This window comes from Bufo bufo, chromosome 9 (assembly GCF_905171765.1).
Source record: "Bufo bufo chromosome 9, aBufBuf1.1, whole genome shotgun sequence".
Lineage (NCBI taxonomy): Eukaryota > Metazoa > Chordata > Amphibia > Anura > Bufonidae > Bufo > Bufo bufo.
In genome coordinates this window covers 170,017,730-170,161,908 of record NC_053397.1, presented here as the reverse complement: position 1 = coordinate 170,161,908, position 144,179 = coordinate 170,017,730, and the positions used below count along the sequence as shown (strand labels likewise).

Here is a 144,179-nt window from a genome sequence, read left to right as displayed (position 1 = left end):
GGGAAGGGGTTAGGTCAAGAATTTTGCATGAAGGGGGTGCCGTTTCAAGTTTTTGTCTCAGGTAGCAGGAAGTTTATGTGCTCCCCTGCCCCTTGCCATAAAGCACTGAGGGAAGGGGGCCCAAGCTGAACTCTTGCACCAGGGCCCATGAGCCTTTAGCTACACTCCTGGATTGAATCGATTTGGACCCAAATCATATCAGTTGACCAATACAGCTGAATTAGAGCTGAATCAAATTTTGACCGATTCATTGATCTCTACTAGGCCAGTCAATTCTGCTGTTTCCATATCACAGAGAAAATCGTAAAAAGTGTGAGACTACTTGTTTGGCGCTGCTGGCATATGGATGAGTCCTCAGGATTAATAAATATTCTTTTAATTGAATTCAAGTCAACGCGTTTCAAGGGCGGAGCTCCCCCTTTGTCAGGACAATTTACAGAATCTGTAAATTGTCCTGACGAAGGGGGCACTCCGCCCTTGAAACGCGTTGACTTGAATTCAATAAAAGAATATTTATTAATCCTGAGGACTCATCCATATGCCAGCACGCCAAACAAGTGGTCTCACACTTTTCACGATTTTCTCTGCTAACCTTTCTCCTGGAACTCTTGGAATTGAGACAGGAAGAGTCCCAGGCAGCAGCACGGCATCCCTTGATGCTGGTGGGGACAGATACCAGCTAAAGCATATACAGCTGTTGTGACTCCTCATACGGTAAGCACAATACGCACCATACAATTGTATTATTAATAAGGCGGTACTGCACATGAGGCGCTGTGTTTTTGTCTTTTTCTTGTTTCCATATCACACCCATTCTACGGCTCCATTTTTCTTCCTCTAAATGTACAGCCACATGTTCTGGAGTTTTGATCCAGTTTTGAAGCAAAAGCCAAAAGTGGATTTAATAAATGGGAGGAGAAGTAGTTGTCCTTAAAGGGGTTGGCCACTTTCTGGCTACTTGTAAACAATGTGTATCTAAGAAAAATATATAGGCACTTACTAAAATAGCCTTTGTTGATATTCTGTGCCATCCATGCCCCCCTTTTTAGACAAATCTTCAGTGCTGTCTGCATTGAGGTCCTGTCCATAAGATGACCACTGATGGAGGGTCATGTGACCAGACACCATTCAGCCTCCTCCATTCAAACACACTGTATTAGAATGGAGGAGGCATCACATGGAGTTGATTTGTCTGGTCACATGATGCTCCATCAGCAGCCATTTTATGGACAGTAATCAAATGGCCAAGAGAGGAGAGAAGGTGCTCATAGGTGAGGGTAAACAAATTGATGTCCCTTCCCCCTACCCAGGATGAGTGAAGTTACTCACCTGGTTTGGTTTGCACTGATTGTGGTGCAACCTTAGTGGAGGGAGGTTTGAATGGTGGAGGTTGTCTGGGTTGGTGCTGCCGGATGGTGTCCGAGACGACCCTGGGCGGGGGCCAAACCGCCACTTGGGTGGATATTTGGATATATAAAAAAGGTCTCGTCTGCACTGGATTCGTGCGGCGAGCCGATGGACTTAAGGCGCAAATCACAACCCGAGCTTGGATACGAGGAATACTAGTCAGCGCTGGTAATTGATGCTGGAGAGTGTCCTGTTGTAGCGGCGCTGCTGTGCTTGCTGCACACCGCACGTGCAGCAAGCACAGCAGCGCCGCTACAACAGGACACTCTCCAGCATCAATTACCAGCGCTGACTAGTATTCCTTCTGAAAGGGACCCTCCAGGAGAGTGCACCAGCGGGCTCACGGTGCCGAGGATACAGACTTGATAAAGGGGTCCTGAGTACCCCGAAACGCGTCGTCTTTTCAAAATAAAGAAATCTCGTATCCAAGCTCGGGTTGTGATTTGCGCCTTAAGTCCATCGGCTCGCCGCACGAATCCAGTGCAGACGAGACCTTTTTTATATATCCATTTTATGGACAGGACCTCTTTGTGGAAAGCATAAAAGACCTGGCAAACAAGGGAGCATACCTTACGAAATATAGAAAATGGAGCAGAATTCCAACATAGGCTATATTATTAAGTTCTATGTAATCATCTTATAAACAGATTGGTCAACAGTAACCAGAAAGTGGCCAACCGCTTTAATAATTTTTCTGCTTTTATTATCCACAATTCCTCACCTGGTTTTGGCTTTAAAAAATGCATAGAAAACAGAAAATGTGACCTTACCCTTCAAGGTCTCCTTAGCCTCTGTCCTTTGCTTTGTTTTTTTTCAATATTTGCATTTTTAATGCATCAATGGTCAACTGCATTCAAAAGGATCTGAACAAACCGGGAAATTTTAATAAGCTCTCATTTGCTTGTCTATAGAATGCAGTGTAATAATTAGTGAAATCTGATTAGGACACAATAAACTATTTGTCTGGGCTTTACAAGCCATATTTACTTTTCCAGGCACAAGACAGAAAACTGGCTGCTCAAGGCCAAAGCGAAATGTCACAGGTCCTTATATTGACAAATTACATTTTGCGCCACAGAAATTATGTTCTGTTTTGCGGCTAACGCATAGATTTTAGCCACATGTTCTGTGGTGGATAAAAATAGGAGCAGAATATTGTTTGACGAGTGCAAAATAATTATCGATCTTTCCAACTCCTGTCCATCAATGTGAGAAAAATGCATTCATGTCATTGCTTGGCAAACTTTTTAATTAATGACAGCATTCTGGTTTTTACAGTGGATTTCATTGTTCAAAATATTTTACTGACAGTGTGAAATTGCAAATGGAAAAAATACAGGATAAAAGAACATGATGTGACTCTGTGTGAATGGAACTGGAGCTTTCTGCTAATAAACACTCATTTTTCTGGCACCTTCTCTAGCATAAATTCAACACATATTATTATTAGTGTTGAGCGAACATGCTCTGCCAAACAGCAGTTCGGCTCGAGCATTGCTATGCTTGGTACATTGCAGTGTTCGGCCGAATACTGTGTATGCTCCAGATCAATGAAAATTAATAGGAGACCCGAGCATTAAACCAGGCACCATCTGATCTGAAGAAGAGATGCTGTCTGGTTCACAGAAAAAGGTTAGAAATTGAGGAAAACACCACTGAAATGGTTTGAAAACAGCATGGGAAGGATGTCTGGATGCATCTTGGACTCCCATTACCTATGAAATACAATAGACAACCACAACTTATATACTATGTTGAACAAAGGCTATATGCCAAAAGCCGGGTATGTGCAAGCCAACAATCTATCCGTGAGACAGATACAGTCAGCATACCTTACAATGGCAGCCTTGTGCACTGAGACATTCAAAACCAGCTCTCATCTGACTGAGAGCCAGTAAGCCTCAAAGTTGCTTCATAACACTTGGATGGCTTGGGTGGACCTGCGCACTTAGATCATTTTCATTAGGGTGACAAAAAGTTTTCTGATTGCCCTAACATAATATTAAATAACCTTTATATACAGTTTTGTCATGTAAACTCATTTGCATAATTTGCAGTTAGAATATTTGTGATCAACACTACTCAGGAACAGCGCCATCTATTGCTTTCATAGTCTTATGAAAAGACTATGAATCCAATAGATGGCGCTGTTCATGAGTCATGAACAGCGCCATCTATTGTATTCATAGTCTATTTCATAAGACTATGAATCCAATAAATGGCGCTGTTCATGAGTAGTGTGGATCGCGAATATTCTAACCACAAATTTTTATCGCAAATTTTCCATGCAAATGCATGTCTTTCCCATATGCCCATGTGTATGCAAATGAGTTCACGTGACAAAACTGTATAGAAAGGTTATTGAATATAATGTTAGGACAACCAGAAAACTTTTTGCCACCCTAATGATTATGATTTAGGTGCGCAGGTCTACCCAAGCCATCCAACAGATCTGAAGCAAGTTTGAGGCTCAGTCAGATAAGAGCTGGTTTTGAATGTCTCATAGTTCACAAGGCTGCCATTGTAAGGTGTGCTGACTCTATCTGTATCATGGATAAATTGTTGACTTGCACATACCCGGCTTTTGGCATATAGCCTTTCTGTGGTTGTCTATTGTATGTCATAGGTAATAGGAGTCCAAGATGCATCCAGATATCCTCCCCATTCTGTTTCCAAACCATTTTGGTGGGGTTTTCATCAATTTCTAACCTTTTTCTGTAAACCAGACACCCTCTCCTCCTCAGAGCAGGGGGTGCCTGGTTTAATGCTTGGGTTCTCCCATTGTGCTCGGGTGTTCGGTAGAGCACCTGAGCATCCCAATGTGTTCGGCCAAAGCACCCAAGCACTTTGGTGCTCGATCAACACTAATTATTATTATTATTATTTTTGGCTCATTACTTTTATAGATGCAGCATGAAATACAGAAAGTCATATTTTGGCATCATTGATCTTGGTTGCTAGCCACTCCAAGTAGAAATTCTGATGCTTGTTGTAGATAAGAATAATACAATAGTACAGCATATGTGAAAGTTCTTTGGCTCTTTTACATCTCTGGCCCGCAGAGGTAACAATCTAAGACTATAAATTTTATTTGGCTCAAGAAATTTGAAAACGTAATCTTTTCATTTTGTAGGCTTCTCAATCCTTTTCATCTCTTCAGTTCAAATACTTGAACGTTCTGTCAAATGCTGAAGAATAAGATAATAGGGATTATATTTCAAGGAGGTTTGCAAAAACCAGTCTGGAATTTAAAACTAAAGTTTGGAAATTAATCCCAAATTGAATTTTACAACTTTTGCTGATAAAATAACCCATGTATAATTCTAAATGTTCTTTCTGATGTCCTGATTTAAAATTAATGTTTGCAGAAAGACACATAATCCCATGTGATTGTAACTTGTACAAAAGGTCATATTATATATGAGGGTCATAGAACTTGTTTTTTACACCTCAGTTTCTTAGAAATATTGGTCACCCAGAGTGGATTTTTACAAATAACTTATGCCTAACATGTTTTCTTTTTCAGAAGCGCCTAATTCCTCCGGGAGAGCATTTTGTGAGGAAGGACCAACATCTTGCTGTAGTGGTTCTTCATTTGCAGCTATCTGGCCATTCTCACTTACTCCAACCACTTTTGGACTTTTCCTTTCTTCAGAGATGCCACTTACTCTACTCAGCTCTCCATGTGCTCTGTTGTCTCCTCCATTCAAAACTCCATCTGCTACCCTCACAGAGGTCCTGCAGAGGACACGTCGCAAACCACGCTGGAATGGACGAGCAAGTAGGGCATATATAATGGGATTCAGACAGCTGTTTGCATATGACAGAGCTACAACAAAAGAGTAAAGTCCATACAGTCTTGGACCTGCAGGCAGAGGCCACAGAAGATTGCTAATGTTTAAAGCGTAAAATGGTAGCCAACATAGAATGAAGGCGGTCACTGCAAGGGCGACCATCTTGGTAACTTTACGTTCAGGTCCCTGGCGTCGAGCTGGAGCTACTCTAACTCGATTGCCAGATAATCTTAGCTGGGCCACAATTAGTATGTGGCAGATACAGATAACAAGCAATGGGCAGAAAAATCCAAGTGCAGCAGTGTACAAAATAAAACCAGTCCTCCATGCTTGTTGTGGCTCAGGCCAAGCAATGTGGCACATACCAGATTCCTTTGGAACGCCAGCGAAGAAAACTACTGGGAGCACAACCAAAAAGGAGAGAATCCATACTGTGATGTTAACAATTTTTGCCACTCTAGGTCTTCGCCACTTGGATGACTGTATGGGCCGAACAACGGCTAAGTATCTGTCCATGCTGAGCACTGTTAAGCAGAATATGCTTGTAAACTGGTTTACAGCATCCAGAGTCATTACTATCGTACAAACAGGTGAACCAAAGGGCCAGTAGGACAGGGCACTTTGGGCAGCTAGAAAAGGTAGGCCCAACATAAAAAGATCATCAGCCAATGCCAAATTTAAGATATAAAGAGCAGTGACTGAATTCTGTCCAGCAGGACTTTTCCATGCCAGGTATATCACTAAGGTGTTACCCCACAACCCTACTGCACATACAACTAAGTAGACTAAAGGGATAAGCAGTCCAGGAGTAGCCACATTTGGTGTAGAAGAGACATTGGCATACAGTGTTGCATTAATGTCAAGATAAGAACTTGAAAAGAAACTTGTAGGAGAAGTTGGCGTCATCTTGCAGGGAGATCAGAACATGGTTCTTTTTAGTGATTCTCTTTGCATTTTATGGGCAATTCAATATTTCTTCTAATCTTTGAGAAATAGTTAGGCCAGGTGCCACTTCATATTTTCAAAAAAAAATATTTTGAGTAAAAAATATTTTGAGATTAGAAAAGGCTCCCAGTAGTTGTCTTACTTATCTTCTTTAGATGTATTTTTGTATTGTAAAGCATTTGCCTGTTTGGTTGGGATTAGGTGTCTTATGTTACTCCTGTATCCCTTACTTAAAGTTGCATTGGCTGACATTTGTTCCCTTGGTGGTTGAATAAATTATTTTATTTGATAGAAAAAGATAGGGGTTGTTTTTAATTTGAAGGTCGTCCCGTATTATATTGAATACATTTCCTCATTCAGGTCACATTTCAATAGCTGTCTCTTTCTCAGGACCAAATTCTTTCACTAGGAAATCTAGGCTCTGAAAAAAACAAAAATATTATTAATTTAAAAATGCTTCTCCAAATGTTAGCTCCTCAACAAAGAATTGTGTGATAAATAAATGAATAAAAAATATAATCTAGTAAAATACTTCACAGAACTTCCACATTCTGTATTAGGAATAACATTTGACATATGTGGTCAAGACCAGTCCCAGGTGTGAGTGAGCGCTTAGGCAATAGATTAATCCTCAGAATACAAGTATTAAGTAGGTTTTGACTACTTTCACACCTGCGGTAAAGCTAAACAGCAGGCAGTTCTATCAGAGGAATGGCCTGCCGGAGTTCACAGTGTCCGGCATAGCTAAAAACTTGTGCATGCATCCAATTATAGTCAATAGGCTCGGCATTGAACGGAGGTATCCAGCTAGGCCAGATCTCTTAAACTCCAGCATGCTGTTAATCTGCTGGAGAAGCCTGCCGGATACTTTTAGCCTTCCAAGCTCTGTAGGCCTTATAAACCGGAGGCTGGTTCTGATACTGGTCCAGCATGTGGTCTTATAGTTCAAAATATACACACTGAATGTGAATTCAAAACAATTCATTCCACCTAGAAACTAAAAAGCTATGTTCACTGTGTTTAAGGCTCCATCACAGATTCAGTAAAAAAAATGCTGCAGAATAAAGTGCAGCATGAAGCGTTATTTTGTACAGTAAAATATTGGACACCATGACAGAAACCCAACAGACTCCATTATACATAGTCATCTGAACAATGCAGATGTGAACAGAGCCAAACTGTTGTTTTGGTGTTCCAAAGGGTATTCCCATCTAAGACATTTGTGGCACAGGCACAATCAATGCCATAAATGTCTGACAAGTGGGGGTACCGCCTCCAGAAAGGGACCCCGTCATGCTTAACTTGGACCGAAGAGGTAGTTGAACATGTGCAGATTTCCCCCAAAAATTATTCTCAATAGCACTTCTGAAAATGACTGAATTTGAAATGAATGAGAGTGAGCCACACAGGCACAACCACCTCTATATTCCTGCCGGACGCTATGGGGCTCCATTCTGGAGATAGGAGCAAGTCTCAAATGTGGGTCCCACATCTATGTAGCTTGCGGATGTGCCATAAATATGAAAGAAGGGACAACCCCTTTACGTTACATAAATGTTTTGAGTGGAGTATTCCAAATCCATCTTTTGCTATGTCACATTAACAATGTCAGGAAGATAACACGGGTGGGGCCCTGTCAATAGAAATCTTAATTTTTAGATGAAAGTTCTTGCAATATTTGGTAAAACAATTATATTACATTACTGTACATTACATTTTGGTACTTGTTGGAAACTTCCATAACAAAACCTGGCCACACATATTAATTAGCTGATGGCAAGTCTACAGGATAGGTGATAAATGTATGATTCCTAGGGTTGAAGTCAGGAGAACAGGGATCCCCTTTGTGAATGGAGCAGTAGTGCACATACATGACCACTATGGGACTGTTGAGTACAGCATTCGGTTATCTCTAGCAGTCTCATAGAAGTGAAAGGAGCAATGGTCTTTTCATTCACACAAGACTTTTAGAGACCCTAGTTCTTGTGATTGGTGATTATGTTGTTCATGAGTCAAACCCTTTAAGACCAGATGGTTCAGGCATGTTGAAATCAAATTGGCCAATACCTCCCCAACATTTGCTCTTGTAGGAGAGTGGAGAGGCCTCCATATACATTAGCTGGTTTGTTGGTTCCATCACCAGGTTCAGCCAACATTAATCTCATATGTAGTGCCACCTTAAGAATCCCCCTCAGAGATCTTAATCACAAATAATACCAAGTTTAATGTTGCTGTAACATGTCTATGATTAGGAATAGATGAGGGTCATAGGTCATGTTACTTTTTGGCATACATTTATGTCATACATGTCGAATCGTAGCACAGCGTATAGCTCCCCTTTCAACTTACATTTGTACAGATGAGATGGTACCAGGCCACTAACAGGGACAGAGCTATTGCCATGTTACCAGGTAAACCATGGACAGCAGGGCTTTTTTTCTAAGATAAAAAGGTGGTGGAACTCAGCCCCCCTCCCCTGGCCACCCCCCTACCCACCGCTAGGACCGCCCCCTAAAACCGCCCCTTTAGAGAACAGGGATGCAAGTAAAATTTGGGGGGGCTATAAAAGTCCAGCCCAGCAAAGAAACCCCCCAGATGGGGATGGCACTGTTAATGGGGGATCTGGGGATGGCACTGTTAATGGGGGATCTGGGGATGGCACTGTTAATGGGGGATCTGGGGATGGCATCCGCAGATCCCCCATCCTATAACAGTGCCATCCACAGACCCCCCCATCCTATAACAGTGCCATCCACAGACCCCCCATCCTATAACAGTGCAATCCACAGACCCCCCCATCCTATAACAGTGCCATCCACAGACCCCCCATCCTATAACAGTGCCATCCACAGACCCCCCACCCCATAACAGTGCCATCCACAGACCCCCCCACCCCATAACAGTGCCATCCACAGACCCCCCCACCCCATAACAGTGCCATCGACAGACCCCCCCTTAACAGTGCCATCCACAGACCCCCCACCCCATAACAGTGCCATCCACAGACACCCCCCCACCTCATAACAGTGCCATCCACAGACACCCCCTCACCCCTTAACAGTGCCATCCACAGACCCCCCCTTAACAGTGCCATCCACAGACCCCCCACCCCATAACAGTGCCATCCACAGACACCCCCTCACCCCATAACAGTGCCATCCACAGACCCCCCCTTAACAGTGCTATCCACAGACCCCCCCACCCCATAACAGTGCCATCCACAGACCCCCCCCCTTAACAGTGCCATCCACAGACCCCCCACCCCATAACAGTGCCATCCACAGACCCCCCCCCACCCCACAACAGTGCCATCCACAGACCACCCCATTGCCGTTCCAGTACAGTTATAGAATGTGTAAAATGAATAATGATTCTATTTATGAGGCCCCCTCTGTAGTAGAACATTCAATATATCCATCCTACTCACAGGGCTGCTATCGTAATCCAGGCCGGCCGGGCAGACGAGCGGCAGCGTCACTGACTGACGTCACCTGCCTGCGCCGCCTGCTTCATTCATAAAGTAGGCCGGGCACGTGACGTCAGTCAGTGACGCTGCCGCTCGTCTGCTCGGCCGGCCTGGATTACGATAGCAGCCCTGTGAGTAGGATGGATATATTGAATGTTCTACTACAGAGGGGGCCTCATGAATAGAATCATTATTAATTTTACACATTCTATAACTGTACTGGAGCTGGGGGCCGGAGCACAGTGAACGCACCGGCCCCCAGCTCCTCCTCCCAGTCCCTCCCCGCTGATACATCCAGCCTGCGATGCTGGAGCATGGCAGGCTGCGATGTTAAAAGGTGGCGGAACGCCGTTCCGGTGCGTTCCGCCAGAAAAAAAGCCCTGATGGGGCTATAAAAGTCCAGCCCAGCAAAGAAACCCCCCAGATGGGGATGGCACTGTTAATGGGGGATCTGGGGATGGCACTGTTAACCACCTCCGGACCGCTGTACGCACAGACGCGTCCTGGAGGTGGTTGATTCATTCCGAGTGGACGCATATACGCGTCATCTCGCGAGACGCGAGATTTCCTGTGAACGCGCGCACACAGGCGCGCGCGCTCACAGGAACGGAAGGTAAGAGAGTTGATCTCCAGCCTGCCAGCGGCGATCGTTCGCTGGCAGGCTGGAGATGTGTTTTTTTTAACCCCTAACAGGTATATTAGACGCTGTTTTGATAACAGCGTCTAATATACCTGCTACCTGGTCCTCTGGTGGTCCCCTTTGTTTGGATCGACCACCAGAGGACACAGGTAGCTCAGTAAAGTCCCACCAAGCACCACTACACTACACTACACCCCCCCCCCCCGTCACTTATTAACCCCTTATTAGCCCCTGATCACCCCTAATCACCCCTGATCACCCCATATAGACTCCCTGATCACCCCCCTGTCATTGATTACCCCCCTGTCATTGATCAACCCCCTGTAAAGCTCCATTCAGATGTCCGCATGATTTTTACGGATCCACTGATAGATGGATCGGATCCGCAAAACGCATCCGGACGTCTGAATGAAGCCTTACAGGGGCATGATCAATGACTGTGGTGATCACCCCATATAGACTCCCTGATCACCCCCCTGTAAAGCTCCATTCAGATGTCCGCATGATTTTTACGGATCCACTGATAGATGGATCGGATCCGCAAAACGCATCCGGACGTCTGAATGAAGCCTTACAGGGGCATGATCAATGACTGTGGTTATCACCCCATATAGACTCCCTGATCACCCCCCTGTCATTGATCACCCCCCTGTCATTGATTACCCCCCTGTAAAGCTCCATTCAGACGTCCGCATGATTTTTACGGATCCACTGATAGATGGATCGGATCCGCAAAACGCATCCGGACGTCTGAATGAAGCCTTACAGGGGCATGATCAATGACTGTGGTGATCACCCCATATAGACTCCCTGATCACCCCCCTGTAAAGCTCCATTCAGATGTCCGCATGATTTTTACGGATCCACTGATAGATGGATCGGATCCGCAAAACGCATCCGGACGTCTGAATGAAGCCTTACAGGGGCATGATCAATGACTGTGGTTATCACCCCATATAGACTCCCTGATCACCCCCCTGTCATTGATCACCCCCCTGTCATTGATTACCCCCCTGTAAAGCTCCATTCAGACGTCCGCATGATTTTTACGGATCCACTGATAGATGGATCGGATCCGCAAAACGCATCCGGACGTCTGAATGAAGCCTTACAGGGGCATGATCAATGACTGTGGTGATCACCCCATATAGACTCTCTGATCACCCCCCTGTCATTGATTACCCCCCTGTCATTGATCACCCCCCCTGTCATTGATCACCCCCCCTGTCATTGATCACCCCCCCTGTCATTGATCACCCCCCCTGTCATTGATCACCCCCCTGTCATTGATCACCCCCCTGTCATTGATCACCCCCCCTGTCATTGATCACCCCCCTGTCATTGATCAACCCCCTGTCATTGATCAACCCCCCTGTCATTGATCACCCCCCTGTCATTGATCCATTCAGACATTTTTTTGGCCCAAGTTAGCGGAATTATTATTTTTTTTTCTTACAAAGTCTCATATTCCACTAACTTGTGACAAAAAATTAAATCTCACATGAACTCACCATACCCCTCACGGAATCCAAATGCGTAAAATTTTTTAGACATTTATATTCCAGACTTCTTCTCACGCTTTAGGGCCCCTAGAATGCCAGGGCAGTATAAATACCCCACATGTGACCCCATTTCGGAAAGAAGACACCCCCAGGTATTCCGTGAGGGGCATATTGAGTCCATGAAAGATTGAAATTTTTGTCCCAAGTTAGCGGAACGGGAGACTTTGTGAGAAAAAAATAAAAAATATCAATTTCCGCTAACTTGTGCCAAAAAAAAAAAATTTCTATGAACTCGCCATGCCCCTCATTGAATACCTTGGGGTGTCTTCTTTCCAAAATGGGGTCACATGTGGGGTATTTATACTGCCCTGGCATTCTAGGGGCCCCAAAGCGTGAGAAGAAGTCTGGTATCCAAATGTCTAAAAATGCCCTCCTAAAAGGAATTTGGGCCCCTTTGCGCATCTAGGCTGCAAAAAAGTGTCACACATCTGGTATCGCCGTACTCAGGAGAAGTTGGGGAATGTGTTTTGGGGTGTCATTTTACATATACCCATGCTGGGTGAGATAAATATCTTGGTCAAATGCCAACTTTGTATAAAAAAAATGGGAAAAGTTGTCTTTTGCCAAGATATTTCTCTCACCCAGCATGGGTATATGTAAAAAGACACCCCAAAACACATTCCCCAACTTCTCCCGAGTACGGAGATACCACATGTGTGACACTTTTTTGCAGCCTAGGTGGGCAAAGGGGCCCATATTCCAAAGAGCACCTTTCGGATTTCACTGGTCATTTACCTACTTACCACACATTAGGGCCCCTGGAAAATGCCAGGGCAGTATAACTACCCCACAAGTGACCCCATTTTGGAAAGAAGACACCCCAAGGTATTCCGTGAGGGGCATGGCGAGTTCCTAGAATTTTTTATTTTTTGTCACAAGTTAGTGGAAAATGATGATTTTTTTTTTTTTTTTTTTTTTTTCATACAAAGTCTCATATTCCACTAACTTGTGACAAAAAATAAAAACTTCCATGAACTCACTATGCCCATCAGCGAATACCTTGGGGTCTATTCTTTCCAAAATGGGGTCACTTGTGGGGTAGGTATAATGCCCTGGTATTTTAGGGGCCCAAATGTGTGGTAAGGAGTTTGAAATCAAATTCTGTAAAAAATGACGAGTGAAATCCGAAAGGTGCTCTTTGGAATATGGGCCCCTTTGCCCACCTAGGCTGCAAAAAAGTGTCACACATCTGGTATCTCCGTACTCAGGAGAAGGTGGGGAATGTGTTTTGGGGTGTCATTTTACATATACCCATGCTGGGTGAGATAAATATCTTGGTCAAATGCCAACTTTGTATAAGAAAATGGGAAAAGTTGTCTTTTGCCAAGATATTTCTCTCACCCAGCATGGGTATATGTAAAAAGACACCCCAAAACACATTCCCCAACTTCTCCCGAGTACGGAGATACCAGATGTGTGACACTTTTTTGCAGCCTAGGTGGGCAAAGGGGCCCATATTCCAAAGAGCACCTTTCGGATTTCACTGGTCATTTACCTACTTACCACACATTAGGGCCCCTGGAAAATGCCAGGGCAGTATAACTACCCCACAAGTGACCCCATTTTGGAAAGAAGACACCCCAAGGTATTCCGTGAGGGGCATGGCGAGTTCCTAGAATTTTTTATTTTTTGTCACAAGTTAGTGGAAAATGATGATTTTTTTTTTTTTTTTTTTTTTTTCATACAAAGTCTCATATTCCACTAACTTGTGACAAAAAATAAAAACTTCCATGAACTCACTATGCCCATCAGCGAATACCTTGGGGTCTATTCTTTCCAAAATGGGGTCACTTGTGGGGTAGGTATAATGCCCTGGTATTTTAGGGGCCCAAATGTGTGGTAAGGAGTTTGAAATCAAATTCTGTAAAAAATGACGAGTGAAATCCGAAAGGTGCTCTTTGGAATATGGGCCCCTTTGCCCACCTAGGCTGCAAAAAAGTGTCACACATCTGGTATCTCCGTACTCAGGAGAAGGTGGGGAATGTGTTTTGGGGTGTCATTTTACATATACCCATGCTGGGTGAGATAAATATCTTGGTCAAATGCCAACTTTGTATAAAAAAATGGGAAAAGTTGTCTTTTGCCAAGATATTTCTCTCACCCAGCATGGGTATATGTAAAAAGACACCCCAAAACACATTCCCCAACTTCTCCCGAGTACGGAGATACCAGATGTGTGACACTTTTTTGCAGCCTAGGTGGGCAAAGGGGCCCATATTCCAAAGAGCACCTTTCGGATTTCACTGGTCATTTACCTACTTACCACACATTAGGGCCCCTGGAAAATGCCAGGGCAGTATAACTACCCCACAAGTGACCCCATTTTGGAAAGAAGACACCCCAAGGTATTCCGTGAGCGGCATGGCGAGTTCCTAGAATTTTTTATTTTTTGTCACAAGTTAGTGGAAAATGATGATTTTTTTTTTTTTTTTCATACAAAGTCTCATATTCCACTAACTTGTGACAAAAAATAAAAACTTCCATGAACTCACTATGCCCATCAGCGAATACCTTGGGGTCTCTTCTTTCCAAAATGGGGTCACTTGTGGGGTAGTTATACTGCCCTGGCATTCTAGGGGCCCAAATGTGTGGTAAGGAGTTTGAAATCAAATTCTGTAAAAAATGACGAGTGAAATCCGAAAGGTGCTCTTTGGAATATGGGCCCCTTTGCCCACCTAGGCTGCAAAAAAGTGTCACACATCTGGTATCTCCGTATTCAGGAGAAGGTGGGGAATGTGTTTTGGGGTGTCATTTTACATATACCCATGCTGGGTGAGAGAAATATCTTGGCAAAAGACAACTTTTCCCATTTTTTTATACAAAGTTGGCATTTGACCAAGATATTTATCTCACCCAGCATGGGTATATGTAAAATGACACCCCAAAACACATTCCCCAACTTCTACTGAATACGGAGATACCAGATGTGTGACACTTTTTTGCAGCCTAGGTGGGCAAAGGGGCCCACATTCCAAAGAGCACCTTTCGGATTTCACTCGTCATTTTTTACAGAATTTGATTTCAAACTCCTTACCACACATTTGGGCCCCCAGAATGCCAGGGCAGTATAACTACCCCACAAGTGACCCCATTTTGGAAAGAAGAGACCCCAAGGTATTTCGTGATGGGCATAGTGAGTTCATGGAAGTTTTTATTTTTTGTCACAAGTTAGTGGAATATGAGACTTTGTAAGAAAAAAAAATCAAAAAAAAAAATCATCATTTTCCGCTAACTTGTGACAAAAAATAAAAAGTTCTATGAACTCACTATGCCCATCAGCGAATACCTTAGGGTGTGTACTTTCCGAAATGGGGTCATTTGTGGGGTGTTTGTACTGTCTGGGCATTGTAGAACCTCAGGAAACATGACAGGTGCTCAGAAAGTCAGAGCTGCTTCAAAAAGCGGAAATTCACATTTTTGTAACATAGTTTGTAAACGCTATAACTTTTACCCAAAGCATTTTTTTTTTACCCAAACATTTTTTTTTTATCAAAGACATGTAGAACAATAAATTTAGAGCTAAATTTATATATGGATGTCGTTTTTTTTGCAAAATTTTACAACTGAAAGTGAAAAATGTCATTTTTTTGCAAAAAAATCGTTAAATTTCGATTAATAACAAAAAAAGTAAAAATGTCAGCAGCAATGAAATACCACCAAATGAAAGCTCTATTAGTGAGAAGAAAAGGAGGTAAAATTCATTTGGGTGGTAAGTTGCATGACCGAGCAATAAATGGTGAAAGTAGTGTAGGTCAGAAGTGTAAAAACTGGCCTGGTCTTTCAGGGTGTTTAAGCACTGGGGGCTGAGGTGGTTAATGGGGGATCTGGGGATGGCACTGTTAATGGGGGATCTGGGGATGGCATCCGCAGATCCCCCATCCTATAACAGTGCCATCCACAGACCCCCCCATCCTATAACAGTGCCATCCACAGACCCCCCCATCCTATAACAGTGCAATCCACAGACCCCCCCATCCTATAACAGTGCCATCCACAGACCCCCCATCCTATAACAGTGCCATCCACAGACCCCCCACCCCATAACAGTGCCATCCACAGACCCCCCCACCCCATAACAGTGCCATCCACAGACCCCCCCACCCCATAACAGTGCCATCCACAGACCCCCCCCTTAACAGTGCCTTCCACAGACCCCCCCTTAACAGTGCTATCCACAGACCCCCCCAACCCCATAACAGTGCCATCCACAGACCCCCCCACCTCATAACAGTGCCATCCACAGACACCCCCTCACCCCTTAACAGTGCCATCCACAGACCCCCCCTTAACAGTGCCATCCACAGACCCCCCACCCCATAACAGTGCCATCCACAGACACCTCCTCACCCCATAACAGTGCCATCCACAGACCCCCCCTTAACAGTGCTATCCACAGACCCCCCCACCCCATAACAGTGCCATCCACAGACCCCCCCCTTAACAGTGCCATCCACAGACCCCCCACCCCATAACAGTGCCATCCACAGACCCCCCCCCACCCCACAACAGTGCCATCCACAGACCACCCCATTGCCGTTCCAGTACAGTTATAGAATGTGTAAAATGAATAATGATTCTATTTATGAGGCCCCCTCTGTAGTAGAACATTCAATATATCCATCCTACTCACAGGGCTGCTATCGTAATCCAGGCCGGCCGGGCAGACGAGCGGCAGCGTCACTGACTGACGTCACCTGCCTGCGCCGCCTGCTTCATTCATAAAGTAGGCCGGGCATGTGACGTCAGTCAGTGACGCTGCCGCTCGTCTGCTCGGCCGGCCTGGATTACGATAGCAGCCCTGTGAGTAGGATGGATATATTGAATGTTCTACTACAGAGGGGGCCTCATGAATAGAATCATTATTAATTTTACACATTCTATAACTGTACTGAAGCTGGGGGCCGGAGCACAGTGAACGCACCGGCCCCCAGCTCCTCCTCCCAGTCCCTCCCCGCTGATACATCCAGCCTGCGATGCTGGAGCATGGCAGGCTGCGATGTCAAAAGGTGGCGGAACGCCGTTCCGGTGCGTTCCGCCAGAAAAAAAGCCCTGATGGACAGACTTCATGCAATCGAAGAACTGTGGGGGAGAGTTATACTTTTTTTTTATACTACTTCCATCAAGAAGTTTGCACACTGAACAAAAATATAAACACAACACTTTCGGTTTTGCTCCCATTTTGCATGAGCTGAACTCAAAGATCTGAAACATTTTCTACATACACAAAAGACCTATTACTCTCAAATATTGTTCACAAATCTGTCTAATTCTGTGTTAGTGAGCACTTCTCCTTTGCCGAGATAATCCTTCCCACCTCACAGGTGTGGCATATCAAGGTGCTGATTAGATAGCATGAATATTGCACAGCTGTGCCTTACACTGCCCACAATAAAAAGCCACTCTGAAATGTGCAGTTTGATCACACAGCACAATGCCACAGATGTCGCAATGTTTGAGGGAGCGTGCATGTGTAGGTAGAAAATGTTTCAGATCTTTGAAAATGTTTCAGATCTCATGCAATATAGGAGCAAAACCAAAAGTGTTGCGTTTATATTTTTGTTCAGTGTATATGCCATAATTTGCAATGTTTTGAGTTTCTCAACAGAAAAGGGGGTGGGGATCAGCAGGAGGATGTGGAACCTATGGTGGCCCACCGGATTTACTATATTGATTTGAGTTTCGAGCACACGTAGAGACAGAGATGCCCCTAATATAATAACGCCACCTCTCACTCCAGCACACAGGGGGTCAACCCTGGCATATGGGACAGCCAGGGTTTAGTATTTTTGGTTGAGTTGCCTTTAGATCTCTTTTCTTACTCGTCCTTACCTTGGGAATTGTTAAAAATAACGTGCATGTTATAGAGGAGGAGGAGCTGAGCAGATTGATATATAGTTTTATGGGAAAAGATTCGGTAAAACCTGTTATTTATACATTTATTTCTCTGCTATTTCCAATTTCATTCTTCAACGGACAGGTGTTAGCAGTGACGGACAGCTATCCATGTATACACACTTACACAGGGAATGCTATCAGCCAACACCTCCCCCATTTACAAGTGAAGTCAGAAAAAGCACAGATTTAAAGGGATTCTGTCATCAAGTTTTGGGCTATAGAGCTGCGGATATGCACGGCTAGATCGCCGCTAGCATGTCCGCAATATACTGGTCCTATAGGGCTGTGCAGGGCCGGCGTCATAACCCGGCATCCCCGGGCAAGTGCCGGGACCCAATGCTCCTGGGGGGGCCCACTGAGCTGCTATGAGCACTTCCATCAATACAGATGGGAGCTCTCACTGCTGTCATTTCACATACGCAGTACCTCTCTGGTGGGCCCCCTGAGCTGCAGAGACTCAGGACACGCCCCCTCTACACAGGACACGCCCCCTCTACACAGGACACGTGCTGCCTGAGGAGACTGGAGAGAGACCGCACGGCTGGAGCTGGAGCAGAGAAGTGTGAACACAGTCTGTGAGTGAGTCTGCACTGTGACTGTCTCTTCTCTGTGGGACAGAAGGAAAGGGGGGACACTGCTGCTTCATTCTATTTAGTTGTGTTACTGTTTTATTAAGCTGATTGCCTCCATGACACCTGCCCCCCCCCCATATCCTGTCCTATATCACCCTTATGGAGCCCCTGCTGTCTCCATTCCTCCCTCATGTATCCAGGGCTCCTGTCCCACCATCCTATCTCCTATTGCTGCCCTGCACAGACCTCCTGCCACTACTTGTATGAATCCCCCTCAGAGCCCCTTCAACCTACTTGCTGTGTCCACCCCTCCTGTCCATCCAGGGCCCCGGGCCCCTGTCTCACTCCTCTGCCTCTCATTATGGTGGCATCTGAACCGCATTCACCATAAGGACCTTCTAACATCACAGGGTCATGTGACTGTGCCCCCCACCCCGTACTGTGCCCCTTTATACCCTGCATTGTGCCCTCTTACCACACTCTGTGCAGTGCCCATAGTCATTCCCTGTACTATGCCCTCTTATACCTTTTATCCGGTCACTGTACGGTGGTTTTATCCTTGTATGGCGGTGTTATCACTATATGGCGGTGTTATCACTATATGGCGGTGTTATCACTATATGGCGGTGGTATCCAATAACTGGATGGCCATAACTGTATCCCTTTCTGCCCACACCACTTTTTTTAGACCTGGCATGAGCGGGAAAAGATACAGATTGCGGTGCTAAGGACCTTTGCGCCACATCTGTGTCAGAAATACGCCTAATATAGACGTATTTCTATATAATAAATGATCACCTAATCGTATGATTATTCGGGGGGTGGGGCTAATATCTTTATATTATATAGATTCTAGTGTATTATACTGTGCCCTGTATTTTCCAGTAGAAAATGATCCTTGGGAAGCACAGTCCTCACCCCAGACCACCAGGACCAGGTAGCGCTCTGTCAGTACATGGCGGCCTCCCCTCTCCGCCATGCTGCTCCGCTGTGTACTGGGGCTTATTCTGACACTAGGGCTGGGTTCACATCCCATTTTTGCCATCCATTTAATGCATACTGAAAATGTATGCATTGACAGATGCCTCAGACTGATGCCGTACAGTGACTTCCGTTCACCATACAGTTCCATGGTAAAAAAACATATACGTTGATATACGTTAACGTATGCATTTTTTACTTGACTCTGCAGGATACAAAAACGTGGAGTGCTGCACATGTGTATACATCAAACCGATAGGAAAAACGTAATGTGAACACACATTGGGGGGGAGGGGGGCGTACTAAATTTCGCTGTGGGGCCCAGTCAGTTCTAGCTACATCACTGCACATCTCCTTCTCTCCTCCAGGCCTGGCTCACTGCTGCAGCGGGCCGGAGGAGAGAAGGAGCGCAGGGAGCTGCGGTTAGTGAATGACAGGACCACCAGCTCCCCTGCAATGATAGGTATGTGAGGGGGCCACATGGGGGTCATTCATCACACTGTGAGGGTCCCTTACACAGTATAATGACTCCCAGTGCCCCCCATTTAGTATAATGATCCCCATTGACCCTCCATTTAGCATAATGACCACCAGATCCCCCATTAAATATAATAACCCCTCGTGCCCCCTCCATACAGTATAACCCCCAGTGTGGGGGCGACTGGGGGTCATTATTCTGAATGGAGGGTCACTGTGGGGTCATTATACTGTGAGGGCCCTTTACATAGTATAATGACCCCCAGTGTACCCCATTTAGTATAATGATCACCAATGACCCTCCATTCAGTATAATGACCCCCAGAGCCCCCTCCATACAGTATTCCCCCCGTGTGGGGGCTACTGGGGGGGGTCATTCAGGGCCGGCTCCAGGTTCATGTGGGGAGCTGGGAGCTGCGGTTAGTGAATGACAGGACCACCAGCTCCCCTGCAATGATAGGTATGTGAGGGGGCCACTGGGGGGTCATTCATCACACTGTGAGGGCCCCTTACACAGTATAATGACTCCCAGTGCCCCCCATTTAGTATAATGATCCCCATTGACCCTCCATTTAGCATAATGACCACCAGATCACCCATTAAATATAATAACCCCTCGTGCCCCCTCCATACAGTATAACCCCCAGTGTGGGGGTGACTGGGGGTCATTATTCTGAATGGAGGGCCACTGTGGGGTCATTATACTGTGAGGGCCCTTTACATAGTATAATGACCCCCAGTGTCCCCCATTTAGTATAATGATCACCAATGACCCTCCATTCAGTATAATGACCCCCAGAGCCCCCTCCATACAGTATTCCCCCCGTGTGGGGGCTACTGGGGGTCATTCAGGGCCGGCTCCAGGTTCATGTGGGGAGCTGGGAGCTGCGGTTAGTGAATGACAGGACCACCAGCTCCCCTGCAATGATAGGTATGTGAGGGGGCCACTGGGGGGTCATTCATCACACTGTGAGGGTCCCTTACACAGTATAATGACTCCCAGTGCCCCCCATTTAGTATAATGATCCCCATTGCCCCTCCATTTAGCATAATGACCACCAGAGCCCCCATTAAATATAATAACCCCTCGTGCCCCCTCCATACAGTATAACCCCCAGTGTGGGGGCGACTGGGGGTCATTATTCTGAATGGAGGGCCACTGTGGGGTCATTATACTGTGAGGGCCCTTTACATAGTATAATGACCCCCAGTGTCCCCCATTTAGTAATGATCACCAATGACCCTCCATTCAGTATAATGACCCCCAGAGCCCCCTCCATACAGTATTCCCCCAGTGTGGGGGCTACTGGGGGTCATTATTCTAAATGGGGGCGACTGGGGGTTATTATTCTGAATGCAGGGCCACAGGTGGTCATTATACAGTGGGGGGGGGAATTGGGGGTTCATTATACTGTGTGAAGGGCCACTAGTAGTCATTATACTGTATAGGGGCCACTGGGGGTCATTATACCGTGTAGGAGCCACAGGGGGACATGTCAATGTAAAAAAATGCCTCATGGGGGCCCACTGGGATTTATCGCCCAAGGGCCCACATGAACCTGGAGCCGGCCCTGGGGCTGTGTGCTTTTATTTTCTTTAAAAAAGGATTTTAGAGATATGTAAATTAGTCTTGCATGTGTCCAAGGGGCTGTACGAACCTTCCTGGAGCCCAGCCACGCCCGCCTGTGAAGGAGCCCAGCACCGCCTATGTCCTCCGAATCTCCTCCTCACATCAACGATAGATTGCCGTAGTCTCACGATGCGCGAGATCGCGCATGCGCAGTGCTGGTATAGTGTTCCTTCCCTGTGCTGGCATCAGCCTCAGGGAAAGAACTGCGCATGCGCGAGCTCGCGCATCGCGAGATTACTGCAATCTATCGTTGATGTGAGGAGGAGATTCGGAGGACATAGGCGGTGCTGAGCTCCTTCACAGGCGGGCGTGGCTGGGCACAAGGAAGGTTCGTACAGCCCCTTGGACACATTCAAGACTCATTTACATAGCTATAAAATCCTTTTTTAAAGAAAATAAAAGCACACAGCCATATAGGACCAGTATATTGCGGACATGCTAGCGGCGATCTAGCCGTGCATGTCCGCATCTCTATAGCCCAAAACTTGGTGACAGAATCCCTTTGAATGTATAAGTTACAAGTTTTACTGAATCTTTTCCCACAAAGCTAAATATATACCTGCTCAGCTCTTCCTGCTCTATAACATCCTGCCTGCAGATTGCACTGCATTTCATGGTGACATGTTCCCTATAAAGGGGTTGTGTTACTTCAGTAAATGCCATTTATTATGTAGAGAAAGTTAATACAAGGCACTTACTAATGTATTGTGATTATCCATATTGCTTCCTTCGCTGGCTGGATACATTTTTCCATCACATTATACACCGCTCATTTTCCATGGTTACGACCATCCTGTAATCCAGCAGTGGTGGTCGTGCCTGCACACTATAGGAAAAATTGCTGGCCTTTCTGGTGATCGAAACCGAGGGAGCGCACATGGCCCGTCATTTTTTCCTATAGTGTACAAACATGACCACCACTGCTGGATTGCAGGGTGGATGTGACCATGGAAACAAGCAGCGTATAATATGATGGAAAAATTAATCCAGCCAGCAAAGGAGGCAATATGGACAATCACAGTACATTAGTAAGCGCCTTGTGCTGAAGTGACAAAATCCCTTTAAGTTGGAATGTAGCTGCCAGATGTTCAGGACCCTTGAAGACCAGCTACCGTTACATTGATAGGGCTAATGTCACGTCTTAGGTCCTCTACTGTGGGGGATGGTATTACATTTCACATCTATACAAAAAAATACTTTGCGGTAAAATCATCTCTAATTTACATGTAGAAAGAGGCAAAGGTTTTATGTTATTGTTTCAAGAAAGAGTTAACACCAAATAAGCTGCCCATCCATCAAATGTCATTTGAAAGCTCAGTGGACAAAACTTTGACACCTCAAATATGGCTGTCCTCTTGGGTTATGTTGGTTGCTATAGAGACAGTGTTAGCAGCGGAATCAAGGACTTGTGAATTTTACTGGTAAATAATTAAAAAGAAAGCATAGTCTTCTAAAGCAGTGGTGCCCAACCATTTCTCGTCTGAGGGTCGCACTAGACATGTATAAATTTTGCGGGCTGGAACCAGGTAGCTTTGCCAGAAAGAAATGCAAACACATGAGAGCATTACTATTGTGAAGGGGCAAATATCTGGGCATTTTTTCTGTGAAGGGACACATCTGGGCATTTTTACTGTGAAGGGGGCACATGTGAGCATTACCACTGTGAAGGGAGCACATCTGGGCATTACTCCTGTGAAGGGGGCACATCTGGGCATTACCCCTGTGAAGGGGATATATCTGGGCATTACCCATGTGAAGGGGGCACATCTGGGCATTACTCCTGTAAGGGGGGCACATCTGGGTATTACCACTGTAAAGGGGGCGCATGTGAGCATTACCACTGTGAAGGGGCAAATATCTGGGCATTTTTACTGTGAGGGGGCACGTGCGGGCATTTCTATTGTGAAGGGGCAAATATCTGGGCATTTTTTCTGCGAAGAGACACATCTGGGCATTTTTACTGTGAAGGGGGCACATGTGAGCATTACCACTGTGAATGGGACACATGTGAGCATTACCACTGTGAAGGGGGCACATGTGAGCATTACCACTGTGAAGGGGGCACATCTGGGCATTACCCCTGTGAAGGGGCACATCTGGGCATTACCACTGTGAAGGGGGCACATCTGGGCATTAGCACTGTGAAGGGGGCACATCTGGGCATTAGCACTGTGAAGGGGGCACATCTGGGAATTACCACTGTGAAGGGGGCACATCTGGGCATTACCCCTGTAAGGGGGGCACATCTGGGTATTACCACTGTAAAGGGGGCGCATGTGAGCATTACCACTGTGAAGGGGCAAATATCTGGGCATTTTTACTGTGAGGGGGCACGTGCGGGCATTTCTATTGTGAAGGGGCAAATATCTGGGCATTTTTTCTGCGCAGAGACACTTCTGGGCATTTTTACTGTGAAGGGGGTACATGTGAGCATTACCACTGTGAATGGGACACATGTGAGCATTACCACTGTGAAGGGGGCACATGTGAGCATTACCACTGTGAAGGGGGCACATCTGGGCATTACCCCTGTGAAGGGGCACATCTGGGCATTACCACTGTGAAGGGGGCACATCTGGGCATTAGCACTGTGAAGGGGGCACATCTGGGAATTACCACTGTGAAGGGGGCACATCTGGGCATTACCCCTGTAAGGGGGGCACATCTGGGTATTACCACTGTAAAGGGGGCGCATGTGAGCATTACCACTGGGAAGGGGCAAATATCTGGGCATTTTTACTGTGAGGGGGCACGTGCGGGCATTTATATTGTGAAGGGGCAAATATCTGGGCATTTTTTCTGCGAAGAGACACATCTGGGCATTTTTACTGTGAATGGGACACATGTGAGCATTACCACTGTGAAGGGGGCACATGTGAGCATTACCACTGTGAAGGGGGCACATCTGGGCATTACCCCTGTGAAGGGGCACATCTGGGCATTACCACTGTGAAGGGGGCACATCTGGGCATTAGCACTGTGAAGGGGGCACATCTGGGAATTACCACTGTGAAGGGGGCACATCTGGGCATTACCCCTGTAAGGGGGGAACATCTGGGAATTACCACTGTAAAGGGGGCACATGTGAGCATTACCACTCTGAAGGGGCAAATATCTGGGCATTTTTATGTGAGGGGGCACGTGCAAGCATTACTATTGTGAAGGGGCAAATATCTGGGCATTTTTTCTGTGAAGGGACACATCTGGGCATTTTTACTGTGAAGGGGGCACATGTGAGCATTACCACTGTGAAGGGGGCACATCTGGGCATTACTCCTGTGAAGGGGGCACATCTGGGCATTACCCCTGTGAAGGGGGTATATCTGGGCATTACCCCTGTGAAGGGGGCACATCTGGGCATTACCCCTGTAAGGGGGGCACATCTGGGTATTACCACTGTAAAGGGGGCACATGTGAGCATTACCATTGTGAAGAAGCAAATATCTGGTCATTTTTACTGTGAGGGGGCACGTGCGAGCATTTCTATTGTGAAAGGGCAAATATCTGGGCATTTTTTCTGTGAAGGGACACATCTGGGCATTTTTACTGTGAAGGGGGCACATGTGAGCATTACCACTGTGAAGGGGACACATGTGAGCATTACCACTGTGAAGGGGACACGTGTGAACATTACCACTGTGAAGGGGGCACATGTGAGCATTACCACGGTAAAGGGGGCAGATCTGGGTATTACTCCTGTGAAGGGGCACATCTGGGCATTACCACTGTGAAGGGGGCACATCTGGGCATTAACACTGTGAAGGGGGCACATCTGGGTATTACCACTGTGAAGGGGGCACATCTGGGCATTACCCCTGTAAGGGGGGAACATCTGGGTATTACCACTGTAAAGGGGGCACATGTGAGCATTACCACTGTGAAGGGGCAAATATCTGGGCATTTTTACTGTGAGGGGGCACGTGCAAGCATTACTATTGTGAAGGGGCAAATATCTGGGCATTTTTTCTGTGAAGGGACACATCTGGGCATTTTTACTGTGAAGGGGGCACATGTGAGCATTACCACTGTAAAGAGGGCACATCTGGGCATTACTCCTGTGAAGGGGGCACATCTGGGCATTACCCCTGTGAAGGGGGTATATCTGGGCATTACCCCTGTGAAGGGGGCACATCTGGGCATTACCCCTGTGAAGGGGGCACATCTGGGCATTACCCCAGTGAAGGGGGAACTTCTGGGCATTACCCCTGAAAGGGGGGCACATCTGGGTATTACACTGTAAAGGGGGCACATGTGAGCATTACCACTGTGAAGGGGCAAATATCTGGGCATTTTTACTGTGAGGGGGCACGTGCGAGCATTTCTATTGTGAAGGGGCAAATATCTGGGCATTTTTTCTGTGAAGGGACACATCTGGGCATTTTTACTGTGAAGGGGGCACATGTGAGCATTACCACTGTGAATGGGACACGTGTGAGCATTACCACTGTGAAGGGGACACGTGTGAACATTACCACTGTGAAGGGGGCACATGTGAGCATTACCACTGTGAAGGGGCACATCTGGGCATTACCACTGTGAAGGGGGCACATCTGGACATTACCACTGTGAAGGGGGCACATGTGAGCATTACCACTGTGAAGGGGACACATGTGAGCATTACCACTGTGAATGGGACACGTGTGAGCATTACCACTGTGAAGGGGCACATGTGAGCATTACCACTGTGAAGGGGCACATCTGGGCATTACCACTGTGAAGGGGGCACATCTGGACATTACCACCGTGAAGGGGGCACATGTGAGCATTACCACTGTAAAGGGGGCAGATCTGGGCATTACTCCTGTGAAGGGGCACATCTGGGCATTACCACTGTGAAGGGGGCACATCTAGGCATTAGCACTGTGAAGGGGGCACATCTGGGCATTACCACTGTGAAAAGGACACATCTGGGCATTACCCCTGTAAGGGGGGAACATCTGGGTATTACCACTGTAAAGGGGGCACATGTGAGCATTACCACTGTGAAGGGGCAAATATCTGGGCATTTTTACTGTGAGGGGGCACGTGCGAGCATTTCTATTGTGAAGGGGCAAATATCTGGGCATTTTTACTGTGAAGGGACACATCTGGGCATTTTTACTGTGAAGGGGGCACATGTGAGCATTACCACTGTGAAGGGGGCACATGTGAGCATTACCACTGTGAAGGGGCACATCTGGGCATTACCACTGTGAAGGGGGCACATCTGGGCATTAGCACTGTGAAGGGGGCACATCTGGGCATTACCACTGTGAAGGGGGCACATCTGGGCATTAGCACTGTGAAGGGGGCACATCTGGGCATTACCACTGTGAAGGGGGCACATCTGGGCATTACCCCTGTAAGGGGGGAACATCTGGGTATTACCACTATAAAGGGGGCACATGTGAGCATTACCACTGTGAAGGGGCAAATATCTGGGCATTTTTATGTGAGGGGGCACGTGCAAGCATTACTATTGTGAAGGGGCAAATATCTGGGCTTTTTTTCTGTGAAGGGACACATCTGGGCATTTTTACTGTGAAGGGGGCACATCTGGGCATTACTCCTGTGAAGGGGGCACATCTGGGCATTACCCCTGTGAAGGGGGTATATCTGGGCATTACCCCTGTGAAGGGGGCACATCTGGGCATTACCCCTGTAAGGGGGGCACATCTGGGTATTACCACTGTAAAGGGGGCACATGTGAGCATTACCACCGTGAAGGGGCAAATATCTGGGCATTTTTACTGTGAGGGGGCACGTGAGAGCATTTCTATTGTGAAGGGGCAAATATCTGGGCATTTTTTCTGTGAAGGGACACATCTGGGCATTTTTACTGTGAAGGGGGCACATGTGAGCATTACCACTGTGAATGGGACACGTGTGAGCATTACCACTGTGAAGGGGACACGTGTGAACATTACCACTGTGAAGGGGGCACATGTGAGCATTACCACTGTGAAGGGGCACATCTGGGCATTACCACTGTGAAGGGGGCACATCTGGACATTACCACTGTGAAGGGGGCACATGTGAGCATTACCACTGTGAAGGGGACACATGTGAGCATTACCACTGTGAATGGGACACGTGTGAGCATTACCACTGTGAAGGGGCACATGTGAGCATTACCACTGTGAAGGGGCACATCTGGGCATTACCACTGTGAAGGGGGCACATCTGGACATTACCACCGTGAAGGGGGCACATGTGAGCATTACCACTGTAAAGGGGGCAGATCTGGGCATTACTCCTGTGAAGGGGCACATCTGGGCATTACCACTGTGATGGGGGCACATCTAGGCATTAGCACTGTGAAGGGGGCACATCTGGGCATTACCACTGTGAAAAGGACACATCTGGGCATTACCCCTGTAAGGGGGGAACATCTGGGTATTACCACTGTAAAGGGGGCACATGTGAGCATTACCACTGTGAAGGGGCAAATATCTGGGCATTTTTACTGTGAGGGGGCACGTGCGAGCATTTCTATTGTGAAGGGGCAAATATCTGGGCATTTTTACTGTGAAGGGACACATCTGGGCATTTTTACTGTGAAGGGGGCACATGTGAGCATTACCACTGTGAAGGGGGCACATGTGAGCATTACCACTGTGAAGGGGCACATCTGGGCATTACCACTGTGAAGGGGGCACATCTGGGCATTAGCACTGTGAAGGGGGCACATCTGGGCATTACCACTGTGAAGGGGGCATATCTGGGCATTAGCACTGTGAAGGGGGCACATCTGGGCATTACCACTGTGAAGGGGGCACATCTGGGCATTACCCCTGTAAGGGGGGAACATCTGGGTATTACCACTATAAAGGGGGCACATGTGAGCATTACCACTGTGAAGGGGCAAATATCTGGGCATTTTTATGTGAGGGGGCACGTGCAAGCATTACTATTGTGAAGGGGCAAATATCTGGGCTTTTTTTCTGTGAAGGGACACATCTGGGCATTTTTACTGTGAAGGGGGCACATGTGAGCATTACCACTGTGAAGGGGGCACATCTGGGCATTACCCCTGTGAAGGGGGTATATCTGGGCATTACCCCTGTGAAGGGGGCACATCTGGGCATTACCCCTGTAAGGGGGGCACATCTGGGTATTACCACTGTAAAGGGGGCACATGTGAGCATTACCACCGTGAAGGGGCAAATATCTGGGCATTTTTACTGTGAGGGGGCACGTGAGAGCATTTCTATTGTGAAGGGGCAAATATCTGGGCATTTTTTCTATGAAGGGACACATGTGGGCATTTTTACTGTGAAGGGGGCACATGTGAGCATTACCACTGTGAAGGGGACACGTGTGAGCATTACCACTGTGAAGGGGACACGTGTGAGCATTACCACTGTGAAGGGGGCACATGTGAGCATTACCACTGTAAAGGGGGCAGATCTGGGCATTACTCCTGTGAAGGGGCACATCTGGGCATTACCACTGTGAAGGGGGCACATCTGGGCATTAGCACTGTGAAGGGGGCACATCTGGGCATTACCACTGTGAAGGGGGCACATCTGGGCATTACCCCTGTAAGGGGGGAACATCTGGGTATTACCACTGTAAAGGGGGCACATGTGAGCATTACCACTGTGAAGGGGCAAATATCTGGGCATTTTTACTGTGAGGGGGCACGTGCAAGCATTACTATTGTGAAGGGGCAAATATCTGGGCATTTTTTCTGTGAAGGGACACATCTGGGCATTTTAACTGTGAAGGGGGCACATGTGAGCATTACCACTGTGAAGAGGGCACATCTGGGCATTACTCCTGTGAAGGGGGCACATCTGGGCATTACCCCTGTGAAAGGGGTATATCTGGGCATTACCCCAGTGAAGGGGGAACTTCTGGGCATTACCCCTGTAAGGGGGGCACATCTGGGTATTACCACTGTAAAGGGGGCACATGTGAGCATTACCACTGTGAAGGGGCAAATATCTGGGAATTTTTACTGTGAGGGGGCACGTGCGAGCATTTCTATTGTGAAGGGGCAAATATCTGGGCATTTTTTTCTGTTAAGGGACACATCTGGGCATTTTTACTGTGAAGGGGGCACATGTGAGCATTACCACTGTGAATGGGACACGTGTGAGCATTACCACTGTGAAGGGGACACGTGTGAACATTACCACTGTGAAGGGGGCACATGTGAGCATTACCACTGTGAAGGGGCACATCTGGCCATTACCACTGTGAAGGGGGCACATCTGGACATTACCACTGTGAAGGGGGCACATGTGAGCATTACCACTGTGAAGGGGACACATGTGAGCATTACCACTGTGAATGGGACACGTGTGAGCATTACTACTGTGAAGGGGCACATGTGAGCATTACCACTGTGAAGGGGCACATCTGGGCATTACCACTGTAAAGGGGGCACATCTGGACATTACCACTGTGAAGGGGGCACATCTGGACATTACCACTGTGAAGGGGGCACATGTGAGCATTACCACTGTAAAGGGGGCAGATCTGGGCATTACCACTGTGAAGGGGCACATCTGGGCATTACCACTGTGAAGGGGGCACATCTAGGCATTAGCACTGTGAAGGGGGCACATCTGGGCATTACCACTGTGAAAAGGACACATCTGGGCATAACCCCTGTAAGGGGGGAACATCTGGGTATTACCACTGTAAAGGGGGCACATGTGAGCATTACCACTGTGATGGGGCAAATATCTGGGCATTTTTACTGTGAGGGGGCACGTGCGAGCATTTCTATTGTGAAGGGGCAAATATCTGGGCATTTTTTTCTGTGAAGGGACACATCTGGGCATTTTTACTGTGAAGGGGGCACATGTGAGCATTACCACTGTGAAGGGGGCACATCTGGGCATTACTCCTGTGAAGGGGGCACATCTGGGCATTACCCCTGTGAATGGGGTATATCTGGGCATTACCCCTGTGAAGGGGGTATATCTGGGCATTACCCCTCTGAAGGGGGAACTTCTGGGCATTACCCCTGTAAGGGGGGCACATCTAAGTATTACCACTGTAAAGGGGGCACATGTGAGCATTACCACTGTGAAGGGGCAAATATCTGGGCATTTTTACTGTGAGGGGGCACGTGCGAGCATTTCTATTGAGAAGGGGCAAATATCTGGGCATTTTTACTGTGAAGGGGGCACATGTGAGCATTACCACTGTGAAGGGGCACATCTGGGCATTACCACTGTGAAGGGGGCACATCTGGGCATTAGCACTGTGAAGGGGGCACATCTGGGCATTACCACTGTGAAGGGGGCACATCTGGGCATTAGCACTGTGAAGGGGTCACATCTGGGCTTTACCACTGTGATGGGGGCACATCTGGGCATTACCCCTGTAAGGGGGGAACATCTGGGTATTACCACTGTAAAGGGGGCACATGTGAGCATTACCACTGTGAAGGGGCAAATATCTGGGCATTTTTATGTGAGGGGGCACGTGCAAGCATTACTATTGTGAAGGGGCAAATATCTGGGCTTTTTTTCTGTGAAGGGACACATCTGGGCATTTTTACTGTGAAGGGGGCTCATGTGAGCATTACCACTGTGAAGAAGGCACATCTGGGCATTACTCCTGTGAAGGGGGCACATCTGGGCATTACCCCTGTGAAGGGGGTATATCTGGGCATTACCCCTGTGAAGGGGGCACATCTGGGCATTACCCCTGTAAGGGGAGCACATCTGGGTATTACCACTGTAAAGGGGGCACATGTGAGCATTACCACTGTGAAGGGGCAAATATCTGGGCATTTTTACTGTGAGGGGGCACGTGCGAGCATTTCTATTGTGAAGGGGCAAATATCTGGGCATTTTTTCTATGAAGGGACACATGTGGGCATTTTTACTGTGAAGGGGGCACATGTGAACATTACCACTGTGAAGGGGACACGTGTGAGCATTACCACTGTGAAGGGGACACGTGTGAGCATTACCACTGTGAAGGGGGCACATGTGAGCATTACCACTGTAAAGGGGGCAGATCTGGGCATTACCCCTGTGAAGGGTCACATCTGGGCATTACCACTGTGAAGGGGGCACATCTGGGCATTGGCACTGTGAAGGGGGCACATCTGGGCATTACCACTGTGAAGGGGGCACATTTGCATTACCCCTGTAAGGGGGGAACATCTGGGTATTACAACTGTAAAGGGGGCACATGTGAGCATTACCACTGTGAAGGGGAAAATATCTGGGCATTTTTACTGTGAGGGGGCACGTGCAAGCATTACTATTGTGAAGGGGCAAATATCTGGGCATTTTTTCTGTGAAGGGACACATCTGGGCATTTTTACTGTGAAGGGGGCACATCTGGGCATTACTCCTGTGAAGGGGGCACATCTGGGGATTACTCCTGTGAAGGGGGCACATCTGAGCATTACTCCTGTGAAGGGGGTATATCTGGGCATTACCCCTGTGAAGGGGGCACATCTGGGCATTACCCCTGTAAGGGGGGCACATCTGGGTATTACCACTGTAAAGGGGGCACATGTGAGCATTACCACTGTAAAGGGGCAAATATCTGGGCATTTTTACTGTGAGGGGGCACGTGCGAGCATTTCTATTGTGAAGGGGGCAAATATCTGGGCATTTTTTCTGTGAAGGGACACATCTGGGCATTTTTACTGTGAATGGGACACGTGTGAGCATTAACACTGTGAAGGGGGCACATGTGAGCATTACCACTGTGAAGGGGGCAGATCTGGGCATTACTCCTGTGAAGCGGGAACATCTGGCATTACCCCCTGTGAAGGGGGCACATCTGGGCATTACCCCTGTAAAGGGGCACTTCTGGGCATTACCACTGTGAAGGGGGCACATCTGGGCATTAGCACTGTGAAGGGGGCACAACTGGTCTTTACCACTGTTAAGGGGGCACATCTGGGCATTACCCTTGTAAGGGGGGAACATCTGGGTATTACCACTGTAAAGGGGGCACATGTGAGCATTACCACTGTAAAGGGGGCACATCTGGACATTACTACTGTGAAGGGGGCACATGTGAGCAATAACACTGTAAAGGGGGCATATCTGGGCATTACTCCTGTGAAGGGGCACATCTGGGCATTACCACTGTGAAGGGGGCACATCTAGGCATTAGCACTGTGAAGGGGGCACATCTGGGCATTACCACTGTGAAGGGGACACATCTGGGCATTACCCCTGTAAGGGGGGAACATCTGGGTATTACCACTGTAAAGGGGGCACATGTGAGCATTACCACTGTAAAGGGGCAAATACCTGGGCATTTTTACTGTGAGGGGGCACGTGCGAGCATTTCTATTGTGAAGGGGCAAATATCTGGGCATTTTTTTCTGTTAAGGGACACATCTGGGCATTTTTACTGTGAAGGGGGCACATGTGAGCATTACCACTGTGAAGGGGGCACATCTGGGCATTACTCCTGTGAAGGGGGCACATCTGGGCATTACCCCTGTGAATGGGGTATATCTGAGCATTACCCCAGTGAAGGGGGTATATCTGGGCATTACCCCTGTGATGGGGGAACTTCTGGGCATTACCCCTGTAAGGGGGGCACATCTGGGTATTACCACTGTAAAGGGGGCACATGTGAGCATTACCACTGTGAAGGGGCAAATATCTGGGCATTTTTACTGTGAGGGGGCACGTGCGAGCATTTCTATTGTGAAGGGGCAAATATTTGGGCATTTTTACTGTGAAGGGGGCACATGTGAGCATTACCACTGTGAATGGGACACGTGTGAGCATTACCACTGTGAAGGGGGCACATGTGAGCATTACCACTGTGAAGAGGCACATCTGGGCATTACCACTGTGAAGGGGGCACATCTGGGCATTAGCACTGTGAAGGGGGCACATCTGGGCATTACCACTGTGAAGGGGGCACATCTGGGCATTAGCACTGTGAAGGGGGCACATCTGGGCATTACCACTGTGAAGGGGGCACATCTGGGCATTACCACTGTGAAGGGGGCACATCTGGGCATTAGCACTGTGAAGGGGGCACATCTGGGCATTACCACTGCGAAGGGGGCACATCTGGGCATTACCCCTGTAAGGGGGGAACATCTGGGTATTACCACTGTAAAGGGGGCACAGGTGAGCATTACCACTGTGAAGGGGCAAATATCTGGGCATTTTTATGTGAGGGGGCACGTGCAAGCATTACTATTGTGAAGGGGCAAATATCTGGGCATTTTTTCTGTGAAGGGACACATCTGGGCATTTTTACTGTGAAGGGGGCACATGTGAGCATTACCACTGTGAAGGGGGGCACATCTGGGCATTACTCCTGTGAGGGGGGCACATATGGGCATTACCCCTGTGAAGGGGGTATATCTGGGCATTACCCCTGTGAAGGGGGCACATCTGGGCATTACCCCTGTAAGGGGGGCACATCTGGGTATTACCACTGTAAAGGTGGCACATGTGAGCATTACCACTGTGAAGGGGCAAATATCTGGGCATTTTTACTGTGAGGGGGCACGTGCGAGCATTTCTATTGTGAAGGGGCAAATATCTGGGCATTTTTTCTATGAAGGGACACATGTGGGCATTTTTACTGTGAAGGGGGCACATGTGAGCATTACCACTGTGAAAGGGACACGTGTGAGCATTACCACTGTTAAGGGGACACGTGTGAGCAATACCACTGTGAAGGGGGCACATGTGAGCATTACCACTGTAAAGGGGGCAGATCTGGGCATTACCCCTGTGAAGGGCCACATCTGGGCATTACCACTGGGAAGGGGGCACATCTGGGCATTAGCACTGTGAAGGGGGCACATCTGGGCATTACCACTGTGAAGGGGGCACATCTGGGCATTACCCCTGTAAGGGGGGAACATCTGGGTATTACAACTGTAAAGGGGGCACATGTGAGCATTACCACTGTGAAGGGGCAAATATCTGGGCATTTTTACTGTGAGGGGGCACGTGCAAGCATTACTATTGTGAAGGGGCAAATATCTGGGCATTTTTTCTGTGAAGGGACACATCTGGGCATTTTTACTGTGAAGGGGGCACATCTGGGCATTACTCCTGTGAAGGGGGCACATCTGGGGATTACTCCTGTGAAGGGGCACATCTGGGCATTACCCCTGTGAAGGGGGTATATCTGGGCATTACCCCTGTGAAGGGGGCACATCTGGGCATTACTCCTGTAAGGGGGGCACATCTGGGTATTACCACTGTAAAGGGGGCACATGTGAGCATTACCACTGTAAAGAGGCAAATATCTGGGCATTTTTACTGTGAGGGGGCACGTGCGAGCATTTCTATTGTGAAGGGGGCACATCTGGGCATTTTTACTGTGAATGGGACACGTGTGAGCATTACCACTGTGAAGGGGGCACATGTGAGCATTACCACTGTGAAGGGGGCAGATCTGGTCATTACTCCTGTGAAGCAGGCACATCTGGCATTACCCCCTGTGAAGGGGGCACATCTGGGCATTACCCCTGTGAAGGGGCACATCTGGGCATTACCACTGTGAAGGGGGCACATCTGGGCATTAGCACTGTGAAGGGGGCACATCTGGTCTTTACCACTGTTAAGGGGGCACATCTGGGCATTACCCTTGTAAGGGGGGAACATCTGGGTATTACCACTGTAAAGGGGGCACATGTGAGCATTACCACTGTGAAGGGGCAAATATCTGGGCATTTTTACTGTGAGGGGGCACATGCAAGCATTACTATTGTGAAGGGGCAAATATCTGGGCATTTTTTCTGTGAAGGGACACATCTGGGCATTTTTACTGTGAAGGGGGCACATGTGAGCATTACCACTGTGAAGGGGGCACATCTGGGCATTACCCCTGTGAAGGGGGTATATCTGGGCATTACCCCTGTGAATGGGGCACACCTGGGCATTATCCCTGTAAGGGGGACACATCTGGGTATTACTACTGTGAAGGGGGCACTTGTGAGCATTACCACTGTGAAGGGGCAAATATCTGGGCATTTTTACTGTGAGGGGGCACGTGCGAGCATTTATATTGTGAAGGGGAAAACATCTGGGCATTTTTTCTGTGAAGGGACACATCTGGGCATTTTTACTGTGAAGGGGGCACATGTGAGCATTACCACTGTGAAGGGGACACGTGTGAGCATTACCACTGTGAAGGGGGCACATGTGAGCATTACCACTGTGTAGGGGGCAGATCTGGGCATTACCCCTGTGAAGCTGGCACATCTGGCATTACCCCCTGTGAAGGGGGCACATCTGGGCTTTACCCTTGTGAAGGGGCACAACTGGGCATTACCACTGTGAAGGGGGCACATCTGGGCATTAGCACTGTGACGGGGGCACATCTGGGCATTACCCCTGTAAGGGGGGCACATCTGGGTATTACCACTGTAAAGGGGGCATATGTGAGCATTACCACTGCAAAGGGGCAAATATCTGGGCATTTTTACTGTGAGGGGGCACGTGCGAGCATTTCTATTGTGAAGGGGCAAATATCTGGGCATTTTTTCTGTGAAGGGACACATCTGGGCATTTTTACTGTGAAGGGGGCACATGTGAGTATTACCACTCTGAAGGGGGCAGATCTGGGCATTACCCCTGTGAAGGGGGCAGATCTGGCATTACCCCCTGTGAAGGGGGCACATCTGGGAATTACCCCCTGTGAAGGGGGCACATCTGGGCATTACCCCTGTGAAGGGGGCACATCTGGGCATTACCACTGTGAAGGGGGCACATCTGGGTATTAGCACTGTGAACGGGGCACATCTGGGCATTACCCATGTGAAGCTGGAACATCTGGCATTACCCCCTGTGAAGGGGGCACATCTGGGCATTACCCTTGTGAAGGGGCACATCTGGGCATTACCACTGTGAAGGGGGCACATCTGGGCATTAGCACTGTGACGGGGGCACATCTGGGCATTACCCCTGTAAGGGGGGCACATCATGGTATTACCACTGTAAAGGGGGCATATGTGAGCATTACCACTGCGAAGGGGCAAATATCTGGGCATTTTTACTGTGAGGGGGCACGTGCAAGCATTACTATTGAGAAGGGGCAAATATCTGGGCATTTTTTCTGTGAAGGGACACATCTGGGCATTTTTACTGTGAAGGGGGCACATGTGAGCATTACCACTGTGAAGGGGGCACATGTGAGCATTACCACTGTGAAGGGGGCAGATCTGGGCATTACCCCTGTGAAGGGGGCAGATCTGGCATTACCCCCTGTGAAGGGGGCACATCTGGGAATTACCCCTGTGAAGGGGGCACATCTGGGCATTACCACTGTGAAGGGGGCACATCTGGGCATTAGCACTGTGAAGGGGGCACATCTGGGCATTAGCACTGTGAAAGGGGCACATCTGGGCATTACCCTTGTGAAGGGGGCACATCTGGGCATTACCACTGGGAAGGGGGCACATCTGGGCATTAGCACTGTGAAGGGGGCACATCTGGGCATTACCACTGTGAAGGGGCACATGTGAGCATTACCCCTGTGAAGAGGGCACATCTGGGCATTACTTCTGTAAAGGGGCACATCTGTGCATTACCACTGTGAAGGGGGCACATCTGGGCATTACCACTGTAAAGGGGCACATCCAGCACTTCCGTTATTTTAGTTTTTCTGCTCAGGTAACTGAGCAGAACAACATAAATAAATAGCAGTGGTGTGAACGGGGCAAAGAGGGGAGTATTTATGTGGGGGACAAATACTGATCTGAATAACAGAAGACAATTATAGCCAAGTGATAAAGTCCCGTGCAATATGGCGGATCTTCCCTGTACTTTATCACGTGGCACTCCACACTGCACTATACACATCAGTGTGTGGTTAAGGTCATGATCAGGAGATTGGAGCGGTATGAGTGAGATGTTAGGTTTATGGATGCTGTTAGATTTAATGAAACCATAACACAGAATGTTGTTGGAGAGGGAATGGGTTACTTAGGTCCATTATAGGTTATTACTAGAATATGAAAGGAGCCAGGATTAAATCAAACCTTTACCCATTTATTTACCCATTTATTGAGATGGCGCTGATCTTTTCTGGACCAGTGCTGCTATTGCTTCTCTTCCAACTGATTTGAATGGCACAAACTGTTTCTGAACAAACTTGGATGCTGCGGTGGGTGGAAGGAGACACTGTTACCTGGTAACTTGGGCGTCATCCGCTGCTCTGCTTGCTTCCAGGATCTTATCTCAGAGTAGGGTGGCATTATCTTCTTTTTCAGGTCACAGCATGTTATGCTGAGCACCAAACTGGGCCATGGTTGCATCGCGCCCGTCACTCTTTGCTGCAGCCACCCCCTGGAGCCGGCCCCTACTCCTTCCAGCTCCCGCCGTCTTCCCCTCCTGTAGAACATGTATCTCTCCAGCGCCCGCCCAAAATAACCAATAACAAAGCTTCTTGCTGTGAGGAGCTTTGCTATTGGTTATTTCAAGCACAGGCAGCATCGCTGCACTGCCCGCGCCATTCACTGCCTGCGCCATTCACAGACTTTTTACAGGGAGTAAAATCGCGACCTCTGCTGCACGGGCCGGATGTGGCCCGCGGGCCGCCGTAGGTTGGGCATCACTGTTCTAAAGGATACGGCTGCCTTTGTATATATCACATGTGGCCATCAGATATTTCCTAACATTTCCATAGACAATATTCTTCATCTCCTTTATGGTGCAATCCCATTCTCCTTTTAATTTAAAGGGAAGGGAAAGAGGATATCCCATATAGAAGGAGTCTAATGTAAGTGTTCTTGCCTTTTATAAAGCAAAATTGGAGTAAAATTATCATAAAACCCAAACTTGTGAAATTCTTCTAATCTGGCATTGGAGAGCGTGCATAATCTTATAATCCTGGGCTTAGTTCCAAAATAATGGGGAACTTTACAACTCCAGAAGCTCTTCTTGTACTTTTTCCAACTCCCAAATCCCATTGATGCTGGATTAAAGGATTTTTGCTACTGTAGATATAGAATTTGCTTTTAGTAAAAACAACTCTCATCTAAGGCTACTTTCACACCTGCGTTTTTCTTTCCAGTTTCGAGATCCGGCAGATTCTCAATGGGGACAAAACTGATCAAATCGGAATGGATTGCACCAGATCCGTTCCATTTTGCTGCGTTCCCATCCCGGAAACAAAACTCCTGCAAGCAGCATTTTTGTGTGCGTCATGGGATATTGATCAAGATGGATCCGGCGTCAAATACAATCTAAATAAATGGTGCTGGATCCATTTTTTTTTTTTTTTAACACAAATAAAAACTAAAAAACGGTTCCGGCACCAGTTGACTTACAATGGTTTTAGTGTTGGGTCCGTCTTGTTCATTTTGGAGATAATACAAGCGGATCCGTTCTGAACTGATGCAGGCAGTTGTATTATTCTCTGGATGCGGTCAGCAAAATCTGGATCCAGCAAAAAAAACGCAGATGCGAAAGTAGCCTAAGAAATTTACTTACTGCTGTTTCCTATTCCGGCATAAGGTTGCGGCTTCACAAGTCGACACATTTGGGTTAAAACAATCTGCTTTCCCCCCATTAAAACCTCAAAAAATGTGCAATTATATAAAATGATTTCCTGTAACCCCATAATGATAGTTTTATTATCATGTTTTACAGTTTTCAGAAGAGAGAGTCATATTGCTGTGTTGCAGTGCTGAAGGGGTTAATCCTATCTTATTCGTTATCAGTAAGTTCACGCGTATTGCCGTGTCCTATGGTTTGTACCACTGTGTGACCGGACACTGATAATTAACTTCCTGACTTGTATTAACTCTTCTGGACTTGACGCTGGAGAACCGAATGTCCATGATCTACTGGCAAGGACATGGAGGCAGAGACCCAGAGAATGATGTGCAATGTCCTATAAACTGTCACAGGCAAATGCGTACAGACAGGCAAAAGATAGATGCACAAAAAGAGACTATATTTATATACGGTACAAAAAAAATAATAATTCAAAGACAGTGACTAAGAGAGTTAGGGTACTTGGTGACGCAGGCAAAACGGAGCCGTCTATGGGAAGGAACAAAGTAACACATAACGAACCAGTGAAAGACATAAAAGACATAATAGTAATACAAACTTCATCATCCACACAGTGATAAGACGTAAGTCCGTTGACAGTCTTTTCTACACGGTTACACGATTATGACATGAAGGTGACGGCTGCAGATATCAAGTTTCCATATACTGTATATGTACAAACAATTAACACATAACTGGAACCCATAGAAACATAGAACGTGTCGGCAGATAAGAACCATTTAGCCCGTCTAGTCTGCCCAATATACTGAATGACACGACCATGAGAAGCAATGATACAAGTTGCAAAGGGGAAAAACCAGCAACAGAGGGACGTGTACTGTATGTCACAGCTAGCCCTTGGCGTTTCAATGCCGATGTATAGAGGGTAGGCAATAATAGTCCCATACCTATATACATATCCTACGGCATATACTGCGGTGGAGAGATTGTGTGCAGGAATAATAGAGTTCCTCATAGAATTATTTGGCGTAGTTACGTTATTCTTAGGTGTTTCCCGGGGCAGACAGGTAAATCTCTTACATTCAGCATAACCACCAGGTGAAGCAGGTCTTGTCTGCTTGATAAAGTACCTACCTGGTCTTTTCAGCTCTAGGACATAACCTACAGGGAGCCACTTGTAGGTCTCGCCAGGTGGAGTAGATGTAGGTGTTGCTTGCTGCCTGAGGGGGACTTGGTTGGGTCAGCCTCACAGGTACAGGTGCGGATCTCTTCTGCTGCTGCCTCTATTTTCTCCGTTACCATTCATACTCCTTTCACCCCCCCTCTTTCTTCTTTTAACCTGTTCGGTTTCCCTATCCTTTCTATCTCTATCTCTCCGTATCAAGAATTTGTCTGTCAGTGGCACACAGGTTGCAAACCAATCAGGGGCGGAGAAGGTGGAGAGAGGAGGAGTGAGTGGGAGTCAGGGAGAGGGAGAGCTATAAATACATAAGGGTAGAGAGGGATGGACAGATAGAAAGAGTGAGAATTGAAAAAGAAATCATGAAGAAGGCTACAGGAGAAAGACATTAACCCCTTTCTCAGCCACAGTAGACATGATATTTGCAGGCATGCAGCAAAAGACAAAGGCAAGTGCAAAAAAAAAAAAAAAAAGATCCCATGCCTGCCACCCTTTATGCGCCGGGGATTTCTTAATCTACAGCGTTATATGTCTTCTGGAGTGCTTTTTATTAAGTGGTAAGCAATGGGTTATTGAGAGTGATACAGTGACCTCCCCCCCTTTAACTGCGTCATTCCACGCACTCATTCTCCCCCTCTCTGCCTCATTCATTTTTCCGCATGCATCCATCGTACCCCACTCGTTCCCTCTCCTCTGCTAACCCTTGCGCGCCGAGACTCGCATACCAATGCACCCATATCACACACATCGTATCAGACATCTCTGTGGACTGCAGAGGCATATCCCCACGTATATTATCGCCTGCTCGTCAGCAAAATAATAGAAATGGTCCCAGAATCGTGTAAGCAGACTTTATTACAAGACATGCCTCCTTAAAAGTCATTCATCTGAAGCATCACATGTACAGGTAGATAGAAAGCCAACCCAGTAAGACCTATTTATTTCCATCCCAAACGTACAGAAGGAAAAATTCAAGTAGAAAAACCGTGAAAGAAGAACAGTTCATATTGAACCAATGTGTTGGACAGAAGGTAGAACTACACCAGTGTTTGGTCTGGAAGGTGGGGGGACATAGGCAATAGAAGGGACAAGCAAGTGTTCGGCATAAAGGCTACGTCATTGTCTTCTGAGACAAGCTGGGGAATCCTCTTCTGCAATCCTGTGCGAGGAGACAAAAGAAAAACAATTAGAGGCAGCGTGGCTGAAGCAATGAGAAGAAGGGAGAGGATACAGGATACACAGTGCCCTCCTAACCTTATGTCACATGAAATATGATGCCAGTGACAGGCAGTCGTGATCATTAGCATTTTGATAGCATGCACTTGCATATCTGAATAATAAGGGAAGTATCAGCAGATACATCTAGGAAGCAACCAATAATCAGCTTTATTTCTCCAGCAGTATAGAAATCAGAGCTTATCAGTATATTAGAGAATGGAAATTGAGTCATAAGGACGGAGACCGGTCCGCTTCATCACACCTGTAAAGCTGAAGGGTGTCTACAGGTTTTGATAGCATGGGATGTCTACCAGAACATCATGACAGCCTCTGTCAGCAGCATATTGGTAGACTCATGACGTGGAGCCTGTTATTCCACTGACATCTGCAGGGCCGAGGTCTGCAATGCAGAGTTATTACTGAATCATTGCAGTTGTAAAGAGAGATTCCTATAAAAATATTATTTATGGATACAGCTACTGTTGCAGTTCCATGATCCAACTGCTGTGGATGAAATAGATCCAGTAAGTTCCTCCCTAAATGCCATATTATTTCATTCTGAACTATTATCGGATTGGGACAACCATCTGTTATCCTCCATGAAGAGCCATTACGAACAGCAGGTCTTGCTCTGGAGTACTTGACACATCCATTTGCTGTACAGAGAGTGTATTGATTTTCAGAGGAACTTAAAAGGGACATACACATGTGTTCTTCTTTACCTTTGCTCGAGGCTCAAAATATCCTGAGATTTGTGGCAAGAAATTACCAGCTTTTTATTTTCTAAGATTTAGTGGCACTATGTCATGGGATGTCTATCCTATGTAGGTCGATGTGTAGCCACCCACTGGCTGTGATGTGTATTGCAGCCTGTCAAGGATTATGCTAACGGATCATGATGATATATGGAGTTTGCATCATGAGAAAGTGGGGTCCTTACCAAATTCAAGAAAGGTAAGGGTTGACACACCTGTAAATGGCTCTGACGGCACAAAACACTGTCAAGCTTACAGTTACACGTAGACCCCAGAATGTCATACACAACTTTGGCGAACTGCAGTGGTCCCTCCCATTGAAAGTAATCCAAGATGGATACCACATGGCCACTGCCCAAATTTTAGTGCAGTGCCTGTGCCAAAATTAGGACAGCAAATTCTGCAGGCTAAATGGAACCTAAAGATGCACCAGATGAATCAAAGTGCCTGATACTGGGTGATTATTTTGGTGCATTTTTAAGGTTATGAGCCACGTAGTCAGGTTTCCGGATGCAGTTTTGGAAAGCAAAACCAGGAGTGAAGTAAAAAGGAGTAAAAGTCAAACTGTGATTTCTACTTTCTCTCATTTTATGCTCTACAACTGATTTAACTTCCAAAACTGTATCAGGAAACCTGACCATGTGGCCATACCCTTAGACTGTCTAGTCTTAGGCCCCTTGCAGAAGAGCGTGTCCGGATGAAGTTGGGGTTTGGGTTAGGTGTTCTGTATATTTTATTATTTTCCATTATAACATGGTTATAATGGAAAATAATAGCATTCTTTAATTCAGAATGCTAAGTAAATGGTCCATTGAGGGGTTAAAAAAACAAAAAACGTAACTCACCTCATCCACTTGATCGCGCAGCTGGGCTGGTCTTCTTTCTTCTTCTTCATGCAGGACCTGGCTGGAAAAAGGACCTTCGGTGATGTAATTGCGCTCACCACATGGTGAGCATGGTCACGTCAGTGCAGGTCCTGCTGAATGAAGATTAAAGAACCTTCTATCTTCATTCAGCAGGACCTGCGCTGACGTCACCGCACTCACCACGTGGTGAGCGCGATGACGTCACCGAAGGTCCTTTTCCAGCCAGGTCCTGAAAGAAGAAGAAAGAAGAAGATGCCGACTGCGCGAACAAGTGGATGAGGTGAGTTACATTTTTTATTATTTTTAACCCCACAATGGACCTTTTACTTAGCATTCTGAATTAAAGAATGCTATTATTTTCCATTATAACCATGTTATAATGAATAATAAAGTAAATGGGGTCCCGGGTAACTCATCCCTCGTCTCCTTAGCAACCATTCGTGAAAATCGCATTGCATCTGCACTTGCTTGCGATTTTCACGCAACCCCGTTCATTTCTATGGGGCCTGCGTTGCGTGAAAAACTCAGAATATAGAACATGCTGCGATTTTCACGCAACGCACAAGTGATGCGTAAAAATCACCGCTCATCTGAACAGCCCCATTGAAGTGAATGGATCCGGATTCAGTGCGAGTGCAATGCGTTCACCTCACGCATCGCACCCGCACGGAATTCTCGCCCGTGTGAAAGGGGCCTAAGTTTATACTACTTATTAGGTGGCTTTCAACTGGAGGGACAGGCCGAACTGGATGGACAAATGTCTTTTTTGGCCTTATGTACTATGTTACTATGTTACTTTGCACCATCATTTTGACGCAGTTTTGATTAGTAAATCCTCCCCCTCCCCATGATGTATTCACATAAGCTTATCTACAGACAGACACAACTGCACAGAGACAGCAAGAAGCATGTACTCACACAGCGGGCACCACATTATACATCAGCTTTAAATGAACCAGTAACCAGGTAACAGCTTCACATTGTCTAATGTCACATTTAACCTTTAAAGTGTCCTTCTACTTACATGCAAAATTCCGTAATCCTGGTCTGCAGCAAGAATGTTACTCGCAAGACATAGTAATACGTAACTAGGTAGGGGGAAAAGGAAACTCCCGTAGTCCCTAACTTTGGTAAAACCATGGACCCCAATGGTCCTGAAGAACCCAGTTTGCAGTTAAAGGGGTTATGCCATGATTGATGTAAAAAATGACATCATATTATAAATGATAATACCTTTCTAACAAGGCTAGAACCAACCCTGTACCTCACAGGGATGCAGAGATCTTCACATTTATTGCTCCAATTGTTCTGCTAGATTTATTTCAGGCTGAGGGTGTCCTTTCTGCTGTAGGTCTCTTCCTGTAACTGCCAAAGCTTCTAATAGAAGATATGGCTGGTGACAGCTGAAGATTTAAACTGAGCACATTCGACCAGCTCAGTTGAGGTGGACAAGAAATAAGGAAAAGAACAAACAGCAGGTGGCACCATACACATGCATTTTATTGAATAGCTCAGTGGCCATACTACATTTTTAATGACATGCAATTACAAAAGTATTCAGATCCAGGTGCTGGTTGGAAAAAGTCCTTTACCTTTGAAGACACATTGTAGCGTCTAGGTCTATGCATGTGCGATGATAACAGCAAAGATTATGAGGAAATTAACCACTGACCAGTTGGAGTTTTGTATAAAATGGATGGACGACGGGTCCTCAGTATTTGCTCTGGTGGGCATAGGAGCTCCAGTTTGATGCTGGCTAGGAGCACTAAAAGATAAGAGAGGTTGTCGCTTCCATTCCCTCCTACTAGATGTCCTGGTCACAGCTTTCCTTCAACGTTTAATTCTAGTGAACCTTTTGAAGGTATATAAAGGATCTGCATAATCAGTATTTCAGTAATACATTTTTACCAAAACCACTGCCTTTACGAGCGTGAGCATTTCGAGTAATTGGAAGAACCGCTGCGGGAGATCAAATTCGCTGCGACTACTCTCCTGGCGCTGCAAAGAGAATACAGACACCTGTCTTATGTCAAGAGAGAGAATCCATTGACCGCTGTGATGTGCTCTCTATTGACATAGAACACCAGAATGAATTGGAATGAATTGAATTTGGTCTCTCCTACTTTTTGCTCTTTGGTAGTAACGATTCATGTAATATATGTATAATAGGGAATTACTGCAATTCCCCAAAGTAACTTTTGTTTAAAATAGGTAAACTGATTTATATATCGTATTTTATTTTTTATTTTTTTTCGTATTTGAGAGATATACCACAGTTGTACAGGGAGTGCAGAATTATTAGGCAAGTTGTATTTTTGAGGATTCATTTTATTATTGAACAACAACCATGTTCTCAATGAACCCAAAAAAACTCATTAATATCAAAGCTGAATATTTTTGGAAGTAGTTTTTAGTTTGTTTTTAGTTTTAGCTATTTTAGGGGGATATCTGTGTGTGCAGGTGACTATTACTGTGCATAATTATTAGGCAACTTAACAAAAAACAAATATATACCCATTTCAATTATTTATTTTTACCAGTGAAACCAATATAACATCTCAACATTCACAAATATACATTTCTGACATTCAAAAACAAAACAAAAATCAGTGACCAATATAGCCACCTTTCTTTGCAAGGACACTCAAAAGCCTGCCATCCATGGATTCTGTCAGTGTTTTGATCTGTTCACCATCAACATTGCGTGCAGCAGCAACCACAGCCTCCCAGACACTGTTCAGAGAGGTGTACTGTTTTCCCTCCTTGTAAATCTCACATTTGATGATGGACCACAGGTTCTCAATGGGGTTCAGATCAGGTGAACAAGGAGGCCATGTCATTAGATTTTCTTCTTTTATACCCTTTCTTGCCAGCCACGCTGTGGAGTACTTGGACGCGTGTGATGGAGCATTGTTCTGCATGAAAATCATGTTTTTCTTGAAGGATGCAGACTTCTTCCTGTACCACTGCTTGAAGAAGGTGTCTTCCAGAAACTGGCAGTAGGACTGGGAGTTGAGCTTGACTCCATCCTCAACCCGAAAAGGCCCCACAAGCTCATCTTTGATAATACCAGCCCAAACCAGTACTCCACCTCCACCTTGCTGGCGTCTGAGTCGGACTGGAGCTCTCTGCCCTTTACCAATCCAGCCACGGGCCCATCCATCTGGCCCATCAAGACTCACTCTCATTTCATCAGTCCATAAAACCTTAGAAAAATCAGTCTTGAGATATTTCTTGGCCCAGTCTTGACGTTTCAGCTTGTGTGTCTTGTTCAGTGGTGGTCGTCTTTCAGCCTTTCTTACCTTGGCCATGTCTCTGAGTATTGCACACCTTGTGCTTTTGGGCACTCCAGTGATGTTGCAGCTCTGAAATATGGCCAAACTGGTGGCAAGTGGCATCTTGGCAGCTGCACGCTTGACTTTTCTCAGTTCATGGGCACTTATTTTGCGCCTTGGTTTTTCCACACACTTCTTGCGACCCTGTTGACTATTTTGAATGAAACGCTTGATTGTTCGATGATCACGCTTCAGAAGCTTTGCAATTTTAAGAGTGCTGCATCCCTCTGCAAGATATCTCACTATTTTTGACTTTTCTGAGCCTGTCAAGTCCTTTTGACCCATTTTGCCAAAGGAAAGGAAGTTGCCTAATAATTATGCACACCTGATATAGGGTGTTGGTCATTAGACCACACCCCTTCTCATTACAGAGATGCACATCACCTAATATGCTTAATTGGTAGTAGGCTTTCGAGCCTATACAGCTTGGAGTAAGACAACATGCATAAAGAGGATGATGTGGTCAAAATACTCATTTGCCTAATAATTCTGCACGCAGTGTATACAGAGAGCTTACTTAATGGCATAAGTCATGGGCACAGTCACCTTAATTCCTCTAAAGGAAAATGCACAGTCTTCTCTGAGAAGATGGACACGTCATAAAAGTTTAAAAAATCTATGGTACATATTATTTTTAATGTTAACTTTTTTAATAGTGTAGTACCCCAGACCTGGGGGGGGGGGGGGGACTACAATTGGTTAGTAATGTAATGCTTTGTAATATTAATGTTATGTCACCCTTCATGCAATACACTTGTTCACTAGCAGATGAAGTATGGTTGGCAGTGTTTGGCAACAGGAATGGAACTTGAATATAAAGAGAATATGCCACACCAGAGTGACTGGGGAAAATTTTTTACCTCATATATTTATTTATTCATATGTCGTTTTAGCAGGCTCAATACCATTATTTATGCTGCTTTATTTATTACTGCGATACACAACTGTGAATATTTAAATTACCTACTGTGAACGACTCATTTTAGATATATTAATAAATTGTATGTACCACTATCCACTGCTTCCATTGCTATAGAGAGTGCCCCACCGTTATTCATTATTACATTTTCCTCTTTCAGGAATGGAACTTACCATTCCGTTTGTTCCCTCTTTGTAGTGGGTATTGGGCTGGTCCGACTTCCTGCCAAGGGAGGGATAGAGCGGAGGGAGAGTCACTTTGGAATTTAGAGAGGAAAGTGAGGAGTGAGGGAGCATGCAATCCATCTCCCGCTCCTCCAGGCTATGTGGACCACAGAGGAAGCTCATCTAGTAAGACATCATTGTCCAGAGAGACTTCAGAGCCTTAGACTATAGAAGATTTGTAAACTACGGTGTATTTGTGTGAGCAAAATGATCAAGTACCCAAGTTATCATGACTCTGCTGCAAGGTGGTGGAAAACACGTCAAGACACCATCACCCCATTCAGGACAGACATATCTAGAGGCCTGCATTATAAAGTGGACACCTACAGATACAGATGCCAGAGTAACGCCATAGGGAAGGGAATCCAGAGACTGACAACATCAGCTAGAAAATGTCAATGTCATCTGCTGCCACATTGCTAGCCACAATACCCCAGCATCTGGGAGAAGGGCAATTGCATGTTGTAAAAAACTGATACTGGAAGTGCTGCTCCTTATTTTTTGCATTGAGTAAAGAAAGACTTTCTTTGTTCCAAAATCTCTCCCTGGTTCCTTCACATCATGATCTTTTTTCACTGCAGTGATGCATGTCCGACTCCTCCGGGCTATGTGGACCACAGGGCAGCTCATCTAGAAAGACATCATTGTGCAAGGAGATTACAGAGTCCTAGACTATAGAGGATTTGTAAACTATGGTGTATTTGTGTCAGCAGAGTGATCAAGCACCCAAGCTATCAGAACTTAGCTGCAAGGTGGTTGGAAACACGTCAAGACACCATCACCGCAGTTCAGGACAAGCATAGCTAGAAGCCTGCATCATATAGTGGACACCTACAGCTACAGATGCCAGAGGGAAAGAAATCTAGAGAGCGACAACATAATCTAGCAAATTTCTGAGTGTCATCTGCTGCCACATTGCCAGCAACGATACCACATCATCACAACTGCACGTTGTACAAACTGCTGCTGTAAGTGCTGCTCCTTGTTTTTTGCACACAGTAAAGTAAGACGTTCGTTGTTCCAAAATTTCTACCTGTTTCCTTCACATCATTATCTTTTTCACTGCATGAAACACCAAGGAGAAATGGCCTGAGGTAGGAGACCGTGACACAACAACACATCATCAGGGCCACTATCACTCCCATCCTCTGCACTGGCTCCTCAGGGGCTCACTGCAATAGCATTTTCCATGCCCATGATAAACTGCATATGCATCTTCACTGATGCAAGGGGAACATTCTTGACATGTCTGGCATGACCACTCCACAATCCTGCACTTCCACTTGGCCCTAGATCTCATGCTGCTTGTTGCAGGAAGTTTCCTACTTCCACCTGCTTCCATACTCCTTCTGTCTCTGTTTCCGCTGGGAAACCCTTTCTCCAGCTGCTACCATGATCACCCAGGTAGCACGCTCTTCATCTACCTTACATAGGGACACTCATTCACTACCGGTAACAGGTATAAATTCTCTCTCTTGTGTTTGGGAAGAGCAGCCACTTTTAAAGACTAATTGCTCCATCCAAGGGAGCAATGCAATGTCCCTACTCCTATGCATTCGGATGCTCTACTGGGCCTACCTCCTATTATGGTGCCCATAGCTGTACTTCCCCTACACCGTCTTAGATTGAGCAGGTGGGCAACCTAACACTTGGTTGAGGACAGCTACCAGAACCAATGCAAAATAAGATGTAAACCTTATGTGTACTGGGACCGCTGGCAGATCATGGTCCGAATCCAGGATGTGTACCGCATGTGGGAGCTACTTAAGGGGACATCACTCTGGGTGGGGGGGTCACTTAAAGGGGCATCATTTTGTTAAGAAGGCACTTAAGGTGGCCTTACTGTATGAGAGACACTTAAAGGGGTTGTCTCATCATGGACAATGGGGGCATATCTCTAGGATACGCCCCCATTGTCTTAGAGGTGCGGGTCCCAGCCACCTATATCAAGAACGGAGCCCCGCAAGTGAAGGAGGGCACACTGCGCATGTGCAGGCGCCCTCCATTCATTTTCTATGGGGCCGGCGAAAATAGCCTCGGCTATTTCCGTTGGTCCCATAGAAATGAATGGGAGCGGGGGCCGCGCGTGCGTGGTACGCTCCCATTCACTTCTATGGGGAGCCGGCTTGGTGGTGGCCGTACCGGAGTCCTCCAGCCACCACCTTGAGGGCTATATGTCCCTAGCGATATGCCCCCATTGTCCATGATGAGACAACCCCTTTAAGGGAACATCACTCTGGATGTCACTTGGTTGAGGAGGCACTTAAGGGAGCGTCATTGTGTGGGTACATCATACTGTGTGTGGGGCACTTAATGTATCATCTTACTGTGAGTTGGACACTTAGGAGCATCATACTACCTGAGGCGTACTACTGTGTTGAGAGACACTAAAGGGGCATCATACTGTTTGATGTGCAGAGGCAGACCATGCGACTACTATGGGGCCCAGGGCAAGAGGGGGCCCAGTCTTAGTTGGGATTATCTCCTCTTCTACTGGAGGAGAAAATATGGTCAGGACTCTATCCTCTAAAGCAGTGTTTCCCAACCAGTGTGCCTCCAGCTGTTGCAAAACTACAACTCCCAGACTGCCCGGACAGCCTTAGGCTGTGCGGGCATGCTGGGAGTTGTAGTTTTGCAACAGCTGGAGGCACACTGGTTGGGAAACACTGCTCTAAAGGAACAACTTTTAGCAAATGAGGCAGTGGAATAAATAGCCCAATGGTCATTGAAAAGGGTTTAGGTGGAAACCCTTCTGTCCTGTGTGTGTGTGTGTGTGTGTGGTGGGGGGGGGGGGGGGGGGGGGGCTGGTTTGATCCTTGCTACGGGGCCCTTACCTTTCTATGTACGCCACTAGGCATAACTATTATGAGGTGGCACTAAGGGAACATTCTTATTGTGTTAGGGCACTAAGGGGGCACAAAGACGATTGGACGAGATTAGAGATGTGGCTTATTGTGGTTTCTTCTTACATTTTTTGGGCACTTGGACCTTCACCTCATGGCAGACCCAGGTATATCAAAACAATACCATAACAGTTGCTTGCACCTTGAGTCAAACTTGTGGTGAACTGGGAAAACAAGTTAGACACAGCTCAAACATGGCAGCTAGTTTGTCTAAAGGGGTCACTCCACCCCCTATATAGAGATTATTACTAGAGTGAGCCAGAGGGACGGAAACCTGTTCACAAAGATAGTGGCCCCAGCCCATCATCAGCGTGTTGCATGGTTAGCTATTCCTTTATGTGGTCAAAATACACTCACCTAAAGAATTATTAGGAACACCATACTAATACGGTGTTGGACCCCCTTTTGCCTTCAGAACTGCCTTAATTCTACGTGGCATTGATTCAACAAGGTGCTTATAGCATTCTTTAGAAATGTTGGCCCACATTGATAGGATAGCATCTTGCAGTTGATGGAGATTTGAGAGATGCACATCCAGGGCACGAAGCTCCCGTTCCACCACATCCCAAAGATGCTCTGAGATCTGGTGACTGTGGGGGCCATTTTAGTATAGTGAACTCATTGTCATGTTCAAGAAAGGAGCTTTGTGACATGGTGCATTATCCTGCTGGAAGTAGACATCAGAGGATGGATACATGTTCTCATTCTGTTTACGCCAAATTCGGACTCTACCATTTGAATGTCTCAACAGAAATCGAGACTCATCAGACCAGGCAACATTTTTCCAGTCTTCAACAGTCCAATTTTGGTGAGCTCGTGCAAATTGTAACCTCTTTTTCCTATTTGTAGTGGAGATGAGTGGTACCCGGTGGGGTCTTCTGCTGTTGTAGCCCATCCGCCTCAAGGTTGTGCGTGTTGTGGCTTCACAAATGCTTTGCTGCATACCTCGGTTGTAACGAGTGGTTATTTCAGTCAACGTTGCTCTTCTATCAGCTTGAATCAGTCGGCCCATTCTCCTTTGACCTCTAGCATCCACAAGGCATTTTTGCCCACAGGACTGCCGCATACTGGATGTTTTTCCCTTTTCACACCATTCTTTGTAAACCCTAGAAATGGTTGTGCGTGAAAATCCCAGTAACTGAGCAGATTGTGAAATACTCAGGCCGGCCCGTCTGGCACCAACAGCCATGCCACGCTCAAAATTGCTTAAATCACCTTTCTTTCCCATTCTGACATTCAGTTTGGAGTTCAGGAGATTGTCTTGACCAGGACCACCCCCCTAAATGCATTGAAGCAACTGCCATGTGATTGGTTGACTAGATAATTGCATTAATGAGAAATAGAACAGGTGTTCCTAATAATTCTTTAGGTGAGTGTATATTACTACATACAGCTGCTACTACAGGTGAAATGTCCTGCCAGGTTGTCCCAAGAGGTCCCGGGTTTAGAGAAGCTAGTCTGCAGAAGGAATGTTTCCTTCCCTTGCAAATTAAGCCACATCAATGTAAGAGGCTGAATATTATTCAGTGGTTATTTTGCAGAGTAGTACTGAAATAAAGGTGAACATTTGTGACAATGTATCAGTTTAAGAAATTCTCTGTTAACTAAAAATAACAGAGCCAGCGTTCCCTTGGACCTTAAAGGGGTCACAATACCAAAATTTGGATTTGATTTCAATACCATAAAAAAGTATTGTGATACTCGATAACATTCAATACCACATGAAAAAGATAAAACACCAAAAAAGACGCGTGCATTTTGCATTTTATGGAACGTCCGGCCCATAATAGAACAGTCCTATCCTATTTTTTGGGGGGACAAAGTGACTAAAAAATGGTGAATCACGCTTTTCTTTTTTCTTTTACAGCATTCAACTCATAGGAGATATTTTTTAAATATTTTAATAGTTTTCAGATGTGGCGATATGTAATATGTTTATTTATTGTTTATATATTTTACATGTAAAATTGGGAAAGGGGGTGATTTATACTTAATTAAAAAAAATTTACTTTTTATTTATAGTTTTTATTTAATTTTATTAACTATTAGCCCCCTTAGGGGCTAGAACCTGGGATCTTTTAATCCTTTGTCCTATTTACCCTAATATAGCTTTATTAGGGTGAATAGGATTTCACACTCTCCCTGGTGCCCTGTACTTTGTGCACACAGCAGCAGAGAGCTTACAATGGCAGCCAAGGCTTCAGTAGCACCCTGGCTGCCATGGTAACCAATCGGAGCCACCGGATTACACTGCTGGGGCTCCGATCGGAACTGCAACTGCCACCAATGAAGAGGATGGGAGAGGACCCTGTGGCCACTGCCACCAATGACTCTAATACTAGGGGTGTTGGGGGGGGGAGGGGAGGAGCTGTGGCCACTGCGCCACCAATGAAGATAACTAACGTTTAATACAAATATAGGTGGCGGGTGCCGGCGGCAGAATAACATAACCAGTGGCACCTGAGGAGTTAATTGCCGTGGATCGCAGCACCCTGTCATTGAGGTTGGGTGCCGGGTATGTGATTCTGCTGCCGGCACCTGCCGCGTATATTTGTATTAAACGTTAGTTATCTTCATTGGTGGCGCAGTGGCCACAGCTCCTCCCCTCTCTCCTCTCATTGGTGGCAGCAGCGGCACAGTGGGGAGGGAGGGACTCTCTCCTTCTCCACTGTGCTGCTGAGGAGAACATGGTGCGCACTGAGAGCAGCGTGCGCCGCGCCATGATCTCTACTGCTACTACTGCGCAGCCTAATATCGGTAAATGGCTAATCCCGGTATCGAATCGTTCGGGGTACAAAAGTATCGATTGGGTATAGATAATTGGATACCCAGTGCAACCCTAAAAAAGGTTGATGTGTTTTTGGCCATTGTTAACGAAGGTGTACATAAGATGACTACATGGCACTTACTAATATAACCTTTGTTATATCTATATTTTTTATAATCCATTCCTCATTGTTAGGCAAATTTTTTGGCTGTCCACTTGAAGGTCCTATGCATGACATGGCGGCTGAGGGAGGGTATGCTCCTAGGTTCACAAAGAGGTGAAGGCCTTGTGGCATGTGCATCTTGTGTCTCCCTTATCATCCTGCCCTGGGGCAAGACTGTGCAATCCTTAGCATAATAATTCCTGCGGGATGGCAAAAGCATAATGAGGTCAAATATGTGATATTAAATGACAGGATTTTAGCTCACCTTCACAGCAAGTTGCATCCGTGTTTCTTAGGTCTGGAGGGCGGTGGATATAGCACTGCTCGAATAGCCTCATCAAACACTGTCTTTAGACCACGCTGCGTAAGAGCTGAGCACTCCAGATACTTCACAGACTCTGCATATACAAAGAAAAGAAAAACAAAGCTTACAAAAAAAGAGCAAAATGGAGAATAGAGCATTCGGATAATACATGGAATGCAAGTAGGCACAAAACCGGATAAATAAAAGAAAGTGATGCAAGGACATTGTGATCATACACTGTACGTGATCGGGATCGGCAGCAGGCTGGTTGTATTATTTATTAGGAATTGAGGCTCTTTAGTGTGTTTACATTCAGACATTGTCTTTGCTCAACCCAGAACAAGATCATTATCTATTCTTCTCAACAGCATCATTAGTCTTCTTCTTCTGTTTTTTCACAGCTTGCTTTCCTGAATCCTTTCTCCATGCCGGCGATATAAAGAGGACATTGAGAATGTATTTTACCCTGCTACAGCTCGGATTCTTAATCCATGACATATTTACTGTACACCCAGAGACATCACCGATACATAAAAGGAGTTTTCACCAAATAAAAGTATTTCATTGTTCTATGAAAAGTGTTTTCCAATAAAATTTTTGAATCAATTTGTCAAAGTTCTCAACATCTTTGCTTTGCTGTCAATCAGTAGGAACCTTTTCTTGTTTACTGCCAGTGGATATAAAAGTCTCTCATGTTCGCATGATAGACACACAGGTACATGGCTCATTATGTCACAGGGCTCTGAGAACTGTACTGTAAGTCCTTGTCCACACTTCAGTGATTTGGTCAGTATTTGGTCAAAGGTTTTTATTGATGATTAGTGTTGAGCGAACAGTTCGAGCATAGTTCGGGTCCGTACCGAATTTTGGGGTGTTCGTGACACAGACCCGAACCCGAACTTTTTCGTAAAAGTTCGGGTTCGGGTTCGTCGTTCGGCATGTATTTTGGCGCATTTTGAAAGGCTGCAAAGCAGCCAATCAACATGCATCATACTACTTGCCCTAAGATGCCATCGCAGCCATGCCTACTATTGGCAAGGCTGTGATTGGCCAAGTGCAGCATGTGACTCAGCCTCTTTATAAGCTTGTGCGCACGTCGGGACGTGCTCACTCCCGATGTGAATAGAACAGGGATAGACGCAGCTGATGCTAGGGCGAGAATAGGCAGGGATAATTGAATAACTGGAAGCAAATTTCTCTCCTCCACCTGTGATTCATCTGAACAACTGCAGCTGAGCTGCTTTTTTGATAGGGATTGGCTATTTTTAGAGTGGCCAGAGTGATTTTTCCATCCACATGTACCTGGGCTGACCGCCGGCCGCCATTTTGCGACTTGTAGTGCTGCAGCAGAAGCTGCCACAGTGTGCATTCCAAAGCTCCAAACAAGTCAGACATCTACACCTGGGATTCAGACCAATAGCGATTTAGCAGCACAGTCCAAGGCTATTTTTTTTAAAGGTTGTGCAGACCATTTTGTGGCACATGTTACTGGGCTGATAGGCGGCGGCCATCTTGGGACTAGTGCTGCAGCACAATCTCTCCCAACGTCCATTAATCACTTGTAATAGTGGTCTGTGCCATAGAAATCCTACATCAGGGACTTGGGTGTGCTTGTGTCACCCCTACTAATACCAGTCCACCTGTAATCCATACAGTGAAAAGCCATAAAGTATTCCAGTGAGGGAATTTTTTTTTTATTTAAAAAAGGCCAAGTTAGTTTATCTGGCGTTCAATATACTAGATACAGTTAGGCCTGCGTTTCATACATCTGGAATTAGCAAACTAATGTGCTGGGGTTGGGAAAACATATATGTACCCATACTAGAATCTGTCAAAGAAAGCGGTACTCACATATAACAGTCATTCCATCTGTAATCCATACAGTCAAAAGACTGAAAGTATTCCAGTGAGGGAATTTTTTTTATTTAAAAAAGGCCAAGTTAGTTTATCTGGCGTTCAATATACTAGATACAGTTAGGCCTGCGTTTCATACATCTGGAATTAGCAAACTAATGTGCTGGGGTTGGGAAAACATATATGTACCCATACTAGAATCTGTCAAAGAAAGCGGTACTCACATATAACAGTCATTCCATCTGTAATCCATACAGTCAAAAGACTGAAAGTATTCCAGTGAGGGAATTTTTTTTTTATTTAAAAAAGGCCAAGTTAGTTTATCTGGCGTTCAATATACTAGATACAGTTAGGCCTGCGTTTCATACATCTGGAATTAGCAAACTAATGTGCTGGGGTTGGGAAAACATATATGTACCCATACTAGAATCTGTCAAAGAAAGCGGTACTCACATATAACAGTCATTCCATCTGTAATCCATACAGTCAAAAGACTGAAAGTATTCCAGTGAGGGGATTTTTTTTATTTAAAAAAGGCCAAGTTAGTTTATCTGGCGTTCAATATACTAGATACAGTTAGGCCTGCGTTTCATACATCTGGAATTAGCAAACTAATGTGCTGGGGTTGGGAAAACATATATGTACCCATACTAGAATCTGTCAAAGAAAGCGGTACTCACATATAACAGTCATTCCATCTGTAATCCATACAGTCAAAAGACTGAAAGTATTCCAGTGAGGGAATTTTTTTTATTTAAAAAAGGCCAAGTTAGTTTATCTGGCGTTCAATATACTAGATACAGTTAGGCCTGCGTTTCATACATCTGGAATTAGCAAACTAATGTGCTGGGGTTGGGAAAACATATATGTACCCATACTAGAATCTGTCAAAGAAAGCGGTACTCACATATAACAGTCATTCCATCTGTAATCCATACAGTCAAAAGACTGAAAGTATTCCAGTGAGGGAATTTTTTTTTTATTTAAAAAAGGCCAAGTTAGTTTATCTGGCGTTCAATATACTAGATACAGTTAGGCCTGCGTTTCATACATCTGGAATTAGCAAACTAATGTGCTGGGGTTGGGAAAACATATATGTACCCATACTAGAATCTGTCAAAGAAAGCGGTACTCACATATAACAGTCATTCCATCTGTAATCCATACAGTCAAAAGACTGAAAGTATTCCAGTGAGGGGATTTTTTTTATTTAAAAAAGGCCAAGTTAGTTTATCTGGCGTTCAATATACTAGATACAGTTAGGCCTGCGTTTCATACATCTGGAATTAGCAAACTAATGTGCTGGGGTTGGGAAAACATATATGTACCCATACTAGAATCTGTCAAAGAAAGCGGTACTCACATATAACAGTCATTCCATCTGTAATCCATACAGTCAAAAGACTGAAAGTATTCCAGTGAGGGGATTTTTTTTATTTAAAAAAGGCCAAGTTAGTTTATCTGGCGTTCAATATACTAGATACAGTTAGGCCTGCGTTTCATACATCTGGAATTAGCAAACTAATGTGCTGGGGTTGGGAAAACATATATGTAACCATACTAGAATCTGTCAAAGAAAGCAGTACTCACATATAACAGTCATTCCATCTGTAATCCATACAGTCAAAAGACTGAAAGTATTCCAGTGAGGGGATTTTGCTTATAAAAAATAACATATTTCATTGTGGTGCAAGTTGAATCGCAACAATGAAGAAAAATACTATTAAGGGACGAGGACGCGGTCGTGGTGGTGTCCGTGGAGCCTCTGTTGCTGGTAGAGGACGTGGCCGTTCGGCCCCAGGCGCACACAGTAGGGAACGAACTCCCTCAACTAGCCGGCAGAATGTACCGCAATATCTCGTGGGGCCCAATGCCGCTCTTAGGATGGTAAGGCCTGAGCAGGTACAGGCATTAATCGATTGGGTGGCCGACAGTGCTTCCAGCACGTTCACCACATGGTCTTCCACCCAGTCTTCTGCGGAAAGCGCACAGGTGGCACCTGAAAACCAAGCCCATCAGTCTGTCACATCACCCCCAAGCATATCAGGGAAACGGTCTGAGCCACAAGTTATGCAGCAGTCTCTTCTTCTTCTCTGTTTGAAGACTCTGCTTCCAGGGTTTCCCAGGGGCGTCCACCTAGCCCTTCCCCAGTGGAGGAAGACATACCATGCACTGACGCACAACCACTTATGTCTCCAGATGAAGAGGACATGGGAATACCACCACAGCAGAGTCACCGACTCTCTGATGATGACGAAACACAGGTGCCCACTGCCGCGTCTTTTTGCAGTGTGCAGACTGAACAGGAGGAGGTCAGGGAGGGAGACTGGGTGGAAGACGATGCAGAGGACGATGAGGTCTTAGACCCCACATGGACTGAAGGTCGTGGCGATGACTTTCACAGTTCAGAGGAAGAGGTAGTGGTGAGACCGAGACAACAGCGAAGCCAAAGAGGGAGCAGGGGGCCAAAGCAGACGAGCCGCCGCCCCCAGAGTTCGCCTGCTACTGGACATCGCCAACAGGGACCCAGCCCCACAAAGGCAGCTTCAAAGAGTTCCCTGGCATGGCACTTCTTTAAACAATGTCCTACCGACAAGACCCGAGTGACTTGCACGCTCTGCCATCAGAGCCTGAGGCGAGGCATTAACGTTCTGAACCTCAGCACAACCTGCATGACCAGGCATCTACATGCAAAGCATGAACTGCAGTGGGGTACACACCTTAAAAACCAGGCACTCGCTGAGGCTCCCCCTGCTCCCTCTACCGCTGCTGCCTCGGCTTCCGCCTCGAGAGGAATGTTGCCACCTGCCGAGCAGCAAACAGAGGATGTGCCACCGACACCACCACCACCGCCACCGTCAACTAGCGTCTCCACTATATCACACAGCAGCGTTCAGCTCTCAATATCTCAAACCTTAGAGAGGAAGCGCAAATTCCCCCCGAGTCACCCTCGAGCCCTTGGCCTGAACGCCAGCATTTCTAAACTGCTGGCCTTTGAAATGCTGTCATTCCGGCTGGTGGACACAGACAGCTTCAAACAGCTGATGGCCATGGCTGTCCCGCAGTATGTGGTTCCCAGCCGCCACTACTTCTCCAAGACAGCCGTGCCTTCCCTGCACATGCAAGTGTCCGATAAAATCAAGTGTGCACTGCGCAACGCCATTTGTGGCAAGGTCCACCTAACCACAGATACGTGGACCAGTAAGCACGGCCAGGGACGCTATATCTCACTAACTGCACACTGGATGAATGTAGTGGCGGCTGGGCCCCCGGCGGACAGTTCCTTGGCGCACGTCCTTCCGCCCCCTAGGATCGCAGGGCATCATTCTCTGCCTCCTGTAGCCTCCTCCTCCTACTCGGCTTCCTCCTCCACTGCTTCCACCAGCTCATCCGGTCAGCCACACACCTTCACCACCAACTTCAGCACAGCCCGGGGTAAACGTCAGCAGGCCATTCTGAAACTCATATGTTTGGGGGACAGGCCCCACAGCGCAAAGGAGTTGTGGCGGGGTATTGAACAACAGACCGACGAGTGGTTTCTGCCGGTGGGCCTCAAGCCAGGCCTGGTGGTATGCGATAATGGGCGAAATCTCGTGGCAGCTCTGGGACTAGCCGGTTTGACGCACATCCCTTGCCTGGCGCATGTGCTGAACGTAGTGGTGCAGAGGTTCATTCACCACTACCCCAACATGTCAGAGCTGCTGCATAAAGTGCGGGCCGTCTGTGCGCGCTTCCGCCGTTCACATCCTGCCGCTGCTCGCCTGTCTGCGCTACAGCGGAACTTCGGCCTTCCCGCTCACCGCCTCATATGCGACGTGCCCACCCGGTGGAACTCCACCTTGCACATGCTGGAGAGACTGTGCGAGCAGCAGCAGGCCATAGTGGAGTTTCAGCTGCAGCACGCTCGCGTCAGTCGTACTGCCGAACAGCACCACTTCACCACCAATGATTGGGCCTCCATGCGAGACCTGTGTGCCCTGCTGCGCTGTTTCGAGTACTCCACCAACATGGCCAGTGGCGATGACACTGTTATCAGCGTTACAATACCACTTCTATGTCTCCTTGAGAAAACACTTAGGGCAATGATGTTAGAGGAGGTGGCCCAGGTGGAGGAGGAGGAGGAGGATGAGGGCTCGTTTCTAACACTTTCGGGCCAGTCTGTTCGAAGTGGCTCAGAGGGAGGTTTGTTTAAGCAGCAGAGGACAGGTTCACAAGTCGCCAGCCAAGGCACTGTACTGGAGGACGAGGAGGATGAGGAGGAGGAGGTGGAGGGGGACGAGGATGACGCAAGTTCACAGCGGGGTGGCAGCCCAGGCCCATCACTGGTGCGTGGCTGGGGGGATACGGTGGACGATGACGATACGCCTCCCACAGAGGACAGCTTGTCCTTACCCATGGGTAGCCTGGCCCACATGAGCGAATATATGCTCCAATGCCTGCGCAACGACAGCAGAGTTGCCCACGTTTTAACGTGTGCAGACTACTGGGTGGCCACCCTGCTGGATCCCCGGTATAAAGACAATGTGCCCACTTTAATTCCTGAACTGGAGCGCGACCGTAAGATGCGCGAGTACAAGCGCACGCTGATAGAGGCGCTCTTGAGAGCATTCCCACATGTCACAGGGGAACAGGTGGAAGGTGAAGGCAGAGGAGTGGCAAGAGGTCGCCAACGCAGCTGTGTCACGGCCAGCTCATCTGAGGGCAGGGTTAGCATGGCAGAAATGTGGAAAAGTTTTGTCTCCACGCCACAGCTATCTGCACCGACACCTGATACGGAACGTGTTAGCAGGAGGCAGCATTTCACTAACATGGTTGAACAGTATGTCTGCACACCCCTCCACATCCTGACGGATGGTTCGGCCCCATTCAACTACTGGGTTTCGAAATTGTCCACAAGGCCAGAGTTAGCATGTTATGCCTTGGAGGTGCTTTCCTGCCCGGCGGCCAGCGTTTTATCTGAACGCGTATTCAGCACGGCAGGGGGCGTCATTACTGACAAGCGCAGCCGCCTGTCCACAGCCAACGTGGACAAGCTGACCTTCATAAAGATGAACCAGGCATGGATCCCACAGGACCTGTCCCTCCCTTGTGCAGAGTAGTCCTTATTAACTGCCTAAAACATGTCTTGTTGTGCTACGGGCCACTTCTTTATTTGATACAAATTTTATGAAACCCACAGTTGAATGAAACTCTTCTCTGTCTGGGCGCCGGGGCCTAACCAGATGAAAGTGGCCGGTTAAACTAACGGGTGACATGAAGCCATAACCTCTGCCATGCTACCTCTGTCTTCTGTCTGGGTGCTGAGGCCTAAGTCAAATAAAGCGGTCTTCTGCTGTGCTGGGGGATATGAAGCTAATCTCTGACCTCTCTCCTCTGTCTGGGTCCAAAGGCCTAAATCACTGAAAGAGGCCTTCTCCTGTGGTGTGTGATATGATGCCAGAATATGTGCTGTGGGGCCTCTCTCCTCTTCCTGGGTGCAGGGGTCAAATAAACTAAATTGTGGCCTACTCCTGTGGTGGTTGATATGATGCCTGATTCTCTGATGTGGAACCTCTCTCCTCTGTTTGGGTGAAGGGGTCAAAGTAACTAAATGGTGGCTTCTCCTGTGGTGGCTGATATGATGCCAGAATATGTGCTGTGGTGCCTCTCTCCTCTTCCTGGGTGCAGGGGTCAAAGTAACTAAATGGTGGCTTCTCCTGTGGTGGCTGATATGATGCCAGAATATGTGCTGTGGGGCCTCTCTCCTCTTCCTGGGTGCAGGGGTCAAAGTAACTCAATGGTGGCTTCTCCTGTGGTGGCTGATATGATGCCAGAATATGTGCTGTGGTGCCTCTCTCCTCTGTCTGGGTCCAAAGGCCTAAATCACTGAAAGAGGCCTTCTCCTGTGGAGTGTGATATGATGCCTGAATATGTGCTGTGGTGCCTCTCTCCTCTTCCTGGGTGCGGGGGTCAAAGTAACTCAATGGTGGCTTCTCCTGTGGTGGCTGATATGATGCCAGAATATGTGCTGTGGTGCCTCTCTCCTCTTCCTGGGTGCGGGGGTCAAAGTAACTCAATGGTGGCTTCTCCTGTGGTGGCTGATATGATGCCAGAATATGTGCTGTGGGGCCTCTCTCCTCTTCCTGGGTGCAGGGGTCAAAGTAACTCAATGGTGGCTTCTCCTGTGGTGGTTAGTATGATGCCAGAATATGTGCTGTGGGGCCTCTCTCCTCTTCCTGGGTGCAGGGGTCAAAGTAACTCAATGGTGGCTTCTCCTGTGGTGGCTGATATGATGCCAGAATATGTGCTGTGGTGCCTCTCTCCTCTTCCTGGGTGCGGGGGTCAAAGTAATTCAATGGTGGCTTCTCCTGTGGTGGCTGATATGATGCCAGAATATGTGCTGTGGGGCCTCTCTCCTCTTCCTGGGTGCAGGGGTCAAAGTAACTCAATGGTGGCTTCTCCTGTGGTGGTTAGTATGATGCCAGAATATGTGCTGTGGGGCCTCTCTCCTCTTCCTGGGTGCAGGGGTCAAAGTAACTCAATGGTGGCTTCTCCTGTGGTGGCTGATATGATGCCATAATATGTGCTGTGGGGCCTCTCTCCTCTTCCTGGGTGCAGGGGTCAAAGTAACTCAATGGTGGCTTCTCCTGTGGTGGCTGATATGATGCCAGAATATGTGCTGTGGTGCCTCTCTCCTCTTCCTGGGTGCGGGGGTCAAAGTAACTCAATGGTGGCTTCTCCTGTGGTGGCTGATATGATGCCAGAATATGTGCTGTGGGGCCTCTCTCCTCTTCCTGGGTGCAGGGGTCAAAGTAACTCAATGGTGGCTTCTCCTGTGGTGGCTGATATGATGCCAGAATATGTGCTGTGGTGCCTCTCTCCTCTTCCTGGGTGCGGGGGTCAAAGTAACTCAATGGTGGCTTCTCCTGTGGTGGCTGATATGATGCCAGAATATGTGCTGTGGGGCCTCTCTCCTCTTCCTGGGTGCAGGGGTCAAAGTAACTCAATGGTGGCTTCTCCTGTGGTGGTTAGTATGATGCCAGAATATGTGCTGTGGGGCCTCTCTCCTCTTCCTGGGTGCAGGGGTCAAAGTAACTCAATGGTGGCTTCTCCTGTGGTGGCTGATATGATGCCAGAATATGTGCTGTGGTGCCTCTCTCCTCTTCCTGGGTGCGGGGGTCAAAGTAACTCAATGGTGGCTTCTCCTGTCGTGGCTGATATGATGCCATAATATGTGCTGTGGTGCCTCTCTCCTCTTCCTGGGTGCGGGGGTCAAAGTAACTCAATGGTGGCTTCTCCTGTGGTGGTTGATATGATGCCTGATTCTCTGCTGTGAAACCTCTCTCCTCCATCTGGGTGTAGGGGTCAAAGTCTTTCAAAGTCGCCTTCTCCTGTGCTGATTGATATAAAGCTGATGGTTTTGCCATCTGACATGGTTGCCAGGGTCTGATTCAATGGGGGCCTACTCCTGTGGTGGGTGATCTAAATGCATGATTCTCTGCTGTGAAACCTCTCTCCTCCGTCTGGGTGTAGGGGTCAAAGTCTTTCAAAGTCGCCTTCTCCTGTGCTGATTGATATGAAGCTGATGGTTGTGCCATCTGACATGGTTGCCGGGGTCCCATTAAATTGGGGCCTACTCCTGTGGTGGGTGATCTAAATGCCTGATTCTCTGCTTTGAAACCTCTCTCCTCCGTCCGGGTGTAGGGGTCAAAGTCTGTCAAAGTCGCCTTCTCCTGTGCTGATTGATATAAAGCTTATGCTTGTGCCATCTGACATGGTTGCCGGGGTCTGATTCAATGGTGGCCTACTCCTGTGGTGGGTGATCTAAATGCCAGATTCTCTGCTGTGTAACCTCTCTCCTCCGTCTGGGTGTAGGGGTCAAAGTAACTAAATGGTGGCCTACTCCTGTGGTGGGTGATATGATGCCTGGTTCTCTGCTGTGGGACCTCTCTCCTTTGTCTGGGTGCTGTGGTCAAAATAATAGTAAGTGACCTTCTCCATTGGTGGGTGACTTGAAGCCTGATTCTGTGCTATGGGACCTCACTCCAATTAATATTGTTTAATTTTTATTTATTTTATGTTAACTCATCATTTCCCTATCTACATTTGTTTGCAGGGGATTTAACTACATTTTGCTGCCTTTTGCAGCCCTCTAGCCCTTTCCGGGTGTGTTTTACAGCCTTTTTAGTGCCCAAAAGTTCGGGTCCCCATTGACTTCTATGGGGTTCGGGTTCGGGATGAAGTTCGGGTCGAGTTCGGATCCCGAACCCGAACATTTTTCGAAAGTTCGGCCGAACTCGTCGAACCCGAACATCCAGGTGTTCGCTCAACTCTATTGATGATTTTCAGCCAAAACCGGAAGTGAAGCTAGGGAAAGATTTCCACCTGTTCTGTTTTTTATTTATTTAGAAATAAACAGGGTCAGACTGGCCCACTAGAGGATCCTCCGGTAGATCTAAGCTCTGACAATAATGGACCCCTAATAAAGCAGGGCCCTTAATGTCCTATATACAGGGTGGGCCCTCAGAGTGATTTCTTCTGGTGGGCCCAAGGGACTTCTGTCTGACGCTGGAAGGAAACAATGAATCCGCTTAACCCCTATTAACCCTCATTTTGGACAGTAAAAGGGTTTTCTGGTCCATTTATGTTGATGACCAATCCCCAGGGTAGGCCATCAATATCTGATCAGCAGGGCTACATCCCCCACTCCCTCCAACTAGCTGTTCTGCAGTACCTCCAGCACCAGAAGTCAATGTTGTAACTTGCTTGTAGTGGACAAGAGCAGCACAACAATATCCGGCTCCATTTATCAAACACAATGGATGGAATTCTGCGCTGACTTCCGGCTTTGGAGCTACTGTAGAACAGCTGATTGATGGGGCTCAGACCAAATATTGATGCCCTATTCTGAGGATAGGCCATCAAAATAAGAGGACTAGAAAACATCTTTAAATGGGTTGGGTTTACCAGAAATTAAATATTAAGAACCTGTCCTCAGTATAGGTTATCAATAGCTAACTAGTGGGAGTCCAACCCCCAGCACTCTCTGATCAGCTATTTGAAGGGGCTGCACATTGTAGTCTGCTTAGTACTGAAGCGCAATTTCATTTACTTGAATGGGACTGAGCTATAGATAGACCAGAATTCTGCAAATGGTTGCCTTATATTCCATTGTTCGAGAGGCAATTTCATTTTTTGCAGCATTCACTGTGTGGGTTAAATAACTTTATATTTTTTATAATTTGGGTCTTTATGGATGCAGCAATTCTTTCTTTTTATGTTTTAACATAATAGAGCCCTTGGGGATAACTTTTTAGTGTTTTTTTTTTTCTTGAATTTTTTTTTTTACTTATTATTTTAATTCCACTTGAGGACATGAACTTCTTTGAGATTGTGTAATATAATATACTTCACATATAGTGACCATTAGTGTTGGGCGAGCATGTTCGGCCGAACACTGATTTTACTTGAGCATCGCAATGCTCAGCACATCGCGGTGTTCGGCCAAATACCGCGTGTGCTCGAGCGCGATGCTCGAGTCTCCTCCCCGCACGTTTGTTGGCTGCTACGCAGCCAATAAACGTGCGGGTAAGTACTGCCATTACGTTTGTGCATCCTAAATATCAGTGACATTCATTCAGTGTAATTTTTTATTAGGCGGTGGTGACAGCGACATTACTTATGCTATACCTCCTGTTTAACGTGTGTGCATCCTAAAAATATCTGTGACTTTCTGTGTACTTTATCTGCGCATTCACTTACAAAACCTGCGCTACTGAACGTGTGACATACTTGCAAGCATATATACCATTTAATATGCGCAAAGCGAGCAGTAAGAGACAGGGAAGTGGCCGTGATGCTGATGGTGCACGCAGAGGTCGTGGCCCTGGGTGCGGTAAAACTGTGCCTGCTGTCAGAGCACAAGAAACACACTCATCCACGATACCTAGCTTCATGTCCCAGTTTGCAGGAAGTCAGACCAGTGCGACCAGGTGGTCGGTTGGATTGCAGCAGATAATGCTTCCAGTCGGTTAAGCACCACCCTGTCTTCCACAAAGTCCAGTCTCAGTGGCCAAGAGTCTGGTCAACAGAATCCTCACCCGAGCGAGGACAGCAGTACAGAGGGGGAGGTGACCGCAGCACCGCAACAGGCTGGAAGAGGCAGTAGGGTGGCAAAAGGGAGAAGGCGGGCCACACCAAACAGGCCCGCAACTGTTCCCCGGAGCACCCCCTTGTGGCAATCTCCCTTGCCAAGGGGTAGGTGTTCCGCAGTCTGGCACTTTTTTGAGGAAAGTGTGGAAGATAAAAGAATTGTCATTTGCAACCTGTGCTGTACCAAAATGAGCAGGGGCGTGAACACTAGCAACCTCACAACCACCAGCATGATCCTCCACATGGCATCAAAGCACCCTAATAGGTGGGCCGAATGCCTGGGTCCACAACCATTGTCAGCGGGTCACACCACTGCCTCCTCTTCCCCTGTGTTACGTGCTGGCCAATCCCCTATCTAAGAAGCAGGCCTGGATGCCTCCCGCCCTGCACCTGGACCTTCGCAAGCACCATCAGCTAGAACATCCACTTCTGTGTCCCAGCGCAGCGTACAGATGTCTATACCCCAGGCCTTTGAACGAAAGCGCAAATACACAGCTACCCATCCACCCACAGACCATAGCACTAAATGCACACTTTCCAAATTGCCAGCCCTGGAAATTTTGACATTTACAGTGCCTTGCAAAAGTATTCACCCCCCTTAACTTTTTTCGTATTTTTTTACATTGCAGCCTTAAGTTAAATGTTTTGTTAATCTGAATTTTATGTGATGGATCAGAACACAATAGTCTAAGTTGCCAGCCCTGGAAATTTTTCCATTTACAGTGCCTTGCAAAAGTATTCACCCCCCTTAACTTTTTTCGTATTTTTTTACATTGCAGCCTTAAGTTCAATGTTTTGTTAATCTGAATTTTATGTGATGGATCAGAACACAATAGTCTAAGTTGGTGAAGTGAAATGAGAAAAATATATAAATAAAACTATTGTTTAGAAATAGAAAACAGAAATTTGGCATGTGCGTATGTATTCTCCCCCTTTGTTAGGAAGCCAATAAAAAGCTCTGGTGCAACCAATTATCTTCAGAAGTCACATAATTAGTGAAATGATGTCCACCTGTGTGCAATCTAAGTGTCACATGATCTGTCATTACATATACACCCCTTTTTTGAAAGGCCCCAGAGGCTGCAACACCTAAGCAAGAGGCATCACTAACCAAACACTGCCATGAAGAGCAAGGAACTCTCCAAACAAGTGAGGGACAATGTTGTTGAGAAGTAAAAGTCATGGTTAATTTATAAAAAAAATATCCAAATCTTTGATGATTCCCAGGGTGGCGGCTTTGGAGTTCGGCAAGCTCACATACATACCATACCTAGCCCACGTGTTCAATCTAGTGGTTCAGCGGTTTCTCAAAACCTACCCCAATTTGCCTGAGCTACTGGTGAAGGTGCGCCGCGTGTGTGCCCATTTCCGCAAGTCACTGGTTCCACTGGTCTGGCAACGCTGCAGCAACGCTTGCAATTGCAATTGCCCTTGCCAGCTCACCGACTGTTGTGCGACGTAAAGCATGCGCTAGAACTCTACGTTCCACATGTTGGCCAGGCTTTGTGAGCAGCAGAGGGCAGTAGTAGAATACCAGCTGCAACATGGTCGTCGCCTTTCCAGTCAGCTCTGCAACATGGTCGTCGCCTTTCCAGTCAGCTTCCGCTCTTCACAAGCAACGAGTGGGCATTGATGTCTGACCTCTGTGAGGTTTTATGCAACTTTGAGGAATCAACACAGATGGTGAGCGGCGATAACGCTATTATCAGCGTAACCATCCCACTTCTGTGTCTACTCAAACGCTCGCTGCTCACAATTAAGACGGACAAATTGCATGTGGAAGAGGTGGAAATGGGGAAAGACAGTACACAGGGTAATAGCCAGACCGCCCTCATTTCGTCTTCTCAGCACAAATTAGATGATGAGGAGGAGGAGCAGGAGACAGTTGCCTCCGCTACAGAGGGTAGTACCCATGGAAGTTTTATTCCATCTGTTCAGCGTGGATGGGTAGAAGAGGAGGAAGAGGATGAGGAGATTGAGAGTCATCCTCCTGATGAGGACAGCGAAGTCTTTTCTGTTGGGACTCTGGCACACATGGCTGACTTTATGTTAGGCTGCCTTTCCCGTGACCCTCGCATTGTACGCATTTTGGCCAACACCGATTACTGGTTGTTTACCCTTCTCTACCCCTGCTACAAAGAGAACTCCTCATCTCTCATTCCTGTGGTGGGGAGGATGAGAAAAATGGTGCAATACCAAAAGGTCCTTGTGGAAAAATTGCTCCAAAAATTTCCATCTGACAACGCTGGCTGCAGAGTACATAGTTCCTTGGCCAACCGAGGAGGTGAGACGAGGGGAACAGACAGCAGTTCCAACAGAGGCAGGGCAACACTCTCCAAGGCCTGGGACAGTTTTATGACACCCCGCCAGCACCCTCAACCTGATGTGCAGCCTAGTGCCACAAGAAGGGAAACATTTTGGAAGATGGTGAGGGAGTACGTAGCAGACCGTGTCAGCGTCCTCAGTGATCCCTGTGTGCAAGCTGGACACGTGGCACAAACTGTCACTCTAAGCCTTGGAGGTGTTGGCCTGCCCCGCCACCAGCGTTTTGTCAGAGTGCTGCTGGGGGCATAATAACTAATAAGCGCATTCGCCTGTCAACTGAAAATGCTGACCGGTTAACTCTTGCCCCTGACTTCTCTACTCCACCAGAGGAAAGCGGCTGAACATAAAGGCACTCTAAATGTGGCTTTTATGGTGTATTAAATACACTGTATTCCTATGCACCCCTTCCACCACTAAAAAGGGTATATGGTTCAATCTCCCTTTTCTTGTCCTCCTCCTCCATCATATCAACATGCTTATTAGGCTGTCCTCACTCCTAATGTTTTAGAGGGTCAGCTCAGCAGTGGGCCCTCACCCATAATGTTTTTGAGGGTCACCAGCAGGCCCTCAACCATGATGATTTAGAGGGTCAGCTCAGCAGCAGACCCTCACCCCTAAATTTTTAGATGTTCAGCTCGGCAGCAGGCCCTCGCCCACAAAAAATTTTAGATGGTGAGCTCGGCAGGAGGCCCTCGTCCACAATTTTTTTTAAATGGTCAGCTCGGCAGCAGGCCCTCGCCCACAAATTTTTTTAGATGCTTAGCAGCAGGCCCTCACCCCTATTGTTTTAGATGGTCAGATCAGCAGCAGGCCATCGCTCCTAATGTTTTAGAGGGTCACCAGCAGGCCCTTGCTCCTAATGTTTGAGGATCACCAGGCCATCAATCATAATTTTTCAAGGGTGTGTATGAAGCCCTCCTTTATGTGCAATAAAAGGGTGTATTGGAGTGCTGGTTCCTTGTAATTTTTGGCAGCCCTTTCCCTTAGTGCATAGGCTTTATGAGTGTAGGAGTTCCACTACCTGAACAATTGTACCACAATGTGAATGAGGCCCTCCTTTATGTGATATACAGGTTGTATCGGAGTGCCTCCTCCTTGTCATTTTTGGCAGCACTTGCACTTTATATACAAGTAAATATACAGGAAAGAATGTTTCCTAATAAGCTCTGTGAAAGGGCCACAGGCTATACCCACAAATTTCGGATCTATGAGGGAAAAGATCAGACCCTGGAGCCGGTCGGTTGCCCTGACTACCTGGGGAGCAGTGGGAAGACAGTCTGGGACTTGGTGTCACCCTTATTTGGCAAGGGGTACCATCTTTATGTGGACAATTTCTACACAAGTGTGGCTCTCTTCAGGCATTTGTTCCTAGAACAGATTGGCTGCTGTGGCACCGCGCGAACTAGTCGCGTGGGCTTCCCCCAACGGCTCGTTACCACCCGTCTTGCAAGAAAAGGGAGGGCTGCCTTGTGTAACGAAGAACTGCTCGCGGTGAAATGGAGAGACAAGCGTGACGTTTACATGCTCTCCTCCATTCACGCAGACACGACCATACAAATTGAGCGAGCAACCCATGTCATTGAAAAGCCCCTCTGTGTCCACGACTATAATTTGCTCATGGGAGGGGTGGACTTCAATGACCAGATGTTGTCTCCATATTTAGTTTCCCGACGCACCAGATGCTGGTATAAGAAGGTGTCTGTATATTTAATTCAATTGGCGATGTACAATAGTTTTGTTCTCTACAGTAAGGCTGGGAGAACACGATCCTTCCTCAAATTTCAGGAAGAGATCATCGAGAACCTCCTGTATCCAGAAGGTTCCGTGGCCCCATCCACCAGTGTAGTTAGCCGTCTACACGAGCGACATTTCCCCAGTGTTGTTCCTGGTACCTCAACCCAACCGTCACCCCGAAAAAGATGTTGTGTCTGTAGCAGGAGTGGAATAAGGCGTGACACCCGCTATTTCTGTCCTGACTGTCCTGACCACCCTGCCCTATGCTTTGGAGAGTGTTTCCGGAAGTACCACACACAGGTACACTTAGCATAGGGATCACATCTCACCAGGACAGGCACACAGGGCTATTAGGGCCCTTTTACTCACAGCTGCTGCAAACCTCTCCTTTCACCTGGGATAAAGTGCATAATGTACTTCGCCACATCTTTGGGCGATTTGCGCTTTGCACATTGTCCCATGGGGAAGGAGAGGTTTGTCCTATAAAAGGTAAAAAAAAAAAAAACACCAGTAAGCAAAAAAGTTAACTTCAGTTCAAAAAGTAAAAAAAAAGTTTATATGTTCTGTTCAAAAGTTATTATAAAGTTAATAAAATTTATTGCGCTGCGGCCTGGTTTTTTCTTTTTTGTTTTGTTTTTTTTACCTTCCAGGTGGACCAACCGATCGACTAGCTGCAGCACTGATGTGCATTCTGACAGAAGCATTGCGACGCTGCAAGACGAGATTTCTCCTCTGCAGTAAAAGATACGTTTGCCGATGAAATCCGAAAGGTGCTCTTTGGAATGTGGGCCCCTTTGCCCACCTAGGCCGCAAAAAAGTGTCACACATCTGGTATCTCCGTACTCAGGAGAAGTTGGCCAATGTGTTTTGGGGTGTCATTTTACATATACCCATGCTGGGTGAGAGAAATATCTTGGCAAAAGACAACTTTTCCCATTTTTTTTATACAAAGTTGGCATTTGACCAAGATATTTATCTCACCCAGCATGGGTATATGTAAAATGACACCCAAAAACACATTGCCCAACTTATCCTGAGTACGGAGATACCAGATGTGTGACACTTTTTTGCAGCCTAGGTGGGCAAAGGGGCCCACATTCCAAAGAGCACCTTTCGGATTTCACCGGCCATTTTTTACAGATTTTGATTTCAAACTACTTACCACACATTTGGGCCCCTAAAATGCCAGGGCAGTATAACTACCCCACAAGTGACCCCATTTTGGAAAGAAGACACCCCAAGGTATTCGCTGATGGGCATAGTGAGTTCATGGAAGTTTTTATTTTTTGTCACAAGTTAGTGGAATATGAGACTTTGTAAGAAAAAAAAAAAAATAAATCATCATTTTCCGCTAACTTGTGACAAAAAATAAAAAGTTCTATGAACTCACTATGCCCATCAATGAATACCTTAGGGTGTGTACTTTCCGAAATGGGGTCATTTGTGGGGTGTTTGTACTGTCTGGGCATTGTAGAACCTCAGGAAACATGACAGGTGCTCAGAAAGTCAGAGCTGCTTCAAAAAGCGGAAATTCACATTTTTGTACCATAGTTTGTAAACGCTATAACTTTTACCCAAACCATTTTTTTTTTTACCCAAACATTTTTTTTTTTTCAAAGACATGTAGAACAATAAATTTAGAGAAAAATTTATATATGGATGTTGTTTTTTTTGCAAAATTTTACACCTGAAAGTGAAAAATGTCATTTTTTTGCAAAAAAATCGTTAAATTTTGATTAATAACAAAAAAAGTAAAAATGTCAGCAGCAATGAAATACCACCAAATGAAAGCTCTATTAGTGAGAAGAAAAGGAGGTAAAATTCATTTGGGTGGTAAGTTGCATGACCGAGCAATAAACGGTGAAAGTAGTGTAGGTCAGAAGTGTAAAAAGTGGCCTGGTCATTAAGGGTGTTTAAGCTATGGGGGCTGAGGTGGTTAAAGAAAACGATTGTGAATTTGTCAGAAATCTAGATTGTTGTACTTTGAGTTCTGCATTGCCTAGGAGTGTTCGACGCACACGTACCGGGAATTTGATGTTCTAGGGGGGCCCATATGAAGCTTTGCTATGGTTCCTTTTAACATCTGCATACACTATAGAGCACTCGGCAGGCTTACCCAATAACCCAATAATCCATGATATATAAACTTGAAAAAGTCCACAAATGGTGAACACAAAATAAAGTGCCATGCTAGAACACCCCAGCCCTCTGACTGAAATTATAAAAAATCCTCTTACTGAAACCTATTCAATGCATAATATCTGAACCTACACCCCCAAGTTACAATGTATTTTGGATTTCGTTTTCTGCTCCATTTCCCCAGTGATAAAATAGAGATTTAAACATTCAGCTGTAAATTAGCATTTCCCATGTGAGTGCTATGTATAATTAACACGAGATGTCAAAACCGTGAAATTAGGAGAGGATAAGCAGATGTCTTAAGTCATATAAATCCACTATCCATTAATTATCATATATTCAGTCTAATAGGCAGAATGCCACTAGAACGCCGATTATAACCAACGTGTCTCAGAATTAGTTCACAGAACCATTTGATTGCTTGGCATTTCAGTTCATTAGAATAGGATTATTATTTTTACTGTAGGTAGGACTCAAGACATTTATGGCAGATAGATTATGTAATTCAGTAAAAATACATTATCTATATTTTCTATTTGAAGCTGATGGAATTAGGTATTTTAGAAACAAAGGGGTTTTCCAAAACTTAAAGGGGTTGCGTCACGGAACATATTCTACATTTTTAAAACCAGCTCCTGGATCGGAATACCTTTGTAATTGCATGGAATAAAAAAATATATATATCTGTATAGCTCTACCTGCTGTTTGTTCTTTTCCTCGTTTTTTGTCCTTCTGTCCTTCTCACTGAGCTGGTTGAACATGCTCAGTTTAAATCTTCAACTGCCATCCGACATAAGCTCTGTAACAAGCTATGCCAGTTTTAGGGAGAGAGCTGCAGCAGAAATGAACCCCCCCCCCCCTCCCCCTGAGCTGCCAGGCTGAAGAAAATCGAGGAAAACAATTAGAGAAATGTATGTGGTGATCTCTGGATCTATGTGAGGTACAGGGCTGGTTCTAGCTTTGCTAGAATGGTATTGTCATGTACTATATGATGTTTTATTATCCATTTTTTCCATCAATCATGGCATAACCTCTTTAAATACTGCTAACTTATTATAATGATACATCATCAATATCAGATTGGTAGGGGTCCAATGCCCACGGTGCCGCTCAAGGACAGAAGGAACTTAAGCGCATTGAAACTAGTATAGCTACCCACACTATGTAATGGCCAGGAAATGTATTGCAATCTTAGTCCTATTCCCTTCAGTTGTGCTAGCTTGGATGTGCTGTGCCTCCTTCTATCAGCTGATGGGTGCGGATGTGTGAGATTGTGAAACAGCTCTTATTGCATGAACACTGTTATTTTACTAATAGCTGGCCACAAGGGGCCGCTGTTTCCCCACATAGCTAAACAGACTGCTCAGATTTAAATATTCATAGGAGGTGGAGCTGTGTGTCTAGAGGAAGGAAGCTTACGTCCATCTTCGTTGCAGACTGGAAAAGTGTGTGAGAGAAGTGATCCAGTAACATCCAAGCATGGAATCACCTTTTTGCGACCAGGACTGCAGCCAAGTGAAGCTGATTGTGTCAAGGACCCGGATCTTGACCAGGAGTACAGCTGCCAGGATTGCTGATGAGAGCTAAAGAGCAAAACAATGGACCCTGCGGTAACGCACGTGTGTTGGATCAGCCTTTGTTCAGTTCGCAGTCACCAGCTGAGGCAGAGCAGACCCGGGTCCTTAAGACAGAGTGTGCATGCACCTCAATATAACATTGGCGCCTAAATACTAGAGACCGAGATCAAACCTGCCGGTATTTAGTTAGTGTTGCTGAGTGGCAGGCTACCAAGTATTGCTGCTTGTTTATCACAAGGACTTATCAGTTAAAGCTTTGGTTCACTCCGGAGAACAGAGAGGACTTCACCATAATCTCCAGTTACCCCAGCATGTTTATCGGGAGTGATATATATTAGGCACGCGCCACATTTTAGTTTGGGAAAAGGGAGGGGGATATTACTGTATAGTATGGTAAGATTGTAAGCTGCTGTGTCGCACCGTGGGCTAGCCTGTATCTCATACACACACGATTGTTCCTGTTCTTCAGGGTAATAACAGGTATGACGAGACAGAGCCAGCTCTGCTCGCAGTAGTTAAATTGTCCAAGTGTTTTCCGGCTACCATCGGAGGGTGCCGTGCTGTGCGACACAGGGTTCTCAGCCTCCGGGCTGAGTGTATGTAATCTGATTTTATGTTTACTGCATTTAGGAGTGTGTTTGATATCCCGTAACAGTAAAACTAAGTCTGTTTTACAAGAGCTGGTGTCAGAGTCGTTTTCCTTGTTCGTGACTTCGCTGTATCCTGGGGAGCACACCCCGGTACACGGCTTACAGATGGTGGGGGAAGCAGTCCCTTTCTAAGCTGAAACTGATGACCTATCTCAAGAATTAGTCATCAGTATTTAAGTCCGCCAAATTCCCTTTAACTCTAAAATTCTGAATCACGTTCAGCTTCAATTAGAAAATAAATGTTTTTCATTTTACAGAACTATCCCTTTTCAGTCATCTTCACGAACAGATTTACATTATTAAAGGGGTTATTCCAAAAATTTAAAACAGTTTTAGAGTCATCTGTTTTTAGAGGAATTTCTTTACTTTCTGTGGGTGGGCAGCAGCTCATAAAACACCTGCATCTCCCAGTATTCATTGCAATTAACTCCTGTCAACCCCTTCCTCCCCTGCATAGAAAATAACCATTCAGCCACCTGTATAGCCCAGCGACACATATGGTATGTCAAGCCCCCTCAATGTCCTTCTCCATTATATGTAGAGATATAGCTATATATTTCTTTGAATTTAGATGTAGGAATGAAGGAAAGGTGTTTGGGTTGTGCAGTGTCCTGAAACACACTTGCATCGTCCCACTCAGGACATGTGGGAACTGCAAAATTACTGTGAAACGGCATTATCATATTGCATGTCATTTTGTATTACAACACCTGTTGTATCCCTGTTCATAGGCTGGTTAGGTGTAATTTATACATCCCACCACTAGATGGGGATAACACTTAATTCATATAAATAACTAGGTCAGGCCTAGTGGGAGGAGGTTAGGTTAGTGAAGAGTAGAGTGAGTTGTTAAGCTGAGGCTACACACCCCAGAGTAGTGGGGGAAGCCTGATGCAGCAATGAGGTAGAGCCAATGTATGAGGCACAGGAGAGCGTTTTCCTCCTGTGATCCTCTTAGTTCCTACATCCTACAACCAGACGATAGTGTTTGCGTCCCTGGAAGAAACCCAAGCTAAAAGAGAGACATCGGTGATAACAGCCACTATCTAAGGCTTAATGGCCACCTTTGCACATGGTGGAGGACAATCTAGCTACAGGCAGCCTCACCATACATTGAAGAATACAGATTAGCTACCTGTTCAATGGCTTGGAAGATACAGAAATAATAGGACTAAACATACCAATAAGTATTGAAGGCAACCTCACCAAATTACTCTAGCTGACAAGGGACCTGAAGCAAAAGTCACCTACCAGAAATACAAAACCCAGCCAAACCTATTAACAGTGGATCAACAGAATTCCTCTAAAGAACAAAAGACTGTATTCTGTCTGGAAGTATATGCCGCAACTGGAACCAACTTTAGTAAAAGTTGTGAGTTGTATCCTACCACTGTCTACTTCATACTTCAATTCAACTACAACTGGTTGTACCACCATTAACGGTACTGGCGTCACGACAAATACCACCAAGAGACCCAGCCGCCACAATCACCCTAAACACCACTGCCATCAAGGGCACCTCAACCACCATCTAGGCTGGTGCTTCACTACCACAGAGCGTGCCCCGGAGGATTTAGTGCTGTCTTCCTCAACACTGTGCTGCCGGCCCAGGAAGGCGTTCTGCTAACCGTGAGTAAACCGATGAACTGTACTATTATTTCTCCCATCGGCACACCGTACACCTCACATGTCGCCCCTGCGGTTCTGGCTGGCTGCACACTGCTTAATGTTGTGATTGTGTGTCATGCAAACTGTCCTTGTAAAGATGTTCTCATAAAGTTGCATAGGGAGGAGGGGGGGTTCTAACAAGCCTCCCAGGGCTAACTCCGCCCTACACTGTGTGTGTAGTGAGTGCAGAAAGAAGAAGGTCGGTGTGTGATGCCTGAGGACAACCTGCACCTCAGCAGCCATCTTGGAGGGTAACAAAACCTCCATAGTTAATTTTATGTACCAGCCCATAGAAGGGAAAAGATTACAGTATCTCCAGACAACTCAGAGAGGTGATGAAGATATTGACAAAGGAAGGTAACTGTCGTGTATGTGACTCCAGCCTCCTTTGCATTAGGTGGAGAGATCTCAAGCTATCAGCTACCCACCATACTTAAAGACAAAAGGATCATTTGTCTGGATATAGTATTCCTATAAAAGGAAACTGAAGTATAGGATTATACAGTACAATAATAATAAGGACTATTCCTCATGCAACTTCTGAGAACTAATGGGAATAGTTGTAAAAGCTGCTCTGATGTAAATGACTTTTCATACATTGATAACCTGTGGATCAGCTTCAGTAAAATACCAGGAGTTTATTTAAAATTCGAGTCTCTTTATTCCATATCTTTCTTACTACTACTACTCTTAACATTTGCACCTAAAGGTGCTGGCGTCATGGACACAGGGGACCAGCCACAAGCACCCTAAACATCACCACTATCAAGGGCACCTCAACCAACATCTGGCTGGTGTTCCCTGCAACAGAGAGTGCCCCGGAAGATCTTGTGATGTCTCCCATCCACTGTACGCCAGCCCAGGGAGGCATCTGCTAACCGTGAGTACAAACAACTATTGCACCCATCACGTGTTTTCCCCTGCGGTCCGTAGAAGGATATACAGCAGGGAGCACTACCAGAGAGGAAAATGTAATGTACATAAAAAGCATTTTTTACTGTTTGCACATTGCTATAATACTTCATTTGAAATGACCTGTTTATTGCACAGTAATACTTATCGTGGGATAGCCCTATTAATAAAGCATTTTTCTGAACATTATACAATTATTTTCCCTTTATCTACAGTACAGATGCAGCCGAGCTAAACTTGATGGTTAACACGTTAAGTAGAGAATGTCAAGTAAAATATAACTAACTTTTCAATGGCTTTTGTCACAAGGTAACCAAGATAACACTGTGCCATGTGTTATCAGGGTCGTGTTTAGCTCGGCCACATCTGTAGCTCATGGGTATGTTGTCGTGCCTTCCACTGCCATGCTTAGGACGATTACTACTCCCTAGTCTCTGTTCACACTTATATTAGTTGTTTCCCTCTGCTTTCTTGCTTTTAGTTCAGAAGAGCAGATCATTCTGTGGTATGTCATCCTCAATAAAATGATTACCTAACAAACCAATTAAGAGTCAAGGGGGGTAAAAAAAAACGTGAATAGTAATGGATCCATCACGTAGCCTGAAAAATGGAAGAAGTAATGCTTTGCCACAGTACATGAGCTACCTCTAAGTTATTGGAGCATGAAATGGATGTATAGTATATTGCACAACCTTCTTAGAAAAAGTTATGTAGCAGCCTACCTGGTAGTCCATAGTACAGTTATAGACAAGTAACAGATCTACCAGTAGGCCTTAGAGCAGCAGACCTTGATGTTATGTCACCAGCAGAGTTGAGCGAACCTGAACTGTAAAGTTCGGGTTCGAACCGAACTTTCGGTTTTTCGGCACCTGGACCCGAACATTTATGTAAAGGTTCGGTGTTCGGCGCTTTCTTGGCGCTTTTTGAAAGGCTGCACAGCAGCTAATCAACAAGCGTCATACTACTTGCATCAAAAGGCCATCACAGTCATGCTTACTATTGGCATGGCTGTGATTGGCCAACTGCAGCATGTAACCCAGCTTCTATTTAAGCTGGAGTCACGTAGCGCCGCCCGTCACTCTGCTCGGATTAGTGTAGGGATAGACTGCAGCTGCTGTGAGGGAGAGATCAGGGAGCAATCTTATCAAGAACTGGTTTATGTACTCAGTGATCTACAGAAAAAGTGTTTTAAGCCTGCCCTGAGCCAGCTACTACTGAAAACTAAAATTTTTTTCTTCAGTTAGTCAATATCAATACATGATCGGCAGCCATTTTATGCAACGATAGTGCACCAGCACAGGCTATCTGCATGTCTGCAAGTCCAGAAATACAGCTTTGGCATACTGGGGTGAAAAAAGCCTCTGATATACTGCACATCTGGGATTACATGTGCATAAGTGACTGTCACATTTAGGACAGAGATACAGCTTTTTGGTTAGGGTGAAAAAACCCTCTAATATACTGCACATTTGGAATTAGACAAGCATAAGTGACTGTCACATTTAGGGCAGAAATACAGCTTTTTGGTTAGGGTGAAAAAACCCTATAATATACTGCACATCTGGGATTACACGTGCATAAGTGACTGTCACATTTAGGCCATAAATATGGCTTTGGCATACTGGGGTGAAAAAAGCCTCTCATATACTGCACATCTTGGATTACACGTACATAAGTGACTGTCACATTTAGGACAGAAATATGGCTTTTTGGTAACTAGGGTGAAAAAAACCTCTAATATACTGCACATCTGGGATTAGACAAGCATAAGTGACTGTCACATTTAGGACAGAAATACAGCTTTTTGGTTAGGGTGAAAAAACCCTGTAATATACTGCACATCTGGGATTAGACAAGCATAAGTGACTGTCACATTTAGGATAGAAATACGGCTTTTTGGTTACTGGGGTAAAAAAAGCCTCTGATATACTGCACATCTGGGATAAGACGTGCATAAGTGAGTGTCACATTTAGGCCACAAATACTGCTGTCATATAGAGTTAAAAAAAAAATAATAGAGTGCAATACCCTACATCAGGGTTTATATTGGCGGTTAATTATTTTTAACATACTTAACCACTTTTTACTTTGCTTTGTGAACGCTAACTATGAGGCAAACATCTAATAAGGGACGCGGTCATGGTCGAGGTGGTGGTGTTGGTGGAGCCTCTGGTGCAGGGAGAGGACGTGGCCGTTCTGCCAGAGCTACACATCCTACTGAACCTACTACCTCAGGTCCCAGTAGCCGCCAGAATCTACAGCGATATTTGGTCGGGCCTAATGCAGTTTTAAGGATGGTAAGGCCTGAGCAAGTACAGGTGCTAGTCAATTGGGTGGCCGACAGTGGATCCAGCACGTTCACATTATGTCCCACACAGTCTTCTGCAGAAAGCGCACAGGTGGCGCCTGAAACCCATGCCCATCAGTCTGTCACATCACCCCCGTGCATATCGGGGAACCTGTCTGAGCCTCAAGTCATGCAGCAGTCTCTTATGCTGTTTGAAGACTCTGCTGGAAGGGTTTCCCAAGGGCATCCACCTAGCCTTTCCCCAGGGGTGGAAGACATAGAATGCACTGACGCACAACCACTTATGTTTCCTGATGAGGACATGGGAATACCACCTCAGCACGTCTCTGATGATGACGAAACACATGTGCCAACTGCTGCGTCTTTCTGCAGTGTGCAGACCAAAAAGGAGGTCAGGGAGGAAGACTGGATGGAAGACGATGCAGGGGACGATGAGGTCCTAGACCCACATGGAATGAAGGTCGTGCCACTGACTTTCAGAGTTCGGAGGAAGAGGCAGTGGTGAGACCGAGCCAACAGCGTAGCAAAAGCGGGAGCAGGGTGCGAAAGCAGAGCAGCCGTCGTCAAAACAGTTTGCCTGCTACTGGCCACCGTCAACAGGGACCGAGCACACCAAAGGCAGCTTCAAGGAGTTCCCTGGCATGGCACTTCTTTACACAATGTGCTGACGACAAGACCCGAGTGGTTTGCACGCTGTGCCATCAGAGCCTGAAGCGAGGCATTAACGTTCTGAACCTTAGCACAACCTGCATGACCAGGTATCTACATGCAAGACACGGGCTGCAGTGGAGTAAGCACCTTCAAAAACAAGAAAGGGCTCAGGCCCCTCCTGCTCCCTCTTCTGCTGCTGCCTCTGCCTCTTCCTCCGCCTCTGGAGGAACGTTGGCACCTGCCGCCCAGCAAACAGAGGATGTGCCACCAACAACACCACCTCCGTCACCAAGCATCTCCACCATGTCACACGAAAGCGTTCAGCTCTCCATCTCACAAACCTTTGAGAGAAAGCGTAAATTCCCACCTAGCCACCCTCGATCCCTGGCCCTGAATGCCAGCATTTATAAACTGCTGGCCTTTGAAATGCTGTCATTCAGGCTGGTTGAGACGGACAGCTTCAAACAGCTCATGTCGCTTGCTGTCTCACAGTACGTCATTCCCAGCCGCCACTACTTCTCCAGGAGAGCCGTGCCCTCCCTGCACAACCAAGTAATGGATAAAATCAAGTGTGCACTGTGCAACGCCATCTGTGGCAAGGTCCACCTAACCACAGATACGTGGACCAGTAAGCACGGCCAGGGACGCTATATCTCCATAACTGCACACTGGGTAAATGTAGTGGCGGCTGGGCCCCAGGCGGAGAGCTGTTTGGCGCACGTCCTTCCGCCGCCAAGGATCGCAGGGCATCATTCTTTGCCTCCTGTTGCCTCCTCTTCCTACTCTGCTTCCTCCTCCTCTTCTACCACCTCCTCATCCGGTCAGAGACAGACCTTCACCACCAACTTCAGCACAGCCCGGGGTAAACGTCAGCAGGCCATTCTGAAACTGATGTGCAGGAGTTGTGGCGGGGTATAGAACAACAGACCGATGAGTGGTTGCTGCTAGTGGGCCTCAAGCCCGGCCTGGTGGTGTGCGATAATGGGCAAAATCTCGTTGCAGCTCTGGGACTAGCCGGTTTGACGCACATCCCTTCCCTGGAGGCAGAGGCAGCAGCAGAAGAGGGAGCAGGAGGGGCCTGAGCCCTTTCTTGTTTTTGAAGGTGCTTACTCAACTGCAGCCCGTGTCTTGCATGTAGATGCCTGGTCATGCAGGTTGTGCTAAGGTTCAGAACGTTAATGCCTCGCTTCAGGCTCTGATATAGATACTCTAGAGAGAGTTCAGAGAAGAGCTACTAAACTAGTACATGGATTGCAGGATAAAACTTACCAGGAAAGGTTAAAGGACCTTAATATGTATAGCTTGGAAGAAAGAAGAGACAGAGGGGATATGATAGAAACTTTTAAATACATAAAGGGAATCAACTCGGTAAAGGAGGAGAGCATATTTAAAAGAAGAAAAACTACCACAAGAGGACACAGTTTTAAATTAGAGGGGAAAGGTTTAAAAGTAATATAAGGAAGTATTACTTTACTGAGAGAGTAGTGGATGCATGGAATAGCCTTCCTGCAGAAGTGGTAGCTGCAAATACAGTGAAGGGGTTTAAGCATGCATGGGATAGGCATAAGGCCATCCTTCATATAAGATAGGGCCGGGGGCTATCCATAGTATTCAGTATATTGGGCAGACTAGATGGGCCAAATGGTTCTTATCTGCCGACACATTCTATGTTTCTATGTTTCTATGTTTCTATGTGCTGAATTTGGTGGTGCAGAAATTCATTTACAACTACCCCGACATGTCAGAGCTGCTGCATAAAATGCGGGCAGTCTGTGCGCGCTTCCGGCGTTCTCATCCTGCTGCCGCTGGGCTGTCTGCTCTACAGCGTAACTTCGGCCTTCCCGCTCACCGCCTCATATGCGACGTGCCCACCAGGTGGAACTCCACCTTACACATGCTGGAGAGACTGTACGAGCAGGCCATAGTGGAGTTTCAGCTGCAGCACGCACGGGTGAGTCGCACTGCGGAACAGCACCACTTCACCAACAATGACTGGGCCTCCATGCGAGACCTGTGTGCCCTGTTGTGCTGTTTCGAGTACTCCACCAACATGGCCAGTGGCGATGACGCCGTTATCAGCGTTACAATACCACTTCTATGTCTCCTTGAGAAAACACTTAGGGCGATGATGGAAGAGGATGTGGCCCAGGACGAGGAGGAGGAAGAGGGGTCATCTCTAACACTTTCAGGCCAGTCTTTTAGAAGTGGCTCAGAAAGAGGATTTTTGCAAATGCAGAGGCCAGGTACAAATTTGGCCAGCCAGGGCCCACTACTGGAGGAGGATTAGGAGGAGGATGGGGATGAAGCATGTTCACAGCGGGGTGGTATTTAACGCAGCTCGGGCCCATCACTGGTGCATGGCTTGGGGGATACGGAGGACGCAGACAATACGCCTCCCACAGAGGACAGCTTGTCCTTACCTCTGGGCAGCCTGGCACATATGAGCGACTACATGCTGCAGTGCCTGCGCAACGACTGCAGAGTTGCCCACATTTTTTAACGTGTGCTGACTACTGGGTGGCCACCCTGCTGGATTCCTGTTACAAAGACAATGTGCCATCCTTAATTCCCTCACTGGAGCGTGATCGGAAGATGCGCGACTACAGGCGCCCGCTGGTAGACGCGCTCCTCAGAGCATTCCTGACTGACGCCAGGGGACAAGTGGAAGCACAAGGCGAAGGCAGGGGAGGAGGAAGAGGTCGCCAACGCAGCTGTGTCAGCGCCAGCACCTCAGAAGGCAGGGTTAGCATGGCCGACATATGGAAAAGCTTTGTCACCTCGCCGCAACAACCGGCCCCAACTGCTGATATGGAGCGTGTTAGCAGGAGGCCTCCTCCTCCTCCATTGCTGCCTCCACCTACAACACCACATTCACCGCCTCCTCAACCTACGACTCCATATCCACCTCCTTCTCTGAGTTGCAGGTTAATAATTTGTAATTTTTCGTTATTTTATTTCATTTTAAGTTATTTCCCTATCCACATTTGTTTGCAGAGCAGTTGCCATGCTCTTAAGCACATTTTACTGCCTTTTACATCCCTCTAGCCTTTTCAAGGACTATTTTAGAGCCATTTTAATGCAAAAAAGTGCCAATTTTAGTGCCCTAAATTGAAAAAATTCTTATTTTCAATTGTCAGGTGACATTTTACCATTTTTGGCGTATACAAACCCCTGATGTGCCTGGGTGACAGGGGCCTAAATCTCTCAAAATCCTCTGTTCTATTGCTGGGTGACAAGAACCCCCTTTTGCCGTGAATGAACCCCTGCTGTGCCTGGGTGACAGGGGCCTAAATCTCTCAAAATCTCACTTTATAAAGATATGCAGATTAGTTCCTACAAGTGCCCAGGGGCGGCGTTATGGCCGCAAGTGCCCAGGCCCCTCTCTGATGTGCCAGCATAACCGCTCCCCTTGGAGTCCTCTGGCTAGCCCTCATCTTCTACTTCATCCTTCTCCTCTGGCTTAGAGATCTTGTGCTAGCTCCGGTCACAGCTGGGTTCGCACATGCGCACTGCTCTGCCCACTATGGGCAGAGGCACTGATCTTAACAGTGCTCATGCGCAGCGGGCCAGGCACTTGAACAAGATCTCTAAGCCAGAGGGGGAGGATGAAGTAGGAGAGGAGAGCGGGCCAGAGGACTCTAAGAAGAGAGGGGCATGGGTACTGCGGGTCCTAATCTGCATAACTTTATAAAGTGTTTTTTTTTTTCAGTTTGTGGATGTGGGACAGACACAAGAGAGGTACTATTTTTATGTTGTGCAACTGTGCTATAACATGATATGAGCGGTCTAAAACGCTCAAAGTAGGTGACAGACTCCCTTTAAAAATGCATTGCCACTTTTTGAGAAAGAAACGATTCCCTGTCATTCTTTGTGAAGAAACATAACAAAATTCTTCTTGGAAGCAGACATTTACCAAATCCTTGTCCTCTTCATTATCAGAACCAAGTGGGTGCGGAGTGTCAAATATTATGGTCAATAGTTTATAAAAAGCATCTGTGAAGGTACAGAAACTTCTAGAAGATGAGCCAAGATGAACTGCTTGGTTAAATGTGTGTTTACTCCTTTCCCGGAACACTTGTATCTGTTCCCTGAAGATTATAAGCATGTATGGTCAGGTCTCCTACCACATGTAGACACGGTCATTGGACTTTCTGTACCAAACTGCCCTTTCATTTGTTTTATTAGAAAAAGTATATTCACTCAGTTCACTACCCTCAGCGGTAGAACCTTACCAATTTCCTTGGCTAGGGCCAAGCCCTGTGGGTAAGAAATTGGGGCCAGCTTCTTTTCTTTAAGCTTCTCAATAGTTTCTTTGTCGTCACGTAGATCAAGCTTGGTTCCAACGAGGATTATCGGGGTACTTGGGCAATGGTGTCTGACTTCTGGAAACCACTGTAAAGGATAAAAAGGATAAATCAATCATTTATTCATTCAATAAATACCAACCGAAATTCTATTGGTAAAAATGCTAGTGATATAGAAAATTCTGATAGCTTATGAGCTTGCAAACTTACCTCCAGCTGAAACCCAATAAAATGCTCCAAGGAAATATGAAAGTTCAGGATTCATTTAAGCCAGCATTAGCACCCCATTGTGGTGCTTAGAAGAGTGTAATCAACCCATGGATTTTTATGTATCCTTGGAGCACTGACTGACCTACTAATTCTTATTTTATGACGGTGCCATATGTTTCTTTGTTGTTCATGTGGACAGAGCAAACAATATTGCAAAGGAATCCCCAGATTGTAATAGAGGCAATAAATGGGCCAATTTTGATAGCATTGGTCATCCATAGGTATACGCTAAATATATATTCGCAAAAATGTAAGCTTTTCCAAATATGTGGATACTAGCTATCGTGCATTCTGAGGAAATTATCAGTAAAATTATAAGGCACCCTCTATTGACACTTATAGAATGCAGGGAAATGACTAAAAAAAGTTTAAATTTGAACCAAACACATTTTAATAAAATTGCTGAAAAGAACTGGGGGATGTTTTATGCCCAGCAATCTTTTTTTCATTGGATTTAACGTTGCCTTTAAAGTACATGGATTTTTTTTCACTGACTTTGGCTACAAGCACACGACCGTGCCGTTTTTTTGTGGTCCGCAAACCACGGATCCGAAAAAACGGAAGCCGCCCGTGTGCCTGTAGACATGCCTATTCTTGTCCGCAAAACGGACAAGAATAGGACATGCTATATTTTTTTTGCGGGGCCACGGAACGGAGCAACGGATGCGGACAACACACGGAGTGCTGTCCGCATCTTTTGCGGCCCCACTGAAGTGAATGGGTCCGCACCCAAGACGCAAAAACTGCAGCTCGGATGCGGACCCGAAAAACGGTTGTATGCATGAGGCCTTTTACATTAAAATCAACAGGATGACTGATGAAGACAATTCATTGTCCAACCTTTCAATCATCACATCCATTGACCACTTGACTTAGGCTTCATGCACACAACCGTTTTTCGGGTAAGCATCCGAGCCGCAGTTTTTGTGGCTTGGGTGCGGACCCATTCGCTTCAATGGGGCCGCAAAAGATAAAGAAATATAGCATGTCCTATTCTTGTCCGTTTTCCGGACAAGAATAGGCATTTCTACAATGGGCCACCCGTTCCGTAAATTGCGGAAGGCACACGGGCAGCTTCTGTTTTTTGTGGATCCGTGGTTTGCGGACCGCAAAAAACAGAACGGTCGCGTGCATGTAGCCTTAAGTGTAGGAAAATTGCATGAGATGTCTGATTTAGGTGACAAGTATTGTTGGCTCCAGGTAGGATAACATTTCATGCAGGGCTGTTTTTCCCTAGGACCATATTTAGATGCACCCCCAATAATGGTCTACTTTTAACTTTTTCTGTAACCTAGTTATTATTTTCTCTTTAATGCAGTGGGGGGGGGGGGGGGGGGGGCGGTCAACTGGTTTCCATCTTCCTAGGAGAGTATAAAAAATTGCTGTGCATGGGAATCTTTGTATTGTGCCATGATTGCATGTAACAATAGTCAGCTTCCTATGATATGTATTGTAATGCACAGATGCATCTGTACGAGATTTGGATGCAGGGAACAGTGGCATCGGAATGAGATGGGAAGGATATTACAGAGCAAGGGGAGGATCTGGGATTGGTTAGGGTTAGTGGGCCTGGGTACTTTGAAAAAAGAATATGCCCACCTGGGCACTTGGATCCTTTCTGTGATGCTAAGTATGCGCTTTCAATGGTATAAATGGTGAAGGTAGTTTTATTATGGACTTGTATTCCAAAAGGCTGTATATGGGAAGGAAACTGGCTGTCCTTATTACAGCTGCCAGGTAGTGGGCTGTCCCTGCCCCCTGATTAGTAAGTTCCAGGCAAGTAAGCAAAGAGAGAAGATGTGTATGTGGTTGCTGGTGTGTCAAGTTGAAGATAAGCAGGAAAAAAAATCTTCCTCAGGGAGACACCATCCCCCTGTCAGTGTAAGGCTACTTTCACACTCGCGTTTTGGGCAGATCAGTCATGGATCTGCAAAAAACGGATCCGTTACAATAACACAACCGCATGCATCCGTCATGAACGGATCCGTTTGTATTATCTGTAACATAGCCAAGACGGATCCGTCATGAACTCCATTGAAAGTCAATAGGAGACAGATCCGTTTTCTATTGTGCCAGATTGTGTCAGAGAAAACGTATCCGTCCCCATTGACTTACATTGTAAGTCAGGACGGATCCGTTTGGCTCAGTGTCGTCAGACGAACACCAAATGCTGCAAGCAGTGTTCTGGTATCCGCCTCCAGAGCGGAATGGAGACAGATCGGAGGCAAACTGATGCATTCTGAGCAGATCCTTTTCCATTCAGAATGCATTAGGGCAAAACTGATCCATTTTGGACCGCTTGGGAGAGCCCTGAACGGATTTCACAAACAGAAAGCCAAAACGCCAGTGTGAAAGTAGCCTAAAGCAACTGTGCTAAGAACCAACATCTGAGGCAGAACAGAACAGACTTTTTGCAGAAGGTTGAGGGCCATTAAAGAAGGGACAGTGCTTGGACTAGAAAGTCAGTCAGAAATATACAGAAACACACATTTTTGGCTGTGGACCTCACTGCATGTGGTTTGAGGTATATCCTTCTGGTGCCCTTCTACACTAATGAGACAAACTAGCCATCCATTCTAGGACTGCACTCTGCAGTTGCTCATTGTAGAAAAATAGTAAGAAAAAAATGAATGCCCTTGGTCAATTGGGAATTCTGCCTATTCCCTTTGTTTGCACTGTGCTACTTGTTAATGTCAGTAAAGAGACTGCTTCTTGTTATAACCAAGCTGGCCTAGTCATTGCCTTCATCCACTGGCATGCCCTCTTCCATAATCCTGCCTTACACCCTGCTACCCGTCCATTCGCCATTAAGGAAACGCCACCCACCACCAGGCAGGAGCCATCCAAGTCGATAGTGTGCCCCGTGGGGAAGAAAGGATGCGCTCCTCCCATCACTGCACTTGTGGCCTAGTGGAGCACTGGAGCTGAACTAGTCACCATACTACCACCACCCTCATCCTCTGTTTTAAATTATGTTTAAATGGGTTGTCTCACTTCAGCAAGTGGCATTTATTATGTAGATAAAATTAATGCAAGGCACTTACTAATATATTGTTATTATCCATATTGCTTCCTTTGCTGGCTGGATTCATTTTTCCATCACATTATACACTGCTTTTTCCCATGGAACCGCCCACCCTGCAGTCCATCATCGGTGCTCATGCTTGCACACTATAGGAAAAAGTGCCAGCCTCTCTATTGTCCGGGACCATGGGAGCGCACTTAAGCTCGTGCTTTTTTCTATAGTGTGCAAGCACGACCACCACTGATGGACTGCAGGGTGGTCGTAACCATGGAAATGAGCAGTGTATAATGTGATGGAAAAAGGAATCCAGCCAGCAAAGAAAGCAATATAGATAATGACAATACATTAGTAAGTGGTTTATATTAAAGGGGTTGTCTCACTTCAGTAAGTGGCATTTATTATGTAGAGAAAGTTAATAAAAGACACTTACTAATGTATTGTGATTGTCCATATTGCTTCCTTCGCTGTCCGGATTCATTTTTCCATCACATTATACACTGCTCATTTCCATGGTTACAGATCACCCTACAATCCATCAGTGGTGGTGATGCTTGCACACTATAGGAAAAAGCATTAGCCTCTCTGGTGGCCGGGACCATGGAAGCGCACATAGGCTAGTGCTTTTACCTATATTGTGCAAGCACGACCACCACTGATGGATTGCAGGGTGGTCTGTAACCATGGAAATGAGCAGTGTATAATGTGATGGAAAAATGAATCCAGCCAGCAAAGGAAGCAATATGGAGAATCACAATACATTAGTAAGTGCCTTGTATTAACTTTCTCTACATGATAAATGCCACTTACTGAAGTGAGACAACCCCTTTAACTTTCTCTACATAATAAATGGTATTTGTGGAAGTGACACAACCCCTTTAAGCGTCTATTGGAATTCACTTAAAAGGCAAAATTAAGATAACTGACTCCCATTAAATGTTAGATAAATGTGAACAAGCCCTAACAAAAGTCTTTGTCATTTCCTTGGTGTCTCTAAAATGGTTAGCAACCATCTTATAATACATCAATAATATTATTTTAAAACCGCAAAAATATTTTTAAAGAAAATTAAATGAATGCACAAAAAAAAGGCTTTGCCTATCACAGATCAGCCACTGTTCGAGATTTTTCTATGTAAAGCTGGGGGTAAATGAAAAATGATGATGTGCCTCCTCTTGGCTAGAGGCAATTATTCCTGAATTATTAAAAGCTGTAAATCTGGAATTGTTGAAAAGCTGATCATGATTCAAACAAATTTTGTATCACCTGACCAAAATTGGAGATGTGCGTGACAACACGAAGAATGATTCAATAACATGGTGCCGACAGCTGTGGCCAATGATAAACAATCAGATTGATTATTCCATAGAGCAATCAATAGAAAATGAAAATACAAACATGTCTGTTTGCTGGAGGATGCAGAAGATATTCCCTGCAATTCAGTTTCACTGAGATTAAGGTCACGAAAAAGGGTCACAATTATATTCACCTTTAATAATAAGGAAATATCAGCAATATATATCTGTATAAATGTGGAATAAAGATACCGAACCCGAGTTTAGGAAATGTTTTTTTTTACAGTACTAATTAATTTATGAAGTTATTACCCAAAGTCTCGCGAGACTTCGCGAAGCAATAACTTCGGCTCATCGGAGCCAATACATTCTAATACTGTACGGAGCTTCTGCCCTGTACAGTATTGTAACGAACTTTTATGCGAATCGACTTCGGATGTTTCATCCAAAATCAATTCGTTCATTCCTAGTTGTAATAATCAAACTGTCACGGCGGGGAGTGGGGAAAACCCCCCACAGTGCAAAGGCAGAGACTGCAATGCCAGATAGGAAGGAACAGGGAGTAGGTCACCACCTAGCACAACCCTGAACTCACCTTAGACTCCTCAGAAGGTAAGGGGGCTCATGCTCTCGACCTTTGACCCTACTATCCCTACAAAGCCCTAGGCCTAATGACAGGGCAGAGACCACCCATTCATCCAACACCACGGATGAATGGTGTCTAAAACGGCCCAGTGGCAAGCAGGATAGAAGGCCATGGGCTAAACAGTACGGCAGGTAAGTTACACAGTAACATAACTATGCAATCCTCACTTACCTGCCATAGCCATGATGGAAGGTGGCTCCAAGCTGGAAAAGCCCACAGGCGAGTCTTCGCTTAAACCCCTCCGGGAAAGCCCGCCCCTTTCGGAGCCTCATACAACAATCAAACCTCCAAGCAAAACCCGCACCATAACTACATACACCAGGTGGGGGGAGGAATGACTGAAACACACCGGAGGGGCCAACAGACAAAGCAAGAAATACAAAATAACAAATAAGGATAGCTCACACAGACAGTATCATTCAGCCCAGGAGCAGAGCTCCATACCAAGCTGACAAACAACCAAACTGACACTCAGGCTCCACCACACCAACATATAGGAGGCCTGAGGTCTCACCCACCACACTTACCAAGCACACCTTAACCCTGTGCACACCAAAGCAGGGAAAGGAAACATCCTAAAAGGGAAAGCGCACACACATGCATAAAAACAAGTTGCCACCGGCAACCAGCATGAGCGGCGAAAATGTCACGGCACACACCGAGGCCGTGACACAAACACTCTTATGTGATATAGCTGCCAGGACTCCAGTCCTTAAAGGTGTTTTCCTGGTGTTTAACATTGATGACCTTTCCTCAGGATATGTCTTCAGTATCAGATCAGCAGGGGATCCGACACCCCGCCGATCAGCTGTTGGAGGAAGCTGCGGCACTCTGGTGAGCACTGCAGCCTCTTTGCACCTTTCCAGGAGGAGGAATATGGCCTCCATAGCCTAGGAATAGGCTACAGCGCCTACTGGAGTGCCATGTTCTCTTCAAACAGCTGATCAATGTGAGTGGCAGATTGATGACCAAACCTAAGGATAGGTCATCAATATCAAAACCTTGGGCTGTCCCTTTAAAGAAGTTGCCTAGTGGAATACATTTTGTTATATGGGGGGGATGTTTTTTTCAAAACAAAGCATTATTTGTCTCATCGATTCCCTGCCATTCCAATGCTTACTGGGTCCCCACTGGCTTCCACTTAGTGGTCCTAGCTGGAAATGCCTGGAGATCAGCCAATCACAGGTTGGGGCGCCTCACCACTGCAGCCAGTGATTGTGTGTCATGCCAGGAACAGGAAGCACAGACTATTGGAACTGCAGTGGCAAGGGATTAGTGAGGGCAGTGGGTTTTATCCCAATGGACAACCCCTTTAACCTCTGCCAGCTCCGGAGTATCAATTTACTTATTTGCATTACACACTATTTTTTGTATTGTTGGTATTTTGCATATATCACTCAATATAGGTTAATACATGAAAGTATAAATGCTCTCACCTTTGCCCGCACATTTTCATAGGATGCTGGACTCACCAATGAAAAACATATGAGAAAAACATCCTACAAGAAAAAGAAAATGATTTCACATTCGCTTTGACGTGACAATTTTTGCTGGAGCGATATACTGTTAGCATCTGCAATTCATATACACAAAGGTTGGCACTTCAAAGGGTTGTTTAGGGTCATCGGTTCAAGGTGACAAATGAGGTTTTACTAATGTGGCCACTGGCGTGACCGTTCCTCAATCTATAAAATTCTTCTTAGCAGCTCTGTTGTGCAGGTAACATTCTGGTTCCCAGGAGGAGAACTACAAGAAATATATAAGATTGTCCAATATAGTACATGAAAAATTTGAGAAATATAAAAAATATATATACAGTCCTGATCAAAAGTTTAAGACCACTTGAAAAATGGCAAAAAATCTTATTTTACATTGTTGGATCTTAACAAGGTTCCAAGTAGAGCTTCAACATGCAACAAGAAGAAATGAGAGTGAGACAAAACATTTTTTGAGCATTCAATTAGATGAAAAAAACGATTAAACTGAAACAGGCTGTTTGTCAGCTGATCCAAATTTTAGGACCACATGCCTTTAAACGGCCAAATCTGTGCAAAGATGTGGATTCATTGTCATTTTCGGTCAGGTAGTCACACGTTGTGATTGTAAAGGCAAAAAAACTCTCCCTTTTTGAACGTGCTCGGGTTGTTGAACTGCATAAGCAGGGTCTCTCACAGAGCGCCATCGCTGCTGAGGTGGGACGCAGTAAGACAGTAATTTGGAATTTCTTAAATGATCCTGATGGTTATGGAACAAAAAAGTCAAGTGGAAGACCCAAAAAAATTTCATCAGCACTGAGCCGGAGGATCCAATTGGCTGTCCGTCAAGACACTGGACGAGCCTCGACCCAAATTAAGGCCCTTACTGGTGCTGACTGCAGCCCCATAACCGTCAGATGCCATCTGAGACTGAAGGGGTTCAAAAACAAAAAATTTCTTCAAATACCTCGTCTCCTTGAACGCCACAGAACTGCTCGTTTGGACTTTGCAAGAGAGCACCAAACATGGGACATTCAAAGGTTGAAGAAAGTTTTATTCTCTGATGATAAAAAATTTAACCTTGATGGTCCTGATGGTTTCCAACGTTACTGGCATGACAAGCAGATCCCACCTGAGATGTTTTCTACGCGCCACAGTGGAGGGACGCCATAATGGTCTGGGGTGCTTTTTCCTTCAGTGGAACAATGGGGCTTCAGGAAGTGCAGGGGCGTCAAACGGCCGCTGGATATGTCCAGATGTTGCAGAGAGCATTCCTCATGACTGAGGGCCCTCGTCTGTGTGGTAACGACTGGGTTTTTCAACAGGACAACGCTACAGTACACAATGCCCGCAGGACAAGGGACTTCTTCCAGGAGAATAACATCACTCTTTTGGCCCATCCTGCGTGTTCCCCTGATCTAAATCCAATTGAGAACCTTTGGGGATGGATGGCAAGGGAAGTTTACAAAAATGGACAAAAGTTCCAGACAGTAGATGGCCTTCGTGCGGCCGTCTTCACCACTTAGAGAAATGTTCCCACTCACCTCATGGAAACACTTGCATCAAGCATGCCGAAACGAATTTTTGAAGTGATAAACAATAACGGCGGAGCTACTCATTACTGAGTTCATGTTTGGAAGTTGGATTTCTGTTTTGGGGGGGTTTAGTTTTTTTTGGAGGTGTGGTCCTAAACTTTTGATCAGCTGAAAAACAGCCTGTTTCAGTTTATTCGTTGTTTTCATTAAATTGAATGCTCAAAAAATGTTTTGTCTCACTCCCATTTCTTCTTGTTGCATGTTGAAGCTTTACTTGGAACCTTGTTAAGATCCAGCCATGCTAAATATGATTTTTTTGCCATTTTTCAAGTGGTCTTAAACTTTTGATCAGGACTGTATATATATATATATATATATATATATGGTTTGCAATATTTGCAGCAGTCACAAGATGCATTTGACATTTTCTCTATAGGGAATAATAAAAAAAGTCACTTGTCAATTTGTCGGAATGTGATTTACCTCACTTTGTAGCTTTATTCTTAAAGAGGTTATCACTATGCAATGGATAGGGCATTTCAAATAAAGTATTATTGCCATTAAAATATATATATTTTTTTCATTTTTTGGTACATTTATTTCTCCGGTAGCGCTCCCTGCTGTTTATCCCCCTGGTCCACCTTTGTTTGCATTCAGTGGTGGACTATTACGCTCAGTAGCTTCCCTGCTTCTTCCTTCCTCTCAGTGCGGGTGTAGTGATCTCATAGTGACCCAACCCACGCACTTTTCATTCATCTAAATTCATAGAAATATGGCATTACATACCAACTCTCTCTCTTGGGCAACATGTAAGGGGGCTACTTTTGTTCAAAAGGGAGTATGGGGTTGCATCTTGGGATATGCAGGTGCTGGATGATTTGCTGCCCACCCACAGAAAGGGAGGAGAGTCCTCCAGATAAGTTAGTAAAATAATTTTAAATGCCTGGTATAACCCCTTTAAGGGGTTGCTGCTCACACTTTTATGGAGACCTATTGTACAAATAAATGATGATAACATTGGTTGCTATGGAAAAGGGTGCCATTTTTATTGCCTTGATTTTGATTAAAAAAATAGGCCACTTTATTTCAGATTAATTCTGTGAGAACTTGGAGCGCACTGCAAAAGTGACTGTCCTATATATTATCATCTGCCAGAAGATTCTTACCGTCTGTGGGTATGAAAGTGGTCTCAGGCGATCGTAGTCCTCCTGTCCTGCTGTGTCCCATAATCCCAGATTCACTGGTTTACTGTCCACCATGACATTTGCTGAGTAGTTATCGAACCTGTTAAAGAATGGCCATAGTTACATGCTCATCTTTTCCAGGGGAACAAAGATTTAGTAGTTTGGGAATACATTATGTTTGATCTTTTTTTCCATGGATTGCAGACATGAAGCAACTGTTGGAATTGTCCCCATAAATATTAGACTAAAATCCAAAGAATCTGCTAACATGTCAAGTTGCAATTGCATCAACTTGCAGGGCACCATTCACTTTCTCTAGATGCAATGCAGTAGCAATGGGATACTGTGATCTTTGGCCACATAATATGGGACACAGCCAAAGTCACCGTGTAGCCTCCTCCTTAAAGGGGTTGTGTCGCTTTAGCAAGTGGCATTTATCATGTAGAGAAAGTTAATACAAGGCACTTACTAATGTATTGTCATTATCTATATTGCTTCCTTTGCTGGCTGGATTTATTTTTCGATCACATTATACACTGCTTGTTTCCATGGTTACAACCACCCTGTGATCCATCAGTGGTGGCGGTGCTTGCACACTATAGGAAAAAGCGCCAGCCTCTCTGGTGGCCGGGGCCCGTGGGAGCGCACCTAGGCTGGTGCTTTTTCCTATAGTGTGCAAGCACGGCCACCACTCATGGATCACAGGGTGGTCGTAACCATGGAAATGAGCAGTGTATCATGTGATGGAAAAATGAATCCAGAGAAGGCAATATGGACAATCACATTATATTAGTAAGTGCCTTGTATTAACTTTCTCTACATGATAAGTGCCATTTGCTGAAGTGAGACAACCCCTTTAAAGGTTCACTTTTGATATGTCATAGAGACATATGTGAGCTTTTCTCTTTCCTCGTTCTAAGAATTGGTGGGGATATCAGCATTCAGATCTCCACCGATCAAAACATTTCATTTTTCTCTATGACATATGAAAAGGTATTATGAAAACTCAGTGACCCTTAAAAGTTAAAGGGGTTCTGCACTTTGTTTAAACTGATGATCTATCCAGAGGATCGGCGGGGGTCCGACACCAGGGACCCCCGCCGATCAGCTGTTTGAGAAAGCAGCGGCGCTCCAGCTGGCCCACTGATGTCACGACTAGTATCACTGGTCTGGGCACAGCTAAGCTCCGTTCCCTTGAATGGAGCTTGGCCGCGCCCAGGCCAGTTGATACAAGCCGTGACGTCACTCAGCCAGCGGTAAACAGTGAGAAGGCCGCGGCGCTGCTGGAGCGCCGCTGCTGGAGCGCCGCTGTCTTCTCAAACTGCTGATCGGCGGGGGAACCGAGTGTCTGACTTCTTTCTGTCTGACTACTCTTTTTACACCACTAGGTTTAAGTCTCGCACTGCACCACTAAGGATAACTTCATACTGGTGTCTGAGAGCTCTGGAGGCAGGCGGCTGGAGCTCTCTGGATCTGGCACTGCCGGAAGCTGCCTGAATGCCAGCCGGTCCCATTAACTATAATCTTCAGCAGTCCCCATTACAGTTAATAGAGTCCGACGGACATTCAGGCGGCTTCCAGCAATGCTAGATCCATAGAGCTCCGGCAGGCTGTTCCTTGCCGGTGCTCTAAAACGCTAATATAAAGCTATCCTTGGTTGCCTTTAGCAAGTAATTAGACTCCACCCATTTTTCAGAGCTGCTTTTGAAAATTAAAAGTTGAATCTGATTGGTTGCTATGGGCAACTAAGCCAGTTTTCCTTTACACCGGCTTTGATAAATCTCCCCCCAATGCATTGTGTCTTTAATAAGCATGGACAGCATAGTCACCAATAAAGTAAGCTAAGCAGAAGAAGCCATCAGAGCATGCATAAGGGCGAACTGTGGGTTAATTACAAACATTTTCGTCACAATTTACAGGATGATTTAGGTTTTAGATCTCCATATGTTTTATGGGACTTTACCAAACAAAACAAATCTCACTGTGTCAGTTCAAAAGGGCAGAGATTAATCCTCGATTCTGTATTCCTACTAAGGTGGAGGTGAGTGAAAGGTCGTACTTACACGGTCGGGATATATTCTCCAGGGAAAGCGTTGGTTGTGTAACTGATGAGCAGACATGTTTTTCCCACAGCTCTATAAGGGAGAAACAAAGGTATCATGTCACTTCTATACTGCAAGCAGGCCATATGCAGACCACCCTTCACTGGGAAATAGGTTCTTCAAGGTCAGACTCGTGCCTACATGGATTCAACTCCCACCCTTAGCCTTTATCGTGTTATGAGTTAATAGAAGGTAAAGAGTAATAAATAGCACACATTAAAATGTGTGTAAAAACACTAGTAATTACAGGACAGCTTGAAATGCTCTAATAGTTACATACGTTCATACTGCTGGTTAAACTGCAAGCAATCTGATTGTAACATAGTTGATATTTTTACTTATAATTCAATATTAGTGTTGGGTGCGAATATTCGTTTTGCGAATTTTAATCGCAAATATCGCCACTTCGAGAATTCGTGAATATTTAGAATACAGTGCTATATATTCGTATTCGCAAATATTCTAGATTTTTATTTTTTTACTTGAACACATGATCCCTCCCTGCTTCTTGCTTGTGGGCCAATGAGAAGGCTGCAATGTCTTGTCTGATCTTAGCAACATCCCTAGCAACCAATAGGAAAGTTGCCTACCCCTTACTATATAAGAACCTCCCCAGCAGCCATTTTCTGTAGTTTTATGGAGTTCTGCAAGAGACATCAGTGTCATTGCTGTTCTCTGTGCTTTACTGTTTAATTACATTAGATAGTTAGTTAGTTAGCTTATATATATAATACAGATAGTTGGTGGGAGATAGTCAGTGTAGGTTAGATAGTGATGTAGTGTAGCTGATTCTGCTGTCCATACATACATGCTGCAGACATAGTGCTGTGATGTCACAAGTTCACAACAATACTTAGTGCACCAATCAGTAATATGTAGTCAGACCTGCTAAAATGTGAAGTTGCACGTATTGCGCCAAAATATTCGCATCATTAATTGCCGATTTGCACAGTTGCGAAAATATATTGGAGAACTCTATCTGCATTTAAAGCCATTGTAATGTTCTGCCGTGCCAACCATTTTCTTCAGTCTCGGGAAACTTCTAGCAGCTTGAAAAACTTAGCAAAAGTGACCCCCGCCTGTATTGCGCGCGCGTTATGCGAATAATACATTGACGATTTTCGCAATCAAGAAAATAATCGTGAATTCTCAAATTCACTAATTTATGACAAATATTCGCCCAAATATTTGCGAAATATCGCAAATTCGAATACTGCCCCTGCCGCTCATCACTATTCATTATATCAATTTATTTTGTTGGTTAGTTCACATCTGTTACGAACAGTAGTGTGACGCATCATCGGGAGGCGCTGTTTTAGTTGTTGCCATGGAAGTGTTATGTAGGAGCCTGATCACGCTATCCCCCACTGACACGCTCATGATTGTGACAGACGCCTTCCTGATGACACAACTACCACGGTGGTACGCGCTTGACAATGTGCATCACCTGTGGTAAGTGGCACGCTCCTGCTGAGGGGTGTGTAATCTGCTGTGGTATTGGTATAAGGCTGCTCATACTGTATTTAGGGCTCATGCACACAAACAGATTTTTCTTCCGTTTCCGTTCCGTTTTTTTACTGGTCCGTATATGGAACCATTCATTTCAATAGGGCTTGAAACGGAAATGACTCTGTGTGTATTCCATGCCCGTATATCCATTCCACAAAAATATCTGTGTTTTGCGGATCACAAAATACATACGGTTGTGTGCATGAGCCCTTATAGGCCTCTTTCCCACGGGCGAGTATTCCGCGCGGATGCGATGCGTGTGTTGAACGCATTGCACCCGCACTGAATCCTGACCCATTCATTTTCTATGGGGCTGTGCACACGAGCGGTGATTTTCACGCATCACTTGTGCGTTTCGTGAAAATCGCAGCATGTTTCACGCAACGCAGGCCCTATAGAAGTGAATGGGGCTGTATGAAAATCGCAAGCACCTGCAAGCAAGTGCGGATGCGGTGCGATTTTCACGCACGGTTGCTAGGAGACGATCGAGATGGGGACCCGATCTTTATTATTTTCCCTTATAACATAGTGACATTATAAGGGAAAATAATACAATCTACAGAACACCGATGCCAAGCCCGAACTGTGAAGAAGTTCGGGTTTGGGTACCAAACATGCGTGATTTTTCTCACGCGAGTGCAAAACGCATTACAATGTTTTGCACTCGCACGGAAAAATCACGCATGTTCCCGCAACGCACGTGTGAAACCAGCCATAGTGTGGCCTTCTCTCAGCTCAGCAAGTACAGTGGCTGTGCTTGGTATTGCAGCTCAGCTCACTTCAATGGGACTGAGCTTCGCCTAGGCCAGGGGTCGGCAACCTCCGGCTCCCAGCTGTTGTGAAACTACAATTCCCAGCATGCTCCATTCATTTCTATGAGAGAGTTCTTAGAAGAGCAGAGCAAGTATGCATACTGGGAGTTGTAGTTTCACAACAGCTGGGAGCCAGAGGTTGCCTACCCCTGGCCTAGGCTACATGACCGTGGCGATGAACGTGACATCACATGGCCTAGGCAAAGCTGCGAGAAGGCCGTGGTGCAACTGTGAGCGCTGGTGCCTTCTCAAACATCTGATCGGTGGAGGTCCCGGGTGTCAGGCCCCCACCGATCAGATACTACTGATAGGTCATCAGTATCTGATCAGTGGGGGTCCTCAGTTAAAAAGTCTCAGAAAACCCCTTTAGGCCTCTTTCACACGGCCGTTTTTTTTTCCCGTTTACTGGCCGTTTTTTGCGGTCCGTATACGGTCCGTATACGGAACCATTGATTTCAATGGGTCCGCAAAAAAAACGGAATGTACTCCGTATGCATTCCGTTTCCGTTTTTCCGTTCCGTTTTAACATAGAACATGTCCTATATTTGGCCGCAAATCACGTTCCGTGGCTCCATTAAAGTCTATGGGTCGGCAAAAAAACGGAATGCATACGGAAGTGCATCCGTATGTCTTCTGTATCCGTTCCGTTTTTTGCGGATCCATCTATTCAAAATGTTATGCCCAGCCCAATTTTTTCTATGAAATTACTGTATACTGTATTTGCCATACGGAAAAACGGAACGGAAAAACGGAACGGAAACGGAAACACAACGGAAACAAAAAACGGAACAACGGATCCGTTTAAAACGGACCGCAAAACACTGAAAAAGCCATACGGTCGTGTGCAATAAGCCTTAAGTGTAGTAATCTGATCTGATAAATAGTCTATCACTGCTGGATTGCATTCAGAGCGCAATCTTTGCAATATTGTGGATATTTGGAAACGGTTCTTAAAACAGAAATATCTTCAAACCCGCCATTCCTGGACTTCTGTGCATCGTTACTTTAGATGTATAAGGACACACCTGACTTTAAAGCCCCCCATTCATTTGCAAACAACATGGCTATCTGCTTCTAAACATACTGCTACAAGCTGCATCTATTCACAGGTGGAGTACAGCTCAACCCCATTCATCTCAGTGGAGCCTAATACAGGACACACCCCACGGACCGCTGTGGCAACGTTTCTGAAAGAAAGCATCCATAGTTTTCTAATCTTGAATAAGGTGAGGACAATATAAATATGTTTATTGCATAGGAGACAAGATGGGTCTGAAGATGATGCTCCTTTGTGGGACTATATGTGCCCTCTTAGGGCTCTTTCAATCGAGCAAATTTTCTTCGCGGGTGCAATGCGTGAAGTGAACGCATAGCACCCGCACTGAATCCCGACCCATTCATTTCAATGGGTCTGTGCACATGAGCTTTTTTTTTTATCACGCATCAGTTCTGCGTTGCGTGAGAATCACAGCATGTTCTATATTCTGCGTTTTTCACGCAGCCCTGGCTCCATAGAAGTGAATGGGGCTTCAGTGAAAAACACATTGCGTCCGGGCGTAATACGGATGTAGTCTGGGTGGAATGTGTTTTTCAGTGACGGTTGCTAGGAGATGTTGTTTGTAAACCTTTAGTTTTTTTTCACGCACGCAAAAAACGTATCAAAACTTTTTGCACCTGCGCGGAAAATACGGAAATACTGTAAGCAATTGCAGACAAAACTGACTGAACTGGCTTGCGAAATGGTGCGAGTTTTACTGAACGCATCCTGACTCTGAGCCAATCCATCACGTTCATGTGAAAGAGGCCTTGTAAGATAGAAGATAGCCCATGAGCAAAATGCAAGGTTACGTGATTTTACATTCGCAGGTGGTTCTGCGTCTCTTTAGTGTAACTTGGTTCAGGACTGGCAATGGGAACAATATGTGACACGCTGAGAGGTATCACTATAGGCCACAACATCCTATAAAAGGGGAGCTCTTCCAGCAATTAGTGTTCAGTGTGCAGACTATTGGGGTAATTTATAGTGTGAAGTAAAACTGGCTTAGTTGCCCATGGCAACCAATCAGATTTCACCTTTCATTTATGACAGCTCCTTTGTAAAACGAAAGGTGAAATCTGATTGGTTGCTATGGGCAACCTAGCCAGTTCTATTTTACACCAGTTTCATAAATGACCCCATATCACCCTGAAGTAATACACCTAAAACTCCTCAGTTAATTACAGTAGAGTTTAAAATATTATTTTTATGAATGATAATAACAATTAATAATATTACACAATAATCCAAATCTCGTAAGAGAGGTCCACTGCAGTAGAAATCATTAATTAGTGTCTATTACCATGATTATACCCTATGCTGATAATAGCTGTAAAGCAAGGTTCTAATTGGTCCTTCCCCTTTAATTCATTGTAATATAATTGATTATTGATGTCTAACACCTGGGTACATTTCTGCAGTATGAGGTAACTGTACATGTATACTGACCATCAGGGTAAGGGCTCATGCACACGAACGTATTTTGTTTCCCTGTCCGTACTGTTTTTTGCGGCCCGTATGCGGAACCATTTACTTCAATGTGGCAGCAAAAAAATGTCCGTATGTCTGTCCATATCCCCGCAAAAAAAGATAGAACATGTCCTACTCTTGTCCGTTCTGAGGACTAGGATAGGCATTGTTAAAATGGATTTGCAAAAAAAAAAAACATATGCAACACAGATGTCATCCGTATTTTTTGCGGATTCGCGTTTTGCAGACTTCAAAATACATACAGTCATGTCCATGAGCCCTAAGATGTCTTGCTACCATCACCTCTCTTTGTATCATATGGGCGTCGGCTAAGGGCCATGTTGGGAACTGTTCGATAGGAGCTCGCTCATTTGTTTGGATGACTTTCGGTTACTGTTACTTTACCTTCTATCTTTGTAAGTCTTTGTATATAAATAAATCTTTTATCATAGTTTAGCAAACTCTTAATGCACCTAAGTTATGTTAGGCCTATTTATTCCTGAACTTCAGGTCCCACGATAATATATTAGCAATAAAAAAAATTGTGCAAAAGAACCCCATGTACTAATTACTTAAATACCGTTTGTGTGTGTGTGTTTGTGTGTATATAAGATCTGTATGTGTGTAGCAGAGCTGTATTTGTTTGTAGCAGGCTATATGGGTGTAGAAGGCTGTATGGGTGTAGCAGGCTGTATGTGTGTGTGTAGCAGCGTTGTGTGTGTATAGCATAGCTATATGGGTGTGTATCATGCTGTATGTGTGTAGCAGGATGTGTGTGTGTGTAGCAGACTGTGTGTGTATAGCAGAGCTATATGGGTGTGTAGCAGGATGTGTGTGTGTAGCAGGGCTGTATGTGTGTAGCAGAGCTGTGTGTGTATAGCAGAGCTATATGGGTGTGTATCATGCTGTATGTGTGTAGCAGGATGTGTGTGTGTAGCAGGGCTGTATGTGTGTGTAGCAGACTGTGTGTGTATAGCAGAGCTATATGGGTGTGTAGCAGGATGTGTGTGTGTAGCAGGGCTGTATGTGCGTGTAGCAGGCTGTATGGGTGTAGCAGGATGTGTATGTGTAACAGGGCTGTATATGTAAAAAAGAGGAACAAATTCCAGCTTCCCAATAAAAACAATGGTCTTTATTAAACAAGCGATAAAAACTCCCATAGAAAAAAACACTTTTATCTATGCGTTTCGGATTAAAACATTAGAATCCTTATTTATGACAAGTGCAAGTGTACACATTGATATATGTGAGATGTGTACACTTGCAGTTGTCATGAGTAATAGTGATGGACGAACATAGGCCAGGATGGTTCGCGATTGCGCGAACACAATCAAATGTTCGCGAACCTAAAAAACCTTCAGCTCATATTTGCAGCCACCAAATACTTAGTAGAAGTGTACAAATAGTCCCACAACATGGACAGTGACATACTAAAGGGGGATCAATGACAAAAATTCCAATAAAAAATATGTATCTTAATCAGAGGACATTTTTATGCGTCTTAAAGGGAAATTCTCTGAAATGTGCGCTGTTGGAGCCTAGAAAATTTTTATTTTAGGCAACGGGAGTACGGGCCTTAAAAATTAGGCATTCACCTGACATGAAAGAAATTCTGATTATGTGGCTCGAGGTACATTGTGCGGTCAATGGATAAAAATTTTTTTGTAGGCCACTGGTCTACAGGCCCCAAACATTAGGCATTCACTGGACAGAAAAGATCAAGTGATTATGTTGCCGGAGGTATATTACACGGTCAATGGATATCAATTTTACTGCAGGCCAGTACAAATACAGGTCAAATACATATGTTTAAAAGAACTAAAAATATAAAATTGGATTAAAAACATAGCTAACTAAATCCACCCTCTTGAAAAAAAAACTAATGATAATAGTTGAAATTCGATTGCACGTGGTCGTCACTGGTGTTGAATTCCTCCGAGGCCGCAACAATTATGCATTCAGGGTACATAAAAGAACAAGTAAGTATGTGGCTAGAGGTAGATTACACGGTCATTGGATATCAATTTTTCAGCAGGCCAGTGTACTACAGGCCCCAAAAATTATGCATTCAGCGTGCTGTCGATGGGTTGGCTGCATGAATGATCTCATATCAGAAGTGACAAACACATCTTCAACCGCCCTCTTCTTGCATGCGCTGTTGTATTGGTACCCGCAACTGTTTCTCTGTGTGTGGAAATTCCTCCGCCAGCGCCTGCAAAATCAGAATGCAGCATTTCTTGAAGCAAGGCCTGGAAGTGCTGGATTCTGACAGCCCTCTGTGATGCTGGTAACATGTCCGCCATTTTGTGTTTGTACCGGGGGTCTAAGTACGTTGCCACCCAAGTACCTTGCCCTTTATGCTTTTTATACAGGGGTCCCTCTTCAAACACTGGAGCATGAAGGCCCCCATTTGCACTAAACTGGAAGTGGTGGAGTGGCCATGATAATGTCATCCTTGATTTTCTCCCCCCAGCCGTGGACAACACCAGGGATCCCAGAAACGTTTAAAGCATGCTGTTATTGCTCCTCCTCCGCCCCGGCACCATCCTCCTCTGACTCTTCTTCAGACTCCTGTAGACTTGTCTCAGGTGGAGTAGCCCCCCTGGGAATTCATCCAGCATTGCGACTTCCTCATCTTCCTGCTCCTGCTCCTCGACAGCTTGATCAATGACACGACGCAATGCATGCTCCAGAAAGAAGGCGTAAGGTACGATGTCACTGATGGCGCCCTGGCTGTGACTGACAAGTTTGGTGATCTCATGAAATGGCCGCAGAAGTCTGCATGCATCGCGTATGAGCAGCCACTGGTGTGGTGAAAAGAAACTAAGCTTCCCAGAACCTGTCCTGCCACAGAGTTCATACAGGTAGTCGTTAACGGCATGTTTCTGCTGGAGCAGCCTATCAAGCATATACAAGGTGGAGTTCCATTGTGTCGGGCAGTCACAAATCAGACATCTGACGGGCAGGTGGTGTCGTCGCTGAACGTCAGCAAGGCGAGCCATGGCCGTGTAAGATCTTCTAAAATGGCCAGAGATTTTCCTGGCCTGCCGCAAGACGTCCTGGACCCCAGGGTATTTGGCAACAAATCGCTGCACGACTAAGTTCAAGATGTGTGCCATGCACGGCATGTGTGACATTTTGCCCTGTTTCAGCGCACTCAGCAAATTGGCACCGTTGTCGCACACCACTTTACCAACTGTCAAATTGAGCATTTTAGCCACTGATCGGTCTGTGACCACAAAGCTGAAAGGAGTATAGGACCAGTGTGGCTCTTGGCCTCCAGGCACAACAGCCGCAGCACAGCATGGCAACGTGGCACGTCGAATAGGTTCTGGGGAGCTGTGGAAGAGGCGGTAGCAGTGGAACAGGAGGAGTCAGCCGAGGAGGAGACGGAGGATGGAGTAGAAGGAGGAGAAGAAGAGGCAGGCCTGCATGCAATCCGTGGCGGTAACACCAAATCCCCATGGGTGCCACGGGTTGCATGCTTGACGGCCGTCAGAAGGTTCACCCAGTGGGCAGTAAAAGTTATGTACCTCCCCTGCCCGTCTTTGCTAGACCACGTGTCTGTGGTGATGTCTCTTGGCACCGACACTGTGTGACAGAGATACATTAACTTGCCGTTGAACATGTCCATATAGCTCCAGGATGCCCTTCTGGGAAAAATATTTCCTTCTGGGTACCTTCCATTGCGGTGTGCCAATGGCCACAAAGTTTCTAAAGGCCTCAGATTCCACAAGTTTATATGGCAGTAGTTGGCGGTCTAGCAGTTCTGACAAGCCAGCGGCCAGCCGGTGTCATCATCTTTTTTCGCGCGAACATTTAGGCCACAGAAACCTGCCTTTTGCCAGATGAACGCGAAGACGGCACAGTAGAAGGTGGAGTGGAGTGGAGGACAAATTGGAGGAGAGAGGAGAAGGAGAAGAGGCAGGACGTGGAGCACCAGGAGTGTGTCTTTGTGGGTTCTGACGGTGTTGCTCCCACTGGGCTCGGTGATGGGAGGCTAGGTGCCTTCTTAAGGCGGTCGTCCCTAGGTGACTGTTGGGCTTACCACGACTTATGCGTTGACAGCACAGGCTGCAGATGGCAACACTATTGTCAGCAGCGGACACGTTAAAAAAATCCCACACTGCGGAGCCATGTGCCGGCGTCCTGGGAGCGCCAGATGTGACCGTGCATGGTGGATGGCTCGCTCCAGATACATTTGCAGTCTGCTTTTTGCCTCCTGTGTACTGTAAGTTCTACCTGCTTCTCCTCCTTCTCTGCTGCTCCGTCTCCCTCTGAACTCTCCTCCTCTTCCTCTCTTGTGGGCACCCACGTGACGTCCATAGACAAGTCATCATCGTCCCCTTCACCACCACTGACATTAGAGATCTTGGCGTAGGCAGCAACAGCGGGGACCACCCTCCTTGGGCTGATCTAGGTACTGTCGTCAGACTGATGGGTGGCGACCGTTGATTCCTCCTCTTCCTGATCCGATGCCAAGAATGGCTGTGCATCGGTAAGGTCTTGTAATGGATGGGAAAATAATTCCTCTGACTCAAGTGTAGGGCATATGGTGGTGGTGTCTTTGGGGGTACACACAGCAGAGAGTGAAGAGGGTGTAGATAGAGAGGATGAAGAGGGTGCAAAAGCGGAAGGCTGAGTGAGCCACTCAACCAAGTCTGGTGCGTCCTTTGACATAATCGCACGCACCTTCTGCAACAGCCTGTCCCTGCTCCACACAGCAACCCCTCCCTACACTGGCAAAAGACTGAATGTAAAATGGCGGCCAGATCAGGTTTATTTATAAGGTAGGGGGTATGTCCATGTGCTGAAACAATTGGCTGTCTTGTACCACCTGATGGATGTGTCATGGGTCAAAGTTCTTCACAATGTAAAAGAATATGGCACCGGCGGACATCGCCATATGTTCGCCTATTCGGCGAACCGCAAGGCCATCTCTAATGAGTAAGGATTCTAATGTTTTAATCCGAAATTTTCTATGGGAGTTTTTATTGCTTGTTTAATAAAGACCATAGTTTTTATTGGGAAGTTGGAATTTGTTCCTCTTTTTTGGATTTACCTTTGGTTCTGTGTTCCAAGCACCTCCGTGCCTTCCAAACCATGAGCAGGTGAGCGCTGTTCCTATATTGTATATTAGGGTGGGCTGTATATGTGTAGCAGAGCTGTATATGTGTGTGTAGCAGAGCTGTGTGTGTGTAGCAGAACTGTATGCATGTAGCAGAATGGTATGTGTGTGTAGTAGAGCTGTATGCGTGTAGCAGGCTGTATGGGTGTAGCAGAGCTGTATGTATGTAAAGGAAATGTATGTGTGTACCACAAATGCGCATACTGGTTGACAATGATGATATGTCCTATGTATCCGTTATTTGCAGATAAAATTTGACCGCTGAGGAAGGTCCATAGAGACGGAAATGTCCGGTCATTTTTCTTTATTTGATTTTGATGTGGAAATTGGGCAACTGGATTATGAAACTGATGTATAAATAAAACAATCCTTTCTTAAATGCAAAACTGAATGGTCTGAGTGCCTCAGACTCTACTACGGTATATGTAACGTGGCTATTTCAGCCCTTTTTGGCACCAGAAAACCCTTAGAGTGCGGTTCTCCATAACTATATGACAGGGGATGTCACTGGATGTAAGAGGTATGTGGTGCTGTATTCTCATCCAAGTCTTTCTTATTATAATTATATGTCTTTGAAATTTGGCAACTAAAAATGCAATTTGGCGAAATTTCTCAGTTTAGGATCCATTTTAGGATTTAATTTGGGGTAATTGTGTCCTAGATGAATGTGATGTCATATGGCCTGGGACAGGGATGGGCAAACTGCGGCTCTCCAGCTGTTGTAAAACTACAAATCCCATCATGCCCTGCTGTAGGCTGATAGCTGTAGGCAGACTGGGCATACTGGGAGTTGTAGTTTTACAACAGCTGGAGAAGCCGCAGTTTGTCCATCCCTGGCCTAGGAAGAGACTGTGATGCTCACGATACACCGCAGCCTCTTCATACAGAAAAAAAAAACTAAACTAAAATGGAGGGAGGGGCCCAAGTTGGGTAGACACAACCCCGGGCCTATCATGCACCTAATCCGCCCATGGTATGGTTCCAATACATTCAGGTACATTATCATGTGCCTTCCTGTGGAATGATTGCACATCGTGGACGGTAAAGATACAGTCCTTCAGCATCTCTGAGTGTGTGATCCCATTGGGGAACACCACTAGGTTTACACTTCTATACCTAATGCCATGTGATCAGCACCTTTTACATCTATATAACCCCTTTAACATTGATATCCTATGCTTACCATGGGTCATCAATGTTTGCTTGGGGAAGGTCCCTCATTATCCACCAAATAGCACCCTGTCATAAAGGCTTGTCCTTAGGAGCGACTTTAATACTGATGACTAGAGATGAGCGAAGTTCTCTAAAACTCAATTACTTCGTCACAAAGCGCATTTCTTTGTAAATAGCGGGTGCAATGACAGGGAACAGCAATTGCACAGCCCCCTGTCATTGTACCCTTCACATGCCGCGTTCATCGCTGATAGCGGCATCTGAGATCCATATTAAAGAGTTTTAGTGTTTGCAATAAAAAACTAAAATTTAATTGTACTCACCTTATCCATTTGATTGCGAAGAGGTCACCACGGCCATCTTGCTTGAAGATCCAGAGCGAAATCTCGAGCAGCGTGTGATGACGTCATCACGTCGGCCGGCGTGGTGACATCATATATCACCACACAAGAAATTTAGAGCGGGATCTTCAAGCAAGATGGCCACGGCTGCCTCTTCGCGATCAAATGGATGAGGTAAGCATGATTTTTTTCAAAATTTTGCCACCATTTCAGGGACAATTGATTCGTTACCACGAAGGAGGAGGAAATTTGGCCTTGCCGCGAATCTGATTTTTCCTAAAATTCGGATCAAAGTGAACTTCGATTCACTCAGCACTACTGATGACCTATTCTATGTTCACTCTATTCAATGGATCGAACATAGGATAGGTCATCAATGTTAAAGGGGTTTTCCCATCTCAGACAATGGGGGCATATTGCTACGATGTGCCCCCATTGTCTGATAGATGCAAGTCCCACCTCTGGGATCCACACCTATCTTGTAAATCCAGCTGGCAAAGTGAAGGAGGGCCCACTGCGCATGCTCGGCTGCCCTTCATCCATTTCTATGGGGCCGCCAAAATAGCTTGGCTCGGCTATTTCCGACGGCCCCATAGAAGGGAATGGAAGCGGTGGCCTCGCCATTCAGTTCTATGGAGATTACAAAAATCCCTCGACTATTTTCAGTGGGTCAATGGGAATGATTGATGGTGGCCGGACCCGGCACTGATGGCCACCACTTTGCCGGCTTCATTTTAGGCTTAGTTTTCGATATAGGTGCAGGTCCCAGAGGTGGGACCCACATCTATCGGACAATGGGGGCATATGCTAGTGATATGCCCCCATTGTCTGAGATGGGAACACCCCTCTAAGGTCCTGGAGATCCCCTTCAAAGCAAATAAATAGCCGTAGCACAGACTTTTGTGCTTTTCTGTGGTTTTCATACATGATGCACTCAACATAAATTTGAATCACCTTCAATCTGCTTCAGTGGAGGAAACAGATGACCACAATGGACCTTTTTACAGACTTCCTCTAACTCTCAGACTAGAGCTTTCAACGTGAATTGTATATTCAGGTGCAAAAACAGTTATAGCACATTTCCAGTTAGTTTTTCTACTTTAAGTTCCCAGTCCGCTCCTGCCACGCGGACACAGAAAAAAAGGAGCATGGTTATGGGAGTACAGCTTGGCACCATAACCCACCAATACTGTTAGGCATTCTGGATGCTAGAAAAGCTGTGGGACCACCAAAGTGGAATCGAGCAGTTTCCATGACATTAACTTTAGGCCTCATGCACACGACCGTTGTGTGCATCCGCGGCCGTTGTCCCGTTCTCCGTATTTTTTCGCGGACCTATTGACTTTCAATGGGTCCGTGGAAAAATTGGAAAATGCACCGTTTGGCTTCCGCGTCCGTGATCCGTTTTTCCAGTCCGTGAAAAAAATATGACCTGTCCTATTTTTTTCACGGACAACGGTTCACGGACCCATTCAAGTCAATGGGTCCGTGAAAAATCACGGATGCACAGAAGATAGTCATCCGCGTCCGTGATCCGTGTCCGTGATCCGTGTCCGTTTTTCCTATCATTTTCAATGCAAACTTGACTTAGTTTTTTTTTTCACTTTTCATGTCCGTGGATCCTCCAAAAATCAAGGAAGACCCACAGAAGAAAAAACAGTCACAGATCACGGAACAACGGAAATCCGTTTTGCGGACCGCAAAAAAAACGGTCGTGTGCATGAGGCCTTAGACAAAGGATAATTCCAGGCCAGCTTATATTTACTGATTTTAGTTTTTACAAGTGGGGGTTTCTTTTTTTCCTGCTCCTTTGAACTAGATATAATTTTTTTAAAAAGGGCAACAAATTGGCAGTTGCCTCAATTTACTCTTAGAAAATGGGAAAAAATGACACTTGTCATGTGAGTGTCAGTGAAGGGCAAAATTAAGACAAGATCAGTAAATGTGTAAGATAAGAAAAGTGTTTGTGATAACTGCTAGAAGCCAAGTTGTAAGAGCAGTTAGTAGTACAATGACATACTTCTGGGTCCAACAAATGCTAACTATGTGAGGGATGAATTCAGAATATAGCTGGGTTCCTATTACCAGAAAGCAGTGCACCATGGGAACTGAGATGTTACATATGGTGGAGGAGCACAGGAGGAAATCAAGTGTCTGGGCTGTTTTTCCCCAGCAAAACAAAGACAAATAATTCTGTCTTAGGCCTCATGCACACGACAGTATTTTTTCACGGTCCGCAAAACGGGGTTCCGTTGTTCCGTGATCCGTGTCTGGTTTTTTTCCCATGTGTTTTCCTTGATTTTTGGAGGATCTCCAGACATGAAAAGTCAAAAAAAAATCTAAGTCAAGTTTGCCTTGAAAATGATAGGAAAATAACGGACGCGGATCACGGACGCGGATGACAATCTTGTGTGCCTCCGTGTTTTTTCACGGACCCATTGACTTGAATGGGTCCGCGAACCGTTGTCCGTGAAAAAAATAGGACAGGTCCTATTTTTTTCACGGACTGGAAACACGGATCACGGACGCGGATGACAAACGGTGCATTTTCCGAGTTTTCAATGGACCCATTGAAAGTCAATGGGTCCGCAGAAAATCACGGAAAACGGAACAACGGACACGGAACCTAACAACGGTCGTGTGCATGAGGCCTTATTTTGAGAAAATCTATTCACCAACATTATTATTATGTTCAGATGGAGTTTTCTTTTCAGGCGCTTTCCATGATAATGTACTGTCTGACCTAGCCATAGAAGTGCTGGTGATCAGAAATGATCGGATCACACAGGGAAAGCCTGTCATGGAGATATCATAGAAAACACTACACGTTTTGTCGGGCAGGTATTTCTATCTTTTCTTTTTTAACAGTTGTATAGCAACAGTCAAAAATGATAAGTACATCAGTACCTACAGGGGGTGATAAACTCAAATTTTTCTCCTTGGCTGCTTTTTAAGGGTCTATTCACCCGCCGGCACCCCCATAGAACTGCCTATTCTTTTCCGCAATTGTGGACAAGAATAGGGCATGTTCTATTTTTTTGCGGAGCCGCGGCCCGGAAGTTCGGGGCTGCGCTTCGAAAATGCGGATGCAGAGAGCACATAGTGTGCTCTCTGCATCTCTTCCGGCCCCATAGAGAATGAATGGGTCAGCACCCGTTCCCGATACTGCGGAATGGATGCGGACCCATTTGCGGACATGTGAATGGACCCTAACTCAGCTACATTAGGGCAGAGATGTGATCTGTGACCACAGCTTTGCTACAGTGCTCACATGGAGTCTGCAGTAGTCAGAGACACACCCCTTGTCTCATCATTGGCTCAGACTGTTGCTCTCTTTCCCCACAGCAGCTCTGCTTCTCCTGATTGGCTGCTGTGTGAATGTAATGGTTAAAATGTAGAAGAGAACGAAATAAAAGACGTCTAAAACAAGACTGTGTAAACATTACAAGAAGTAGGAAGTTAAAGCAGGATCTACAGAGACCTATTCAGAAGCGAAGATACCGGGGTTTTTCTTTTATCAGACAAAGTGATAAAATGAAACAGTCAGTATTATGTAGGACTTTTATGAGCTCTCATTAGAAGGGTCAGACATTGAGGTGCATCATAAATACTTCCCCATTTGTATGTGTGTTTTTAATCTTATGGAGAACCTAATCTTTCTAGGACATTGACTTCTAGTTCATGCTACATAATCTGCCACATATGTCCATCCAGACACGTATTTGTGTCTACGTGGCTGTTCTACAGATCTATTGGTATGGGTCTATATTACAGCAGCCATACTGTAGACTTTTATGTGCGCAAACTGTAGGCATACAAAGGCATATAAAAGGGATGCTCAACCTGCGGCCCTCCAGCTGTTGCAAAACTACAACTCCCAGCATGCCTTAATGGCTATAGGCTGTCCAGACATGCTGGTAGGGCTGCAGGTTGGGCATCCCTGGCATATAAAATTAATGTGTAAAAAAGACATACTGATAGGGACCTTAGATTGAGTGCCCTTGGGGACAGTGTGATAAATATAGTAGCGCTATATAAAATAAAATAAATAAATAATAATAAATAAATAAATAAATTCCAAGGCATGCTGTATCCTACAGAAGGATAGAGTTCATCATTACATGTAGGGACTCTGGCTATGCACATATGTGCCTATGTGCATACTTATCTTAAAGGGTTTCTCCACTATCTACACTTCTGGCTCCTAGGCTGGCTCCTCATTAGATACATCTTTTTAACTATATCTGCATGCTTCCTAATTGTCTCATTTTCTGAGACTTCGAAAGAGTGGGGGCAGGGGCGTAGCCATGGGGGGGCAGAGGTAGCAGTTGATAACGGACCCTGGAGCCTGTGGGGGCCCAAAGACCCTTGTGCCACATAAGAAGACACTGGTATTATAGAAAAGTACATTCTGGTCAAGTTACACTTTTGGTTGGAGGGAAGGGGTTAGGTCAAGAATTTTGCATGGGGGGTGTTGTTTAGATTTTTGCCTCAGGCAGCATGAACGATATGTGCTTCCCTGCCCCTGGCCACAATGGAGGCCCAAGCTGAATTCTTGTACCAGGGCCCATTAGCCTTTAGCTACGCCCATGGCTGGCGTTAGGCGGGGACAAACTGGGCAATTGCTCAGGGCCCCCATTGTCTAGGAGGCCCCCTGCTTCAGTGCTGCTGTTCAGCTGAACGTCAGAGGAAGTAAACGGGCGGACAGCTGAACAGCTGCATTTTACAATGCAGTGTAAGGTCCCTCCCTCACATATAAATCATTACCCTAGTGCTGACAGGACCTGCCATAATGTCAGATGCAGGAGGTGGAGCTCAGCAGAGAAGAGGGGATGAAGGACCTGTGATGACCTCACCATCATGTGACTAAAACAGAAGTAGGAGCTCAGCAGTGCAGTAAAGTAATGAAGAGGAAGAAGACTATACATGCATATGAAGAAGTATGGATTCAATGTAAGTGCCAGGGAAATGCTGGGAGTTGTAGTCCTCTCCTCTTATACCCCCTGTTATGTAATATCAGAGTACATTACAAGAGGAGGTATGAGAAGAGGACTACAACTCCCAGCATGTCCAGCTTGTTATGTAATATCAGAGTAGATTAGGAGAGGGGGTATAAGAGGAGAGGACTACAACTCTCAGCATATCCATATCATTATTATATAATATCAGGGTAGATTACAACACCCTGGATATGGTGGGAGTTGTGTACATCCTCTTATAATGTACTCTGATATTACATAATAATTGCTTGGAAATGCTGGGAGTTGTAGTCTTCTCTTATACCTCCTCTTGTAACGTACTCTGATATTACATAATAACGGCTTGGACATGCTGAAAGTTGTAGTTCCATCCTCTTATACGTCCCCCTTTAATTTGCTCTGATATTAAATGATAATGGCTTAGACATGGTGGGAGTTATAGTCCTCTCCTGTTATACCTCCTGCAGTAATGTGCTCTGAAATAGGGCCGGGACGATGGATAGGGGAGGGTAGTCATCCACCTAGGGCGCCACTTCTCTACCCATAAAGGGGGGCACACTCATGGCGGCCCAACTTCACAAGCCTCAGGCCGCTAGGCCTCAAGCCTGTGAGGCGTTGGATCAGAGCAAGAAGCCGCAATGAAATCACTGCAACCTCCTGCTCTGGGTCTCGCATGATGACGTCATCACGTGAGACCCGGAGCAGGAGTGGTGATGTCATTGGGACCGCATGCAACAGGACGCAGCAACACAAGCCACAGATAAAACTGTCGTCTGCATCGCATCGTTTTTAAAAAAAATACTAAATGTCCACACTGCTGGAGGGACCAGGGATGGGGGGGGGGGGGGGAGGAGATCATTATATATACTTGGCACTACTGTGGAGGAATGGAGGAGCATTATATACATACTGGCACTACAGTGGAACATTATATATATATATTGGAACTATGGGGGGAAGCATTATATATTGGAACTAGTGGGGAGCACTACAGGGGGACATTAGAGCCAATGGGAGCATTATCGTTATATTATTACTACTAGAGTACTGTAGGGGCGTTATAATTATTTGACGCAATATGGAAGGCATTGCTACTAATGGGGGCTATCTCAGGGAGTATTATCACTATTGGGGGCACCATTACTAATGAGGGCAGTCTGGGTGTATAGTATAGTAGGTCATCAATATTAGACCGGCGGGGATCTGACACCTGGTGTTCTGCCAAATCTCTATACCTTGCCAAAAGTCTATACCGGAAGTGACGCAGCCGCACCGGAAGTGACGCGGCCGCACAGGAATCATCTGGAGGAGGGTGTGTGCGGCGCGACGCAAGCGCACATCCACCGGCTTACCAAAGAATCATTGCAGCGCCGCGATAGAAGTACTTCGTGCACCGCGCGTGCGCACTTAGGGGTATAGAGATTTTGCAGCGCAAAATGTTGCATCAGATCTCCCTACACCACAGAGCTGAGTGCTGGATACTGGGGACACTACAGAGCTGAGTGCTGGATATTGGGGACACCACAGAGCTGAGTGCTGGATATTGGGGACACCACAGAGCTGAGTGCTGGATATTGGGGACACCACAGAGCTGAGTGCTGGATATTGGGGACACCACAGAGCTGAGTGCTGGATATTGGGGTCACCACATAGCAGAGGTGAGTGGGGGATATTAGGGTACACCACAGAGCTGAGTGCTGGATATTGGGGACACCACAGAGCTGAGTGCTGGATACTGGGGACACCACAGAGCTGAGTGCTGGATATTGGGGTCACCACATAGCAGAGGTGAGTGGGGGATATTAGGGTACACCACAGAGCTGAGCTGAGTGCGCGATATTGAGGGACACCACAGAGCTGAGTGTTGGATATTGGGGACACCACCGGAAGTGGGGGCGTCTATACCGGAAGTGGGGGCGTCACTTCCGGTATAGACTTTTGGCAAGGTATAGAGATTTGGCAGAACACCGGCACTCCTGACGATCAGTTGTTTGATAAGATGGCGTGCGCTGTGCGCACGTGCTGTCTCCCTCCTCTCTTCCTGCTCTGCTGCTGTAGGTCTATGGGACAGCAGCAGTGATCAGCACGCGCCATCTCCTCAAACAGCTGATCGGCGGGGGTGTCGGACGTCGGACTGTGTTTTTAGCACATTATTACAAGATGTGGGCCCCCCCTTTTGGTTTGGCCCAGGGTCACACTTTGTCTAAAACCGGCCCTGGCTACCCCCCTGAGTGGGGGAATGGCCCGAGGGAATAATGGGTGTGCCCTTCATTCACTGGGGAGAGCGCAAAAGTGAGGACTGCCGCTGTGCCCTGTGAGTACTACTACCACCACTACTACCACCACTCCTCCTCTCATAATCACCTCCCCGCTGCAACTGGTGCCCAGGTTTTGTTCAGAGGCCAGCAAATTTCTTCTTCAAAATTCTTCTATAAATTTTCTTTTTATGGTAAAATTTGATAGCGTGAATTTCTTCTTGCTAGATCACTGCAGTCAGCTATCTTCAGACTGGGGTGACGGGGGGAGTTACAACTCCCGGTGTTACTATTCTGAGAATTGTCAAGCTCCGACATTTTTTTGTAACTTTGCATTTCTTGTCAGGAAGCGCCTAATTCACATGCATTCTGTATAAGGTGATTTTTTCTGCATTCAAGTCGGTGCTTGTATACTAAGACGCTTATCTCCGTATTGTGCCCATACATAGCACTCCATTGAATCTGTTCACTTATGAAGGCTTTTATGTATAGAAATAAAATGAGATATTCAGATATACAGTTATAAGGTTGCTTATGCAGCATAAGAAATGTGCCCATAAAATTCTTTGCATTCAAACACATGCGGCGTAGAGAATCCCAATGAGAAGCATAAGCCTCTACTGCCCCCTTGTGTTTGGTCTTCTATAGGTTTATTTATGCAGGTTCAGCTCTGGCAGCTGCAGTTGAACAGATGAATCCCTTACTCCATTAGCAGTAGAGATATTTTGGCAGTTTGTATGTGGTTTTACAATTGCACTTGTGGGAAGGGCTGAGGCTGTATGACTGAGACATTGTGGATGATATTTTGCATAATGCAGCTGGCAGATCACAATGACAAATCCTGATAGCCAAATGAATTCCCAGAATATACAAGGGATGCTGGGCTGCGTAGCATTTCATGCAGTACAGTTAGATCTAGGCAGGAAATAAAGAATTCATATTTTTGGTAAGACTCATTTCTCTCATTTACATATGTGACAGTAACTCGCTCGTCTTTTTCTCACTGGTGATTTAGCTGTTTTTAGCTTATAATCATTTCCTTATTATCATGTAGATCAGAGCCCCAAGCACCGACATCCTGTTAAAGGGGTTTTCCGGGTTCAGGGCTGAACCCGGACATGCCTCCATTTTCACCCAGGCAGCCCCTCTGACTTGAGCATCGGAACAGTTCATGCTCCGATGCTCTCCTTTGCCCTGCGCTGAATCGCGCAGGGCAAAGGCATTTTGCAGGAGTTCTGGTGACAAACCGGGCTCTCCATGGGGCTGCCAGGAAGCCCGGTGACATCACTGGCACTGATGGGCGGGCTTAAGAACTTCCCTAGCCAGTAAAATGGCTAGGGCAGCGCTAAAGCACGCCCATCAGAGCCGGTGATGTCACTGAACACACTGCCGGGCGGAAGTTTCTGCCCGGCAGTGTGTTATTGTAAACAAAAGAGCCCTTGCCCTGCGCGATCTAGCGCAGGGCAAGGGAGCGCATCGGAGCATGAGATGCTCCGATGCTAACATCAGGGGTGCTGCCTGGGTAAAAATATGGGTATGTCCAGGTTCAGCTCTGAACCGGGACAACCCCTTTAAAAAGGACCTGCCTCCTCTCCTGACATGTCTGATTTAGTAACTACTTGCTTTCACCATGTAATAACAATTCTAAAGTATCTATATTTATGACTCTTTGTTGCAGTGTCGGACTGGGGTGCCAAGGGCCCACCAGTAGAAGTGTCTTGGGGCAAACCTTATAGTTTAATGCAAATATTGATACTTAAGGGAGTTTTCTGATTTTCATCAACATCCTTTAAGATAATCCTTTATATACAGTAGGAAGCTGTAGTGTAATAGCGCACATGACCGCTGCAGCTAATCACTGGCCTTGGTGCTGTACACCACTGAGAGCACTGATTAGTTACAGCAGTCAAGTACGGTACTCAGGCATTTTACCGCTGCAGTCAAGCAAAAATATTATGTCCCAGCTGCAGCCTGGCAGAGAGAACAGAGTAGTGTTTTTTTGTGTGTTTTTTTAACAGCCTCACTGTAGTTTGGCCTTAAAAATTGAACTTAGGCACCCCCTTCAAGCTCAGTACTTAGATACCATAACAATACCAAGCTCTGCACTTAGATAGAGTAGCAGAACCACGCTGCGTGTATAGATACAGTAACAGAACCGAGCTGTGTGTATAGATACAGTAACAGAACCGAGCTGTGTGTATAGATACAGTAACAGAACCAAGCTGCGTATATAGATACAGTAACAGAACCGAGCTATGTGCATAGATACAGTACCAGAACCAAGCTATGTGCATAGATACAGTAACAGAACCGAGCTGTGTGTATAGATACAGTAACAGAACCGAGCTGTGTGTATAGATACAGTAACAGAACCGAGCTGTGTGTATAGATACAGTAACAGAACCGAGCTGTGAGTATAGATACAGTAACAGAACCGAGCTGTGTGTATAGATACAGTAACAGAACCGAGCTGTGTGTATAGATACAGTAACAGAACCGAGCTGTGTGTATAGATACAGTACCAGAACCAAGCTATGTGCATAGATACAGTAACAGAACCAAGCTGTGTGTATAGATACAGTAACAGAACCGAGCTGCGTGTATAGATACAGTAACAGAACCGAGCTGTGTGTATAGATACAGTAACAGAACCGAGCTGTGTGTATAGATACAGTAACAGAACCGAGCTGTGTGTATAGATACAGTAACGGAACCGAGCTGTGTGTATAGATACAGTAACAGAACCGAGCTGTGTGTATAGATACAGTAACAGAACCGAGCTGTGTGTATAGATACAGTAACAGAACCGAGCTGTGTGTATAGATACAGTAACAGAACCGAGCTGCGTGTATAGATACAGTAACAGAACCAAGCTGCGTGTATAGATACAGTAACAGAACCGAGCTGTGTGTATAGATACAGTAACAGAACCGAGCTGTGTGTATAGATACAGTAACAGAACCGAGCTGTGTGTATAGATACAGTAACAGAACCGAGCTGTGTGTATAGATACAGTAACAGAACCGAGCTGTGTGTATAGATACAGTAACAGAACCGAGCTGTGTGTATAGATACAGTAACAGAACCGAGCTGTGTGTATAGATACAGTAACAGAACCACGCTGTGTATATAGATACAGTAACGGAACCGAGCTGTGTGTATAGATACAGTAACGGAACCGAGCTGTGTGTATAGATACAGTAACAGAACCGAGCTGTGTGTATAGATACAGTAACAGAACCGAGCTGTGTGTATAGATACAGTAACGGAACCGAGCTGTGTGTATAGATACAGTAACAGAACCAAGCTGTGTGTATGGATACAGTAACAGAACCGAGCTGTGTGTATAGATACAGTAACAGAACCAAGCTGTGTGTATGGATACAGTAACGGAACCGAGCTGTGTGTATAGATACAGTAACGGAACCGAGCTGTGTGTATAGATACAGTAACAGAACCAAGCTGTGTGTATGGATACAGTAACAGAACCGAGCTGTGTGTATAGATACAGTAACAGACCCGAGCTGTGTGTATAGATACAGTAACAGAACCGAGCTGTGTGTATAGATACAGTAACAGAACCGAGCTGTGTGTATAGATACAGTAACAGAACCGAGCTGTGTGTATAGATACAGTACCAGAACCGAGCTGTGTGTATAGATACAGTAACAGAACCACGCTGTGTGTATAGATACAGTAACAGAACCAAGCTGCGTGTATAGATACAGTAACAGAACCGAGCTGTGTGTATAGATACAGTAACGGAACCGAGCTGTGTGTATAGATACAGTAACAGAACCAAGCTGTGTGTATGGATACAGTAACGGAACCGAGCTGTGTGTATAGATACAGTAACGGAACCGAGCTGTGTGTATAGATACAGTAACAGAACCAAGCTGTGTGTATGGATACAGTAACAGAACCGAGCTGTGTGTATAGATACAGTAACAGACCCGAGCTGTGTGTATAGATACAGTAACAGAACCGAGCTGTGTGTATAGATACAGTAACAGAACCGAGCTGTGTGTATAGATACAGTAACAGAACCGAGCTGTGTGTATAGATACAGTACCAGAACCGAGCTGTGTGTATAGATACAGTAACAGAACCACGCTGTGTGTATAGATACAGTAACAGAACCAAGCTGCGTGTATAGATACAGTAACAGAACCGAGCTGTGTGTATAGATACAGTAACAGAACCGAGCTGTGTGTATAGATACAGTAACAGAACCGAGCTGTGTGTATAGATACAGTAACAGAACCAAGCTGTGTGTATAGATACAGTAACAGAACCGAGCTGTGTGTATAGATACAGTAACAGAACCGAGCTGTGTATAGATACAGTAACAGAACCAAGCTGTGTGTATAGATACAGTAACAGAACCGAGCTGCGTGTATAGATACAGTAACAGAACCCAGCTGTGTGTATAGATACAGTAACAGAACCGAGCTGTGTGTATAGATACAGTAACAGAACCACGCTGTGTGTATAGATACAGTAACAGAACCACGCTGTGTGTATAGATACAGTAACAGAACCGAGCTGTGTGTATAGATACAGTAACAGAACCAAGCTGTGTGTATAGATACAGTAACAGAACCGAGCTGTGTGTATAGATACAGTAACAGAACCAAGCTGTGTGTATAGATACAGTAACAGAACCGAGCTGTGTATAGATACAGTAACAGAACCAAGCTGTGTGTACAGATACAGTAACAGAACCGAGCTGTGTGTATAGATACAGTAACAGAACCGAGCTGTGTGTATAGATACAGTAACAGAACCAAGCTGCGTATATAGATACAGTTACAGAACCGAGCTGCGTGTATAGATACAGTAACAGAACCGAGCTGTGTGTATAGATACAGTAACAGAACCACGCTGTGTATATAGATACAGTAACAGAACCAAGCTGCGTGTATAGATACAGTAACAGAACCGAGCTGTGTGTATAGATACAGTAACAGAACCGAGCTGTGTGTATAGATACAGTAACAGAACCGAGCTGTGTGTATAGATACAGTAACAGAACCGAGCTGTGTGTATAGATACATGCACTTCTACCGGCACTCTTTTACACACACACTTCTACACATGCCAGCACTCTTTTACATGCATACTTCTACACATGCCAGCACTCTTTTACATGCATACTTCTACAGTTGCCGGCACTCTTTTACACGCATACTTCTACAGTTGCCGGCACTCTTTTACACGCATACTTATACATATGCTGGCACTCTTTTAGGCCTACTGCACGCGACCGTATCTGTTTTGTTGTATGTACAGTCTTTCACATGCTCTGTGGGTTGTAACTAGGCTAGGATCACATGTACAATGTACAGCACATGATCCCAGAAGACCAAGGAGCGCTGGCCCAGTAAGCAATATTTAATAAGTGCCAATTAAAAAGTTGTTACTTTAATCAAGGTTGTAACGCAACATTTAAAATAAATAAATAAATAAATTGGATAACCCCTTTAAGGCTGCATCATGATTTTGGCCCGCAATGTGCCGTTCAACCAAGGATCACAGCGGCACGCTGGTACATTGCAGTGAGTTAAAATGAAAGGTGTAATATAGGTGCGACCTGTACGTTTCTTACAATTACAATCCGAATGTCACAAGAAATCCAGTAGGTTGGATTTTGTGTGACTGTGCATGACCCCATTTCCATTTACTCGTTGCGATGTAGTATAGCGTTGCTGCAGTCTTTTGCTGCACAACATGTGTTGTAGCCACAGCCACCTTGCAGTACCAGCTTAACACATACTGTACTTTATACAGGCACTCTTACATACACACACTGTCATGGATGCATGTACTCTTACATACACACACTGTCATACATGCATGTACTCTTACATACACAGTATACACACTGTCATGGATGCATGTACTCTTACATACACACACTGTCATACATGCATGTACTCTTACATACACACACTGTCATACATGCATGTAGTCTTACATACACACACTGTCATACATGCATGTACTCTTACATACACACACTGTCATACATGCATGTACTCTTACATATACACACTGTCATACATGCAGGTACTCTTACATACACACACTGTCATACATGCAGGTACTCTTACATACACACACTGTCATACATGCATGTACTCTTACATACACACACTGTCATACATACAGGCACTCTTACATATACACATTGTCATACATGCATGTACTCTTACATACACACACTGTCATACATGCATATACTCTTACATATACACACTGTCATACATGCATGTACTTTTACATACACACACTGTCATACATGCATGTACTCTTACATACACACACTGTCATACATGCAGGTACTCTTACATACACACACTGTCATACATGCATGTAGTCTTACATACACACACTGTCATACATGCAGGTATTCTTACATACACACACTGTCATACATGCATATACTCTTACATACACACACTGTCATACATGCAGGCACCCTTTCATACACACACTGTCATACATGCAGGTACTCTTACATATGCACACTGTCATACATGCAGGTACTCTTACATATGCACACTGTCATACATGCATGTAGTCTTACATACACACACTGTCATACATGCAGGTATTCTTACATACACACACTGTCATACATGCATATACTCTTACATACACACACTGTCATACATGCAGGCACCCTTTCATACACACACTGTCATACATGCAGGTACTCTTACATATGCACACTGTCATACATGCAGGTACTCTTACATATGCACACTGTCATACATGCAGGTACTCTTACATACACACACTGTCATACATGCATGTACTCTTACATACACACACTGTCATACATGCAGGCACCCTTTCATACACACACTGTCATACATGTATGTACTCTTACATACACACACTGTCATACATGCAGGTACTCTTACATACACACACTGTCATACATGCATGTACTCTTACATACACACTGTCATACATGCATGTAGTCTTACATACACACACTGTCATACATGCAGGTACTCTTACATACACACACTGTCATTTATGCAGGTACTCTTACATACACACACTGTCATACATGCAGGTACTCTTACATACACACACTGTCATACATGCAGGTACTCTTACATACACACACTATCATACATGCAGGCATTTTTACATACGCACACTGTTATACATGCAGGCACTCTTACATACACACACTGTCATACATGCAGGCATTTTTACATACGCACACTGTTATACATGCAGGCACTCTTACATACACACACTGTCATACATGCAGGCACCCTTTCATACACACACTGTCATATATGCAGGCACTCTTTTAAACCAATTACAATACATGTAGATTCCTCCCTTACCTCATGGCCCTCTGAGTTGCTAGTTGTGTCCCCAGGTCCTGAGCCAGGATCCTCCCCCTCGCAGCAGCAGGGCTGGGCTCCAGACGGATCACACAGGCAGCAGTCCTTCTAGCAGAGCTGCCTCATTTGACAGGTTTTAGACCAATCAGCACTCCTGGTCACAGTAAGGCTGTTTCCACATGATCTCATTTACATAAAAATCGTGGGAAAATGCTGTGTTTTTTGCAGCGATTTTATGAAAATCAGATCATGTGGAAACAGCCTTACTGTGACCAGGAGTGCTGATTACACAAAACTTGTCAGTTTCCATAAATTAGCGCATTTCTATCTCACTTAGAATGAATCGCAGGCAGCATGCATCCTACTGTGCATGAGTGTACAGGGGGCGGGGCTTATCACAGACAGCTTCTAAGCAAGGAAGCTCACTTGCTGGTTCGGGGCCCACCGAGGATTTCCCAGGCTCCCCGCTGGGCCATTTCTAGCCTGCTATGTTGTGCAATTCATTTATTCCTTCTAGAAGTTTATGAATTAAAGGACTTCTGTAAGCAGATTTGTACCTATAAAAATGACTAACCTGTTACATGTGCTCTTGGAAGCTGGAGGCATCTGTGTTGGTCCCATGTTCATATGTGCCCGCATTGCTGAGAAAAATGATGTTTTAATATATGCAAATGAGCCTCTAGGAGCAACGGGGGCGTTCGCATTACACCTAGAGGCTCTGCTCTCTCTGCAACTGCTGTGTCCTCTGCACTTTGATTGACAGTGACAGGCAGTGAAAACATGATCATGCCAGCCTGGCCCTGCCAATCAGAGTGGAGAGGGTGTGACAGTTACAGAAAAAGCTGAGCCTTTAGGTGTAATGGCAACGCCCCCGTTGCTCCTGGAGGCTCATTTGCATATATTAAAACGATATACTCCGCTTTATATATTATATATATGTGTGTGTGTCCGCTAACGGAATCCGCACCGTCGCATTTAAAATCACGAAATTTGGTTCACAGGTACATCAGGTGTCCGGGAAGCTTTTATACCGGGTCTCAGCTCTCTAGGATGTACCATTCCTGAGATATTCCCAAAAAATACATTAGCCAATAGAAGCTTGGTCACATGACAATTATCAGCCAATAGAAGCTCGCAGGTCCTCCAGCCTCCACATACGCAGTTTTACTCCAGAATTCCATAACAACCCAGCCATTTATCTTCACTGCTGTAGGAGGAAATCTGTCACCAGGATAATTGCTATTGAAGTAAATCCATGGCCTAATAGCACTTAGTACCTTATTTCAAGATGTGCCTTTGTTCCAGCAATATGTTTTTATCCTCTGAAAATCCAGTTTATTTGGTATGCAAATAAGCCAGTAAGGTGCCCAGAGGGGTGTCACTCTTGCAGGAAGGAGCCCAGACATGCCCCCTGCCCACCCTCAAAAGACTTAAAACCCCGCCACCAGGTCCCGCTAAGCCACACTCCTTATCTTATTAGACCACGCCCCCTCCCACTCCTGAGCCGAAAGGGATTGAAAAAAATGAAGGTAAAAATCAACTTCTGTCAGCTGCAGGGGTGGGAGGGAGGATGACTTTATCCCTGCAGCTTACACTCAGACAGCACAGTGCTGCTGTCTTAGAGTGAGCTGTTCAAAAGGACATGCCCCCGATCTGGTTAGGCCACGCCCCCTCCCACTCCTAAGCCGACTGAGATTGAAAAAATTTAGTTAAAAATCAACTTCTAGGTCCCGATAAGCCACACCCGGATCTGGTTAGGCCACGCCCTCTACCACTCCTGAGCCGACGGGGATTGAAAAAATGAAGGTAAAAATCAACTTCTGTCAGCTGCAGGGGTGGGAGGGAAGGTGACTTTCTCCCTGCAGCTCACACTCAGACAGAACAGTGCTGCTTTCTTAGAGTGAGCAGTTCAAAATCATGGACGATCATGGAGGTGAACATGCTGGATGCGGAGGTCCTGGGCTGGTGTGGTTACACGTGGTCTGCGGTTGTGAGGCCGGTTGGATGTACTGCCAAATTCTCTGAAACGCCTTTGGAGATGGCTTATGGTAGAGAAATGAACATTCATTGCACGGGCAACAACTCTGGTAGACATTCCTGCAGTCAGCATGCCAATTGCACGCTCCCTCAAACGTTGCGACATCTGTGGTATTGTGCTATGTGATCAAACTGCACATTTCAGAGTGGCCTTTTATTGTGGGCAGTGTAAGGCACACCTGTGCAATATTCATGCTGTCTAATCAGCACCTTGATATGCCACACCTGTGAGGTGGGATGGATTAACTCGGCAAAGGAGAAGTGCTCACTAACACTGATTTACACAGATTTGTGAACAATATTTGAGACTATTGGGTCTTTTGTGTATGTAGAAAATGTTTCAGATCTTTGAGTTCAGCTCATGCAAAGTGGGAGCAAAACCGAAAGTGTTGCGTTTATATTTTTGTTCAGTGTATATACATACATACATCCTTCTTTATATTTATTAACTATAAACATGGGGAAATGAAACAGTGTATGGGGTTTAGTGATTCTGTTTGTTCAAATAAGTAAATAGATCATTTATAAGCATACATATAACACAATTAAACTTACAGGGGCCACTTTTTTAAGAAAAAAAACCTTTTAGGGTACAACCATAGGACATGATCATGATGTGGGGTCACTTTCCCTCAGGGGTAGTCTCTAAGGTATGTTGTTCTCTGGCAGCTGTTCAGCCTCAGGAATGGTATTTCCTGGATGAGGCTTCTCTTTTGGCCTACTTGGCAGGACCTCACAAATGGAGGTCTTTCCTCTGGCTCTGCTGAACTAAGGCTCCTTGCAGACGAACGTGTCCGGATTATGTCCGGATGCGTTGCGGATGCGTTCAGTGAAAATTGCGCGATTTCGCAAACAAAGTTATTCAGTTTTGTCTGCGATCATGTTCAGTTCAGTTTTTATCACGCAGGTGCAATGCGATGTAATGCGTTTTGCACGCGCGTGATCAAAAATCTGAATGTTTACAAACAAAATCTCTTACCAACCATCCGTGAAAATCACATCGCATCCGCACTTGCTTGCATTCACTTCTATGGGGCCAGCGTTGCGTGAAAATCGCAGAATATAGAACATGCTGCGATTTTCACGCAACGCAAAAGTGATGCGTGAAAACCACCGCTCATGTACACAGACCCATTGAAATGAATGGGTCCAGAGTCCATGCGGGCGCAATGCGTTCGCATCACGCATTGCACCCGCGCGGAATTCTCGCTCGTGTGAAAGGGGTCTAAGACACATTACCCTGGAAACTAGGCTAACACTGCCAGTGTTAACAGTTCCTTGCCCACACATTTGAGATACACAGTGTATACAGACATATGGGGTTTTAGTATTACATCACAACATTTAACTCTTGAAAAGCAATTATCTTATAGCATGGACCCAAATGTATATAGTTTTCTTCAAGTTTAACTAGTTTTGCATCATAAAATCACTTTTTTTTTAAATTAAAAATCTGTTGTATTTTGCATTGCCATTTACTAACATCCATAACATTTTTATTTTTCCATTAAAGTAGTTGTGTAGGGGCTTGTTTTTTAACAGGTTGTAGTTTTAATTAGTACCTTTTTGGGGTCCATATGAGTTTTTGATCACTTTTTATTTAATTTTTGTGGGAGGTGAGGTATGACACAATAACATTGTTCTGCCATAATCGGTTGATACGATTATGATGATACCAGATTTTCATAGTTTATTTCATGTTTTACTATTTTTGCATCATAAAATCACTTAAAAAAAAAAAAAATCACTTATATGTTTGTTTTAATCTGACAAATGCATTAATCCTGCCAATACAGAAACTACATGTAAGACACTCTCCTGTTTCATGGACCACTGGGTCCCCCAGGAATTCTCATGGGGCTCGTCCTGCGGGGGACACCATTGGAGTAGCGGCACAGGTCAAGCATGTGCCTGCGGAATCTTCGGTTCCGACTCCTTTGCAGGTCGGACGCGGTTCCGGCGTCCGTGCCAAAGCGATCGCGTATACATGCTGGGCCGCTTGAGCGTGCACGGTTCGCAACGGGTTACGCGGCCAAACGTACGCGCATCTGATTTGCTACGCCGGCCGCTGACGGGGAATATACCTGTACATAAACTCTAGTAGATTAGAGGGCAGGCATGGGTTAAGTGATCAATGACCAGACAAGGCCGCACAAGTGTCAGGGATTAGGATAATCATATGGCCTATGAGGAATAGACACATGGCACTCTGTGGTTGGCTAGCAGGTGTTTAAGAGGTGATCTCCCCAGGCTGGTCAGTGCCCACTGTTGTTTTGACAACCCGGGTGTATGTTGCTGTTCACATTTTTGCAGACTACCTGTGGATGACCTCTGACTTCCTCAATCCATCTCTAGAGACTCGTGTTGGACCTCGGATCGGACCCTGGAAATGTCTCGTCCCTTGGTACTATGTTACACAGACTATTTCTGTGCATATGAACTTTGGCCTGGTCTGGCTGTCCCTTCCTGCACAAGTTATTACTTGGATTGATTACCTGCATATGATTTCTGGTCTAGACTGTACTGCCGTAATTTATTAAATCCACCATTGTTGAAACACTGGTTGTTTGGGGTTCTACACCATTATACTATACATACCTATTGATCTGTTTTTCTGATCCACCAATATGACCAGTGGCATTTATTCTTTTTTAATGTGTATCTTTGTATTTTGCATCGCCATATACTAACATCCATAACTTTGTTATTTTTTAATAAATGTAAGGGCTTGTTTTTTTTTGGGAGATGGCTGTAGGGTTTATTGGTATAATTGTGGGGTACTACAAGGGGTTTGTGTACTGTACTTGGCACAGCGGCCTTTTACAAGGGAGAGTGCTGAATATTTGTCAGAAAAGGTAATGCCTGCATTGTGGGCTATAGACTTTCCTGCATCTTAGTTTGAGCGATATACCTCAGAGCCCTCACCATTAACAAGAGACAGGCCACCTTTTATACTCCCCCTGCTGGGGGTAAAGCAGAAATATTTATTGAACTAGCTTGACATCGTAGTGCCACATTTTGAAAGAGTTAGCAAGCTGAGAAAGAAACCTAACTTAATCTGGGGGAGGGGGGCATGTCATGGCTGCACAAAAAGTCTGATAGTGCAAAGCTGCAAGAGACATTGCACCCCTTTGGCCAGAGAGAAAGGCTGCAGTGTTGATCTGTAGAGAACCTCAGAGGACATTTATATGCGGACCCATTCACTTCAATGGGGCAACAAAAGACGCCATGTGCTGTCCGCATTCACTGCTCCGTTCCATGGGGCTGCAAAAAAATATATAACATGTCCTATTCTTGTCTGTTTTTCCTCAAATTGCAGAACGCACATGCAATTTGCGGACAGCGAAACACAGTGCGGTCGTGTGCATCAGCCCTAACTGAGCAAAATCACGCAGAAAACATTGACTGTGTGAAAGCAGCCTTATGGTATTTATCGGGAACAAGTGTTCGCACAAATGGTTTTCCTGATAATCAGCCAATGTGAAAGGGTCTTAATCCCCTCTACACACACACTTTAATGCAAACACTGCTAAATGTATGAAAAACAAAAACCTGCAATAAAACACTACAAAACAATTGAAATAGGTGGTGTTTTTTGCAAACTTTTTAAAAGCTAATAAAAATTGTGTATATGAAGGTACCCTAAGGCCTCTTTCACACGGGCGAGTATTCCGCGCGGATGCGATGTGTGAGTTGAACGCATTGCACCCGCACTGAATACCGACCGATTCATTTCTATGGGGCTGTGCACATGAGCGGTGATTTTCACGCATCACTTGTGCGTTGCGTGAAAATCGCAGCATGCTCTATTTTGTGCGTTTTTCACGTAACGCAGGCCCCATAGAAATAAATGGGGTTGCGTGAAAATCGCAAGCAAGTGCGGATGCGGTGCGATTTTCACGCACGGTTGCTAGGAGACGATCAGGATGGAGACCCGATCATTATTATTTTCCCTTATAACATGGTTATAAGGAAAAAATAATAGCATTCTGAATACAGAATGCATAGTAAAATAGGGCTGGAGGGGTTAAAAAATTTTTTTAACTCGCCTTAATCCACTTGATAGCGAAGCCGGCATCTCTTCTGACTTCTTTCTTTGCTGTGTGCAGCAACAGGACCTGTGGTGACGTCACTCCGGTCATCACATGATCCATCACATGATCTTTTACCATGGTGATGGACCATGTGATAACCGGAGTGACGTCACCACAGGTCCTGTTGCTGCACACAGCAAAGAAAGAAGTCAGAAGAGAAGCCGGCTTCGCGATCAAGTGGATTAAGGTGAGTTAAATTTTATATATATATATATATATATATATTATTTTTTTTTAACCCCTCCAGCCCTATTTTACTATGCATTCTGTATTTAGAATGCTATTATTTTCCCTTATAACCATGTTATAAGGGAAAATAATACAATCTACAGAACACCGATCCCAAGCCCGAACTTCTGTGAAGAAGTTTGGGTACCAAAAACGTGCAATATTTCTCATGCAAGTGCAAAACGCATTACAATGTTTTGCACTCTTGCAGAAAAATCACGCATGTTCCCGTCAACGCCCGTCTGAAAGAGGCCGACGAGTTTTTCATCACTCTTGGCATGTTTTTTGAATTGGCGCATATAAAAAAAAAAAAGTAAACGCTATTAGTATACATTATTTTATTTTTTTTCAGATGTTTTTACCATAGACTTCTATAGAAAACCATAATGCTTACGAAGAATACTTGCAAAAAGTTTATGGAAGTTACAGCATTTTTACACCCTCCCACCCAAATAAAAGAGCATGAAGAAGGTCGAATACAGATTTATTAACCAAGTGTTATTATTACTATTTGTTTGCATTTCTCCATCAATTCTATTCAGATATATAAAGCACATCCCTACAGACAATCTGTTAGAACATATTTGGGTTCTGCATTTAGAGTCACTATATTTGGATGTATTGGGACAATCAGTTGATAAATTATGCCCACTTAGACACAACACGGTGTGTGTAAAATGGCATAAGCATCAAAACTGATGCAAATACCATTCATATGCAATAGATCAATCCACCTACATGTGATTTGCATTAGAAGATGAAGCTATTGCATTATTCACATTTGGCTCATGTCTGGGAGCCGAGGTGCATGAAACCTGTGTGATTAGCAAGGAATACACAAAGCAGCTGGTTTATTTAACAGATTATCTTTATGTGCTACGACTGTGTTTTACAAATTGGCTCTTTGCTACTTAAAGACATTTTCTCGTTTTGTGTAAATAAAGCTTAATCACTGTATAATGCAAATGTATGCAACTTTCTGCATTGTGTTTCCATTTCTTATGATTTTTAAAGGGGCATACCTCCCGAATCCCTGATCCAGTGGGACAGTCTCAGATTTCAGTGTCTGTCCCATGCTCTCTGGAGGGCTGTTACATGTCTTGATTGCAACAGCATCTGCATTCTGAGGACGTTGAAACAGTTGTATGCAGTGATGAAGCAGGGAGCAGTCAGTACCTGCTCCACCATTCACTGGCCGGTGCACTTTACAGCAAGCAGGCATGATGCTGAGCAGGGTGCGCAAAAGCCAGGGGAAAATGTGCTCCATTCATCTGGGGAACAGGACTAGGTATTACTTATTTTAATTAAAACTACAGAGGCTTCCCTAATGTAAGGGGGCACTAATTGGGCAACACTAATGTAAGGGGGCATAATTACTGTGAAGTGGACACTAAGAGGGAGTAAGTACTGTTAGGTGACACTAAGGGGGCATTATTACTGTGTAGGGGCACTTACAGGACATGCATACTGTGAGGGGGGACTAAGGGGATATACCTACTGTGTGTGGCATAGCTACTGTGTAGGGTACTAAGGGGGCATTCTAGTGTAAAGGGGCACTAAGAGAGCATTACTACGGTGTGGGTGCAGTAAAGAAGTATTCTATTGTGAAGGGGGCATTAAGAGGAATAATTACTGTGTGAGGACACAAAGGGGACTGGGCAGGATTGGATGTGTATACTGAGGCATTAGGCAGGGTTGTGAAAAAAAAATTGCCAGAGTGCACCAAGTGCACTGATGATGTTGTCCATCCTTTTGGCTTTTCAAAAGTTGGGGGATATGTTTATGGTATACGCTAAGATATGCCACAAATGTCAGATAGCTGAGGTTCCTACTCCTATCTTGAGAACAGGGCCCACTGAAATGAACAGAGAGCCCACTGTGCATCTGCAGCGTCCCCTCCATTCACTGCTATGGGACTTCCGAAAATAGATGAGCCAGCACATTTGGTTATTTTCGGAAGTCCCATAGCAGTGAATGGAACGTAAGCTATTCAATATGGCCACCCCTCTACTCACCATTATGGGTATTCGGAAAATAACAGAGCCAGAGCTTGGCTATTTTCGAAACCCCCATAATAGTGAAAGGAGGGAGGCTGCTCTCCCTTCACTTTAGGTCCCCGTTCTGGAGAAAGGTCGGACCCACGCCCATCGAACATTTATGGAATATCCAGAAGCTAAAAACGAATAGTTCTCATAGAAGAGACGTACAGTCATATCCAGAATTAATCCTATGTGATGGCATGGAGCGCAAACTATCCACTGAAAACAGGGATTGTGAAAATGGTAAAGGACTGAAACACAAAGATCCCGATGAATCAAATAGTTTTTTATTTATTTAGTAGTAGTTTGTGATCTTTCTGTTGTTTTCCTTGTAAAACCTATTTATTAAAGGGGTTGTCTCACTTCAGCATGTAGCATTTATCATGTAGAAGTAGTTAATAAAAGGCACTTGCTAATGTAATTTTATTATGCATATTGCTTCCTTGGATTCATTTTTCCATCACATTATACACTGCTTATTTCCATGGTTACGACCACCCTGCAATCCAGCAGTGATGGCCGTGCGAGCGTCTCTGGTGGCCGGGACTACGGGACCGCACATAGGCTAGTGCTTTTTTCTATAGTGTGCAAGCATGACCACCACTGCTGATGAAACGAGCAGTGTATTATGTGAGGAAGAAATATGGACAATCACAATACATTAGTAAGTGCCTTGTATTAACGTTCTCTACATGATAAATGCCACTTGCTGAAGTGAGACAACCTTTAACAGTATGTGACAGGCCAAAGTGCTTTTTGTGCCTGCTAAGTCAACTTGACGAGGGTATTGGTTATCCATGTTCGCCTCGACCATTACTTTCATACCCACCTTACTCACCTCTAAACCACCATTACACTTTTCCACCCCAGAACTCTAATCCCAATAAAACTCGGACCACCAATTGGAAATGTAATGGCCACAGCAGCCGTTTATTAAATAACATTTACAACCATAACATAACATAATACAGTATAAAACCCCAATGGGGGGAGGTCCTTGAAGCCCCAAAACATCGAGCTGTCAAACCAGGGTGAGCCATTCTTGCCTCCAGCCGTACCGCCCAGCTCAAAGGCACCATCGAATGACCCCTCCTCGATTCACCACAACCGCTCGGTCCACCTGGGAGTCCAGCCCCCACCGTGGGGCCCCCCCAATTGTCCTCAGATTCCACCGTGCCCAACTCCAAGGACCCCCCCCCCCACCGCCACAAGCCGCCGTGACAAAAAACCCACTCCCCACAATAAATCCCAGCACCACAACCCCGCTCCCCTCCATTCCAAAACTGCCCAACAAAAAGGGGGAGGGTGGGTGGGAGCTTTTCTCTCTACCTAAAATGGCCCCTAGCCTTCTTCTTCCCTGCCTATTTAAACCCCTCGACTCCACCCCCTCACACCCCTAACCTATCCTAACCTATTCTCCCTGCCAAAGCCCCCTCCCTCTCCCCTAGCCCGACCACTCCCCCCCCCCAGCTCACTGAAACCAAACCCCCGTCATGGGGGCCTCCCCTAAAGGGGGCTCCGCCCCCCCTCAGTCCGGCCACTGCTTCATTGGTACATTTGGTTTTTGGTCTTATTTATCAATGGGACATTTTGGAAAGTACATAAAAAGTGTCTCAACCTACAGTACCTCTGTGCTATCGCTGTGGTAGGTGACAAGGAGTCAGAATGTGATAGATTGGCCTGTGCTAAATTCAACTAGAGCTGCGTGTCACATTCATAAATAATAGGTAAAAATGTTATTGAAACAATAGGTCATTTTCTGATGACACATTCCGTTTAAACAAGCCATTATGTATACCAGCTTACTTACAAAGTGGAAGAGAGCACAACATCTCTGGGCGTGCCTCTTTAACCTCTTAAGGACACAGGGCGTACCTGTACACCCTGTGTATTTCCGATCACCGGCGGGCGGCGATCGGAAACCGTTTCCTGCTCAAATCATTGCAGGCACCTCGGCTAAATGTGCGCGGGGGGGTGTTCCGTGACCCCCCCCCCCCCCCCTGTTGGCGATCGCTGAAAACCGCAGGTCAATTCAGACCTGCGGTTTGCGGCTTTTTATGGTGTGGGCGGCGGTGGTGCCATCGGGTCCCCATGGGGCTTTAGAGGGGACCCGATGGCATGGAAGGCAGCGCGATGCCTTCCGGTGACGAGCCTGTGACATCCAGCCCCCTGGATCTCACAGGCCCCGGAGGTTGTATGAGTAATACACACAGTATTACTCATACAGCCAATGCATTCCAATACAGAAGTATTGGAATGCATTGTAAAGGATTAGACCCCCAAAAGTTGAAGTCCCAAAGTGGGACAAAAAATAAAGTTTTCCCCCCCAAAAAATTGAAAGTTTCAAGTAAAAATAAACAAAAATGTAATTTTCCCCAAATAAAGTTAAAAGAAATTGGTAAAAAAATAGGGGAAAAAATTAAATAGACATATTAGGTATCGCCGCGTGCGTATCGACCGGCTCTATAAATATATCCCATGACCTAACCCCTCAGATGAACACTGTAAAAAAAAAAAAATGTGATAAATATACAATTTTTTTGTCACTTTACATCACAAAAAGTACAACAGCAAGCGATCAAAAAGGCGTACGCCCACCAAAATAGTACTAATCTAACCGTCACCTCATCCCTGCTGGGACCAAGACAAAGCCTGAAACTGTTTGGAGAAACGTTTACCAAAGTAAAGCTGCTGTTCAACTTCATCACAAGGTGTGGACTCAATTATTTCTTCAAATTCCTTAAGGCTGGGTTCACACGAGCGTGTCCGGATTAGTTCCGGATGCGTCCCGGTGTGTTGCGGCAAACCCGCGCGAGTAGGAATGCAATTGCAGTCAGTTTTGACTGCGATTGCGTTCCGATGTTCAGTTTTTATCGTGCGTGTGCAATGTGTTTTGCAAGCGCGTGATAAAAAACCGACTGTGGTACCCAGACCCGAACTTCTTCACAGAAGTTCAGGTTTGGGTTCGGTGTTGTGTAGATGTTATTATTTTCCCTTATAACATGGTTATAAGGGAAAATAATAGCATTCTGAAAACAGAATGCTTAGTAGGTGATCAGTTGAGGGTTAAAAAAAAATAAAAAAATTAACTCACCTTCTCCTGTTGTTCGCGTAGTTCTCCCGGTCTTTAGTTCTTTAAAAGATAAACTATGGGCTAAAGGACCTTTGGTGACGTCAGATCACATGCTCCAATCACATGGTCCATCACCGCGGTGATGGAACATGTGATTGGAGCATGTGATCTTACGTCACCAAAGGTCCTTTAGCCCATAGTTCAGACCGGGACTTACGCGAACAAACGGAGAAGGTGATTTAATTTTTTTTATTTTTTTTAACCCTCAACTGATCACTTACTATGCATTCTGTTTTCAGAATGCTATTATTTTCCCTTATAACCATGTTATAAGGGAAAATAATACAGTGAATAGACTGTCACCTAGCAACCATGCGTGAAAATCGCACAGCATCCGCACTTGCTTGCGGATGCTTGCGATTTTCACGCAACCCCATTCACTTCTATGGGGCCTGCGTTGCGTGAAAAATGCAGAATATAGAGCATGCTGCGATTTTCACGCAACGCACAAGTGACGCGTGAAAATCACCGCTCATCTGAACAGCCCCATAGAAATGAATGGGTCAGGATTCAGTGCGGGTGCAATGCGTTCACCTACCGCATTGCACCCGCGCGGAATACTCGCCCGTGTGAACGCAGCCTAACTATTCCCGACTATTTGTCTGCTCCGGAGCCAACGCCTGAGGTCCAGCCGTATCCAGGTAGGAGCACCATGACACTCTCATACAACATAAAGGAACATTTTAGGCCACCCTATACCATTCCTACACCTGGGTACCACCACCAATTACAAAAGAGGCCCTGGCCATTGCCGCTGCGTTGCACTGTCACCTCTCCATTCTGTTTTAGTATTCCCTATAAATTCACAGCTCTTGAGCAACTTTTCTCATCAATCCATGTTGTATTGTTCCTCTGCTATTCCTCCTGAATATTTCTAAATAAATAGACATTTGAGCAACACCCAGTTTTCCCTTTATTAAAAAATTTCTTCGAGGAACACTAGAGGAACCATACAACACAGAATGATCCATAATTGTAATTTCATTAAGGCAGTCCTACTTGGTGTACTTTTACACTAGAGTTTTTGTTTTCCGGTATTGAGTTCCATCACAGGAGCTCAATACTGGAAAAAAAACTGATCAGTTTTATCCTTATGCATTCTAAATGGAGAGAAATCCGTTCAGGATGCATCAGGATATCATCAGTTCAGTCACTGAACGGCGTTTTGGTCCAAAATTACGGATCAGTTGCCGGAATGCTGGATCCGGCATTAATATACATTGAAATGTATTAGTGTCGGATCCATTAAAAATACCGCAATGCCGGATCCATTTGTCCGTATGACAAACGGAGAGACGGATCCGTTCTTGCAATGCATTTGTGATACAAATGTTTGACAAATGCCATTCCTTTGCATGCAGATTGCCTGATCCGGCAGGCAGTTCCCGTGACGGAACTGCTTGCCGGATCACTCTGCCGCAAGTGTGAAAGTAGCCTTAGGCCCCTTGCAGATGAGCGTGTACGGAAAAGGTCCGGGTGCGTTGCGGCAAACCCGCGCGAGTAGGTACCCAATTGCAGTCAGTTTTGACTGCGATTGCGTTCCGTTTTTATCGCGCGGGTGCAATGTGTTTTGCACGCACATGATAAAAAACTAAATGTGGTAGCCAGACCCGAACTTCTTCACAGAAGTTCGGGTTTGTGATCGGTGTTGTGTAGATTGTGGTTAACATGGTTATAAGGGAAAATAATAGCATTCTTAATACAGAATGCATAGTACAATAGGGCTGGAGGGGTTAAAAAATAAAAATAAATTTTTAACTCACCTTAATCCACTTGTTCGCGCAGCCGGCATCTTTTCTGTCTTCTTCTTCTTGGAATAGGACCTTTGATTACGTCACTGTGCTCATCACATGGTCCATCACATAATCTTTTACCATGGTGATGGATCATGTGACGGACCATGTGATGAGCATAGGGACGTCACCACAGGTCCTTTTCCTGCACACAGCAAAGATGAAGACAGAAGAGATGCCGGCTGCGCGAACAAGTGGATTAAGGTGAGTTAAATTTTTTATTATTTTTTTTTAACTCCTCCAGCCCTATTGTACTATGCATTCTGTATTCAGAATGCTATTATTTTCCCTTATAACCATGTTATAAGGGAAAATAATAATGATCGGGTCTCCATCCCGATCGTCTCTTAGCAACCGTGCGTGAAAATTGCTTGCGGATGCTTGCGATTTTCATGCAGCCCCATTCACTTCTATGGGGCCTGCGTTGCGTGGAAAACGCACAAAGAGGAGCATGCTGCGATTTTCACGCAACGTACAAGTGATGCGTGAAAAATCACCGCTCATCTGCTCAGCCCCATAGAAATGAATGGGTCCGGATTCAGTGCGGGTACAATGCGTTCACCTCACGCAATGCACCCGTGCGGATATCTCGCCCATGTGAAAGGGGCCTTAGTGATTCCCTCTGTGAGTCTGCATACAGAGATAGCGTTCAGGCACTGACAGGATGACCCAATCGACCACTAAACTCAGAAAGAGCAGAGATATAAATGAGTAAAACACAATTTATACTGAATCTTTTCTTAACCACTTCACATCCGGGCAATTTGCCCCCTTCCTGACCAGGCCTAATTTTGCAAATCTGACATATGTCATTTTATGTGGTAATAGCTTTGGAACTCATTTACTTATCTAAGCCATTCAGAGATTGTTTTCTCATGACACATTGTACTTCATTAGAGTCATAAATCTGAGTCAATATAGTTCACCTTAACTTGTGAAAAAATCCCGAATTTACCCAAAATTTGCAATTTTCAAAATTTCTATTTCTCTGCTTTCAAAACAGAAAGTAATTCCTCATAAAATATTTATTACTTAACATTCCACATATGTCTCCTTTATGTTGGCATAATTTAGTAAATGTCATTTTATTTTTTTAGGACGTTAGAAGGCTTAGAATTTTAGAAGCAATTCTAAAAAAATTTAAGAAAATTGCCAAAACCCACTTTTTAAGGACCAGTTCAGATCTGAAGTCACTTTGTGGGGCTTACATAGTGTATACCCCCTATAAATGACCCCATTGTAGAAACTACACCCCTCAAGTTACTTAAAAATGATTTTACAAACTTTGTTAACCTTTTAGGTGTTCAACAAATTTTAGAATTTCACTTTTTTGGCAGATTTTCCATTTTAATTAATTTTTTTCTTTAACACATCGAGGGTTAACAGCCAAACAAAAGTCAATATTTATTACCCTGGTTATGTGGTTTAAAGAAACACCCCACATGTGGTCATAAAACTGATGTAAGGGCACACGGCAGGGCGCAGAAGAAAAGTAGCGCCACATGGTTTTTGGAAGGCAGATTTTGCTGGACTGTTTTTTAGATGCCATGTCCCATTTGAAGCCCCCCTGACGCACCGTTACAGTAGAAACTCCCAAAAATGCCTTCTCTCTGGGTTGCCCTGCTGTCACTGTCAGCGGTCAACCCGCTCTGAAGCTGCACAATTAGCATGCAGCTGCCTTCTCTGAATGGACGTTCAGAAACGTCCATTCAGAGATAGAGATCCACCTTCTGGGCGTTTATAGTCAACGGGCAGACGGGAGGTGGATAAAAAAATAATAATACATTAATCTGCTCAGCTCTTCCTGCTCTAGGACACACTGTCTGCAGATTGCACTGCATTTTCATGGTTTGCTTTAAAGGGAGTCTGTCACCTCCATATGGCCATATACAGTGCTTACATTGCCCTATAGCATACCTATACATGAATGTTATGGTACCTTTGTCTTTAGACTTGCAGAAGCTGGAAAAATGAACTTTGATTGATATGCAAATGAGCACTCGCAAGTGCCCAGGGGTGGCGTTCACTGTGTTGGTGCCCAGACTGCCCTGCCTTTTTTCATTGTTCCCCCGCCCCAGCCTCTGCATATGCCCTCCCTCCTATTCCCTTGCGTCATCCTATGGTCTGGCCGAGATCCCGCGACTGTGCACTGCCTCACCGGAGCATGCGCAAAACCAGCCATTCGCCGGAGCATGCGCAGTAGTTAAAGCGATGCAGTGCCAACAATGGGCATCTCAGTGCGCATGCTCTGGCCCGGCAAGGCAGTGCACAGTCGCGGGATTTCGGCCGGACCTTAGGATGACGCAAGGGAATAGGAGGGCGGTCATATGCAGAGGCTGGGGCGGGGGAACAATAAAAAAAGGCAGGGCAGCCTGGGCACCAACACAGTGAACGCCACCCCTGGGCACTTGCAAGTGCTCATTTGCATATCAATCAAAGTTCGTTTTTCCAGCTTCTGCAAGTCTAAAGACAAAGGTACCATTACATTCATGTATAGGTATGCTATAGGGCAATGTAAGCACTGTATATGGCCATATGGAGGTGACAGACACCCTTTAAGTATTTATTTCCAAAATGTTTTTATCCTAGCAGTCTAGCCATTGTGAAACTACAAATCCCAACATGCATTCAGAACTCCCATAGGAATGATTGGAGCATACTGGAAATTGTAGTTTCACAACAGCTGGGGAGCCGAAGGTTGCTGACTCCTGTCCTATATCATTGATTATTGCTGTATTTAGTCCAGATTCATACATTGAGGATGCTCAGAAGTCTCTTACTCACTTTGCACTTCAGGGATGGTGAAATGTCATACTTCCCATGCGTTTATGTTCAGGTTAATGGGTTAACCATAAAGCTCAATATGAAATTGGTGGTGCTTCTTAAAAAGCTGACAGGCAGGCTCATCCAGCCAGGTAGGAGAAAAATGCGATCTAGACCTAAAGTAGATCAGATCCAGGTTTTACCCACATCGATACAGCCTTCACCTAATGGCAACCTTATTTAAAACCCATAACTGTATATATATACACTGAAGGAAAATATAAACGCAACACTTTCGGTTTTGCTCCTATTTTGCATGAGCTGAACTCAAAGATCTGAAACATTTTCTACATACACAAAAGACCCATTAGACTCAAATATTGTTCACAAATCTGTCTAAATCGGTGTTAGTGAGCACTTCTCCTTTGCCGAGATAATCCATCCCACCTCACAGGTGTGGCATATCAAGGTGCTGATTAGACAGCATGAATGTTGCACAGGTGTGCCTTAGACTGCCCACGATAAAAGGACACTCTGAAATGTGCACAGTTTTGCCTTATTGGGGAGGGGTCTGTAATAATCCACTTGATTATTATCTACTACATTATATTAACCTCTTTGTCATTTCTGGACAATTTTCTAAATAAATATATTTTTCTATCTTACAATAATTTACCTAGTTTTCTATCAATGTTTACTTGTCTGCTCCTATATCTTTATTATATAAAATCCCTATAGTTCATACCTTATATTGAGATTTTTTCAATGAAAGGAAAAAAACATGGAACCATTTTAAAATAATCCTCTACGTTTCAGGTAACCCTTCAGTCATGACAATGATTCTCACAAAGCTGAAGCACGTCACCACCACTTCCTCTACCAGCCTGGGTGTGGTGGTTTGGTGGCATTCGCTTTTGTACACCAATCTTCCTTAATTGGCTGTAGGAAGAAGTCCTGATGGGACCGCAGAACCCTCTAAACAAGGAAGAGGAGGAATGGTGGCATGAACCCAAAGAAGAAAAGCGCTATTACGTAAATGCTTTTGCCGTATATATTTCAACTTTATAATATTTTTGGCTTTATTATATTAGTCACTTTTGAAGCAAACCTTCCTAGCTCAGATCTTACTTCTGGTCAGTCAAGTGACCTAGGTCTAGTACCCTAATTCTTTTTGATCTCTCCCTCTGCTTAGATGGGCTCTGAGTTTCAAAAAACTTGGAATCTGCAACTCTATTCTTTTTATTCAAAATACTGGGACCCTAATAGAATGCCGACAGGCCCCATTCCAGACAGAACTCACCGTTATCTAATCTAAAACTGATCTGGTGTGACTGTCATGGCTCCATGATAAAGGGAAGTCACGAGGCTAGTGTGAACAGAGCAACGTAATGTCTGCAGTTGAGCAAACACATCTCCATGCTATGAAGAAGTAAAAAGGCTAATGACTGTGATGAACAAATAACAGGTTTCAGTAATCATATACAGTACCATGCAGAAGAAAGAAAATAGGTGATTTTCGTAAGTTATCTAGACTCTAGGTATTAATGGCAAGCCAGAGGACAATTTGCTTTGGCAGCAAATGAAACAATGGCCCGCAGCCCAGCATGTAATAATTGGGTGATGAATGCTTGCCTACAACCCTACATGTAGTCATCATTTTGCATGCAGTGTGAATTGCTAAAGGTTTATTTCAAAACGTGTCGAGGCAAACAATGACATTAGAAGAACATATGCTGAATGGTGGTTCCAGTTACACTGATGCTGTTACGGATGTTCATCTCTGCCCTAACATTCAACCTGGTGACCAGATCTGTCTTCCAATCCATCATTATTTGCCAAACCTGCAAACGGATCCCAGGAACCGCTATTGTTATTAACAAATTGAGTCCTGGAGTGACCCCAATAAAGTAGATGAATTTCATATTCCCTATGATAAGCTCCAGTCAGCAGGATGATGGTACAGCGGTCTATACTCTACCGATGGGGCACATATTATAGGCTATCCTAACACAGACGTTCTGCAGGGAAGCTCCAATACTCAGTGCCCAACTCTATTTTCACCAATCCATTACTAATATATTAAGAAACTGTTGTTTATACTGTTGCCTACTATTTCCCATAGAAGACTTCAGAATTGGAGGGACCTTTAGATATAGAGTTGCATAATTATCAGAGTGCTCTCCTAAAATGGCAGACATACAGAATATGAAGGTCAACAGCACAAACCACAAATACAGGAAGTAGGTGGCTTAGAATAAAAAGCTAATATCTAGTAATCCAATATACGCAAAGGGCACAGCTTTATCGGTATATATTGTACCTACCGCACCTTATGTCCCTGTACAGATATAAAATATATTCCTGTACTTACCCGTCTCCCACCACGACACACTTTATGGCCTGCATGGCTGCTTAGAGAAGTGATCTTGTGTTAGTATGCACTTGTCACTGAAAAAAAAGGAACTTAAAAGATAGAGAGAGAAGGAGGAGGAGGAGGGTGATGTCTACACAGAGAACAGACCACAAGTGCTCAACGCTGTAAAACAGGAAAAGATATTTCTCCAACTACACAGGAACTAAACGTTTTAACCCTTTAACTGACAAATAACTTGTCATGTAGAATTCATTCTAGTTGAGTCTTCAAAAGTAGCAAGCTTGAAGGCCACGTCTCAATTACTGTTGTCTTATTGGCTCTACCAATGGGCAATAATTGGGGACGTCTGGAAGGGGGCAAATACTTTTTTACCCTCTTTATTTCCACTCCCGGAGATGTCCAGCAAAAAACTTCGAAGAACAACTGCCATGGCCTCTGCAATCTCTCAGGGGGTCCTTTGCGCCACAATATGCGACTTCTTATGCTCACACTAGGTCTAAAAAAGTGGGCGTGGCGTTCTCAAGGAAGCGGACGAACTGTGCCGAACAAATATTGAGAATTCATATTGCATATCTGGGCTCAAAAAGTCTCTAATTGTACATAGACGTAATTCCTTCAGAGATGTGTATGATGCATAACCAAGGTGGCTGCAGTCCACACTGATGTACTGTGTGGTTGTACTAGATACATGACAGGATGACTGCTAATCTAAAAACTGTAGATTACAACAGACCCGGATTACATCTACAGCTTCTAGATTAGCAGGTATTTTATGGCATATCTACCAACCACTGTGCAGGGGCAGATTGGCCATAGACCTTACAGGGAAATTTCCCGGTGGGCCAATGCTTAGGGGGCCGTCTGGGCTCTCCTCATGGCCGGCGAGTGGAGGTTTTTAGGGATGTATTTTGTGCTGCTGGGGAAGTATTTTGTGATGGACTGTGGTATTTGGCTCTGTTGAGCTGGTGTGATGTGCCATAATATGGTATTGCTGGCCCTGCCTTCCATCAATTTGGACCTGACTACAAAACGGGGCCACTTTTTGTATTTTTTCCAGGGCCACTTTAAGTCCCCAGTCCTCCCCTGCCACCGTATGCATCTGTGGACTGCAGCCTGGTTAAACATCACACGTATCTCAGAAACATTTACATATATTTACTGTTAGGGACTTTTGGAACCTAGATATTGAATTTGATATGAGGAAATGGTCCTGTCATCTTAAATCACTAATTTCCTTGAGTTTCCCTTTTTTTTTTTTTGCACAGATACTCAAAATGTAAAGGGGTTGTCTGGACTACAGATATTGATGACCTATCCTTAGGCTTTGTTTCTTTATGCTAAGCACTTTAAGGGTCAAGACTAAAATTGCTGTAATGATCGGGAAAATCCTTTAAAGGGAACCTGTCACCAGTTTTATGGTGTCCTAACTAAGGGCAACATAAATAAGTGACTGATTCTCTTAGCAAAATGCTGGGTCACTTTCTTTAATTGACCCAGTCAATCTGCCAACATCTTGTATTGAAAAGCTCCAGCTCATAATGATGAGTCCTGAATATTCATGAGCTCCTGACTCTTCCCGCCTACCTGCTGCTGATTGACAGTTATTTTCCATATGAATCAGCAGCAGGTGGGCAGGGGAGTGGCTATAGCTGTTAATTAAATAAACGCTGGACTCAATGACATCACGCTGGACTCAAATCAGCTCATTAGCATGAGGCATGTGGCATCTTTGTGTGTATATTATGAGGTAACCATCTGTCACACCAGTAAGTGAATACATCTAAGGCACTTTTTAGTAGTTAATGATTGTATATAATTAGTTATATTATAATCAAATATCCACATGACAGGTTCCCTTTAAAGGGGCATTCCTTTTTTATTTATTTATTTAACTTATTTATTCATATAATTGGAAAGCATACAATTAAGTAAAATAGATATATTTAAAATTCTGCATAGATACCCTTGTTATATCCGGAAGTTGACCCCTAAATGCAGTAAAATGGTACAGCCCATGTATCAGTCCTGTGTAATGTATCTATGGTCTAACTGAAACATGGCATGTGACACCCCACACATCATGTAATTTCTAAAATTCAGTAAGCAACAGTGTTACATGAGCTGGGTCAGCACGAGAGTTGATCGAGCACCAAAGTGCTCGGGGGCTAGGGCCAAACACATCAGGATGTTCGGGTGCTCAACCGAGCACCCGAGTATAATAGAAGTCAATGGGAGAACCCGAGCATTAAACCAGGTACCCCCTGCTCTGAAGAGGGGAGGGTGCCTGGTTCATAGGAAAATGTCAGAAATTGATGGAAACACCACTGAAATGTTTCTGGAACAGCATGGGGAGGATGTCTGGATGCATCTTGGACTCGCAGGTCGCTGATGGGAACGATGTTATCCGAATAGTACACCACTTTTACAGACTAACAATAATAGGAACCAAACCAAAGAAAAAAATCTATTTTAGAGGAAAAATTGATAGGAAACATTCTTTCCTGTATATTTACGTGCATATAAAGTGCAAGTTCAGCCAAAAATGTTGTTGATTTTCGGAACAGGGGCCATGATTAAGAGGAATGGCCGGTGGCATCCGTATTGCGCCGCTATAGGTGAAATTCGTGGACAGGCGCAAGACGAACCAAAGTGAAAGCATTTGCCAAGAATGTTTTCATTAATCAACAACGAAAGTCGGAGGTTTGAACACGATCTGACAGGCAATCCGGCGGTGTTATTCCCATGACCCGCCGAGCAGCTTCCGGGAAACCAAAGTCTTTGAGTTCCGGGGGGAGTATGGTTGCAAAGCTGAAACTTAAACTAATTAACGGAAGGACACCACCAGGAGTGGATACTGTTGCTTAATTTGACTCAACACAGCAAACCTCATCCGGCCCGGACACGGAAAGGATTGACAGATTGATAGCTTTTTCTTGATTCTGTGGGTGGTAGTGCATGGCCATTCTAAATTGGTGGAGCAATTTTTCGGGTTAATTCCGATAACCAACGAGACTCCTCTGTGTTAATTAGTTACGTGATCCCCGGCGGTGAGGATTGTGTTAAGCAGACTCTTATGGGAGAGTGCCTGCTGCTTAGCTGACCATCAAAAAAATTATGGTTGAGGGCCTGCAGGTGAGCTGACCAGCAAAAACATTATGGGCGAGGGCCTGTTGCCGCTTTGTTGACTCTAGATAACTTTTGCCTGATCGCACGTCCCCGTGACATAGATGATCCATTTGGATGTCTGCCCTATCAACTTTCGATGTTATTTTATGCGCCTAACATGGTGACCAGGGCCGGCGCCACCTGTAAGGCGACCTAGGCAGTCGCCTAGGCCGCAATTTAGCAGGGGGCGCCCTGTGCGGTTTTAAAAAAAAGCGTTGTCGCAAGTTTTTTTTTTTTAAGTACGGCGGCGGGCCCTCCCCCGCACCGGGCGGCTGCCGCACTGCCCGGGCTGGTGCGTCTATGATTGTGCACCAGCCGGGCGCAGCCTGAAGAGAGGGACTGACAGGAGGGAAGCGCCTCTAATGTAGATTGGCTGAGCTCTGTTCGGTCCGCGGTACAGGAGCTTTTGTTTCCTGTACCCGGCCGGACTGACAGGAAGTGCTCACTTAGTGTGCACTTCCTTTCAGTCTGGCCGGGTACAGGAAACAAATGCTCCTGTACCGCGGACCGAACAGAGCTCAGCCAATCTACATTAGAGGTGGGGGGGAATGAGAGTGACAATGAGGGGGGAGTAAATGAGAGTGACAAGGGAGGAGGGGGAGTAATTGAGAGTGACATGGGAGGGGGGAGTAAATGAGAGTGACAAGGGAGGGGGGAGTAATTGAGAGTGACAAGGGAGGGGGGGAGTAAATGAGAGTGACAAGGGAGGGGGGGAGTAAATGAGAGTGACAAGGGAGGGGGGAGTAAATGAGAGTGACAAGGGAGGGGGGAGTAAATGAGAGTGACAAGGGAGGGGGGGAGTAAATGAGAGTGACAAGGGAGTGGGGGGGATGAGAGTGACAAGTAAGTGGGGGGGAGTACATGAGAGTGACAAGGAAGTGGGGGGGGGGGGTATAAGAGAGTGACAAGGAAGTGGGGGGGAGTAAATGAGAGTGACAAGGGAGGGGGGAGTAAATGAGAGTGACAAGGGAGGGGGGAGTAAATGAGAGTGACAAGGGAGGGGGGGAGTAAATGAGAGTGACAAGGGAGGGGGGGAGTAAATGAGAGTGACAAGGGAGGGGGGGGAGTAAATGAGAGTGACAAGGGAGGGGGGAGTAAATGAGAGTGACAAGGGAGGGGGGGGAGTAAATGAGAGTGACAAGGGAGGGGGGAGTAAATGAGAGTGACAAGGGAGGGGAGGAATGAGAGTGACAAGGGATGGAGGGGGGAAGAGAGTGACAAGGGAGGGGGGGAGAAGAGAGTGACAAGGGAGGGGGGGGGAGAAGAGAGTGACAAGGG

The 144,179-nt window shown here is 45.5% G+C and overlaps 2 protein-coding genes and 1 long non-coding RNA gene across 3 annotated transcripts; 1 reads left to right on the top strand and 2 right to left on the bottom strand.

Annotated features, from left to right (window-relative positions):
• Window positions 1–4,895: 4,895 nt before the first annotated feature.
• Window positions 4,896–6,107, bottom strand: SSTR3 (somatostatin receptor 3). The gene has a single exon (XM_040407689.1). It carries the CDS (start codon window positions 6,105–6,107, stop codon window positions 4,896–4,898), a length of 1,212 nt encoding a protein of 403 aa, XP_040263623.1.
• A 34,696-nt stretch (window positions 6,108–40,803) lies between these two features.
• Window positions 40,804–139,883, bottom strand: RAC2 (Rac family small GTPase 2). Its single transcript, XM_040406829.1, has 7 exons — window positions 139,734–139,883; window positions 95,164–95,235; window positions 93,083–93,200; window positions 90,343–90,405; window positions 83,602–83,761; window positions 53,382–53,514; window positions 40,804–41,125 (listed from the first exon to the last, which is right to left on the bottom strand). Exons 1-6 carry the CDS (start codon window positions 139,766–139,768, stop codon window positions 53,384–53,386), a joined length of 579 nt encoding a protein of 192 aa, XP_040262763.1. The 5' UTR covers window positions 139,769–139,883; the 3' UTR covers window positions 40,804–41,125; window positions 53,382–53,383.
• LOC120978596 lies at window positions 49,434–66,511 on the top strand. The gene is made up of 4 exons (XR_005774133.1): window positions 49,434–49,688; window positions 49,816–49,819; window positions 52,547–52,556; window positions 66,500–66,511. It is a non-coding gene; the product is annotated as an uncharacterized LOC120978596 (long non-coding RNA).
• Window positions 139,884–144,179: the final 4,296 nt, after the last annotated feature.

Bases quoted from the DNA above. Each gene is read 5' to 3' on its own strand.
- SSTR3 (XM_040407689.1), bottom strand. From the start codon at position 6,107: ATGACGCCAACTTCTCCTACAAGTTTCTTTTCAAGTTCTTATCTTGAC.
- RAC2 (XM_040406829.1), bottom strand. From the start codon at position 139,768: ATGCAGGCCATAAAGTGTGTCGTGGTGGGAGACGG. The intron at 95,236-139,733 runs GTAAGTACAGGA...TCTCCCTTATAG, and splicing joins TGTGTCGTGGTGGGAGACGG to AGCTGTGGGAAAAACATGTC. The intron at 53,515-83,601 runs GTAAGGTTCTAC...TTGTATATGCAG, and splicing joins GGCCCTAGCCAAGGAAATTG to AGTCTGTGAAGTATCTGGAG.